Source organism: Coturnix japonica, chromosome 3 (assembly GCF_001577835.2).
Source record: "Coturnix japonica isolate 7356 chromosome 3, Coturnix japonica 2.1, whole genome shotgun sequence".
In the NCBI taxonomy this organism is placed as follows: domain Eukaryota; kingdom Metazoa; phylum Chordata; class Aves; order Galliformes; family Phasianidae; genus Coturnix; species Coturnix japonica.
Window position 1 is genome coordinate 23,035,071 of NC_029518.1, and position 144,179 is coordinate 23,179,249.

General features: G+C 41.3%; 1 protein-coding gene and 1 long non-coding RNA gene across 2 annotated transcripts; both read right to left on the reverse strand.

Moving 5' to 3' along the window:
• Positions 1 to 47,462: 47,462 nt before the first annotated feature.
• Positions 47,463 to 51,235, reverse strand: SIX2 (SIX homeobox 2). Its single transcript, XM_015857542.2, has 2 exons — positions 50,620 to 51,235; positions 47,463 to 48,528 (listed from the first exon to the last, which is right to left on the reverse strand). The coding sequence occupies exons 1-2, from the start codon at positions 51,180 to 51,182 to the stop codon at positions 48,222 to 48,224; spliced, it is 870 nt and encodes a 289-aa protein (XP_015713028.1). The 5' UTR covers positions 51,183 to 51,235; the 3' UTR covers positions 47,463 to 48,221.
• A 22,363-nt stretch (positions 51,236 to 73,598) lies between these two features.
• On the reverse strand, positions 73,599 to 97,224 carry LOC107311204. Its single transcript, XR_001553932.2, has 9 exons — positions 96,489 to 97,224; positions 93,802 to 93,877; positions 93,308 to 93,499; positions 92,519 to 92,799; positions 90,589 to 90,738; positions 87,944 to 88,066; positions 80,294 to 87,059; positions 75,593 to 79,497; positions 73,599 to 75,136 (listed from the first exon to the last, which is right to left on the reverse strand). It is a non-coding gene; the product is annotated as an uncharacterized LOC107311204 (long non-coding RNA).
• Between the last annotated feature and the right edge of the window lie 46,955 nt (positions 97,225 to 144,179).

Genomic DNA, 144,179 nt, shown 5'->3' on the forward strand with positions numbered 1-144,179 from the left:
CCTCTGCTTACCTGCCAGAGAGTCAGGCTGCATTAAATGTTCTGAACGGATTCTCTAGGTTTGCTTATCTCCGTGTTTGACTGCAGCGTGTCTTGTTCAATAACACGCAACGCGGCACTCGCTGGGGCTGCCACCCTACTCTGGGGCCTTTCTGCTTCCCAGAACCCTGGAACATCACCTGGGGCCGGGCACCGAGCACATCCCTCCCGGTGAGAGCCCACCAGCGGGGGGCAGCGGGGCCGGGTACGCCCCGGACGACACCTGGAGGCGGGCGGGACGCGAAGCCGGGCCGGGCCGAAGCCGAGCCGGGCGCTGTCCCCCAGACGGGCCTCCCCGTCCCCCCACGGCCGGGACACTGCGGCCCCACCGGGCCCCGCCACCACCGACGGCGCCTGAGCCCGTTTGGAAACTGACTCATTCTGTAAATAATCTTTGACGTCCCCACAAAGCCGCCCTCCGAGAGGAGTTTATTAGCACGCAGCCATTAAAACACATGTCATGTTAGCTTCCCGGTGACATTTGGGTGACACATCTCTCCCGATGAATTGCTAATTGTCTTCCCTCCCGCAGTAAACATCCCGCTTCATTGTCTGCGATCAGAAGCGGTTCTGCTGCAAAACTCGATCTCCGCACGGCCCAGAAACCGCACCGCGTCTGCCCTGGCTCCCTCTGCCGCCGCTGTGCCGGGGATCCCGACCCCTGTCCCTCACCGGCCCGGCTCGACGGCCTCTGCTCCCTCCCCGCCACCGCGCCCCGGCCCTCAGCCCTGCAGCACCCCCGACTCCTTCCCGTCGAGCTCCCTCCGCTGCCGGCACCGCAGCTTCCCAAGCTCCTCTGAAAGGTTTATTTTGTCTGAAACAAAAGGTGTGCTCTTGCCGGGCTGGGGGGAAGGTGCCAATTCCCAGCGAGGCGCGGCGGTGACATACGTCATTATCGGCAGTTTGGATGTGAAAAGCAGAGGTGTGCAAGGCCGTCGTCTCCTCCTCAGCTCCAGAGAGGAGCTCTCAGCTGAGTGGCTGCCGGGGCTCACCCTACCTATGCACATCGGGTGTCATATTCATAGCCGCTGCTCGTACATTGACACATAATCTCTCGCCCTTGTTAATTCTCAATAGATAGAGAGATAACTAATCCTCCACGCCAGATAGACGCGGGAGGCTGACGGCACTGCAATGGATCCGGCTGCGGATCCGCGCTCTCCGACGGCCGCGGAACACTTCGAAGGGCTCTCTGCCGGTGGAGCACACGGAGGCAGCGCCGGGTGCTGAGATATCGCCTGGAGATAACCATCCTCGTCGCCTCAACACACCTGGGGCTGCTTTGGCTCTTAGGTTTTGTGTACGACACTTTGTCACAGCGCGTCTGAGTTGCAGGCAAACAGAGCTTTGCTTAGAGAGGGAAATGATGGAAAGGAGGCGAAAGAATAGAGAGATTCGGATGCTTTAAAAAACAAACAAACAAACAAAACACCGAAAGCAGTATTTGAAGTGGTGTAGGTGCTGGATGAAGAGAGCTATTCGGCATAAAGAGAGATCTCCGTTCTCACGCCCGCCAGCATTCGCAGTGAGGGTTACCTGGGCTCTGCTCGCCTTGGCTTTGTGCTGCTTTTTAGAGCAGATGTTTAGTGAAGGAAAGTCGCCAAACAAAGCGGGCTGGGATGGCTGCCCACCCTACCCGTCGAGCCCCTACTCTCCCCTAACCCGATGTGTCCCCCGGGGCAGAGATCGTCCCTGCCGGCTGCAGCCCAAGAGTTGGGAAGTGCCGCTGTCCGCCCCGCGGCGCAGTGCCTTTGCAGCCCCGAGCTGCTCAGCACGGCCGGAGCTCTGCCCGGAGCGGGGGGGGGGTCCCTCGGCACCGCGCCGCACTGAGTGGCATTGCCTTACATATGGGGGGAAACCGCCTCCGTAGGTGTAATAACAAACCACCTCTCGGAAAGCCACGTCTCTTTTAGCAAGTCCTTAGGGGCACCGAAGCTTTTAGCCCTAAAATTGAATTCCTCCTACTTTGTGACTTCCCAGTGCCCCGATGTCCTGAAACCGCCCGTCCTATCTGAGATCTTTGTGCTGCTATTAGCAATACAATACGCATTGATCCGCACAGGAATGATCCCGGATGAATTAAGTTCACAAAGCCTCCCTCCACACCCCCATCGCCCCCCACCCCCTCCCAAAATAAAAAAAGAAAAAAAAAAAGAAAAAAGAAAAAAAGAAGAGTGCATTTCCTCCTCTCCTGCACATGTTGACATCAAGTTTTTTCCTAAGCTGCAAACTGTAATTTTGGGGGAGGTGGAAAGAGGGACACGGGACTTGATGACTGAATGTGGGTCAGGAGAGGAAGGCAGCTGGTGCTCCCAGAGTTCTCCCTCTGGCTAATGACTTGGTCCTACGCTAGAGAAGTCCCTAAGACTTGTTTTCATCTGCGGGTCGAGAGCAAATGTGCAAGAATCCCCTCACGTTGCACCTCTCAGCTGCGGCCGCGGATGACTCAGCCGCTCGGCTCCGCGCTACCGAGCGCCAGAGCGAGCCGCTCACCGCAGGCGCTGGGGCTGTGTGTTAGGGGACGGCTTTCCGAGCTGCATTGTTCAGCCCGACGCCTCCAAAATAAAAACCTTCGCACCAAAATAAAGCCCGAATCTGGCCGTAATCAATACTGATCTGGAACCAATCTGTTCCTGCAGGCTGCGTGCGGATCCCGGGGCTGCAAGTGCTCGTGATTACACCGAGTGGGAGGGTCATTTCCTAACAAGGGTGCTCACTGTATCTGAGCTCCAAATTATCCAGAGAGGACAGATGGCCCTTCTGATCTTATAATGAGAGCAGGGAGTGATTATCGGTCTGAACCAAAAAAAATGATGCTCTGCTGACATATTTTCACAGTTCTGAAATCTGTGCTTGCACTTATGCCTCGCTTCATATCCCTCTTCGTTTAATTTAAGCATCGTTTGGGATTTTGGAGGGCTGTGTGAAATCCGTTTATTTATCTCTGTCTGCGCGTCTCCGCCTCTCCCTGCGAGTATCTATCTAGGACATGTGTACAGACACAAAACAAAGGAAAGCGAGAGGTCACTTCACAGGAACTCTTAAGCCAAATCACGCTTGGCAAAATATTTATATATAAATATATTTGCCAATAATTAAGAAGCCCAGCTGCCTCCCGGATGCCTAGGTTTTCTGTTTGCTTGTTGGCACTTTACTGGGGCTGCTGCATTCCATCCAATTACTGCAGCACACGGGGAGGCAGCCCAAACCCCAGCGCCATTAAACAAAAAAGAAAGAATACTTGTGTATGTAAGTGCATATATCTATACGTTAAATTAAAGCACGACTTAAAATGTGTGACTATATATTTCAAAAGTGTGGTTGCAGAGAGTAGAACCCTCTAAGAGGGACAAATAAAACCGTGATGGACAGATCTTTGTTCTATTTGCGATTATTCTGACTTTTCAGCCTTAAAATAGTGTCATAGTCCTTCCCTACCTAAAACAGACAGTGTTCCCTCGGGAGGCCCAGGTGTATTTCCGAAAGTCCTCCGGTTCCTGCTGGGAGTCGGGTCCCTCTGCTCAGAGCTTTGAGAGGTGAGCTGGCAATTGCGAAGAAGTTTGGTCAGGTCAAACAAATTACATCGGGGGACTGTTTCGTAGTTACACAGTCATTTCATCCTCTTATTTACACTGCAATATTGCATTACCCTCTAATTGTCGCCTATAGTTTTCACTCTCCAAATATGAAAGACAAATATTGAATCCATTTGGTGTTGCAGCACTTTCAGGCGGAACGGGAGGGCAGGGAGAGTCGTTTCGGCGTGTTCGTGCTGCCATCTACTGCTCGCACACCCGACAGCGGCTCCCTCAGCCCACAAACTTTTTCCTATTTTCATCACTCGGAAGAAAAGTCTGCGGCAAACAAGGGGAGATGCAGATAAACAGGAGGAGCCTGGCTGATGTCGCCAGTAGCACACGGAGGTCTCCNTTAGCATTCGTCGTGAGCTCTTTTTTCTTCACTGGAGCTGTGCTCCCTGCTCCCTCCTCTTTGCAGAATCCAGCTCTAAATGGAAGGTAATTTTGTGTTGGGTACCTTTTATTTTTGTCTTTATTTTTTTAACTTTATTTATTTATTTATTTATTTATTTTTGTGTGTGTAATTCCAATTACACATGGTGGAAAAACAACAACAAACCAAACCAAATTAAAACAACACACCATTTGATTTGCAGAAAAATAGTTTTAGAACGTTTTATATCGCCTCTTCTATCAGTGTCACCTTTGAAGGCAGCTATTGCAAAGCCTTCTCTTTCTTTCTTATCAGACCCCATCCGTATCCTGTCCCAAACCCCAGTGGGAGGTGTGCCATGCTGTATAAGCAGTAATAGTATAGTTTGGTGTGTATGTTGTCAATTCTTTCTGTTAAGCACTTTGTTTTCATAGCAGAAATGTTTTCCCCGAGGTATCATCTCATTTGATTGTCTGTTTATTTCCAAATGACTGCTGATTTGAAATAATGACACCATTTAGTGATTTTATCCCGTGAAATACACGTGGCTTACACAAACAACTCCTTGAGGAGCTGTATATTAGGCTAAACAGATAGAGGAATACCTACCACTTCCACCTGTAGTTTGCCTGGGTCAGATCCACACAATGCTGAATTATCACTTTAATAACTGCACTTCATTCTCAGTCTTTTAGGTCCCTGTGAGCCCTCTGGTAAAATCTCTGCAACATTTCCATTACAGATGCTCCCTGTATAGCAACCACCTTTGTGCTGAGGAGCAGTGTTGGGTCCAGCAGTCATCTCAAATCAAGTATCACTTTCCAGAGTCTACCTGCAGAACCTCACTCAGGTGGCACTGTCTCAGTCTCTTGAAAGTGCTGTCACCTCCATGGTCTCATGGTAAACAAGGGCACCTGTCGTTGGTACCGGTGCGCACCATGTAACTGAATGTAAGAACCCGAAGTCTGAAACTCCACTCAGCAGGAGCAGACTGACAATGTAAATACTGCAACACTGAACTTGAGTCACTACACATTTCTCTGAAGGGTTAAAGCTGAACAGCATGTTCTCCATGGAAAGAAACAGGCTCAGAGGGGATTTTTTATATCTGATATTATGCAGCTAACTAAGAATTAGAGCATCAACATAAAGATTGATGAAAAGGGGGTTGTGGATGACCATCCCTGGATGCATTCAAGGTCAGGCTGGATGTGGCTCTGGGCAGCTTGGTCTGGTGGTTGGCAACACTGCACATAGCAGGGGGGTTGAATTAAGATTATCACTGTAGTCCTTTTCAACCCAGACCCTTCTATGATTCTATGATTCCTCTCTGCTCTTGACTTCTTTACTATCTGACATAATTGTGTAGTACTGCCCTTTGCATGATATAGGTCTCATAAAGGATATGCAAAGAACTACAATTCATAAGTCTCAGAGTCTTAAAGTAGGGTTAGAAGATATATAATATTCCCTAAAGGCACACACTGGTTTTGCCAAATTGGTTTCAATGACATACAGGCAGAGCAGGCAGAGGAGTGTTATGGTGCAAGGTGTTGATCATCGGAGCCTTTATGAGCTAGCAGAAAGACACATCCATCTCTCTAAGATCTCTGGGTGTTACTCCATCTTTAAGTGTGTCTATTTCTGATTAAGCAGTATGGTGTTAGCCACACCTGTGGGAAGATGTGACAGCTTTTAGCTCTTGAGAGACTTCAGCCAAGCTGGTCACCCTGGTTGGTGCCTGATGCCTGCCTTTCTCTTACTGCTGGTGATCTGAGTTTGAATGCCCACAGAGATTTTCTTAGCACATTTGAATATCATCACATAAACAGAACAAGATATTTAAACGTGTTTAGAAGGACTGCCGAAACCAGTGTGACACATTTGTAGTACATTCTGCTTTGCCAGTGCATCATCCACATCACTGCTGTGGTCTGTGATCATTCATTTTTTAATCCAATAGTCACTTCCACTTCCACTTGCAAGATACGCTAATGCACTATGATACAGTGTGCAGCATACACTGGCTGAGTTCATTTAACCTGTGTGTTGCTCTCAGATACCTGTGTCTCATAGGTTGAACAGATGGCTGCCGATGTTACATGATATCTCTGGTTAAATGCCTCTCTGCACATGAGAAAGCTATTTTGGGGCATGATAACATATGATCATATGGGTCCTCTGTGCCTGAGATGCGAGCACAGTTTCTGGAAGCAGAACACAGCAAAAACAGATTCTCAACCTGAGTTGGGGTGTTTGAGAAATGTTTGTATCATTTTATGTGTCTGAATGATTCAGAAATCATGGCAATGGGCTCTGCATTCAGACCATTGGCTAGATTGCTTTTATTCAAAAGAATCATTCATTTTTTTAAGCAAAGACGTCATGAGGGATTCTGAAAAACCCAGTGGGAAAAAACATTGTTATTGTTTTAAATAATGCTCAGCATATGATGCTTTGAAGCATCAGTAGTCTGAACAACACACTGCAACACTAACTCATAGGAATATAATTCCTTTTTATTTTTTCCAGGATGGTTTTCAGTACTTTCTGTACTTACAAGTAAGTGCTACTTTTAAGTCAATCAATGCCAACTCTACAGCATAATTAGAAGATTTTAAAACCGAGGGGTTTTATTCTGTGGAAATGTTCACATTTCAAACTGTTCTCTCTTGACATCAAAATAGGCAAAATTCTGAAACTTTAGAAATTCCATTCCAAAATATTCAATTTCCTGAAGACTGGAGCATTTCACGCTGTTATGGCTTTCTTTTGACGTAATCATTTCAGATTTTCTACTCTATTAATCTGAAATATTAAAACCAAAGGGAAACGCTTCAGCAACTTAGAAATGAAATGTTCCTGTATTCTTTGCAAATTTGAGAAACCAGTTTTAAAATTGACAAATTATAACATTTTTCACTGGTTCTAATTATCAGGCGCTAAAGTGGGTAGAAGGATAAGAGACTGACTGCTCTACAAAATAATAATTTATAGTGACACTGATCACTCTTATTATGATGATTTACATGCTAAAATATGTGTATAAGTCATGAAACAAGGAAACATGCTTTTAATTTAAACAGTATTCAGAGCAGGACTGTTGAGATATTGAGATCTTAAGAACTCCTTAAGCATTACTCAGTCTAAGCTGAGATCCCCACAATCTGATAAAGCACAATGAAATCAGTAGGATTTATTTATCTTATTTATTTTTATTTGAGAAGAGAAAAGCAGTGTTCTATTTACAGTCTAAGGATGATCCTTGGTGTTTAAAACTACAGAGAGGTTATAGATTGCAAAACCTACTCCTGGTGTTGAAAACATACTTGGGGACGACTCTGGCTTCCCATGTGCACTTGGCCTACACAGTGTTCGGCTGAAATTCTCACTCCGGAGAAGATATATTTAGACAGTATCTCCTAAAGAATCATCCATCCAAGTGTCATGTTCCTAAATCCCTTGTAGAGCTTCGTACCCTGATGAATAACTACTCAAGTGCTCAAAAACTTTTCTGTACCTTTCCTCCAAATTATATTCAGATAATTTCAAGTATTTTTTTCAGTCCATTCACCTGAATGATATCTGGTGAACCACCTTCCTCTTTCCATGCCTCTACCAGTGGGAAGCGTAAAATGGAGCCTTTTTTTCATAGGAGACCAAAGAATATCTGAGCTAAATTTGATGCTGCACACTGGATGGATGAATTTTAAATGAATGTTGGTGATATGCATTTTCAGAAAATGCTCCTTGGCCTGTCTTTCTTTCTAATATACTGAACTGACATCCTGTCTGCCCCGCATCGTCTTCTGGTGGGGTTAATTTAATCCTAGCAATCTTAAGCAGTGTAGGAAATGCTGTGCATTTTAGAGCTGAAACTTTGACATAATACAAGTTAGACCTTGTTAAGCAATCTAGATAATCGTGCATTCTATGGCATTCAGATGTTCTTACTGCAACACAGAGGTCCATAAATATTTAGAACAGGGAGTCAATGGCCCATTTATGCCTATTTTATGTAGCACTGGTTTTCTTTCCCGAGGTTTGCTATTTCATGTATGACTGATGACTGCAGCATTTTGGTTTTCAAATAAGAAATATCTGTATTTTTGTCTACCGAGTTTCGTGTAACACAGAACCATTGAGCTGGTCAGAAGATGAGCTCTGTTTTAATGCTTACAAACTGGAAGGCATCAACAAAGATTAGCTAGAGAAAAATAAAGAAATAATATATGACAGTGTTGAGAATGATTCCCAGAATTTTAAATACTTGTTAAAGGCTTTGCTGTATTTCACTTCAATAAACATCATGCTCCAGTTACTACTTGAAACCATAGGGGCATTATCCTGTGCAGCACTTATCAATATTTTAACATGTGAAAGTCAAATGATGTTGAAACATTGAACTATATTTCCATCTGTGCAAGCTAAAATGGTACAAATGCATCCTGTGTAATGGAATACTACATCCCTAGTTACTTTCTTACAAGTGATACCTGATTCCTCTGTTTTTTCTGTAGTTGTTTCCATTGCTCTGATGGTGCCCAAAGGAAGATTGTTTTTAAAACTAAAGATTATAGCATTTAAGGAGGATTTTGTTTGTTTGTTTGTTTGTTTTTACCTAACCTGATTTAAATCCAGAGAAAACAAATGCTTATAACCTGGTATTAGAATTGGTAATTAATTTCCACTTACCTTTGCCTTGATGTTAAATCTATCTTTACACGTGCAGTTGCTGTAGACGTGGATATTGGTACTGAAACAAAGACCTTGATATTGGCTGATGTACGTAGCAGGGAATAGCAGAAATGCAAAGTCTGCTTCAAAAGTAATGCCTCCCATTCTTATTTTGTGATGTTGGCCCCCACCATCAGAGGCAATTCGTGGTGGTATGGCAGCAGGGACTGAATATTCCCACCAATATTCCTTTACATTCTGTTGCCATGTGATAGATGGCAGTGGAGGGGCAGTATGACACAATGGTGCCTGATGTGGAAGTGTGTATGGAGTGAAGGTGTGGAATTGGATTCCTCCACATGGAAACAATTGCATCCACTGACATTCAGAGATGCTTGCTGAATGTTTCTGGGCACTGTGAACACAGTGAGGAGGTGGGTGTCTTTTGTTCATCACTGGTGAAAAATCAAAGCTAGTGGTAGTGACAACATTGAAAAAACAGTATTTTGTAGCTGAGAATTTGCTCTACCAACTATTGTTATTGCACTCTTTGTATCTATTGTAGTTTCACAGAAAATAATGGGAGGCATTACTTTCAGAGCAACCTACATACTTTGTTCCTGTAGGACATTCTCGGAGCTTGTGCCCCTGGAAAAATGATTATTCTCTCTCTTTCTCATTAATACAGTGTCATATGGCAATCAGGGTTATGACTTCCAGTCCCCATCCAGCAATCAAAAGAAAGTTTATCTTCTTTGGTTTCATATTTTCATAAACTGACTTTAAATAGCATACACTGAATAGAGCTGATCAGTGGTCATAATTTTCCAGGGCTTTGCTGACTCTGTTTATATATATTTTCATTCTCTTTGCAAAGATACATACTAGCAGTATTTTATTGTTTTTCAGCAGTGTTTCCAGCAAGGGATTTCAGGGTGCTTCTCACCCACCTAGGACTGGCTTGATCAATTAGCCTGTCAGTAGCTATAAGTGAATCTAGTAGAAGAGATAAAATCATTTGGTCCATAATTTTCTTATACACTGTGTACTCCTGGAGTATCTTCACAGCTGGCACAGTTATACAGCAGACATGGTGTGAAAAGACCTAGGCTAGATACCCATTGCTGTAGGATAATCATAGTGCTGGAATATAACATGATTTTTTTGCAATGCTCTACTTTTTCCATGAGTGCTTATAGAATGGACATTTTCCCTCCTTGCTTTCCATTGGACCCTGACATCTGCATTTTCCATTAGCCTGTCTGCCTGGCTTCCTCTTCTGCTTTAACAAGAATAGACAGTGCTGTTCTCTGTCATTGTGACCCTTACTCAGACAGTTCATCTGCTCTCAACTCTTCGGATTAATTGCTTGGTGTCTCCCTGTATTCTTTTACATAAGTTGCAATGAAGGCAAAACAGTCATGGTAGTGAGAAATGACAGCAGTGACTGGACATGAGGCAGCAGCTCACACCTTTCTTCCAATACAAGCTCAGTACCAACATTCATGATTTTGCAAAATCTTTAACCTAGAATCCCAGCATTCTTGGAGGTCTGAAATCCACCCCTCTAGTTTTCTTAATGTACTCAAAATGCTAGGTGATGCTGTGAGCCTGCTTAGAAATATCACACTCTTTCTTGTACCACAAAAAATGCAAATCTTCTCCATGGATGAGATTCAGTGTAAGTAAATGTGAAGTGATGCTTAAGGAGAAAAAAAGCAGTCCATGTGCAATCAGTGTAAATCTTCTGTATATCTCTGCCATGAATATTTTGTATTGTTTTCAGCCCTTCCTCTCCAAAAGGTTATAGAAAAGCTGCAAAAGGTTCAGATAAATGTGACAGAGATAGTCAAGTGTAAGGAGTAATATTGTATAAGAAATAAAGCTGGAAGATCTCTAAGGTCCCTTCCAACCCGCACGAAACTATGAAACTATGAAACTATGAAGATTCAAAACAAAGAGAAGAAAACATTTTCTTACACAGCAAGTCTGGAAACTGGAAAATTTCTGCTACAGGAGGCTGTGAATGGCAAAACTCCATCTTAGTTCAAAGAGAGACAGAGTAAATGAATTAGAGAGGGTTGTCCACCAAGATCCATTAAATGCAAATTATTTTCTGTCTGTAAGTCCACGAGCAGCAAGATGTCTGCTATGGAAGTTTGCTCTCTTAGAGACAAGTTACTGGTCTGGGTGGGAGTTTGCTCTGATTCATGACAGCCACTCTTACCATTATGTTAGAATCTGCATTTCTAAATAAAATGATAGCTATCCAGTGGCTTTCCATTCCAGATAAAAATGCAAAACCATATTTGAGTCCCTTCTCTTTGAATCTGGCAGATGGACCAGGCTCTTCCACTGTGCCTGGAGTCATGAACAGCAGAACACATACTCAATCTACCATCCAGACTCTGCTCTAAAAGGTTTGGTTATTTGCCAACAAGGAACAAAAACATATTTTGCATTTTTTTTAGTGCTGTTGCAAAGGGAATGATGCCTTGAAATGCTGGGTACATGTTACTTCCTGATGCCTTCTGTAACAGTTTCTCCTTTGAAATGTATTTTTTTTCCCCGCAAGCTCAGATGAGAAGGATCCTGTGCCTTGTCATCTTAATTTCCCTCCCTGGTCATAGAAACTATTTTTTATGAGGTAGGTGGCTGCTTTGGTCAACCATTCTGTGAGTATAAGGATGGGCTCTGGGATCCAAAATATAGCAGAAAGTTATGCAGTTTCTATACACTTGGATGTCACTTAGTTTGGCAAGGTCATCCTGCACCTGGAAAGGCAGGTAATAAAATAGCAACCTGTTTTTCTACGTAACATATGGTATCTAACCCCATTGGAGGCTTGCGCTTGGCAAGCAGAAACACTGCAAATTTGATTTAGGCACGTATTCAATAGTAGTCATATGGTTTCCACACGCTATGCTTTGGAGACAGGCCAGTGTGCACAAGCAAGGGGATATACAATACCAGTAGTATGGAATTCTCTTCCTCTTTTCAGTTTTCACTAAAAATTAGGTGTCTTTGTTGGAGAACACAAACCATTCCTTCTGACAAAATAAACCCCAACCCCTGGCCTTCCATTCATCTTCCTTGCATGCATAAAACAGGTTATGAGGTCTAAAGGATCAGAAAAAGGACAGAAAAATGCACTCATACACTGTCTTCTTTATTCATGTTTAGTTCACTTCATAATTCACTTCATTATTTATATATATATATTATAAATGTTATCTGAAGTTCAGAGGTATGTAGCAGTCCTAAAACAATGGCAGCTGTAAGGAGTTGGCATCTTTGAAAATAAACCACATTACACATCTGTGTTTGATGTTTTTCTACCTCAGTTTACCTGCCTAAAAGGAGTAAAATGGTATCTGCCAGTTGATGTGGCTGGTGCATTGTGGGATTAAACTAGTGACTGGAAAAAAGTTTTTAAGTTCCCATCTGAAAGACAGTATGTATTTGTGAGGTGTTACTGTGTTTAAACTATGAGTGATAACATGCAAGTTCAGCTTCTTCACTGCACTATGTAAAAGCAGCGTGTTAACCTTCTGGGTGGAATCGCAGTTTCAGTTCAGGATGGATTAGCGATCTCTCAAAATGCATTAATATATTCAAACATGATCAGACTGATGGATCTGTTTAGTCAGGAGACAAGCTGCCATGGTGTCATTGTCACAGGGAGCAGGAAAGTGAGGAGACTGTGTCAGGGCTAGAGTGGAGACAGCAATTACAGCTACTGTCAAACAATTCAGCAGCTCGGCAGTTCTTCCCTCTGCTCGTCTGTTTGAAGGCAAATGATTACCTGAGATAGCAATTGGACTATTCAGGCAGAGCTGTATTTTGTGCTACTTTGTGTGTACCTTACTGACAAGAAATTCCAATCATACACTTATTTTCCATTCGCAGATTTGGAGTTTCATCCATTTAGTTACTGGACTTGAAATTGGGGGTCTCCACTGGGTTGAAATGAGCACTGCTAATAGGTTGGCCAAGACTCTTTAGACTCTTCCCAGCATAGTGGTGAGACTACCACCGGCAAACATGGTAGATCTGAACATGTTACTGCAGGGCAGCAAGGTGAGTGGGTGCTCCCAGACCTGGTACTGTGTCCTGTTATATTAGCTGACCTGTAAAAGAACAAGGTGTCCAATTGCTTTACAATCCCCAAGGCCCAGGAGGAGGGGCAGGGAAGGGTGGTCTGGCTTTCTGATGGCTTTAAGCTCCAGGGACTAGTTGTGTCTTCCTTGGTTCGCTTGATAGGGAATTCTCCTTAAAAGACAAATCTGTGCCTTTCTGTATACACATTAAGTTGACTCTGGGCACTTTACCTAGCCTACAGGTACTAGAGGTTGGAGGCAAAACTCTTCCCACAGAACTGAAGACTTACTCCCTGACACATTCCTCTCTCGGGTTACTTAGTGTCTAAAAGGTGCCAGAACAGGTCCATTTGTGAATGATCATTGTTAAATATGCTGTGCTGAAACACACATCTGGAACAAGGCATTTCAGCATCTCTCTCCCCTGGAGAGTCAAGAAGTCAGAGTAGCGCATATGTGTGTGAAAAATGAAGGCACATAACAGCAGCACAAGATGAGAAAGGGATCTTCCACAGTTACACTCGCCAACAAGAATGACACTGACATTTGGCACTTCTCCGATGCCTTTCAGCTGAGTATACTAAAGAACTGTGCAAGGATAAAGCCTCTCAGCAAAAGCTACGCTGAGAAAAGCAAACTAGATGGCAGGTGAAAGTCACAAAGACAACCCTTTCTACACATTCCAGGTTGGGGTGTGGGCATCTGCGTCATAGGCTTGGGAATTTTCTTCTAGTGCATTTAACCAAAGATGTTTTCAGGTTTAAAGTAGCCCCACTGTTTTTTGTTTACTGATTCAGAAGTACCAGCCCAGCAACAGTGATTAGATATTGATGAAACATTTAAATAATTTTGCATATATGTCTCTCACTACACAGACAGTGCACAAACAAGAAACTGGCTTTCTCTCCTTCTTTCTCTCTTCATTCTACCTTTTTCTTCTCTTTCTTCCATCCTCCCCCAAACTTATGCAAATATGCTCACAATGGGTAAAACTGCAAATCATACAAGTATTGTTGAAATATATACCTTAGTGATTTTTGCTTTTCAAAATGTCCTTCTGTTTATTCAGATCTTTCTACTTTGAATGTAAACATGGGTACAGTTCATTTGCTGAGAGAGAGCAGGTAGCATCTGAGAACTGGAACAAGGAAATTCTAGCTTTCCTTTACTACATGGCCAATGACAGTACACTGCTCCTGTATATGCAACAGAGCTGACCATGTATTTATTCAGAGGCATTTTTCGGCACAACCTGAGTGCTACAAAAACACTTTGCACTTGTTCTTCATATCTTGTGCCTTGCAATTGTGAGTACAAGCTGCAAATCAGTCAGCAGTGTTAGCTCTAGGAGCACATACTGCACCACTGCGCAAGTAGGGCTGGCACATGAAGCCACCTCTCAGGGGACTGAAGGGACAGCCGCAAGCTGGCATTTGCTCTTCTTGCCATGAGACAACTATATGCTTAAATATGTAGAGAAAATTTATGTTTCCTTGTGTTCTTATGCCAGTACAATTTCCACATGGTGAAATATTTTGAAGAACATCAAGTTACTTTTTGAACTGGAATTTATAGATATTTGTCTTGTTCCTTAGGAAATGAATAGCATTATTTCAAATGCTGTAAAAAAATGTTCCTGCAAACAAATCTAAACCACTTTCATCACATTAAGGGAGGACCTGAAGTCTCTTCTCTCCACCCCTCCCCCTGAAAGACTACTGATGCCTGTGGGCAGGACTGCAGCTAGCTTTGATGGGGCGTGAGGAGGCTGCATAGGCACACAGGGCAGCTGTGTCCTGAAGGCACAGCTCACTCAGGAAGCTTCTTTGTGAGCTTGCTCAGTCACTTCATATCATACCTGTGCTGAGACCACTGCGTTTCAGTCTTTACTTGTCTCTGGTGGAAACTAGGAAGTGATGTTGAGGCTTTGTGCAATGCTGGTGTCTCAGCAGGCTGCCCAGGGCCCTGGAGAGAGTCAGAAGACAGACAGGAGATCTAAAACAGTGTTCTTAAAGTAGTCACCAGAACCACTTCTTTTACTCCGAATAATTGCCATCAATTCTTCCTTCAGTACCACCTACACAGCATTTAGAAGATTCAGAAAGTCTTTTGTATGCTTTGGATAGCCTTATCAGGGAACTCACCCTGTTCACTGTCTTTCTAAGTAGATGCTGAGAAACTACATATTAGTTGTCATCTCTGATAGTCTTTGTATATATTTTCTGCCATTCTTCTTTATAGCAAAAATGTTATTTACACCACTTCCCAGAACAGCTTTCATCATATCAAGAATATTTTTGCTGCCTTCTCCAGATGCTCCCCTTGGGCAATACTATTCTTGTAATTCCCCTTGTAATGACCAGTGAATTCCTCTGTTTCCCAGATCCAGCTTTGTTCTGTTTTAGCAAAGCAAATGTTTATGTTCTTAATTTCCTTCTGCAAGTGCTGCTATATGCCCTTAGACTTCCAATGCTGGCAATGTTGCCTAATGTTTATAAAACTCACCTTCATCTGCTCTCTAATGTATCCAGTTCCAAGCACATTCACAAGCACATTCTAGCTGTATACCCAGATTATGGGATTATTTGCCCCATTGTCCAACAACTCTCATTTTTAGTATCTAGCTGAAGGTTTCAGTTCTTCACTTTTTGTGATATCACCGCTGCACGTAAGTGGCAGTGAAGTGAAATCTGTACTTATACAAAGAACTGCACAAAGGCAGTATCTGAAGCCAGACTTCCCAGACCTTAATTTAATTAAGGTGAGTTAAAGGTGCTGGAAAATGAAGCTCTCAGTCCTGGCATGAATTTTATCTACAGCAATTAGGGAAACCATATCATTTGGGTTATTTTGGCACAAGAGGCACTTTCTAAAGCTAAATGAATCTCTTATCCCCATATAGCTCCACTCTGTCTGTGAATCTGCTCCGACCAGCTGCTTGTACTTATTGCCATGCAGCCTGCCCTATTTATGCTTCATTGTGTTTTGCTCTGCATAGATTATTTGTCTTCCATGTTGTTGACTTTTTTTTTGGTTCGAAGATACACTAATATATTGCTACCTGACACAAACACACTCATGAAAACCCCAAGAAAGTAGGCAAATGCAGTTGCTCCAATGACAAAGCCCCATATTAAAAAGAGAGCAGCTTTGTTTTATTGGAAGATGTGGAAGGATGTAATGTAACAGATTAGGTAGTGAGACATGAAACGAATGGTCTAATTAATAATAGCTCATCATTCAAGAAAGAGTGGCAACAGACATAGTTCTTTTCTCTGGCATTTATTAATGAATTTGTTGGTAGAACCCACAGAAACCTCTTGAGCAATGATATCAAAGGGAGACAACTAGATTAATGCAGATGAAATGCTATATATTTCAGAGGAGTGTAATGCATTCCTCCACACTCCTTATGTATCACAGTGTGAAACTGAAACCTTAATTTACATGAACTCCAGGCAAGGTGCTTGATCTTCCTCAAAAAATAATAAAACCTCAGTGCTTAAATAACCCTATATATATATATATATATATATATATATAAAGGGATCAGAACCATGCCTTTGGTATCCATGTCTCAGCTTGTCACCCTCTAAGTCTCATTCTGAATAATGCTGCCCAGAGTTAGAAGAGAAGCCTGTACATGGGCCTCACCTTCTCCTTCAACTCTTACTTGTCCCTTGCAAAGGCTCTGTTTTGACCCTCCAAAAAACTGAAGGAGAGTGTCGCCCTTTCTCCCAAGGAGCTGTGATCATGTCCAAGCATTCATTATCCAAGGTAGGATTTTGGGACTTTTCTATCTGGTTTCTGTTAACATTGCTGTATCTTCTCCTGCTTATGGCTGTGGAGAAGAGACTGTAGCCCAGCAAAGTCCAGCCAGGGTGAAAGACAGTCACTTACCAACAGGATTGGGAAGTTCCATGAGGATTGTATTCAGCTTTTATAATGTTTTAAGGATAAGTGTGTTCTGAATTCCACTTAGCTTCCTTTAAAAACAAAGCCAAAAACAATGAGGTATAATTACCTTCCACCACAATTAGTTTATGTGTCTAAACCTTATCAGGACAAGTAGGATGCAAAGTAATTAACAGAGAGAGAATTTGTTTAGTTTTCTGGAGCATAAACATGCAGGTTCAATTTTTCTTTTGAAATTAAATATGATTTGGTGCATGAGCTTGTTTAGAAATCTTTCTGGGACCAGTTTCTAGAGACCATATAAGTGTCTAATTCCAGGCAAAGTCAGTGGGAGCAGAGCATCAGTTTGAAGATCTAAACCTTAGGGGGTCTTGAAAAGTGCCAAGGTACCAATTTCCTATTGCAGAATATTGTCTGGCTAAGCTCCACAGAACAGGATTCATTCTTTGCTGTCTATTGCTATGAAACACAAGGATCAGTTCATTTGACACAGGCTGCACAAGTCTATTAAACTTCCTCTCTCAGGCTTTTTCTTCAATAGGCATCTAACTTAGTGCTTTCAAGCACTCCCCCTGAGCATGTCTGCAGTTGTTTATGAAGACACTGATGGAGCTGAGAGGAACATATTAGAAGCTTTTCCAGACTTTACTGTTCCACTTCAAACATCTAATAGCGGTGTCAGTCATGAGGTTATCCAGGATCTGTTTGTGTTGTTTTTTTTTTTAAATCTGAAGGACTATAGCCAGCAGTGAACTCAGAAAACCTATTTCTGACACAAATATCAGCTCAGGGAGATGAAAACTAGTTCAACATCAGACTTAAAAAAAGGAACATGACTTAACAAGTACACATTCTTATTAGCAACCAGTTGTCTGTCCTACAGAAAGCAGAGCATGCTAATATATGTAACTATAAAGACAGACTCCAAAATATTTAAGTTCTCGAGCAGAGGTGTTGACAGTTAAATTGAACTTCTGGCAGGCATTTCCAGCATGTGAGGGAGCAAACAGCAACTCCACAGCTTTCAAAACATTTACCAAAGATAATAATTACAAAGCCACATAGTTTCAGAATGAGTTTCATTTGTCAGGACAGCTAACAGCAGTGAGGAGCAAAGCCAAGAGAAAAGCCAAATGCTAACAGGAAAATACTGACAAATCACTTGCTATAAAGTCAAGCTGCACAGTATTACAGGAGAACACAGGACCTGCTATCTAGTTGCAGCAGCTCCACACTTAATCTGTCATGGTGGCCTGATGTGGGAAGGACCAGGCTGTGATGAGATTGTACCAAGGAGTGTGGTACAGTCTTGGGGTAAGATTTTGAGTCTGGCAGTATCTCTTTACACTTCCATCCTTTCCTAAGCCTGAGAAGATATGGATGGCATTGAATCATTTTCCCAGCCAACAAACTCAGAACCTGTGGGTCTCAATGCCAGGAAAAAAAAAGGAAAGAAGCAGAGGGTATCTAGCAGTAGAACAACAGGAACAGCCACCCCTACAGGAAGGAAAGTGTCTGGGATTTCTTCCCCTTCAGCTGGATGGGAGCAGTAAAGTGTACTGACCATTGGGTTTGCCTTGACAAATGGCTCCAGCCCATTTTTCCCGCTGCCTTCCCTTCTGCTTCCTCTGGCCCTTCCTCTGTCCTTGTTCCTTTTATTCTGCAGCAAAAGTGACTGTTGGCAACCAGCTACCCAGAGCCAGAGCATCACTTATCTACCCTTTTATCCAGATCTCACTATGGTCACTGGAACCTGCTGGATTTAGCATAGGCTCAACAAGTCATCTCACTCCATGGACACGTTTGCTAAAGCTGAGCTTATAATACTAGCTCTGGGCTGTGCAAATTTGATATGCTGGTTCACTCATAAATGTTTTGTAAAAAGCCATCACTTATCATCCCTGTTAATTTCTGCGCAAAATAAACATTATATCTAAATGGAGGAGGAGGCGGATAAACTGATTTAGGTTAAATAACCCCCAGCAAACTGGTTTCAGGTACAATTTATGTTGTCTGTTGAGTTTTTCATTGTTTTTCTTTTTATCTCTGCTAAACCGAGAGCAGGGCTGGTGCTCTTCTGCTTTCTGTCCTGGAACAGGTCCAGAAATAGCAAAACACTGCAGAAGAGGCTTTTCTCAGAGGAGGTCTGGGTGTACGGCATCAGGAGAGAAAGAAATTTTATGAGTAAATCTGTTCATATTCATTTTCTGTTCTGATTATGCAGATTAAGAATATTTCAATAGATTTGTGTTATTTGCAACACTGAAAGAAGAAAGCCAGGATGTAGACTCTCTAGACATAGGCTACCTTCAAGATGTTAACCTTCAGTGTAACTCATAGCTACAACAGCTGCCCCCAACTGCAGTAGCTGTTCAACTAGGGAGACTACATGTTGAACATTATAATAGCAAACGGTATCATATGTATGTTGCCTAAAATGCAGTTCAGAAAAAAGTGTGTAGGATTTTTCTAGTCCTGCATTCAAGTCACTGATTTGTTCTAGTGCACCTTGGCATGAAAGATGTTGAGGTGCTACTGTAGTAAGTTAAAAGGAATATTAAGCCATTTAATTTCCATACTCTTCATATACATATTCTTTTATAATAGTTCTGGAAGTGCATAGTACAGATAGATGATACCAGAGTCATACTGGGTCTAACCTCAGCCTAATCGTCCATACTCTCCTATTGTTTCCCTTTGTTCCCACAATGAGTACTCCTCTGCTTAAATAACCTCACCAAGCTCTTGCCATTGTTGCTGTCTCTCTGCCTTCACCTAGCACTGAATGATCAGTCATCACCTAGCCTCAGTCACAGAGACTCTGTAGCTTTCTCTCTCACACATGCAAATGATGAGTTTTAGGGCAGACATGAACACTGTGGGCTTTGCTACCTCTTGCCAACAAAATGACCATCCAGACAACTTCTATGCAGCCAGTGTCCATAAGTGAAACGTACCCTGAATATATGCTGAAGGGGCTGATGTCAGATATGCTCTACAGGGCACATTCCATCAGCATCTGAGCTCCCTTTCACAAGTCTGCTGCCTGTGTGACTGATTGGTCTGGTATGAAGGCAGCTTTGGACATCCCTTAGGACATCCCCTGGACATGGTGATCCTTCTCTTCTAATTATTTCTGGAGAATTACACAGATGGATTGTACAGACATAATTAGACTTACCATAGATTCAAGGGGTATTTACACGTTGCATGGGTTCAGAGGGCTGTACATATGGCAGGCTTTTAGGACAGAGATAAACAAGCTCATATGATGACTGTAGCATATGACATATGAATTCTATTTGTTGTCCAACATCACTGTAATTGTTGTTCCCCTTCCTCTCTTAATTCTCACATCACCCTAGTGACTCCATACATGCATGCTGTGATAGATTTTCTTTTTAACTTCATATCATTATGACATTAGAATTGGGAATCCACAGGCTCAGACAAAAATAATTGATGCCATTTGCATCTCACATTCTAGCAGATTTATAACAGGATCTCTGTAGACTTGAACTGAAATTGTTTTCCTGCTAAAGTCTTACAACACAGCAGCAATATAATGACATTTTAATGGGATCCCTATAGACTTCCTATGAAATTGTCAAGAGAAAATAGTGGTGATGTTAATTGAATTGGGAGTTAACATTGTTAAAGTAAAATGTGAAAAGTAATTGCTCTGCAAGAAGAAACATGCAAATTTAGGTGCTGATCCTGTGAAGATATATGCATGTGGGTAATTTTGCTTGTAGAAGAAATACCCTTGAAATCTACGTCTCTGGGGATCAAAGTTAGGACTTAGAAGAAAGTAATTCATTTTCTCTTCTGCTTTCATATATAAAGTAGCTAACTCAAATGCATCAAAGATTTGTGTCTGAGTTGTGACATTTTCTACACACTTTTGTGCAGATGTTAAGCAGAAATTACCTGAAAATCTTGGCTCCTGACATCGTATATCTTGTAACTCTACATAAATATAGTAACAGTTGCTTAGCCAGTAAAGCCCTTGGGTAAAACCACATACATACTGAGGCTGCTGGGAATTCTCTCTTGCTTCAACCGAGCTAGCATGCCATTCCCAGCAACACCTTCATAGGGATCCCAGGCACAATGCTTAAACACACACCTGTTTTGGATGCTAAACCTACAGATAAGTCTGTTCTTTTTAATCTTTGTGTTTTCTGAGACATAAGAATGTGTCCGAGTGGAGGTTTTCTCATTTATTTCAGGTGTGATGAGAAACACTGTGATTCTCATGCTAATATGTGAGTATCGGACCAGAGTTCAGGTATTTCACATTTCAAGAGACTGCAGTGGGCAGTTCCACCTGACCATGGAAAACAAGGCGAATGTTCTAATCTTCCTTCTTCTCCTATAATCTTATGTGTAAGGATTACAGTTACATCTAATGACTGTTTTTAAATTGGTCAGAACACAGACAAAACACAGCAAAACCAGAATTCCACCTCATCAGAAGGACTAAAAATTACAACATGCAACATACTCAGGACTCTCTGGAAATAATCTGTGTTTTACTGGGGATATTTCTGGGAGAACTTCCTCATAAGTACAGCTGCATGTCAACAGGAGGTAAGAAGACTGATACTGAAAACAAACAATTAATAATGATAAATTGTTCTCTTTCTCTTAAGAGAAGCCTAGAGTCATTTATCTGCTATGGAATCTGCATCGACTGACTCCTCAGGTGGACTAAAGGCTGAACAGTAGTAGTAACCTGATAGGTGGTCTGATAACTCAGGAGAGTACAAGGCTGCTGGATGAATTCTGAAACAGTGGTTTGATCCTGCCTTCATGGAAATCAGATCAGACATTTCAAGATCAACTTTATGTAAGATAAAACCCAAACTGGGAACTGAGCTACTAGGAAAAGAATGCAGAGAGAACAAAATATCATTATATCTAGGTTTGAAGTCATGATTCACCTGCATCTCAAATATTGCATGCATTTCTGATTTCTGATACCAAAGAAAGAATGTAGTTTAGCTAAAAAAGACAGAGAGAGGGCTAAAAGCTGATGAGATGCGGGAAATGGCTTCTTTTTAAGGATAAGTCAAAAAGACACCAGTACAGACTGTGTAGACTATAGTCCTGTATTAAGGACTATAAAATTGTGGAGGGCATGGTGAAGGTAAAAAATGTTATGCACTCACCATATCACAGGGACATGGAGACACCCAATGAAAAATTGTCAAATATAAAACCAAATGAAGAAGGTCCTTTTATTTTTTTCCCCCCTCCATTACACATATCTAATGCATTTGCTGAAAAATATAGTAGATGACTAAACTTCAAAGGGAATCTAAAAAAGATTATATGCTCTCATGGAGGATAGGTACACTGGGATGTTTTAAAAATGGTAGTCCAGATGCAATACTTAGCTCACAAATTCTGTTATCCAGAGTTGGGTAGATGTACAGCGGAGAAGAACATTATATGCATACCTTAACTCCTGCACTCTTAAGAATTCATTGGCGTTCATTGTCTCGGGTCTTAACTATGTGAACTTGGCTGTGGTGGGACTGAATGCAGCTGTTCTCAACTCACACAGAGCGTTAGTTAACTGGAATAAGTCAGTAGTCACTCAGTAGTGGACAAGTTGTCTCCCTTTCTAACAAACACTCTGAGTAGCACCTCAGTGCCTGTCAATTCTGAGCAGCAAAGACTTCAGAAAGTGCAAAGAATGACTGACACAGGGACTCTTCAGTCTTGGGGCACTCCAGTGTGACAGGGAGATGGTGATCCTAATGGTGATTGTTCTGTGACTAAATGAAGAATTTCAACAGAAGGTTTGTTCAGTCTGTTGCTGTTCCTTACAATTCAAGTGCACGGTGCCAGCACTTAACTAATGGATTCTAAAATGTCGTTTTACTTTTTCAAAATAATATATATTACTATTTAGAAAAACTGTTTTCCTTCTGGCTTCTCTTTGCAGCTAGGAACAAAACCAGACAGCCATGTCTCCCCTCAGACTGCTCCCCAAATGCCTAGAGATGAGTGGATCTGACTAACTCAGCTAGGCTTGAACTCCCGGCCAAGGATATCTATTTATTATGGGGTGTGATTGTCAAGTTACTTATTCCAGTGGCTCCACTTCTGCAGCGCAGAATCCCTGGGTGGTCCATGAGGCCATCGTGAGTGCTCTGCACCTGGGGCTGCAGAAAATGTTAAGAAGTAAAGTGTACTCATGGCTGGCTTGGTGGACTGTGACCAGTTGGTCCGAAGTTGTGGGAACCACCAAGCTAGCTGTAATCCTTTAGGGGCCAGAGTCCATTCTTGTGTATTCAGAGAAAGACCCATAATTACTTCAGCTGAAACCAGATCAGGCACCAGAGCTGGACAAGGGACAAAACATTAAGTTGTTTCATTTCATTCTGACCTCTTTTTATGGCAATAACTGCTAAAAGGAAAACAAATGTTCATAGGAATCTGCTTTGTTCTGCCTTTACATGTGGAGCACACAAGGGGCCTTTTCATGCAGAAAAATGCATAAATCACTCCTCTAGTTTTACTTATGGGAATGCAGCATTTTCATATTAGAGTAATACGGCCAGTAACGAGATGCACAGACATCCAGCATAGAAGACAGGGGATTTCAGGGGGAAAAATAAAAAGGGAGATAATTCAGATATTTAGCCAAAATGAAGCAGGAACCTCATGAGGAAATGCGATTATAGGAATTATGCAGAGAAAGCATTTCATTTGTATGCATACAGGCCAGACTCTAAGCAGCTATAAATAGATGTAGTTTTATTTGCTTTCAAGGATATACTACAAGAAGTCAGTTCCAGAATTACCCTGGGATCATTTAATTACAGGCTGCTTCTCTACTCTTATACCTTTATTTTTTTTCTTTTTCTTTTTACTTTTTGTTAGTTTTACTGACCATGCAAAAATATTTGACAAAAAAATAATTCTTTCTTTTTTTTTTTCTTTTTTTTTTTCTTTTTTTTTTTCTTTTTCTTTTTTTCTACAGAGTCATTTTCTGTTGGATCAGTGAACTATCAGAATCACCACATGATGCAAAACCACTAATGCGGATGCAGGGAGGTAGGTGGAACACTTAGCAAAGGTGAGAGAAAAGGTAGAAGCAGCCCACAGATAAGCTGATAATACAACAGCCTCGTAGTACTCACCAAATGAAGGCATTTGTGGACATATCGGTCTGAAAAAGAGAAGTGACACAGTACATGATCAAACTAAACAATCTAAAGTACAAACTAACTTGATAATCTCACATTATTTCTGTATCATACCATCATCAGCTACATTATACTTTGTAGTACTGCAGTGCATGTCACCAGAGCAAATGTTTGTATATATGTTTTTTACTTCTAAGTCTTAGAAAGCAGTTTTATAAGACCTTTGGTTGATGAAAATATATAGCTTATTTCAACAGGAGTTAGCTGTGGTTATTTCAAACTGGAATGAAATATTTCTCAAAATTATGAATACAATGCCAGTATACTATGAAGAACAACTTTTGATTTAAGTTTTCCATTTTATTTTTTTTTAAATATGATTATATAGTGAGAAATAACGTGCAACATGAAGATGTAGAAAAAGTACCTTTAAGACCAGCTCATGTTTAGCTAAACAGTTGCAAGAAACGCTAAACTCATTAGAAATTGTTCCAGCTTCACTAGCAAATGAGAAGGCTAAAAACTGCTAATTTGTGGTAGCCCACATCCACCACAGTTGTTCCCCATCACATTTTGGTCTGTGATTTGTAGCCTCTATTTATTGTAAACCATTCCAGGATTAATTGTAGCTTGTTCCACATTTGTAACTCATCTAAATGATATGGCTCGTGACCGTGATAAGGATATTTACTGTGCTGTTAACGGTTAGCAACAAACATGCAATCATGGCATCTTATCAGGGGGTTTAAATAAATGTGTTACGAATTAATTTTGCACTTTTTTTTTTTTTTTTCCACAGGAAGAAACTTTTCCCTCGTTAAGACTTGTAGAGTACATTGGATATAAAAATAAGAGAAACATACTCAAAGAAAGGATGGCAGATTGGTCATGTGTGGTAAACTACTTGTAAGAATGAAACTCTTATACTGATATTTTCATCACAGAAACTGATTGGGAAAAGTCTCCAGTATATTTGTATGTACGCTTACTCCAAAGGGCTAAGCATCAAGGTCCTGCCTGTTCTATGCTGTCTCACTAGCTAGTGGTGAGTTGGAGTTGCGGTGTGTTATGCATTCAGATACGGTATGGTTAAGACTCATGAAACAGCTATGTCAGACATTTATGTTTTGCCTCTGCCAAAGACCTGAAGAAGTACTTTGATGACTTCCCTTAGGCAAAGTGTCAGCCTTATTTCCTCAAGTGGAAGAATCTACTTGCTGTATCTGTTCTGTAAACATTCTGGCTGTTCCTTGAATTGCTTTGCTCTCCCAGAAAAATTTTGTGTAAATAGTGTGTACAGACATCCTTTGGATAAGAGTACTAAGGGAGTTATCGAGACTTCCCCAGAAAGGTTTGATATAAACATATCTAGGGTGTAGAGCAATGTAGACTCTCTTCCATGCTCTACTTTATTTTGGAGTGTAGTGAAAAAAGTTTATGTGTGGAAACACCGATGACATCCTTGCCCATGCCTTTGAGTCTCTCGATCAGCTGTTTAGCTTCAGGGGCTGTATGTGCTCTATACAATAGCTGTGCAATCCCACAAAATCTAAATTCTATACTGCTTTGAGTCTCAACTTCATACCCATATTATTGCTGCTTGGAGCATGCACTTGGCTACTTTCAAATTCTGTCCCCTAGACAGGTACAAGTGGGTTATCTTTGGGGAACCCTGATTTTCTTTGTCAGTCCACTGTCTATCACATAACATTTCCAAAAGGTCTTGGAGATGAGTATGCAGAGCTAATCCATGCTGTAAATTAGATTATGTTTACCTAAAGTTTAGGGGAGAACAGGGTACTACTTTCAGGAGAAAGGTTGTAAGTTACACATGACAGTATAAACTAGTAGCTTACAAAGCTTAACTTCTGAGAATAAACCATACAGATGGGCTACTTATCCGATCAGAAGCCCTGCCTGAAAACCGCTTGGAAGATGGCATAAATATATTCAGAGAGGCTGCTGAGTAAGGCTGTTGAGGAAAGTGAGGAAAAAGTTCATGTTTGACCCTAACTGTGTTGGGAATGGGTCATATATGACTGTAACAAATTGACTAGAACATGCTGTAGCCTGAATGAGCCCTAAAGTAAAACAAACTCATTCCAAATGCACAGGGGAGGAGAGGAAAACCTTTCTAGACAAAGGATGATTTCATACAGATTCAATCTCTATTCTAAGCAGAACATGGCATCCCACCTTATAATGGTAGTCCTGAATATTTAGAATAAGTTTAGCTTTGAATAATGCACCAAAGCTTTAATGCAAACCTGTATTTGATTCAAATTACTCATGCTGTGGTAGTTAAAATATGCATCCTTCTTTATAAGGGCTTGATCAAAACTGGCAGGCAAAATACAAAGAGCAATGTCAATTAAACTCTATGGGTGGAGAGGAACATATAAAACATAAACAAGAAGGAGAAGAATCTAAGAGATTCTTGCCATCTATTGTTTAGCAGTGCTTGATGTGTAGTTCAGATGGATACTTCATCTATGATGTGATTCTATAATCAGATTCACACAGGAAATGCATTATTTTAAGGCATTGTGTGTCTGTTCTCTTTCAGATATAAAGCACTTTGGGAAAGCATGGTTTAAATAACGAAGTATATCACCTGCTCAAGGTAAAAGCCAGTTTTTGCAACATTTTCCATTCCTAGGAAAGGAAAATCACTGTGAGTACCAAAGGCACATAACATGGTGAGGTGTGTGCTGTGACTTTAATGCAACCTACAGGAATGTTAACTTGTGAAAGTATATCCAAGGCTCAGTTTGGCAAAAAAAATGTAATTCAGTATTTATTTTTTTGTGACTTACTTGGTGGGATGGAAGAAAGTTGTTGTCTGGAAAGTCATTCACATGTGTTTTCAAATTATCTTTGAACTTTAAATAGGGGAGCAACACACACAGTGAATTCAGAGCCAAGTGCCACAATTGTAGTAGATGTAAACTGCTGTTCTCGGCAGAGTTTTGGGGCCTCTGACTCTGCAGGGACACCAGCTCAGGCCTCATGTGCAATTAAAAATAGCACCCATGCACCTTCCTGAATAAGGGAGTAAGTGCTGCAGACTTTGATACATAGAAAATCTCTGTGCACAGATATGTATATTTATATGTATAGATATATGCATACGTGTGTGGTTTTCTACAAGAAAAACAACCAACTGCTTTAATAAACTGCTTTCTTTCTGAGATCATAATCACTCTTTCATGCATATGTGCACAAACACAAAGGGATGGAGACAACTGGATCTCTAAATAGAAGCGTACACATTCTGGCTGTTTTTGGCTTTGCTTTTCTGTCCAAGCCTCCCAGGCAAATGGCAGCAAGACTCTGACTTTTTCCAAGTGAGCCTCCAGAAGCTTATTTGCCTGAGTGCAGGCCTCTCAAGGGGAGCACACAGAGCTGAGCTACCTAAAAATCTACCCTGTGTCCTTTCTATCGGCCTTGTGGGGTGTGTGAACAAGATTGTTTTATCTATTTGAGGTAGGCTAAAGAGTTATGTAACATATCTAAGGGATATCAGTAGTGCATGAGAAGTGCGCACATTCATGGAAGGAAAATTATTTCTTTGTGACATGAAAAATGATAGGAAATACCAGCCTCAAGTTTCCTCAGCCCCAGTGAGCACTTGAACAAGGCTTCATGATGCATGTCACCTCTCCTGCCATGCCCGTAGGACACAGTGCATGTCTTTATTCCTTGTGTATGCTATACTGCCTCATCTGTAATTATAAATATATGTTTAGTGTCACTTCAAAGCCTTCTCTTGGCAGGGGTGTTCACTTTTCAGGGATTTTGAATCTCTGGCATTCCTTCTTCAGAAACTCCGGAGGAGGGTGTGATAGCTTCCTGCTGACAGTTACTTTTGTTCAAAGGGGCTGCCAGAGAAAACCCATAGAAATGCAGCGGGGAAATTGACTTTTGCCTCTCTCATTGGACATGCATTGGCTTCTACGACACGAGGTCATTTTCTATGCTTGGCTGTTTTTTACCTGAAAGATATTTAGTGATGAGTACAGGAGGTAGATTTGTAAACATGAAAAGGTTAGCAGTAGTTTAGTCTTTCCACCAGATAAGTCTGCTGAAAAAGAATTCATTCTGGCTGCACATGTTCATTGCAGATATATCATATATCTCATACAGTTCAGCTATGGAAGCTGGAACTTTGCTAACCCGGATATTCAGTTTGTGGCATTTTCCTGCAAATGGGCGCTTTAAAATTATTTATTTATTTATTTATTTAAGAAGTATCCATCTGTTGGATTATTTTAGTATTATATTACAGTACCATCTAGAGGACCCAAATGGGATCGGGGTTCTACATAGTAGGTGTAGCACATAGTTGTCTTCTGGAAGACAGAGCGCGTAACCTGAAGACGGTACAGAAGTAGTATTATCATTTCTATTTTACATATTTGCATGCTGTAAAATGCATGGTCAGACAAGAAGCACAGACCTGCGAAACTTGTCATTTTGGATAGGACTATAATAATTTTAAAAATAACTTCCTGCTCTTTTTGGTTTCCACTAGAAATCTACTGGATTTCTGGATATCCAGCAGCCATAGAGAATTCTCAGACAAAAAGGCTGTTGTGCAGACCAGCACAATGCAGACACATTCACTTACTTCCTTTGGATGAACTGAGAGGTATGGAAATAAGAGACAGATCTGGGAAGTGAACAAGGTCTGCTGAGTGTTAATCACAAGGCTATCCTGCCTCTTTACTATTCATTGGTCATAGTCACCCGAAAATGAGAAAAACATTGTCTGGCAAACTTTCATCTTCTTAGTAAGGGACTCATATTTCGGAGAGACTTTTCATCATGTAGGATTTATGAAGATATTTCTGAGAGGATGAGTTTCCAGACCTTTAGCCCTTGACCTAAAGAAAACATTTTCATAGACTTCTCATGAAAATACCATAGCGTAATGTCACTGAAGACAGCAGTAATACAAATGTGAACTCACGGCAAATTTGGGCCATGATTTAGAATTACTGTAGGGAGCAGGAATCCATAAGCAACTTGAAACATCTTTACTTGGTTGAGTATTGTTCTTCAGGGAAAAAGCAAGGCAGTAGTTGATCCTAATGGAGGTAAACCAAACCATTTGTACAAATGACCGGATCCAAGTTGCATTATATATGGGCACAGCAGTACTTAAATATAGGCCACTTTAGCTCCAGTGGGATGATCCAGTGCATTTAAATGACTCAGAGAGACCAAAACTACAGTTTATAGGAGTCTCTGAACGATATCAAGAAAGCTGGTGCTTTCAATGGGAGAAGTCAACAGCCAAACCATGAAGCATGCTAGACGCATGGGAGAAAATCTCTGACAGCCTTTTCTGCTTCAGGACATCAGATGCAATCATTCACCTGGGAAATAGAATGCTTTACTGTAGTTATAGGCAAAAGGGAGGACAGTGCCAAAAAAAAAAAAAAAAAAAAAAAAAAGAAGCCCACCAACCAATTAAGATGCACGATTGAACTTAGGGCTATGCTAAAAGCAAAATATCCCAGGACATTACCAAATGGAAGACGTATGGGACTGCTATCCCAGAACCTACCTCCATTTATCAAACATCTGCACCATTATACTTCTTCACAACTGTTGAAGACTGGTTTGTTGCATAAGCTGGGACTGCAAAAANTCTGGATATCCAGCAGCCATAGAGAATTCTCAGACAAAAAGGCTGTTGTGCAGACCAGCACAATGCAGACACATTCACTTACTTCCTTTGGATGAACTGGGAAGTGAACAAGGTCTGCTGAGTGTTAATCACAAGGCTATCCTGCCTCTTTACTATTCATTGGTCATAGTCACCCGAAAATGAGAAAAACATTGTCTGGCAAACTTTCATCTTCTTAGTAAGGGACTCATATTTCGGAGAGACTTTTCATCATGTAGGATTTATGAAGATATTTCTGAGAGGATGAGTTTCCAGACCTTTAGCCCTTGACCTAAAGAAAACATTTTCATAGACTTCTCATGAAAATACCATAGCGTAATGTCACTGAAGACAGCAGTAATACAAATGTGAACTCACGGCAAATTTGGGCCATGATTTAGAATTACTGTAGGGAGCAGGAATCCATAAGCAACTTGAAACATCTTTACTTGGTTGAGTATTGTTCTTCAGGGAAAAAGCAAGGCAGTAGTTGATCCTAATGGAGGTAAACCAAACCATTTGTACAAATGACCGGATCCAAGTTGCATTATATATGGGCACAGCAGTACTTAAATATAGGCCACTTTAGCTCCAGTGGGATGATCCAGTGCATTTAAATGACTCAGAGAGACCAAAACTACAGTTTATAGGAGTCTCTGAACGATATCAAGAAAGCTGGTGCTTTCAATGGGAGAAGTCAACAGCCAAACCATGAAGCATGCTAGACGCATGGGAGAAAATCTCTGACAGCCTTTTCTGCTTCAGGACATCAGATGCAATCATTCACCTGGGAAATAGAATGCTTTACTGTAGTTATAGGCAAAAGGGAGGACAGTGCCAAAAAAAAACTTGGGTTAATCCTGTTTGTCTCAAAGCTTTGGGGTGAAAAAAGGGGGGGAAAAAAAAAAAGAAAAAAGAAGCCCACAACAAGTAAGATGCAAGATTTGAACCTTAGGGTATATGCATAGAAAGCAAAATATCCCCAGGACATTACCAAATGGAAGACGTATGGGACTGCTATCCCAGAACCTACCTCCACTTTATCAAACATCTGCACCAATTATACATTCTTCACAACTGTTGAAACTGGTTTGTTGCATAACTGGGACTGCAAAAGTCACAAGACAAGGAAAGACAGTAAGAGCAAAGGTAGCCCTACACTAGAGGCAGAACTCTCACCTGGGAGGAGCAAAGCCTTAGTTTGCCCTTTGCTCCTTTATGCTCCTCTTCTTGCCCTTTCTCTGCTCTATTGGCATATACAGAGCCTGACAGGGTGCTTCGGCGCACAGCAGAGAGGTGCCCCGAGGGCCCTGTGGTGCTAAAAAGCAGGCAACATAGACTTTTTTTCTAGGACTTAAATACATCCCTGATCCAGGCTGTCAGAATCTAGCTCAAAGAATATAGACTTGCATTTTCCTTAAGTAGTCAGAGTAATAGAAATATTTGTACTGCAGTAGGGTTTAGATACTCCAAGGTTACAGGTCTTAGGATTTCTGAACTTCCTCTCATCAACATGCTACTGTCAATAGCATTGTCACTTGGTACCACCATCTTGGATTTAGACTGGCATTGAATTACAAAGCTCACTCCATTTCCTAGTGAAATGCTTCAGTAATGCATGATGTAGCACAGATATCAGCTCTAGAGAGACTTATCCTCCCAGCTTTAATGAAGATACAAAACTAGTGGTCGCACAACAGAAAGACTAGCATGACCTATTAAAAGGGAGAGAGCGAGTACTTACCTCTGTCTATTGTCCCATTCCAGATGCAGAATCTGACACTTGCTCTTGTTAAACTTCATGTGGTTGGTGACTGCCCAGCCTCCCTGTTTGTCAAGATCTCTCTGCAAGGCCTCTCCATCCTTGAAGGAGTCAACAGCTCCTCCCAATTCAGAGTCATATCTGCTCTTATTTGAATCCAGCGAGAACTGTAAATGTTCAGCTAGTTTTGCTGTTTAAAAGTTTTTTCTCCCAAGGGAGCAGGGGAATTCACAACTGAGGAAAACTCTTTAGGATGCTGACAATTTATGTTTTAGAAAAGGAGATATGAACAAATAAAATCATATGCTACCCTTTTTTTTTTATTTTATTTTATTTTATTTTTTTTTAAAATAGGATATGATACTGGTCTTGAAGAGTATAATTTTCACAAAGATCCATATTTTGAAGTGCTTCATGAAAGAATAATAATGCTGGGCATTTGTATCCCTAGTGACTCTGGACTTAAGGTCCTAAGACTTCTTGATAGCTGGACAACAGCAAACTTAGCTATGCTCAAATGGCCGGTAAGAGCAAACTCCAGCAGCTGGCTTCATGCCATAGTACCTGTCCCAGTGGAGGCTAAATACTGTGTTATGAGACTGACCTACATATCACTACAGAAGAAGAGAAATGTTCTCTGCTACAGTTTCTGCCAAGTGCAATAGAGCTCTGATTGGACAGATGAATGATGGCAAATGCACTCCTAACAAAGCCAATGCTATTAAGTTAGAAAATGAGGCTGCTGTCATGTATGAGAGGTGGCAGAAGCATTTCTAGCTTAACAAGGTCTGACAAGACCTCTTCAATGTGCTCAAGTGAAATTAATGTCAACACCTAATCAGTTAAACAGGTAATGGATTATTTAAAAAAAATTAAACCATAGCTGCATTAGCTCATTTGGAAATAAAGAACACGCGATTTCTAAAGATAATGTGAAATATTTTAACAGTTGTCATGTTTTCCAGGCTCAGGCAGAAGCCACTTTAACCTGAATGGCTGAGATGTGTTCTCCAGCATGGTGGTAGAATATAGGGCGCATCACAAATCCACGGACAAAGGAATTTGCAAGCTTTATCAGTCACTGCCTGGGCTTGCATAACAGGTCAGCTCAATGAAATATACATGAACTGCATCTGGTTCTGCTTTAAAGACCACAGTATGCAATGGGAACCATTACCCACTGGTCAGAAACTGGGTGATAGGATGAGAATCTGGCACTTTAAAGAGCAAGACACAAAGCATTTGTCTGGTTGCAAAGATAGTGAAGCAGATTGAGAAGAATGTGGACAAACGACTGATCTAAAGGCCCCTTAGACTCTCAGAAGTAAACTAGAGAAGCTAGAACTGTAGCTATCAATCTCAGATTATAACTGGATAGCAATATAACTCAAGTGTACATGTTTACTACAAGGTATTAGAATATGCACCTTGTCTTCAGCTCTAGCCCTTCCCTAGCTAGCAGGAATAAGGCACATAGTTGCAGGGAACTGATGTCACAGAATTCTTATGTCATTCACCTGCAACGGAGTCAGTGCCCAGAGCAAGACCTTGAGCTGTGTGGGTGCGACATCTAATCAACTAGGCCTATTCCTGCTTCCCTAAGAATAAAACTACTTTAGAATACAGCTCCACGTGTTGCTGCCTAGCTATGCTGAAGATGCTGATGTAATTGCAGTGGTCTGCACTGCGCTAACACCAGTTCCCAAGCCCTCAGTCCTGGCTGTGACAAGGCTGCCCTTGTGCCTGCTCTCTCCAGCACCAAGCACATCTGTACTTGCAGCAGGCTGTACTCCCCAGCACTCCCTGCTCTCTCTTTTTATGGCTTTAGGACATCCTGCTGGGCCAGAGAAGCTGCATTTAGACAGTGTGGTTTGAGTGAGGAGTCACCCCACTGAAGCGTGTGCAGTCACTAACAGCAGGTGAGGAGAATGTGAAGTGAGACCTCCACCTGAGCAGTGCCAGCTATAAAAGCAGCCCTCACCCTGGTGCATTTAAACAGCACAGTCTCCGAGCGCTTTGCCATTAACACTGTACCTTAATAAGCCTTCGAATCTCATTAAGAATAACTATGTCCTAAAAGGCGGTCTTTATTAATAGGCAAGGAGAACGGCCTGCCTGCTAATGGCCAGCAGGTGGCGCCGCGGGCCCAGGCTGAGGCTGAGGTCTCCGCCTGCCGGTACCTGGCGGGGCCCGGTCCGCACTGCGCCGCGCTACGGCCGTGGGTCGGAGGCGCCTCCGGGCGTCCTAATACCGGGGATGCCGCAGAGCGGGCTGCCCGGAATAGGTGGATTGGGGAAGGGTGTGCTTTGAGGGAACAGATGGGTGAAGGAATATTTATTGTGACAAATAGTTGCATTATGCGTTTTTGATGAATGCTTTTCACAGTGCGAGCTGTTCTGTTTCTTGTGCCTTGTAAGCGGTTGTTAAAGAAACTGAACTGGAAAAAGAACGCAGTGATACCGACAGGAATCCCAGAGGAGACAGTGCCAAAGCTGCGGAGTGGCCAACATGTCCCAGGCAGTGTGAGGAAGCAGATGATGGCTCAGTGCACTCAGCTGTAACCAGAAACAGCAGAGAGCAACAGCACCGGAAAGCCTCGCATGGAAAAGGCTGAGCATGGGCCACCAGGACCATCCCATAGGTGGTAGATGGGGGAGCACCTCCACAGCGGCAGGTGTCAGTGCTAGAAATGGATTACAGAATCTGTTCTGTTTTGCCCTTGTTAGTGTACTTGGAGAAGTGGGTCCAAAGTCCGGTGTTAAGTGGCATGGAAAACCCCCCAGCAAGACAGAGAAAGGCAGGCCAGATACATAAAGGCAAAGATAAGAGACACTGAAGAGTGAATATTGACCACTCTGGCCTGTAACCATGGCAAGTAGATTGCCATTATTAAGAGCAGCTGAAGAAATCAAATTATGCTTGACTAGTTACCAACCCAGAACCTTTTGTGCAATTTTACTTTTACTTAAAGTTCCCTTGCCTGAGGAAGTTGTCTGATTGCCTCCTAGCGAATGGACGGAGGTCTTTTTCCAGCCTAGTCTGAACAAGATGCTAAAAAACCACTTCCTTTTGAGATCATTGGATCATTAAAGTTGGAAAAGACAAATAAGATCATCTAGTTCAGCCATCAACCCATCATCACCGTGTACGCGGGTGAGTACATTTCAGAGAGAAACCACTGATGCTGGGAGGAACAGAGTGAGATTCTTACCATAAGAACAATTAATAAAAAGTAATACAAATCTCAATGAAAATTTGTTTCCTTTCTTTCCCTGGCAAGTTGACATTACCTGATTTGATAATTCTTCATTTTTGGAAAATGATTTTCGTGATTCCATCCTCTTTTGACCACAGCTGGAATATTCAACCTATGACTTGTCTTACTGGATGTGTAAGTGTGTATATAGCTCAAGGGATGTCCTAGAAGCTCCAAAGGTCTTCTCTCAATATGCCATCAGTCACGTGAGGGGGAAATGATGAGGACTAACAGGAAAAATGGTTACAAGGAATGGTCCATGTCAAAACAATTCATTTGGCCAAGTCCTGTTCACTTGCCTGAGTCCAAATTGCACCAGTGAAATAAAAAGTAGTGGCTAGGTGTGCAGTAAGTAAACTATCCCATATGACAACATTCTTTCACTGCCATCATCCTTTCCGGATGCTCCTCACACCTGAGGCTAAAAATGGGTTCTTATTTTGTACCATACATACAATAAACTCATTGTTTCAGATATGCATTGAACCTATTTTGCATGTGCAGTCTGATTGCAGCAAGGCTATCAAGAAAGAATCCTGACATGAAAAATTTGACTTTCATTTTCCTTACGATCATAACAGTAGAAAGAGCTGCACTAAGTATATGTGGATTACATTAGATTATTTCATTCATCAGTCTTACCTAGAAATGAATTTTAAATTCCTGAGAGCATGCATGAAGTTAGAACAGTGCCTGAATGACTCTTGAAAGAAACCATCATGTCTAATGGTAGTGTATAAAAAAAGAGAAAGGAATATCAAATGAGAGTGAGAGTTGGAGAAGTATTTGACATCTTCCTTTACTACAAAAAGAGAATATAATATATATCACTGACACTTTCAAAGGATTCAGGGCTGGGAAATATTGTCAAACTGAGAACAAAGAAAAGGAATCTAGAACAATTAAGGAGAGGGTAGAAATAAACCACTTGAGACTGAGGAAAAAATATAAAGATATCTACATAAGATGAATTTGAGGGAATTTAGTCATGGATTGAAGGCATCAAGATGTGTCTTTTCCTTACTAAAGACAAAAAACTCTAAAATATCCCATATGTATAGAACTCCTAGATGGCTCTCAGGACTATGGTAGAGAATTCTGATAAAAGGGAAGGGTAAAATACAGATCTATGGATTTTCACTGTGAGACAACAGAACAGCACAACCAACAGCAACATTCTGCAACATGGTTGATAACACCAGCCCTAGCGGAGGAGGTCACGCTTCACAGGTAGTGGAGTTTAGATTTGGTCCAGGATGCTATAAAATGCATCACTCGTCTTTCCTCCATGATCAGGAAATTTATTAAGTATATTTACTTGGGTCTCTTGATCTACAAATAAGCTTTAAAATGATTTCAGGTGAATGTTGAGTTATTGACAGCTATAGCAGTTATTAGCCTCACATTGCTCAGCTGAAAAATACCCATAAGTAAAAGCTGAGTAAGAAGACTGATCAGCATCCTGTTGGTCAATCTGCATGCTCTTCCTGCTTGTGCCCCCCATACAGCAGCCAAATTTGCCCCACTCATCTGTTGTAAGGAGTTAGTTGAGGGATCCCAGCAATACATCATCATCCCACCACCTCACCCTTTTCAAGCATTTTCATTTAAATCCCACATTCCGTAAAAAGGCACTGTTTTGACAAATCCAGCATTTCAGTGCAATCTTGGTGAGTGAAAATGAAGTGTTGTCTTCTGCCACCTGTTTTAATTGAATGAAACGTACTCATTTGTAAATGTCAGAAGAAAATTGATAGGATAAATATCACTGTCAGTGGACTGCATGTATGCAAAGAAGCAAATGCCTTTTTGGCCCAGTGTACCTTTAGACTAGATACAGTTCCCACAAAGTTAAAAGGCAAAATTAATTACTATTATGGCACAAATACATGCTGTGATACTTTACAGCTGTCTCTGCCTTCCATCCTCACTGCCTGCCACCACCTCCCCCTGCAGCAAGCACTGCTCCAGCTGGAAACTGCTGTGCAAAAGGTTTGCACCTGAGCAGGGAACGCTGGGACCAGCAGCCTCATGTTTCCAGCACCATATTGGAAATGCACAGATGCTGCAGAAATTCTTCTGACCAACCTGAGAGTCAACATCATTCACTCCTCGGGGAGCAGGAATTTTGAAGAAAAGAGGAAACATTAATTACACAGATGTGTCTCTTGATACACATGAATGGGAACAGATTTCACAGAAGAAATGTCAGTGAGCGCTGGTGGGAGTGGGTCTGTGCTGTATAATGCTCAGCCACCCTCTGCAGTCCCACATTGCCCTGTCCCAGCTCCACGTTGGATGCTCCCACACTCTTTGTCTCTGCTGCGTGCTGGGTCACTGACTGTACAGCAGTGCTGAGTCGCTGACACAATTTCATCTCTGCATGACATAACAAAACAAGGCTCGGAGATTCCTTTATAATGCCACAGATAGACATAATCAGATGCTGCAAACAGCTGTAATCAAACACAGATGTGATCCGAAGATTCCCAGGAGGGCTCTGAGGTCCAGCCAAACTGCATGCAGTGCAGAGTGAAGGCAAGCTGGAAGCACAGTGAAGGACTCCCCTTTCTACCCCTGGTCCCAGCTCAGCAGGTTAAGCAAGCTTTCCTCAGGGCACTGAGGGGCAGCAGGGCTGCCTGACAGGGCCATCACCCCTGCAGTGTCCTCTGCCTTGTGCCGGCTGCATGGCTGCAGACACTGCTGTCCTTGAAGTATCTTTCTTGAAGCAGATGATCCTGTCAGGGCCCTCTGTTTTTTGTTTGTTTGGTTGTTATTGTTAGCAAAAACAAACCAAAACAAAACTGTTTTTTGTTATAAACTGAGATGCTTTCACTCCAGTGGATGGTGAGTGACAAGGTGAGTTTTCTGTAGCTAGCAGGCAGGACAGTGAAACCATTTGCATTCATATAACAACACCTGTCTTGGAAAAGACTCACTAAAGGTGAGCTGAGGATTGAAAAAAGTGAGGGAGTAAGCGCTAGGAATGAAGGGTAGGAAGAGAGGGTCTTTCCTTCCATGTCATCCCTGTGTGCAGTGCTGCCTTTTGGCTTCCATTTGTTCCTAAGGGCTTCTTTTCCAGCATTTTCTGCTCCCCTGTCACACAAAAGAGAACATTTGCTGGAGGATATTGGGGAAGGCAGGTCAGGAGGGGACCAAGGACAAGAAGAAGAGCAGTTTTACAAGAAAGCTCTGACCTTTGTCTGCTCTTAGTGCCACCTAGCACAAGACCCAAAATGGAGGTGTGTGGTTGGTGGGCCAGGGATAGCTGGACTCATTCCAAGGAATTTTTGACTAAAGACTTTCCTCATTTAAGATCCTAGAATATGGGGGTGGAAAAATCCTCGAGATGTACTTATCTAAGCAAATGCAATGTGCATTTCTATGACAGAGAAGTAATCATTTCTTAATGCTATGGGCTTGATCCAAAGTCCATGGAAAAACTCAGACTGACTTCATAGATCCTCAGGGTATAGGTGGGAACTTTGCCATTGTCTTCAAAAGGAATGGGGCCAGGCTTCTGCTCTTGGCCAAAAAAACAAATGCAAGAAGTCACAAATGATTTTCAAATGCTTTATAAATAATTTATTATCTGGATATTTTTTTTGTAGCTACGCTGTTGTTAATAACCTTAAATCCCCTTAAGTCTACATTTTAAAGCATATTATGAGTAAATAGAAATGTTACACATATCTGCTTATGCTGTGTAAAAAAGTCATGATAGAAAAACTGATTATTTGAAGATTGTACAAATCGAAGGCAACATGCTAAAATACACCTTGGGGTTCTTTATAGTTAAGATCAACTGTTCTGTGGTTTGCACACATGAACACTTTGCCTTTGGGAAGAGCTCTTGTATTTCACTTTCCTTACACGAGTGAGTAACTGTGGCCATGGTTTAAACACACAGGGCAGGAAGGCACTTTTTCAATTGGTTATGCTAAATAATTTGAAGGCAACATGAAAAATATTAATATGCAACCATAAAACACCCATTTGACAAAGTCTGTATTGTCTGCAGAAAATGCAGTGCTTTCAACGACCTCTTTATGCAAAAACATTTTAAGGCATTGAAACCGTTGAAGAGATTTGGAGAGACCTCTTGAAACAGACGAGTCGTTTCGGATATCTGTTAATATACTGTAGATAGAGAGACCTATTTCTAGGCAGGAGGTGAGGATGTAAGGAAACAAAAGCCATCTATAGCGATATGAACAAGACTGTTAGGTTGAGCTAAGACCAAGAAAAAAAATATATTAAAAATTTAAAAAGATCGAGATTCATAAAAATGAGGCTTTTTGACACCCGGTTTCTTTAACTTCTGAGATTTCCTCTCTCTTCTTAAATCGGTGGCACGAACTCATCCGACTTTGACCCGAGCCGCCCTTGTCCCCCGGAGCTGTCCTGGGGCACTGTGACTTTCCTCTGCCTTCAGATTTATCTATGGATGCTTCGAGCATGTGGTTTGCGTTCAAGAATTCCCCGTAAATATAAACAACCGTTACAACTCGAGTACATTTAATGACAAAAATGTGCTAATGCTGCTCCGGCCGCTCTCTCCCTAGCGCTCCGCATTACATTCCTTATAAGGGTTCTGTCTCGCTCTGCCCGGCCCGGCCGAGCAGGACGCGGCCCGTGAATCAGCCCAGCCCTACCGGAGGCGGCTTGGGGCTCGGAGCTCAGACTCGGAGAGGGAAAGTGTCTCTATAGAAGTGCAGAATCGCTGCACCAAGGGAGAGGAAGGGCGCTGGTGGGCTCAGAGTGAAGCGGGAGGACCCAGCTCCAGCCTGCGCGCAGCTCCTCAGCCGGAGCCTCCCAGCCTTTGCGCTGAGTCGCATAAAATAACGCAAAAGGGTTTTAGCCCCCATGCGGAGCCCGCTGATGAGAAGGCCTCTGCCAGCCCGGTAATGTGAAACGCTCTGGAAACACGAGAGCAACCCTGTCTCTCCCCCTGTACCTCTTGCTTCTCTGAGCAACTAAGAGGATAGGAAAAAGAAAAGAAAAGAAAAGAAAAGAAAAGAAAAGAAAAGAAAAGAAAAGAAAAGAAAAGAAAAGAAAAGAAAAGAAAAGAAAAGAAAAGAAAAGGAAACAAAACAAACACAAAACCCACCAAACCCCTAAAATAAAATAAATAATAGAAAGAAAAGTGATAAAACAGAAAAAAAGAAAAGAAACAAGTACCTGCGGCAGGGACAGGGCAGTGCGGCCGGAGTAGGGGGAGGGAACTGGGGCAGGTAGTGGCGGGGCTCCCGCTCATGTGCTGTGAGGACTGCGGCCGGGGGACAGGCGGAGTATGGCCCTACGACACGGGGGGACGCGGGGCCTCGCACATCCTCCACCCCTGAGGCCCCCGGACGGCTGCGAGACAGACACCTGTCCCGTAGAGGAAGCGCTTTTAAGTAAGCGCACTGATGACCTCGGCCGGGGGAGCAGAGTCAAGTGTTTTCGTACACCCGATCGAGATCCTTCCTTCAAGGACTGCTCTGCCCCAGCTGCCAAATCCCGGGTAAAATTACAATTTCGGAGCTAAAGAAGGGTTCCAAAAGCGTCCCGAAACCGGGGCAGGACTGAGATTGACTCTGGGGAAGGCTGAGGATCTGAATCCGTGGTGACCCCTCCCTCGGAGCTCCCCGCTCGCCCGGCTACGGTCGAGCTCGCCGCTGCGGAGCGCAGCCCTTGACAGGGTCGGGGGAACTCCGGGAGCTTGCCCCACAGCCACCGCAGTGACACGTGAGGCTCTGTCTACCGGCTCTGAGCAGAACCGCCTTTTCGCGGGAAGCGAAGAAGTGCTGCCTCGCAGTCACCGTAATCCACGGTTTTCATTTACTATTATTCAATCAGGATTTTATCTGTGTTTTTTAGGAGGCTACTTTTCCAAGGCTGTTACTCGATACTGATCCATTAAATCATTCCAGCTGAGAGATTAAATGTATGATTTGCAACCAGCTGGATTTCTCAAATGGTGTCTTCACCTCCCTTCGGAGACTGAGCAGACCGACGAGAAAACACTTTGCTTTGGCATCGAAACCCTTACATTTGCCCGAAGATTACCACACGGAGTTCATTCAACTCCGACAGTGTTCCCTTCCTTTCTCTTACCGCGATTTAGATTTCCTCGCGGCCTATAAATGCTCGAAAGTTCGAGATAGCATTAAGAAAGGCCGCGCATGCCAACGAGCGGGTGGGTAGCGGCTGCAGCCCCGTCCCTCACCGCCGCCGTCCCCGCTCGCTGAGTTACATTAATGATGAGGGCAGCGGTGCCCGGGAGAATATCCTAAAAGCGGCTTTATTTGCCATCAGCGGGGCGATGTAATAAGTACGCCACCGAGACGAGAGAGTGAATAGGGCAGAGCGGGGAGCCTCGTGTCGCTTACGGAAGTGCCCCTCAGGGACAGCACCTCAGAGACGGGTAGAAATAATGAGCGGATCGCCACGGAGTGCGGTGGATGTGGGGAACAGAGTCGCTTTTGCTGTATCGGCTTGCAGGAGAAGAATATAAAATAAATATTTAAAGCTCCCATGGAAAGCTGGGGAGCTGGGGGTTTTTGCCCTCCCCGCCTTCNAGAAAAGAAAAGAAAAGAAAAGAAAAGAAAAGAAAAGAAAAGAAAAGAAAAGAAAAGAAAAGAAAAGAAAAGAAAAGAAAAGAAAAGAAAAGAAAAGGAAACAAAACAAAACACCAAAACCCACCAAACCCCTAAAATAAAATAAATAATAGAAGAAAGTGATAAAACAGAAAAAAAGAAAAAGAAAACAAGTACCCCTGCGGCAGGGACAGGGCAGTGCGGCCGGAGTAGGGGGAGGGAACTGGGGCAGGTAGTGGCGGGGTCCCGCTCTGTGCCTGTGGGACTGCGGCCGGGGGCAGGCGGAGTATGGCCCTACGACACGGGGGGACGCGGGGCCTCGCACATCCTCCACCCCTGAGGCCCCCGGACGGCTGCGAGACAGACACCTGTCCCGTAGAGGAAGCGCTTTTAAGTAAGCGCACTGATGACCTCGGCCGGGGGAGCAGAGTCAAGTGTTTTCGTACACCCGATCGAGATCCTTCCTTCAAGGACTGCTCTGCCCCAGCTGCCAAATCCCGGGTAAAATTACAATTTCGGAGCTAAAGAAGGGTTCCAAAAGCGTCCCGAAACCGGGGCAGGACTGAGATTGACTCTGGGGAAGGCTGAGGATCTGATCCGTGGTGACCCCTCCTCGGAGCTCCCCGCTCGCCCGGCTACGTCGGAGCTCGGCCGCTGCGGAGCGCAGCCCTTGACCAGGGTCGGGGGAACTCCGGGAGCTGCCCCACAGCCACCGCAGTGACACGTGAGGCTGTACCGGCTCTGAGGCAGAACCCTTCGGGGAGAGCGAAGAAAGTGCTGCCTCGCAGTCACCGTAATCCACGGTTTTCATTTACTATTATTCAATCAGGATTTATCTGTGTTTTTTTAGGAGGCTACTTTTCCAAGGCTGTTACTCGATACTGATCCATTAAATCATTCCAGCTGAGAGATTAAATGTATGATTTGCAACCAGCTGGATTTCTCAAATGGTGTCTTCACCTCCCTTCGGAGACTGAGCAGACCGACGAGAAAACACTTTGCTTTGGCATCGAAACCCTTACATTTGCCCGAAGATTACCACACGGAGTTCATTCAACTCCGACAGTGTTCCCTTCCTTTCTCTTCACCGGATTAGATTTCCTCCGGCCATAAAATGCCTCCGAAAGTCGAGATAGCATCGAAAGGGCCGCGCATGCCAACGAGCGGGTGGGTAGCGGCTGCAGCCCCGTCCCTCACCGCCGCCGTCCCCGCTCGCTGAGTTACATTAATGATGAGGGCAGCGGTGCCCGGGAGAATATCCTAAAAGCGGCTTTATTTGCCATCAGCGGGGCGATGTAATAAGTACGCCCGACGGAGAGTAATGAGGGCAGAGCGGGGAGCCTCGTGTCGCTTACGGAAGTGCCCCTCAGGGACAGCACCTCAGAGACGGGTAGAAATAATGAGCGGATCGCCACGGAGTGCGGTGGATGTGGGGAACAGAGTCGCTTTTGCTGTATCGGCCTTGCAGGAGAAGAATATAAAATAAAATTTAAAGTCCCATGGAAGCTGGAAGAGAGCTGGGGGTTTTGCCCTCCCCGCCTCTGAGCTGTGCCTTGGGGACAACTGCCTCACCTACGGATGGGAAAAACGATGACATTTTCCGGGCGCCCGGGGGCTGTGCCTGTCTCCCGTTCATTTTCTGTTTCCGTCGAGGGTGCTCGGACACGGCACACCTCCAGCCCCACCATTTCGGGAGGGCAGAGAGGGGGATGGAGTCGGCCCGCATGGCTCTCCCCGCAGCTCCGGGGCCACCGGCACCTCCCTGCCCGTGTCTAGTTTCGCTTGAAACTCGAAGGTTTCCCACCAGCCCTGCCCGCGCGATCGTTGATGCTGGGTGTGCGCTCCCCGCGGCATTACGAACGGTGTTCCGAAGCATCTTCCCAAGTTCTCAAAGTCCTCTCCCTACCCCAGCGCCCGCCGCAGTCCCACTGCCCGCACGGAGCGTGGGGCAGCCGCTGGGCCCCAGTGTGTCCCTTCCAGTGTGGGGACAAACCACTGGGCCCGGCCTCGGAGCTGCTCGCCGCACCTGCCGTAGAGGGTCAGTGGTGTTGGCAGAGAGTCGTGCTCGGCGGAGGGACAGCCGAGAGCGATGAGCGGCAGAGAGAGGCGCGGAGCCCTCTCCCCTCCACAGCCGTGCAAAGCCGGGGGGAGGTTAGTTGCTCCCCTGGAGCAGTGTCACTGAGTGCAGGGCGATCTCGAGGCAGAGCAGCCACGGTCACGGCCCCGCTTGTCTCGGCGCAACTGCATGGAAAAACGTTTCTGAAAAAAAAAGGGGCCGGGAGTGTTTCATGTTCCCCCCTTCCTCCTTTTTTTCCCCCTCCCCTCGCTGTTATCAGCGGGCTCTGACCATGCCGACCCCCGGCCGAGCCACCGACAGTTCTTGTTCAGACCCCTCGAAAGCAGTAACTGTAACGAGCGCCTCCGTTTCCACGCCGCAGCCTATTTTTGGAGAGCGGAGCAGCGCCAGCGAATTTTCCCGATGAAGGTGGCTTTCATCGGTTTCTTTGCAAAACCTATATCCCTTTTCTTCCCTCCCGCCCCCTAAATACACACGCACCACAGCGAGGTCTGCATTTTTCATGGCGGGACAGGCAGGTCTCTAAAAGGCATGTTTGTTTTTCCTGGCTGCCTCAAATATGTATTTCCTGGAGGGCTTCGCATCTAATGGGGTCATCAGAAGCACATGTGCATTTTCATCTTTTCAAGTGTTTTCTTCTCTCCCTCCTTCTCCTGAGCTGATGTCACATCACCTGCCCGTTTGTCTGACTCCTACCAACCTTCTCCATTTCCCTCTGAGTCATCGACTTTTTGCAAAGTCCCGATTTGTTTCCGGGAGTGTATCTGATTGAATAAAAAAGAAAGAAAAAGCAAAAAAGAGAAACGTATAATTATACATACAAATGCCTCTTTTTTCCTTTTTATTTTCCTATGATTATTATTATTTATGTTAGACACTGAAGGTAGGGGACAGCGATATGCATTTTTAAAAGGGGTGGGGGGAAGACAATAGAATCATAACAAAAAAAAAAAAAAAGAAGTCCTAAGAACCCTGAATTATTCAATTCTCCGTTTACTTAAATGGAGCAGCGTGGATTCTCTCCCCAAACAGAAACGGGAGGAGAAGCCTCTGAGCCCTATTCCCGCAGCAGGGTGGTGAGCAGCCATCCGCCCGTCCCTGCTCCTGAGTTTAAGAGTGTATTTTTCCAAGCCCAGAGCTGCTCTCCTTCAGACAAACCCCTCACCTTCTCCTTGTGTGCCGAAGCACTGAAAGTTCCCTTCAGTCTATTTTTCTTGGCTGCTGGAACCGCAGCGTTTTGATTCACCGAACAGGAGAAGTGAAGGAGCTCTGCAGCGAGGGGCAGCGTTTTCATCGCCGTCTCCCTACGTTATTTGTCATGCTCAAGTGAGGGGCTACCGAAGAGCCCGCTGACACCGGGCTGCATTTGTTTCTCCGAGAGAAGTCACTAGACAGTATCTCTTTTCGTACCGGGGTTGGTTGAGCCCCCCCAGCACACACGGAAGCTGCCGTCGAGCCCCAAGTGCTGAGCCAGGGGCAGGGAGGAGAGGGAGACGAGCTTTACCCCGCAAGCAAAACGCCGAGCAGGAGACTTTCCTTTTGTAAATCGCTCTGAGTGTCTGAAGGATGCCATATATTGTGCCCATAGAAAAGGCTTCTGCTGCAAAAATCTGCTCCCTAGCAAAGCGCTGTGCCGCCCCGCAGCAGCCCGTCGGGTCACTGCCTCCCCGTCCCCAGTGCGACCGGGATGGCTCTGTCCCGGTTTGCAGCCCTTCTCTCGGCCTTCCTTAGCTAACAGCCTTGCATAGAGTGCAGGGCTTCCAGCAGAACGAGTCTGCTCGAGTGCCCCGTGAATATTCAGCACTCTGCTCTTTGAGGGAATTACTCCAGTTACAGTTCCGGGGGCCGCGAATGCTGCATTCATTATGTATATTGGTATGAGTTTAGTTTGAGGGCGAATATCATATGAATAAACGCACATATTTGTATGGGTACATATACATACGTGTTTGTGTACGGACATATTCAAGAGAGCGAGAGCAGTTGTCCCCAGGTAAACCCCACCGCCAGGGAAGGGCCGCCCCGAGGGGATGGAGGTGCCCTCTGTGCCACACTCGGTGTCTCAGTGAAGTGACACTCACCCAGAACAACCCCCTATCACTACCCCCATCTGCCCCCTATGCTTCCATTGCACAAAAAGGAATCACAGAACCACAGTATATCCCAAACTGGAAGGTGCCTGCGAGGACAGTCGAGGCTGTGCTACAGGGGCTCAGCAGCGGGATTTGCCCTAAGCTTGGGAGTACCGGGGCGGATTTCAAGGCTGAAGCTCACGGGATCCGGATCGGCCTCTTCCTGATGCCCCGCAACGTGCGGGTGCACCCTGCGAGCAAACCCCGCCGGGACGGGATCTGCCCCGTGTAACAAAACGCCACTGAATCAGAACTAATCTGGTTAAAACCACGGATTAGTCACGTCGGTTTCGGCGTATTCCTCTATAGGGAACTTTTTTTTTTGTGCGTGGAGAATCGGGGGGATTTGGGCTAATTTACCCAACATCATTACTAAGGCAAGTCCGGCCCGATGAGATGAGTCGGTACACGCCGGGTGCTCAGGTTGCGTTACACACCTCCAGCATCCTGGCCTGGAGCTGTGCTCGCCCTTAATGCCAGATTGACCTCCTGATTTTGTTGTTGTTGACTGCATCATTTCGGTTTCAGCCTGCCTTAAATGACTGCAGCAACCTGCACCCAAACCCCATCCCGTTTCCGTATCACCCTTTTAGATGTCCCCCATTTCGGCTGTATTCTTCCTATTATATTGCCTTTTATTTTTTTATTCCCCACCAATGGACAAAGCCTTATTTTACTTCTGAGGCCACTCATTATTGACCCAGCCGCTCTAGTTTGCTTCACACACCCCACCTTTCACTTTAGCCCTAAAAACACAAAATGAACACCAACCTACACCATTCACTCTGTGCTCTACTGCAGCACTGTTTTGCAAGAAGTGGGGGTCTCCCACAGCCCAAGGAAGCAGTGATTTCTGTACTTGCAAAATGTTTATTTTCCAAGGATCACGATCCATAGATAAAATTATTTGATGCCCCTCAATGGAAATAACAGATTCCACTTTTCAGACCCTGAGCCACGCACCAGCTCTCCTCTATGCACCCACAACTGTCAGCAAACATATCTGTGCTGCTGGAAAATTACCCCAAAGAGCAGAAATGGGAGAAACCTCACCCTGGATGCACCACACCGCCTGAGCACTGCATCCTCTGCAGTGCCACAGCCCCTTGCTGGCCCCGCCGCGCTCCCGTAGCGGGGTTCTGGGCCTATAGCCTCTGCCAGGAGAGGGTTGTTCTGCGGCCGACTGGGTATTCATACCTCTGCTTCTGGAAGCTTTGCAGAGGCCCCCAAGAAACGTGCCTATAGCGGACACCCACACGTGCTGAGGCGCTAAGCCAGGCCCCGATTATGTCAAATTAGGACATTGCCCACACGAAATTACTTCTCACTTTAATTTCAGCCAACGTCTGCAACCTGGGCACGGCCTCTGCTGATCCACGCATATTTCTATACCGCTTGAAGCCGTATCATTTTCTCGGTTTATTTTTCACAAGAAATTCATTTAAAGTGGGGGAAAAAATAAGAAAACAATCAACAAAACAAGCAAACAACAAACAAAGCCCAGGAATAAACGCCTAAGAACGCTGTCAGTCTCCGAGGAATATTTCCAACGTGACATATTTATGCTCAAAGATTTGGTAACAGAAGTGAAGCTCCTGGGCAAAACGCGATGAAGTTGTGGGCCGGGGAAGGATCAGGCAGCGCTACCTACTGGGTGTTCAGGTCTACCCGGCCCAGTGAGAACCCTTGGCTTAGAATGAAGGAAAATCTCATGCATCCTGCCCACCTTTTGCCACCCCGTGCTTAAAAATTATACAAAAACAAGTGAGAGAGAAAGAAAAGAACGACGCATTCCCGTTCCCAGCACCCGTTCTCCCAGCAGGGGCTGAAGCGTTTGCAGAGATGCAGTGCGGCAGCGGCACAGGGTCCGGCCACGTTCCGCGGGGGAGCAGGTGGCAAATTCCCCTAGGGGCTGACCCAGCCCCCCTCTCTGCCCTACTCGCATTCCCTTCCCTGTCTTTTCGCCTTCCGCTCCCACAGCGCTCACTGCGTCACCGCCACGAACTGAAGGACCGAGCGGCCCCGATGTGCCCGGTCCGTGTGTCCGTCCCGTCGCGGCGGGGCAATGAGGGCGTGCTCCGCGGGTCGGCTGAGCCCAGAGCATCCCTCGGGCAAGTGAAGCAGCCTCACGTCGGGTTAGATTTCTAAATTTTATTATAAAATAAAAGCAGAAATATCTTCCAAAGAATGTATTCACATAATATAAACAATAAACAAAACTAAGGTCGAGTGACTTGCGGTTGATACTGTCGGTTAGGTCTAAACTTGAGCAGCAATCCTTCTTCCCTGCCCGAACCGGGCCGGGTTTCCCCTCCTTCCCACTCTGCAAATGGCGAAAGCACCACACGGCTGAGGCTGAAGCAGCCGTCTCTCTGCATAGCGTCGGCTACAAGAAGGTTACAGAGTCTGCCTAGTGCGTGTTGCTGCTATAACTTGACTACAAGTTTTGTATTCTTAGTTGCGATTGTACATCGTACACCTGCCGCGGATACATAGCTACAATAGGATAACGGGAGCGATACGGGATTCCAATCGGGATTCCTTCCCAGCCCCTCCCCGAAAAAAATCACCGCGCTCCTCTACGAGCACGGAGCGCACCGGTGGATGACAACACCGAGAGGGTCTCAAGGAACTGCGGTGTGGCCCGGAGGGACAGCCCCGGCCCTGTCCCACCACCCCGAGCCCTCCCCGGGGCTTCTCACGGTGCTGCTGACCACTGCCCGGACAGCAGCCGGGGGTTGCGGCACGGCGCTGCCGCTGAGGGCTTTGTCATCGCTTACAGTCTCTGGTAAGATTAAGAGGGAAAAATAAAGGAGAGGGGGGGGAAAAAAAAAAAAAAGGAGAGAGAAAAAGAGAGAGTAAAGGAGGTGCGAAGGAGGGAGCGTGCACGCGGTTTTAAGAGCCCAGATCGACCAGGTTGGATGACATGGGATTGAGGATGGAGTCCTGCAAGCTGTGGTGGTGCATGGGGTCGGCGCTGGGCACAGGGATGGCGCTGGGGCCCTGCGGGTGGCCCAGGCCGTGCAGGGGCTGCAGCCCCGGGTTGGAGCCGAGCAGCAGCGCGGGGCTGGAGGAGGTGTGGTCCGGGGTCCCTGACGGCGTCTTCTCGTCCTCTGAACTCCCCAAAACTGTCTTATTCCCGTTCATTGACGCCGAGAGCGGGTTGTGGCTGTTGGAGTTGGAATTCTCGTTGTTTTCCCTAGAGGAAACACAAAAGGGAGGGAAGTCACCGGGTGGCATCGCTGGAGCGGGGCCTGGGGGAGAGGGGGCGGCCGGAAGGTGCGAAGCGGCGCGTTTACAAACTGCGGACCTTCGGGGCCTCAGCATCCTCTGCAGAGATCTGAGGGCCTCCGGGTGTGTCGCTCAGGGCTGCCGCTCGCCCTGCGGAGAGGTACTGAGCCCGAATGATATTTTCTGAGCCCATCTATCGCAAAGTGATACGCAGAGCGGGGAGGGAGCAAGGGGGGAAGAAGGAAAGAGGAAGAGGAAGGCAAAGAAACATAAAAAGAAAGTCGTTTGACTTTATAACTGCTTCCCGAGCTGAACTGGAGCTTTGCTGCGGCTGCGGGAAGGCCGAGTGGTGCTCCTCGCTAAATCCTTCCCTTTGCTGAAGTAAGACGACATTTCTCTCCTCGTCCTAAGCTTAAAACTCAAAACATCGCCCAATAAGGAAGATCAGGCAAAGCCCACAGCTCTTTCTCCTCTCTCCGAGCCCTCCGCCCCAACCCCCCCCAGGGGGCCGCTCCCGGCGGGCAGAGGGCTCAGCGCGGGGCCCCGCTGCGGGCGGGGGGAACCGGCCCCGGGGCCTCCTACCTGGGGCTGCGGTTCGTGGGGCGCGGGCTGTCTCGGGATTCAGCACCCGGGAAAACACCGAGAAATGGCTGGAGGTTTGCCAAGCCCCTTCGAAATACGTGTTGCTATGTTATATATATATATATTGTTTTCAGAAATAAGAGGGATAAGATGGGGTGGAAATGACCGTCCTGTCAAGGCTAACACAACATTTAGACGTAGCCCCCGCAGACACAGCTCTGCCTGAAATCCTAAAGGCATTTCTAACGTATTTAGGAGCTTTTGAGGGAGCTACAACGTGCTGCGTGCGGAGGGCCTGAGCCCGCAGGGTTCGCTCGGGAGCACCGCACCCGCATTGGCTGCTCGCTGAGGGCCACGGGATGGGGCTGAGACACTTTACGCCAAAAGAAATAAAAATAGAAAGGAGAACTCTGTTCGAACAAGTCTCTCGAGTGAATGGCAAACCCATTTTTTTCCCCCAGCGCCCGGAGGGTAATATTAGGTGGAGTGTATTTTTCAATGTCAAAAATTCTTATGTGTCTCTGGAGACTTTTAAAATTTGATTCCTCTGGAAAAAAAAAGAAAAAGAAAAGGGAAAAAAATGAAAAAAAGAGAAAAAAGGAGAAAAAAAAGGAACGGACTAAGTGCAACCTTCATTTCCTCTTTTCCTTTGGATATGCGAAGATGAGTCCCTGCTATCAGCAATAAAAGGGATCTCTGACATATAGTAAAACCAAAGCTTACGGGGATTATGAGGGAAAACTGAAGCCCCGGCGCTGTCTGTGGAAGTGCACGGAGCGGCCCGGCCGTTCCCGAGCTCCGTTGGCCGGACGCGAGGAAAGAGGTCCCCGATGCGCGGACCCACGGGCGACTTGTGGGCCGTCAACCACCGTGCGGTCAGACAGTGCGGGTGGGCTGAGAGGGAGCACAGCTCAGTTAGGAGACTTTTAGCTCTCCCTCGAGCCTCCGTCTTGGGGCAAGGAAGTGGCTGCGGGAAGTCCTCCCGAATACCCGAGTATTAATCTCTGCCCCGCAGTGGATAGTTTAAAATCACAGCGCCCGAACCCGATCGGTACAATTGTATCTACATATAAATACGAAGCCATGAGCACCTCGCCGGGAAGCGAATACAAACTACAACGTAATCAGCACGGAAAGAGATCGCTCCCTCCTGACCCTGCCTCGCGCCGGGAACTGGCACCCATCTGCGGGCTGCCCCTTTCCCTTCGGGCTTCGGAGCTACTCGGTCCCGCAGTCCCCCAACCCCGGACCGCCCGTAGGGACGCGCTCCGACGGCTGCTGCACGGCGCTACTCCCGGAGCTCTCGCCTCCTGGCCGGGCCTCGTCAAGGCCGTGCCGGCGAAGGCGCAGCCGGGATAGGGAAAGCCGCACTGGCCCCGCAGACACCGCTACACCTCTTGGGCGGCCCTCGTAGCGCGGGCGGCATCCTCGGTGCGGGGGAGAGCTACGGGGCCGGGGAGCGCGGGCGCGGGGGATGCCGTACCTCTCCTTGGCCTCCGCCGCCCGGTCCCGCTGCCGGCGGTTCTTGAACCAGTTGCTGACCTGCGTGGTGGTGAGGCCGGTGGCCTCGGCCAGCTCCCGCTTTTCACGGGGGGACGGGTAGGGATTGTGCGCGTACCACTCGCGGAGAACGCTGCGGCTCTTCTCCTTGAAGCAGTAGCTGGTCTCCTCGCCGTCCCAGATGGTTCGGGGCAGGGGGAACTTGCGGCGCACCCGGTACTTGCCCACCGCCCCTAGGGGTCGCCCCCGCAGCTTCTCCGCCTCGATGTAGTGCGCCTTGAGCCAGAGCTGCTGCAGCTTGGGGTGGTTGTGCGGCGAGAACTGGTGGCTCTCCAGGATCTTGTAGAGCTCTCGGAAGTTGCCCCGGTGGAAAGCCACCACCGCTTTGGCCTTCAGGACGCTCTCGTTTTTGTGGAGGTGCTCGCACGCAGGGAGGGACCAGAGGAACCGCCCCAGCCGCTCGATGTTGCCGCCTTGCTGGAGCACCTCGCAGACGCAAGCCACTTGCTCTTGGGTGAAGCCAAAAGTCGGGAGCATCGACATGATGAGCCCTGCCCCGCCGCGCACCCTACGGCCGCTCGGTGGGGCGGCCGGCAGCGGCCGGCATGCGGGGCCGGCCCCGGGGCGGTGGCGCCCGGCGGGGCCCGGCGGGACTCACGGCCCGGCGCGGGGGACCGCGGCCATCGGAGGAGCCCGGCCCCGGAGCGGGGCGCGGGGAGTTGCTGTGGAGCGGTGTCGGAGTCGCGGAGCCCGAGCGCGGAAGGCTTTTCCCCGGCCGCCTCCTTTTTGTAAGTCCGAGTTGCGAGAGTAACTTTGTGCCTCTTTTGTCTCCTATCTGCAGCGCTCGTAGCGGCCGCGGCTCTCCCACCCCCACCCCCCTCGGCCGCCGGTTTGGGATCTCCCTGCTTCCCCCCCACCCCCCTCCGCCGAAAGATCCCACATAATATAGCGGTAAAGTCCCGCTCCCTCTCTCCTCTCCCTCTCGGAGTTTTCCGCCCTCTTTCCTTTCTCCCTCTCCTCCCCCACAACCTCCCCCCCCAGTTTTTTTTTTTTTTTTAATAATATTATTCTAAGCTGGCATGAAAAGTGATTATCCGCGCTGTGATTGGTCCGGTTATCTGACCCGGGGACTGCCAGGAGAAGACAATAGTTTTAGTCAAATTATTTGCCATGGTGACGCTGTCAATCAGGGGTAACCCGATCTGTTTTGAGGTGGCTCCCCGGCTGGGTTGACAGATTGCTCAGATCCACTCCGAGGCGGCTCCGCGAGCTGAAATATTGGCTGGAGAGGGAGAAACTGCCGCCGGGATTGGCGCTGCGGGCGCCCGTCGGGAGCGGGCAGTGGGGAGCGCTGAGCCGCCGTCGGGGCCCCGCAGCCCGGGCTCTGCTCGGACCTCGAGGCTGAGCTGGGAAGGAAAAGCCGGGCGGGCCCTCGCTGAAAGTTTCTTTCTAAATGCACTTAACAACCTTCTCGACGCCCAGCGACAACTGTCTCAATGGGCTTTATAGGGAAGGGGCCTCTAGGTACAGTAGGGACCCTGTTCACCACTGGAGTATCGTCACAGGCTGGCACTACCTGCCCTCCGGACCGCGGTGAGGCATGGTTGTAGCTGAGAGCAGCCCCGCTGACCGCAGCCCGACAGCCCCGCTAGGTGCGCCTTTTCGGCCGCCGAGCTTTTATTTTTGCTTCGTTTTCAGCAGCGTGCCGGTGTGTTTCCAACAAGGAACACGGGGAAAAGTTAGAGGCGCTTCGCGTGGTGAAGTTGTCCCTCATCGCCCACGCGTGCCCTACGCATGGAGATTTTAATTCAGTGCCCGTGTGGGGAGGGGAGGACTTTCGCCTCTTCCAGTCGCTCTCGGGGTACGCAACGAACGCGGATGAGCTGTTGCGGGCCGAACGGGAGCGGAGCGGCCAGGCAAGGGTCCCCGAGGTGTCTGCGGACCTCTCGGTCGGACGGGAGCTGGAAGTCCCAGCTTCGGGCACTCGAGAGAAACCCCCCTACCCCAGAAGTAGAAAGATTCTCACGCCCTTTAATGCTTCGATTCTGGGGAAGAAACGATAAGAATAACTTAACCAAGCTTTACGCCATTTACAATCCCAAATGGAGGGCTGTCTGCAGCTGTGGGTTCTCGACACGAAATCTTTTTGACACCGCCCAGCTGCACCCCCGAGCTCTATGGGCTCACGAGGCAGCAGGCAGCGGTTCCCCTCCCCGTAGCCGGATCCCCGCGGCAGGAGCCGGGCCGGGTACAGCTGCTCCCCCGGGGAGACGAGGGCGGGCGGCGGCGGCGCGGCCCGAACGCTCACTGAAGCTGCCGGCCCGGAGCCGAGCCAGTGTGAAGGGCGGCGGGGGGGAGGCAGGAGGAGAGGGGTGGGGGAGCGAGTCGGCTTCCTCCAGCCCCACCGCATCCCGGACGCTGTGTGGCTGGGTTCGGTTGGGTGAGCTCCGCTTTGGAAGCCTCACGCCCTCCTACCTGCCCGAGACGCTCCCGGGGGTTGCTTTGCAGAACTGTGCAAGGCTCGGCCCGGGACACGGAGCTGAGGGAGGCCGCCTCTGCAGAGCACGGGAAGGCGCAGTGCAAATTCGTTTCAAACGAATTCGGGAGTGTCAGTGGCGGCTCAGCATTGCCCTCTCACGGGTCTCCCTTCGCACCCCATAGAGAAAAAGCTGTCCGGGTCTCGGCTCAGGCCGACTTCAGCAGGGCTCAAACTGTGCTCGTTCGTAAGCGAACGCGACCTGAGCTCCGCGTTCCTTACCCAGTCGGGAACTGCTCGCAGCTGCGGCCGCAGGGACGCTCACGGGGAGGGAGAATCGACCCGCTCGGAGCGTTTCCCCGAGCACACACTGGGAGCCCGACCCCTGCGCTCCCATCGGGAGCGATTCGGGAAGGAGAACGCGGCGCCGTCCCGCGACCGGGATCGTAGCAAAGACAAAAGAGCTCCTGGGGCCCGGGCTGCCCCCCCGCTGCCGCCGTGCTCTTTCGCTGCGCGTGTATAGGGGGTATACCTGACTCCGCTTCCTTTCCTTCCATTCCATAACCACAGCACTTGAATCTGAACGGGAGCAGCTGTTCGCCCTAGCTAGAAAGGAGCTGGCAAAACCTGTTGCACGGATCTAGAGCTGAGAAAGTCTCTTCTTAGCTTCCTACACGTGAGTACGGACCCTTCACCAACCCTTTCGCAGGCGCTGCCGTTTCGGGATGCGCCTCCGGCATTGCTCCCGCACGCCCTGCAGGCCGTGGAGGACAGGGCCGCCCCTTCCCCACTCCGCGCAGCAGAGCGGTGGCAAATTGGTGACATCTGGCCCCGAATGCTGTGGAACCTCTTTTAACTTTCGGGTAGGAAAAGAACCTTCTTGAAAGTGTTAGGAAAGGAAGCAGATCCCGACTGCAAAGCCACGGCGAGGGGCGAGGCCGGTTGCAGAGCCTTGTGAGGAAAAGACAGGGCGAGGAGCTTTTCGGTTTTCGGGCGCAAGGGCTCTAGGGCTCTTTCACCGCAATTATACCCCGGAGTGAGTGACCCGAGCCGCCTGCTAACCGCGTCCTTATTCCGAGGGAACTTTCTGCCTGGTTGCTGTAGGCTCTCCCCGTGCAGCCGCTGTCAGAGGCTCTCCTCGGGCTGAGCGAGACTGGTGTTTGGCACAGCAGCCCCAGCTTCGTCCCAGGCCCGTTCCCGTCCCCATACCCGGCCCCGGCCACGCTCCCTTGCCCGAGTGTGACTTCGTCGGAGCGTGCAGGACAGGCGGTGTCAGCGCTAGTCCTTGTGAAATCTAAGTGAAATAAACCAAAAAGCCGTTTTTCTCGTAATGCTCCTTTTATTGAGCAGGGTGCGGGAGAGATGAGGGGAGGGAGGGACTCCCAGGTTTGTCGCTTCCAGGAGACTCTCGCTGCACGTAACCGGTTTGTGTCCGTACGTGAGTGCCAATACAACACCGAAGTTATGTGACAGTCTCCCACCCGGCTGTGCCTCTCCCCAGTCCGCAGCCGACTTCAGTCATCCTCAGGCCGCAGGTCCGCACTGCGCCCTTGCCAGATGAGGCACGTTTGTCCGGACAGCCGACAACCCTCCTGCTTCCCTTCCCACAGCCACCCGTGGCAAAGGGCACAGAGGGGCTCTGGGGGCTGGTAGCAAGTAAAATGCTGAACCCCGAGGTGTTCTTATTGCCAGGATGAAACACATCTTCCTCGCGCATATCTGCTGCCGTGGTGAGGACTGTAGGGAGAGCAAGCAAGTGACAAACGGCTCCAAGTCTGCGTTTATATTTTTTCCCTTTTCTTTCCATCAGGACTCAATATAAATTCCCTTTTAAACCAGGGTGCTCTAACTCGGGTGAAAGCCTGCTGCTCTATCTCACTTTTCCGTGGATCACAACTACCCTTAGCAGCACCCCGGCCCTGCGTGTCCCCCAGGAGCACATCTGGCCCGCCCGCGTCTGCCCCCACAGTGCCTCGACCCACGGCCATGGCACAGCGTGGAGCCTGGAGGCATTTCTCTGCCTGGAGCCTCGGCTTCTCTCTCTCCTGGATTATTTATTCACGTTACATATTTACTTCGGCGTTTTGTTTTGAAACAAACCGGAGTCTGTCCCATCACAGATGGCCGGAGACGGACCGAGATCCCGTCCCGACCGAAAATGAAAACACGACTGAGGATCACCGCGAATAACTCAATTAAGACTAACAACAATAGCTTGTTGTTCTGTGATTTGGGGCGAAAGGACTCAAAGGACTGAAAACTGCCTGAGCTCTCCGTTGCTCGGGGGGATCCGACGAAGATTCTAGATCTGCATCGGGGCACCCGGTTATGCCATCAAACCCCGCTAGAAATAAAGCTCCGGGGGTGGCGGGGTGCCGCGGATGGGGGCTCAGGCACAGCCCAGCTCCCCTGTCGAGCAGCGCACTCCCTCCCATTGCCTCCGTTAATGCGGCCCTTCCTCACTACCTTCACATTATCCCCTCTCAGTCTTGGCTTCGGGGCTCAGGATTTTCACTGACTCCTACCAACAGCACCCTGACCCCCCATCGTTAACCCTTATTTAGGGATCCCCGTCTCACGGCTAGACTCGGGTCCCGCGGAGGAGGGACACCGCTTGGGGGCGGACCGGGGACAGGGGACGTGTCCCCGTGTCCCCTGGGCCCCGCAGTGCCTCAGATGCTCCTCGGCACGGGGGGACCCTCAGCAAAGGCAGAGTGCAGCTCGCAGACAAGACAACAGCAGCAGGAGCATATGGTTAAAATAAGGAGAGAGAGCCTTCCGCCTCAGGGGATTGGCACTAACTAGCCAGAAATTCAGGGCACTGCATCCAAAGTTCTGGTGGGCTTCTGAGAGATTGACAACTGAAATCACCCTACAAGCATCACTTTGACAATATTTGTAAACTTCGAGTTCCCCGGAATCTTCTTGATCAGGGGTGTACCAGGCTGCTATGAGCTCAAGCCACGAAGGTCTTTTTTTTTCCTTTTTTTTTTTTTCCTTCTTTTTCTTTTTTTTCTTTCTTTTTTTTTTCTTTTTTTTTCTTTTTTTTTTTTTTCTTTTTTCTTCCTCCTCCTTTCCCCTCTTCCTAGTTGATGAATAGCGATCAGGTTTCTTTTAATGGCTGCCCCCTATTCTCACAGCCTCCCACAACTAACCCGAGAGCCGGTTTCCTCGACCTCAGTTAATTCCACTGATTATTCCAAGATGATGAGGAAAGCACGAAGATTGCTCACTGCTCCTACCGATTCCAGGCATTTTTGTTACCATCTTCATCCCTGGCTCATGGGGATTTAACCGGGCCGTATTTTTTAGGATCAGGCTGCCCTTCTCCTCCTGCTCTCTTCTCAGCTGACCCCCTCCTGCTCTTGGCTCTCCGTGGCGGCACCACCCTCAGGCTGGGGCGGTGGTTGGAGTGTTCCTGGGCGGGGGTCGGGGGTTGCCCAAAGGGGAGCAAACCTCGGGCCGCCCCCCGTCGTGCCAAGGCGATTTTCGGCTCCTCCATCGAAATGAAACAGGCCACCTGGCAGCGGGCTGCTTGGAGGCCATCCCGGGGGGCCGCCTGGGGAGATCCACTCCGAGAAGTCTCACTAGAGGGCTCTGATACTCAGCTCCGACCGCTGCTCAATGAACGAAAGGCTCCGTTCTCACCCCCCCTCAGCCTTCCGGGCTCAGCCCGACAGCTCTCCCCTACGAAACCGAAGGTGCTCCCGCGCGGTGTCACCACCGCCAGAAGTGCCCGTGTTCACTCCTATCTGGATCCATCCCATGGCAAAAACGAGAAGAACAGCTCCCAGAGCAGCCCAGTCTCCCACTTTGCTCCCTCGACGCATTTATCCTTGTCAAGAATCAGGGAGCGAGTGGTATTTACAGACAGGTAACAGTTCTTTTCCTCACTAGGAGGACCTTGTGTAAGTTCTTCCGTGGTCTACTGAGCTCTGTGTGCTCATAAATACAGCTACCATTTAATTCTGCAGGGCTGAGACAAGCCGAAATGCAACCCAGCATTAGCAAGCAATACACACGGATATGTGAATGTCAAAGACCAGGAACTGAATTACCCGGAATCTGTTGCCACTAGGGATTTTATTTTTTTTTCTTTCCATTTTAAACAACTTCTATCGTTTGCTGTTGTGAGCAAATAAAACCAAACCAGCCTCTATCAATGAGATCCAAGGCGGTTCTTCTGTGCAAGGGAAACTTCATAAAATGTTCCAATGCGTTCAATTTGTTTCAACTCCCAAGAATGTTGTAACAAGCAATTACAGAAATTAGGAAGTGCAATTTGGTTTGTTTGCCGTATGTTGCAATTCTCTCAGAAGCTTTGTATACAGATCAAAACTGCAACATAAAAGCTTTGTGGAAAGTTGGACAGTTTAGATAATTTAACAACAGTTTAAAGCCAATCCATTTTCCAGTGGAAAATCTGCTACTTCTGAACTTGTGAAAATGTTTTGTATTTGAGTCTTGGATTGTTTTGGCCTCCTGTTTCCTGGATTAGTTCAGTCTCTGTCCTTTAGTTTCTTCTTCCCTTTGTTTCTTAGGTTCTTGAATCAGCTCAAGTGCACCATGGACATTTTAATTCCCAGAAAAGCTCTGTGATTTGAACAGACTTGGCATCCCATTTCATTTTCATTTTTATTTTTAATTTTATTTTTTTAATCATCAGTTTGATCTTCATTACAAACAGAGACTTCAAGACTAGTCAAATAGCAACTTTGTTGATTATTTAAGATGAAGAAAAGGCCAGCCCAGTGAACATGGAGTTATTTTCAGGCAGTTAAGCCACTAAAGCAGGAAAGTCTAAGGCTCTACAACTTACTGGTTAAGGAAATGTCTGCTTGTGAGGCGCCATTCCCATTACTGTTTTCTTCAACAGCCCCATCATGTGTGCATGGTGAGTATGTAGTGCAGGCCTTTCCATTGGAAGATGTCAGCCCTGTTTTTCTCAGCAATAGGAATGTAGTTTAAATATGTGTGCATATTTATGAGGAGTCTTAACTGAGTCCCACCTTACTGATACACCGTATTTCTTCATTCTTTTAACACAGTTTAATAATCACTAAAGCAATTTTCAGTAATTCCCTTCATTCTCCCCGTAAGTTGCAGAGGAAACCTGGACACCTGAAGCAGGGATAAAGATTCCCTCGAGTCACAGATAACTGTGAAGTGGGATTCCTCTATAACCACCTCATAATGGTCCTCTATTTGCTACATTCTACAGCTGGTAAACAAGTAGGAAAGTATGTGTGTATATATACACACACATGTGTTTCTATATGTGTAAGTGTATTTATTTATTTATTTATTTATTTAATTTTTAATAAAGTTTTATTTAATTTTACTTTAGGTTAAAACTGAGGCCATCTTTTCTTTAAACCTAAACATTAGGAGAACTACATGACAGCAGTAGAAGTCAATAAATGTTAATTATTAAACTGTTCAGTTCAGCCACATGAGAAGAGCTTAAGGATCAGGTTACGAGATGAGCTGGACAAAGTCCACAAATAATTTTACTGAATAAAAAAAAATTTTTTTTTTTGTCTGATCAGCATTTTGATCCAAGTATAGTGATGGAGGAAGGTGTTGTGTCTGTGTCTGTTTTCAAGTGGAGAGAAGGTTGGCAGCAGCGTTTGGAACACATGGCATAAGTCTGGGAACTGGGCCTTACAGCCATCGTAAAGAAGTGAGCTTCAGCTTCCAAGAAGAGAAGAAAGTAAAGATATATAATTGGGTGAGTTACATGAGTTATGATGTGAAAGTTATAGTGTAATGAGCATTTTGAATGCACACACACAGAAAGGAAAAGTGCTCAGTGCCAAGTTGGATGCCAGATTTCTGGCTGGCAGAGACAAGCAAGAAATTCAGTCAGGAGAGGGCCATGCATGAAGGTGGTTCTCTTAACTCGCCAAATACTCTTTGAGACCTTTGACTGGAGAGAACAGGGGTGGGACCATTAGTATAATGGGTCGGGGCAAACAGAATAAATAGAATACACACGAAAAGAACACAGTGGCAGCTACATCCCAGAAGAGGCTGTAGATATCACAGATGACTGCAGGACTGTCAGAGGCCAGTCCAGTTGGGCTGAAGTCTTCCAGCTTCACTCAGGAAGTGTTAGTTTACTCAGTTAGGAAACTGGCACACTGGCCATTTAGGATGGCACAGATCTTGTCAATATCAGAGGGGTAACATTAACCTTTTCATGAGGATGAACTGCCACTGAATGATACAGAAACACTTTTATCGTCAATATCAGGCAGGTATTTTGGGAAGATAAGTCCCTGTATTATTAATTATGACACTTTAAAAATAATTCTGTTCCTTGGAGACAAGAAGACAAACATTTATCTCCATGGTTATATTTTGCAGAGCACTCTAAAAGCATTAAAGAAGTGCAAGATCTTGTTCTTGGCGTGTATTTTCTTTGGGCTAATCTTTCAAGACTCCAAAAGGTGTTGAGATATGGTTGATGTTATGCAACCTTCAACTCTAAAGCAGATGTATGTAATTCCTCTTTTGAGAAGTCTTATTTTGATCCCTGGAGACCCATATAGTGATTCTAGCTAAATCATTTTGAGCGGAAAGGGAATGCGTCCAGAGTGTTATAGAAGCAGCAATATGTAGATGGTCGTTACATGTGGAGTTTGATGAAGCAGTCACTTTTCCTCCTGTATGTTAAATAAACAAGAAGTTACTGTGTAGCACGTGGTGATGCAGGCCGATACTCTGCTGCTGAATAAAACAATGACATGCTAAGACTCAAACTATTTCCTTATATAGTCCTCAAGAAATAGGATTTATTTTTCCTAATGCATCTGCAAATTCAGAGGCAAATATGCATCCAATCAAACCTCACAGAGATGTTAACACCCAGATGTGTATGTTTCTGTGTGGAAGCAATCTATGGCTAACAGTAACAGGACTCTTGGATAGAGAAGTCCTGTAAAAATACAGATTAGGCACACATAAGTTAAATATGTCTAACTAACTTGCCAAGAATTTATAGATTTATGAAATCTGTATCATGTAAAGTTCTTTCAATATTTTCTTCTAAAAAGTTTTCATTAATGTACAAAAAGGAGGATATGGATTTCTGTAATAAGCAGAAGAACCTTCCCATTTCATGTACAATAAATGAAAATAACCACATGACCTTGATTCCTTGGCTTCCCTCTCTCTCCAGACCTCCATTAGAAGTTAGTACTTGAGTAATCCAATCTTTTAATAATAACCTATAAAATAAAACCATGCAATTTAGCAATAATAATGAATGGTAAGTTTGTATGCTGGCTGGAACTTCTGAGTGAGACTGCCCGATATTTGCTGTGCTAAAAACCTAACAGTACGAGTTTGACCACTGGGATTGAAAACCTAGACTCACAACAGAGAAGGGCAGGAGTGCAAATGAAGATCTGAATTGTGTATTTTAAGTGAGAAAATATCTATATCTGAGGGGACCTTGTCTTGTTCATCTTGATACACTTCAGTGAATTATGAGGAGATACTTTAAAATGAAGAGATGATGGAAGAGGTAAAAATCAGAAAAATTCAGAGCTGAAATTGAGGGTTAATACTTGCAGGAATTCAAATTCACATTCCTTACAAAACTTCCCTTTTACTTATCATCCAGAGGAAAGAAAAGGAAAAAAAATCTCTGTGTACCTCTATATCTTGTAATATTTATTATATGCATGTGTGCACACACCTATATATTAATTTTACTTACTCTGTTTATACATATGGCCTAGCCTTTCTTTGCCTTATCCTGTAAAATCAATTGAAGTTTTGCTCAAGTAAAGAGTTCTGAGTCTTGTCACATCAGGAATATTTCTTTGATAAATGATGAAATGCAGTAGATTTAACAGAACATATTATTTATTTATTTATTTATTTATTTTTGTGGTGAAGTTACTGGGCATTTGGGGCCAGCAAACAGACGCAAACAGACACTGGTGGAAGGTTTCTACTGATACAGAATATGCCATCTCTCTATGTGTAAGTTTATACATACATAACATATACACACAGGTTGCTCTGAAAGTAATGCCTCCTATTTATTTCCACGGAAACTACAATGGACACAAAGAGCATTATAACACCATTGATAGAGGAAATTCTCATCTACAAAACATTTATTTCAACATAGTATCTACCATTAGCTAAGTGTTTTCACTTGTGGTGAACAAAAGCCTGCATGCCATGCTCATAAAAATCTGTACCCATGGAACTTCCAGGGGAAATTCAGGCTGGACATTAGGAAACATTACTTCTCAGAAAGGGTGGTGAGGCACTGGGATGGACTGAGTACCCAGGGAGGTGCTCAAGGAATGTCTGGATGTTGTGTTGAGGGACATGGTTTAGTGGGAGCTATTGGTAATAGGTAAACAATTGGACTGAATGATCTTTTAGGTCTTTTCCAACCTTGGTGATTCTATGATTCTAAGTGGCTCACTTTTTCACAGCTGCTGTGATGGCATCATTGATAAAAAAAAAAAAAATGTTGTCCATGCATTCCATCCTTCATCATCCAGAGCAGATGAAAGTCAAAAGATAGCAAATCTAGACTATACAATAGGTGTTCAGTAGGACAGTTCAGACAATGCAGGAAATGTGCACCACAGTGGGTTTGGTGTTATCATGTTGCAAGAGAGAGGTCTTTTTCTTCTCTGGCCTGACTCTGGAAGTTTGAGCTTTCAACTTAGCACCATGACGCATCAGTCAGATTTGATGGTTTGTTTCAGCTCCAGAAAATCCATAAAGATCATCCCTTTTCTATCCTGAAAGACTGCATGTCATCTTACCCACTGAAGGCTCTGTCTTGAGCTTTTTCTTTGATGGGATATTCACTTCTTACCACTTCATGAACATGGATTTTGACTCTGGTTTGTAGTGGTGACACCATGTCTCATCGTTGGTAATGTGATCCAGGAAACTCCATGAAGTAAACTGTTACCTTCAGCCTTGTACTTGTTCAATAGGCCCTCAGAAACTTACATATGATGCTCTTTCTGTTCCCACGTGAACATTTACAGAACTCACTTCATGCAAACTTTGTTATGTTCCAACATTACCATCATTTTCAATGCACTGAAGCTGATATTCAACTCTGTACACAGTTCTTTGGTTGTAGTTCACCTATTTGTGTGGATGAGCTGATTGAGACAGTCTTCATTTTGTGGTGTGACAGCTGTGCACGTCTGTCTGGAATGTGGCTTGTCTTTCATGTCTCTGTTGCCACTACTGAAATGTACCACCCACCTCCTCACTGTGCTCACATCTACTATTTGGTCTCCAGAAACATTCAGCTTGTGTCAATGAATGTCAGTGGGCACAGAGGAATTCAAGGACACACCTTTCCTTTGTACTCACTTCCATGTCAGAGGCCATTTCGTCAAACTGCCCCTCTGTTGCTATCTGTCACATGGCAACAAAATGTAATGGATTATTAGTGGGAAATTTCAAGCTCTAACATGCTACCAGCATCCACCTCTGATGTTGCGAGCCAACATTATAAAATAGGAGGCACTAATTTCAGAGCAGCAAGCTTGGTAGAAAGGTGAATAAATACAGATTAGATTTTCTTTAATACCTTCACTGAAGGCTCAGATGAGTTTGGGTCATAGATCAAAGCAATGTGATCATCTGAAGTGGTCCTTTATTTGAGAAAGACTGAACCTTGTGCACAAAATTCCTTTCTGCTTGCTTCCCTCCAGTGCTGTATATTTATCATGGATAGATTATCACTGAGCGATCACGTTACTTTCTGGTATCTTATGACTGTGGTTCAACTTCAGAAACAAAAAAGAGCAAAGGAAAGCTGCCAAGTCCATTTGCTTTATGTAACTCCCCACTTCAGACACACAAGGAAAGGCCTTACCTTTTTAACCTGTGCAGCTGATGCTTGGATTTTCTTTTCATATATATGCTCCAAAAGTAACCCATGGACTAGAGAGGAAATGAGCTTAATATGCCATGTGCTTCCTATTTGTTGAAGATATCAGTGCTAGAGCTCTCTTGGCATGCAAAAACATGAACATTTTTACAGTGTAGCAGATTATGGAAGCTGCTCTTGATAAATTCCAGTAACAGCATTTTACATTCCTCGTGCACCTTTCTGTGAATGACAGATTGCCACATTAAGCCTCTAAAGAAGTGCTTGACAAGGGTGATTCAGCACATGAAGAAAGTGGACCATGTGTCTGACTCGGTATCTCTACATTTCTTAACACATTTACACAGGACTTCAACATTGCTCTCCCCTGCGTGCCAGAGCATGAGGAAACCTCAGTGTGAGACACTCCTTCACACCACCAGGTCCTCTGCTGAAATACACATGAAAACAAACATATGGATGCATTTATCTCTCCTATAAGCATAGGAAAAAGAATAATTTCACTGGAAGTTTTTCTTCTTGGCTGAGGGGTAAAGGAAAAAGGACAATGGCCGATGTGGTCAACAAGCTATAGAGGATGTAATGAGCTATAGAAGATGTACTTCTTGGGAAGAAGGTTGTAGAGATTTAAGTCAGCCTATTAAGTACTAGAAGCCTTTATGCTGCAAATAGAGCAATCAGGCTCATGTAGTGTTTCATGCTGTATTCTGAAGATGCTTTTTGGAAGAAGTCAGTTCAAAATGATGCCTGTTAGGACTCTGCCAGGCGCAGAAATCGCTGCCAGTTTTACCCATTCAACGGAACTGATGGGAACAAAGTTTGAAGACATAAATGAAAGATTATTCAGATCGTCTACTGTAAGGTGGAATGATACAAAGATGATAACAGATATTCAAAAGGTTATTTTATAAGTAAAAACTCACCGATATGGACACCTTCACTGGGAAATGCTGAGACAATCTCCACCAGGAAGCAATCTCCAAGAGAGATGTTGCCTTAGTGGTGGTCAGCCCTTAAATGAGGTCTAGAGGAGGTGGAGTCAAGCTCCACCCCTTCCAGGAGTACAGCTCAATTACTCTCACCTGTGCTCCCACAGCTGACCTGACACTTGCCTCAGCTGATTAATCAGAGGTTCAGGCTGTGATTACCAGTTTCCCATACATCTACATATTTAAAACGCATAGAATTAACTGTTCAGTGCACAAAAATATGATACATAAATTTACCTGTAAATACTAGAAGTATTGTGCCTGATTTAGAAACATTAACTGGAGAATTTCTCAAATGCAGATTTTAACTTCTTTTGGTTCTCTGCTTTGTGGTTTTCTCTCTAGCATTCAAGGTGGATGCACGAGATTCCATTCCCAGATTTAACTTAATGGCTTCACTTAAGAAAGTGGAGGGAAAAAAAGTTATATGAATTAAACATTACATATGATTTGGCAAAGTGCTTTCAGGAATTCTTAAGAAAAAGCAGAAAAAACTGTTGCCCAGAGTTAGTAGTAACAATGAATAGCGCTGTTACCATCTAAAAGCACACACTTTTCAGTCAGACTTGGCTGGTGAAATGTAGAAGCTTAATGTGGATTACACTTTTTAAATCTTTCAACATAAGAAAAATAGAAGAGATGTAGTGCGTTTTCATTTCGGCATACTTTGAATGCAATCTCAAGATAAATGTGAGAGACGGATTGTGTTTGTACCCGTGCCAAACACTGTCGTTAGATATTGCTGTTTTGTTTCATCAGCCAGATGAGTTTACACAGGGACATCGATCAGGTACCTACATTTAAAAGAGCGTACTGTCAAATTAGTGGATAGAAAGAGCACATTAGGAGAGAGAAATTATCTGGTGAAAGATTTAAAGACTGACTTACTTGTGTTTGGTTTCATTAAATGTGGGGTAGTCCCCTTTCATTTTCCATTTAGCAGGAACATTCATAGACTCCATTAAAACGCTGGTTTTGTAATGAGCTAGCTGACTGTGGACATGCATGATCCTCATTGGAAAAAATGCAGCTCCCTTTCTTACAGGTTCTAGATCACTCCAAAATTTAGGGCCCAAGATGTGCATCCCTACTGGCTGTCTTGGGGAGACACCTGCGTCCTCCTGTAATTCACAGGCCTGCAAAGTCAACTGATGGATGGCCTCCAGTGGCTGGTGGTCTCCATAGGGATGGGGAGGGGTTGGGATGGGGTGTGGGTGTATGCATTCCTTAAAAGGTCACAGAATATGTTCTCAAGCAGCTAACACACACACAAACGCTAAAGAAACAAACAAAAAGACAAACAACAAAATAAATCAAGCAACCAGCTAAATAAAACTCAGGAAAACTGTTCTGCCATTGTTTTTGCCCTCTTTCCTCTGACATACTCTCGGAATATAATCCTGACTCTCACATGTAGAGCCAAGGGAGTAACAATTGGTAGTGCAGGGTGTGCAACAGGTTGGGCAGATCCACAGGAGTAGAGATAAGAAGAATAGGGTTTTAGAAAAAATTTTGGAACTTACAACTGACTGTATTTTGTCTTTGTTTAGGTAACACTTGTTGATGCTGTTATTCAAGTTGGTAAAAAAACCTTGTCATTGAAAAAGTTTTGTCAAGGATTTGTTTTTGAATAAAGGCAGACAAAATAAATTCTGCATTCTATGTCTTATAAGACTTCTTTGTCTTCGTGGTAATTTCATACACATTTATTTCTAAACAGAAAATACCTCTGCTTTCCATTTAATACCTTTATGATACCTGTATGTATGGCCAGCATCCCGATGATTCTGCAGCTCACCTCCACCCTGCGCAGCAAGACCAGGCCATTGCTTGTCCAGGCAAGAACTACACAACACAAGGACCTCCACATGTTTTCATCTTCATGGTAAGTGCTATAAGTAAATTGCCTACTCTTGCAAGGATCCACTAGGGCAAGATGCATTAGAAGAAGCATCTGGCCATAACAGGGTCTTTCCCCACACATCTTTGTGCTTGCTGCTTTCTAAGTAACAAGACATTACTGCTTTGTTGAAGTTGAATGACACAGCAAACCATTAGGAGATTCAGTTGTACCCCAAATCTTGGAAGTACCCAGAGAGTTGCTACTCCAAAATCAGACTTCGTGGCTCGAACCTGCATGTTGTAGAAAGTGCTCTGTATAAATTGTCAGCTTTGAAACCAAATACATCCATATCTGGCCTACACTGTAAATCAAGCTTTTGTGCTACTTTCCAGTCAGCTCCATTACACAAGTAGCTTGATTTAATTCAAATGGTTTTATGGCAGAGATATATTTTAGCTAAAATGATATTTTTACACAAAGTGAGGGGGTTAACAGGATTGCTTTACTAATGAAGTGAAGGGCTGAAGGATGGTAAGAGACAGGTACGGGGGTGTAGGTGTGGTACCAAATCTCTACCTCACTTTTTCAGTACGTGTGCTTAGTGCCTGGATTACCTTACATTCAGCTCTGTAACAGCCCCAAAACATATCAGAGCTTCCTGTGAAGGTTTTCAATCTTCATATCCAAAGACATTTTGGTTAATGCAAGCAAAATGTTGCCCTAGGATTTGATAGTGAGAAGAGCCAAAACCCAAACCTTCTTTTGTCCTCAGAAATATTCATTCATCATTAAAATTATTAGAGAGCAAATGGCTGAAATGTATCGCTACAAAATAGAAGTATTTCCTTTGATTGTTTAAAAATCTCTGATTTAATTTGATTCATACATTTTTTTTTTCCCCTTTTACGGTTTAGAACACTGCATCTTACCATATGTGAAATGTTTCTTAAAGGTGTCAAAGTGACTTGTCATGGGTTTGGAATGAGAACTAAATTAAATGTCCATACTTTAACATACTTATATAAATAACAAGATATTCCAGTATAAACCATTCATTTGGCAGTCATTTCTACATCAGCAACTACAAAGTGCTATAGATTTCCTGCCTAACTTGACACATGCAAAGAAAATTAGGAAGGAAAATGTGTGTGTATGTGGATATTTTATAGAAAAAGACAGCCTCTTGTATTCTATTGTCATTAAAGTATTTCTAGCTATTTTGGAAATAGTACAAGAGTTTAACAAAATGCTCTGCATTCACAGCAGAACGCTGGAGTGTTCAGCTGCTTCCAACTGCACTCCAAAACTTGTTTCCATAATTTAGAAACAGAGAGGGTAGAAATGGATAACAAAGTCATTAATGAGCTCCAAGAATGATTTATTATGGGTGATATAGCGTCTTTGCTTTTAAGAAAAATACATTAAATAAAAATTCTTCATAAAATAAAAATTCTTTCCTATTGAACGTTGTACAGAATTTGCTTTATTAGTGTATTATATCACCACATTGCCTGGTCTGGCATTTCTCATACAAATAATGTTTCAAACTGTTAGCAAAGCTTGTGAACTACAGTGCAAACCATGTTAGGAATACTGCTTGTACAGAAACACAACAGTAGCAAAGATCCTTCTGCTGGGGTTCTGGAGATAGTTAACACTGGAAGATCCTTTTATCTTGCATCTGTTGAACAAACTTGCATCACACTTGGCTAACAACAGTAAAAAATGATGACCGATACTTAGTTCCAATCTTTCCATCTGCCTAACTTCTCTATGCCAGTTTTTAGGTTTCCAGTCTTTCTCATGTGCATGCCCATGCATGCATACTCTGAAAGCATCAGTGGTGAATGAACAGTGTCATCTAGGTGGAAACATCACATAACTATAAAGCAACATCCAGGTTTGCTGGCAGCAGGCCTGAGGACAAATGCTTGACCTACTGAAGGGAATGCCCCAGGCCCTCAGACCAGAGGCATGTAAGTCTGGACCAGTGCATCCAATGACCTTTCTTACCAGTAGGGTCTGCTGGATTTTAGTCTGGGACATGCTGGTTGGGGTGTGAGAAGGAAATTTTGATCTTTCCAGGCATGGAGTAACTGTCTGTATTCCTGCCCTTACATTTGCACATGATTCATCTCCAAAAACTCTAACCAACGCCTTGGATGATCTCTGAAATCTCTGAGGATTAAGTAATAGAAAGAAGCCAAACCATTCCAATGTTTGTCTATGCTGTGGTGACTTAAAAGATTAAAATAATTTGGCATATGGTGGTGTCAAAAGTTCATAAATGTAGCTAATGGGTATTCAGCTTGTATAGTTTCATATTAATGCAAAAATGTTTCTAAGTAGTTATATGCACATTTGCAGCAAGCTTCAAAACAGTGGTTAGATACTCAAAATCACAGACCTTCAACAAATAATTTGATTTTGTGTCAGTCTTCACTTAATCACGCAAAACTGGACCATTTGACATTTTTATTGCAACCAACAACTGAAGCTTGTAGAAACGAAGCAATAGTCTTGTGCTACACTCTTCACAACCTCAGTCTGTCATGAAGGGAAGAAATCTGTCTTTCTGTGGTGGGATAGGAGAAGTTGCAGAATCCCAGCAGGGGTAGTGATGTGCCTTCAGCAACCATCCATGACCTGGGTTGCGTCTATAGCTTACAAGAGTACGTGATAGCAGTGCACTTATGGAATCATGGAATCACAGAACTGTTTGACTTGGAATGATCGTTAAAAGTCACCTAGTAAAACTCCCCTGCAATGAACAGTGTCCTTAGCGCACCCTTGCAATAACACAACAGCATTTTTTCCCTTGTATTTGCCAGGGATAATTTACTGTCAGTATATTATTCACTTGGCTATGGGCTATGTAGATTTCATTAATTAAACATCTACTTCTGTGAAGACTTTAAACCTGCATGAATCAACAAGATTGCTTTTGCTTGAAATCCTCTCTAACAAGCAGTCTCAACCAAATATTTCCTGATCAAAGCTCTGCTCTTCTGGCTTAAGAATATGTATCAATATTTCAGGGGCATAAGTGTGCCAAAGGGGCTGCAATTATCCTCAAACCAAACACTGAAAAAAAAAAAAAAAGAAAAAAAGACACAATTAATAGAAAAACATGATTATGGCACTTTAGTTTACCTTGTTCACAGTGACTCCATTGAATAACAACGTATTTATCATGATTACATAGCAGGGTTTGATTTTTTTTTTCTTTAACTGTTTGGCTTTTGTTTTTCATTTCTTTTGTTAACAGCGTCATGACTCGAGGTGCAGCTAGAGCCATGTTGCACAATCACGTTTTAAGCAGATTCATCACAGAGCATGATACATCCCTTGGAAAAAGCCCCCCAAGCTCCTGCTTTCTACCCCTAGTTTAAGCAGCTGAACACATGAGTGGGTGGCTGAGGGAAGGAATGATACAAGATACTGAAGTGCTCAGGACCTCTACTCCACCATCACTTCTTCTGAACACTGGTCAGATGGTTCTTGTTTCAGAGGCTGCTGGGGTAAAATTGAATGGGAGAGATTGTGGATTGGCTGCTTCCATATTCTGATTCCAGTACTGCAGAGAGGTAGAAGTCTAGGAAAACTCATTAGTTTATTACATAGTCGTAGTCTTTTTTTAAAATGTATTGTACTCTGAAGACTAAGGCAATTCCCAGAACAATATTTTGATTTGTTCATTAAACAAAAAACATTCTAAGAATGCCCATGGAGGTAAAATATTTTCAAGTGTTAGCATTTCTTGTTTTTGGTGCCCTTCCTTCTCCCAGATTTTTATTTCTCCATTAATTTTAATTAGACTCTAAACATATTTCAAATACACTCAAAGTACAGCACCCAGCTGGGAAAGGTTGCTTGCCAGAACTGGTCAAGATGTCACAGCAATACATATTCTCACATCCTCATATCCTTCATGTCTAAAATGTTGCAATTTCCATCCAACACAAATAGGAACACACAGAGACTCAAACACTCATGAATGTGTGTTATTAGAGAGCAGTATTATGAAAAGAGAGTGGAGTGGAATACAGTAGAGTAGAGTAGAGTAGTGTGGAACTGAAGAACATAATTCAATTGTAAGGGACCTACAAAGATCATTGAGCCCAACTGCCTGACCACTTTAGGGCTAACCGAAAGTTAAAGCATATTATTAAGGACATTATTCAAATGCCTCTTGGATGCTGACAACACTTATCAAAGAGCTACAGTTACCCAAAGTTCCCCTTGGCCCTTAGTTCACTGCACAGTGTCATTTAGAAAATACCAGTGGTGGTGGATTATCAGTGCTGAGAGAATAGTAAAAAGTGGCACTAACTCAGTGCCACTGGCCACTTATAACATCTGGTGGAGGGAATGGTGCCCTCTGAGCTGTTGAAACACAACCTCACAAACCAAAATGACTTCCTGGAGCCATGGACTTCTTGGTTTTCTGGGGAAGCTCTGAGGTAGTTCTTCTAGCACTGTGGAGAGATTGGCTTTTCAGTGCTTGGGAAGAGTGATGGCAATGTTATATTACCTGAGAGGCAAAAAGCTGCAGAGCCTTGTCCGCTCCCTTCCCTTTTCCTGCTACCTGAATGAAGGAGAAACAGAATTGGTTATAACCCCACTTCCCAGCAGCATCCCTTCCCAGCCAAGCCTGGAGAAAAGGTTCAGAGGAAAGGGAAATGTAGTTGGGATTGCAGAACTGGCTCAGACAGTGGGACAGAACTTCTTGCTGTATAGGTTTCTCTATGGGGATGATAGTCCCTTTGGGTGAAGTTGTTTTGTTTTTTCATACTACAGAAATACTGCATGCTGTTGTCTCAGGTACTGAGAACTTTACAAACCCTTTCAGGATCATCTGCCACCTCTTATGCAGACCTTGGAGTAGAGTACCATATAGAAATGTGAACATATGCAATTCTCCACTGCTCAAAACTCTGCAAATGAGATCCAGATTATCTGGGATCATGAGAAAGAGAAAACGAACCATTGTTATAGTCAGGATATTCTCCAAGATCACTTCTAACCACACAAATATTTACTTCCAAGAAATGCAGAGATATATGTTCTGCAAGAAGTTGCATTATTTTCTAGTACTTGTTACCTCTTGATCAGTGTTGTTGATCTGATAGCTGCCTGAAGTATAGGTTTCAACGAGTTATCACACTTTTCTGGCAGCACTGAGTGGAAGGAAAAAGTAGTAGGAGAAATGATCAATTGCATGAACTTGGAGTGGCAGATAAGACGCAGATCCATTATTTCCATCTGCAGAAGGCATCCATCTTATATCTCTATGATCTTTAGTACAGATAAAGGTGGAATAAATCTCTTGCCTTACAGAAAGCCCTCTGTCCCCTTGGTTCTGAGCATAAGCTCCCCTGGCAGCAGAAGCATAATACTGAAAAAACAGATTTTATTCGTGTCTGTGTAATCAATCATATTCTTCATTTTAAGCTTGTTGCCTAAAATTAAATCCTGTTTTAAGTTTTGATGTTAATAAAAAAGCTTTGTGGGATCAAGCCAGTAATTCATAAGCATATTTATAACTATTTCCCAATTCATTCAATATCCAACCCATTCTTATTGGCAAAGAGAGGCCTAGTTTTCTGTTGTTGGTAGACTTGTACAACACCAAAGGTCTCCCTTCAGTTCCTCTCTGATAGGATTGGATTGAATAACTATGCTTCTGTTTATATTGATGTACCTGCCACGTATATGGCAATGTAGAAATAGGAAAAATTTTCCTGCTGTGAACATGTGGACAACAGAGAATGCCAGAATAAATTTCATCCCCGTGCGTGGAAAAATTCCCATTTCATTTTGGTTCAAGACACTAGAATTTAAGATACACCCCCTAGACAAACAAAGAAAATGCCAGTTTCTAATTCAAGATGGCCATTTCTTATGTAAAACACTTTGAGAATACTTATCAGAAAATAGTGTTACTTGAAAAGTAAATTGCATCATTTTTTTTTTTTTTTCTCCAATGAGTCTTATTTGCCCTATTTTCAGAAAGGTAAGTAAGGCAGAATGGAGACAGTTTATTTTTGGGGATCTTAAATCTTGTCTTAGGATTAGGATACTAAAATGAATGTTCAAATTTATGTTTGTGTCATGAACATAACAGAGTTAGAGAAGACGGTCTACTGCAAGACAGAGTAATATTTTTTTCTTCTTCTTTCCAACTTGATGTTGCATGCTGAAGAGTGCCAGTGGAGGATTAGAAAAATGGTAAGCCTCTGTTTTGGAAAGCCAACTCTCTTCTCCCTTTTCCCATCCCATTTTACATATCCACCAGTGATGCTCTAGATACACAGCTGGAAACTTTAGACATGAACCTATTATCATATATGAATGACCTTTAATTTCAGTGAAGTTTTTTTTGTGGATATACTCAAGGAATTCAATCAAGCAATGTCAGAAAATGCAAACTTATGTAGCCATTCCCTTTGGAGCATGACCGTTTCAATAGCATGTAAATCTATTTTTTCCCTGCTGACTGTAGTATCAGTAGCATCCTCAGAAGGTGGAACTGAGAGTAGATTTGAGATTAGGGTTGTATATTGCATAGGGAACTAGGAATTAACTATTTGCTATTTATCCCAATCTCACGGAAAAAACCTGAACACAGTTAGTACTGACTAATTTGTAGGTAAGAGTTCACATCAAGTCCTAAGAGCAACCACTGGGCCCTGAATGGTTTGGAACAGAGCTTGGAGCAGTATTTCATGCTCACTTCTTGCAGCCATAGTGGATAGAATCAGAAGTCTGTTTCATATTTTCTTTGAATTATGAGAGTTCAAAATCCCGATCATAACTTTGCTGCTCAGTGGATATGTATTCATTGGCATTAGCATTTCTGAATGGATTAACTCAGCCATTGTGAAAAACAGATTCTGCAGTTTTCTTAAAGATAAGCACGAGCAGTGTTAGGTCAAACATTTTGGAAATTTCCCAACAGAAAAGGCTCGCTCATGGAAACGAAATGTTCTGTAGAAAAGCTGTGAATTTGATGAGACTATTGAAAAGAAGCCAGCAGGCATCTGACCAAAACCTTACCATTTTTTCTGTCAGTTCACCTATCTTTCTTTCCTCTCCTAGACAATATCAGCCTCCATAGGCTTGTAGAAGGACTGGGGAAAAAAAAACAAAAACACAACAAAGTGAGTTTTGGGCTCCTGGGTAGCACATTTTGGTCTATTGTTTGAGGAACTTGAACTGACAGTACTTGACTGTCCTTCAGATGAGGTAGTGTAGGAGTTTCAAATGTGTTTTCAACAATGAAAGTGAAATTTTCACAGTGTTTATTTGTGTGAGTGGACTATTCAGCAGAGACAACCAATTGTTTCACAGATCTCCAAACAACCATTAGACATAAATAAATGTCACTAGTTACTGAGCTATGCTAGATATGATCTCATGACCTAGAAGTCATGGAAAGCTTTTTACATAAACCATTTTCTCAAGCAAAATTATGCCACAAAAAGGAATAGGCTTATTTTTCATCATCTCTATTTATTATAACCATTATTAACTTGTTCCTTGATAACCTGATTTATGAAGTTTGTGACAAATTGCTAGCTTAATTGAAATATGTCAGGTTTCTAAATATTGAAGTTAATTATTCCTCCTTTTCCAGTGGAAACTGACCTTTAATTGTATGATATTAATCCACATATTGTATGAATTATGTGAAATACCAATTTTCTATGTAGAGAGAAGTATGCATGTGTTATTGTAGTGGAGTACAGTTACATAATTATTTTTAATTTAGGATATCAGTTTAATTAAATACTTGCAGAAACCAAGATTTTTCAGGAAATTTGCAATTACAATCAATTTGAGTGTACTGCTACATTAATATGGTGACAAGCCTAATAATAAAAACTAACTAAGTAATTATGGGCAGGTGCTGAACAGATGTGTAAATAGAAGGTCTTTGCATGGAACTTTGTTATATATCATTTTGAAAAGCAAAAGAAACCTGTTATCCATAACCATTCATATACACAGTTATAATCAGTCACAAAAAAGTTAGTTCTTTGAATTTAGATAAATCATTTAAAAATGTATATGGCACTTATGCTTTCATTTTCTGTTTCTGGAAAGAAAGTCTAGTTGATTGAAGACTCCTGCTCTACTGTACTCAAAGTCTGCCGCAGTACAGAAATATATTCTTCTTTCAACACATTTATGATGAGTGGGTTTTGAGTTGGAATGATTTAACAGTCCAAACAATTCACATTCCATATTACAAGTTAAACTTTATTTAAAGAAGTGTGTGTGGGAGAGAAAGCTAGGACTAGTTTAGAGTTGTTTGCTCAAGTTATTAAATTGCCAAAAGCCTGATTCAATCTCAAAGTAGTTGGAAAACAGTGAAGTTGCATTACTGCTATGATGCCTTTTAGATGAATTTACAGGGTGTCCTTTTATTTCTGCAAACCAGTTTATAAAAATACACCTTTTAAGGTCTTTTATTTTTGTGTCAGATCTCTTCTTGTGCAGTGTTAGAAACAATCATATCTGTGATGTAAGCACTTAAGTGGAACTGAAGTAGTTTCTGTAACATTCATATAGAAATCTCACAGGCAAACTGGCACCTCAGAAAAGACTCAGGAGAACCAGCCCTCTGGTAGTAAAGGGATCCTCTGCTCCTTCTGGGGAGATTAAACAATGTCTGTGGTAGCACCTCCAGAGGCAAGTCTAAACCAGCATCCTGCAGGAGTTCGATACTTTGTTCCGGGCTACAGAGATGTGCTTTCCTATCCTCAAGGTTGGTAGCTCTAAAATGGATTGCAGGACCAAGCTGTGAGCTTCTTGAGCAACAGAGGGAGAGGGAGAGGAGCAGGGAGAGGGAGAGGGAGAGGGAGGAGAGGGGAGAGGAAGGGAGAGGAGAAGGAGAAGAAGAAAAGGAAGGAGAAGGTGGAGAGGATAGTAGAGAAAGGAAGTAACAATTGCCACAGCTAGAATGAGATGAACAATGAAGCAATACTAGTGCTGCCACAATAAGAACTATCATCTGGGCAGATGCCACTCTATTTTATTTGAAAAAGGACAGATTTTAAAAGTGAAAACGTACATTCCAAATGTATTATGAAATATTTCAGAGGCTGTCCTGCACAGCCTCTGTTGCTGAATAGTCCCTGTGGACTATGTATATAGCAGTGACTTTTATACCCTTTGCTGGATTAGTACTCTTCTATGCTAGCAGCCAGTATTGATGACGAAAGGCAACACCATTACGGATAACAACCTCGCCGTTTCTCGCAGCTCCAGACTCCAAGATACTCAAGCATCCTGTGGAAAAAGAAAACCAGAGCAATGCTTGTTTTCTAGGAAAAAATGAACAAATTAAAATGAGTAAGGAGGACAGACCCGCCTCAGTTTTAGAGTGGAAAGAAATAATCAGGAAGCTCTGCCGTGCTCCATCTCTGACAAAGGCTCTTTATGCTCAGTGTGCTTCAGCTACTGGACAGGAGATGTTTATTGTAATGAAAGATACTACAGAAAGTTTGGAACACAAATATTTTATCTTTGTCAGGGGAACACATAATGGTTAGTCAAAGTTGAACAGGACTTGTAAGACAATGACTACTGCAGGATTTGGTCCTGTATGTGGTTTGGGTTTTATTACATGTAGCACAAGGCAGCATATAAAACAAACCTCTGAAGTTCTGACATGGAGAGATTTTGCTTCTTCTTCCCAAAAGAGTTGCCTGAATTTCTTGCACCTTCACGGCCAGCCACACATACCTTCTCTGAGCTAAGCTTGGGTTCCATTTGCAGCTGCTCCCATACTGCCCCAGTTCTTCTATGCTCAGTGACTCAGAAGACAAAAAAGGAGTTTTCAGGAAAAAAAAAAAAAAAAGGTTTACTCCACAGGTGCAGGGAACCATGAACTGGCTTAACCCTGGCAGCAGTGCAGAGATAGCCCTGGTGACCCACATGCATTAACACCAGCACCAGGAGCAGGAGCGCTGCTTCACCACAGTGCTGAACTGACCTCCAATATCCCTATATCCCTGCCTTTCTGCACTGTGTACGACTTCACAATGAGCTGGTTAATGTTAGGATGGGAATCTTTGTAACACAGTTGGCATAGATCAGACAGTATGTGCTGAAGTTGCTTTAGTCCCTCTGAAAGTCTTTAAGCGACCAGAGTGCTTGTGCCTTCTGTGCCTTCAGCAGAGGAGCCATTGCTTCCAGCTGTATTTTCAGTGTGGGAATTGTTTGAACCCACCACTGTTGCCACAGCTGCTAAAGGAAAACACGTAGTTAAAGATGAGGCTGTGCATACATTATAGATATAGGCATATGGCTGTCAAGCTGCTGCCCAACAGCTTCCATAGTTATGTGGCACCTTATGTTATCCAAAGCACTTGGAATTTTTTAGATAACAAAAGCAAACCAAGTCAGCTATTATGGCTTTGTGCTGCACTTGCTTCCTGATAGAGTTGCCAACCCAGTACTTTGAATTCTGTGCCAGCAGCTTTGACACAAGTGAAAGAGCAAGCTGTGCTTTTAACAGATGCAAACGCTTTTGTTGCAGTGATCACTGCTTTCTCAAAATCATTATCACATATGTGGGATTTCATATTCATACTTTTTCAAAGCAGCAACGTTCAGATGATTAGAGCAACATTCTCTTAGCACCAGCAAAGTTTTAAGGGGCAGAAGCAACTGTCATTATCTTGACTCAAGCAAGCATTTTACTATCTCACCAGTGCTTGTGCTGAACAGACATATAACACATGGTTGGCACTGTTGGAAATCTCGCATAGTGCCACCACTGTGCCATACCAGCAACAAGCCATGCTGCTGAACTTCTAGGAATCTGCAGTCTTCTCTGATTACAGGGGAGAAAGGGCAAACAAAACAGTGTTGTGCATTAAGTTACTGGCATAGATACTCTCAATTTGAGAGTAGCTCATCACCTTTCTCCATTTTTCTGTATCTCTTAGCATCAAGGGTACAGCTTCTGAAGAAGTGTGAAGTTTCTTGCTTTGTTTGAACAAGGTTACCACAAAAGTACAAGAATTTGATACCATCAATTTAGTTCTTTTAATGGCAATTTCAGCAGCAGCAAACACATGGAAAAGACATTATGTCTGTGAAAGCAACAAATACAATCCAGAGACACTGTTGTGCATAAGATTCCCTTCCACCAGAAGACCAAGTAAGTTTTTTCTCTGCCATTAAACACATACAATGTTAATTCTAAGCCTCTGCTTTGTATGGGCAGGATCTGGCAAATTTTGGCACCATATACTTATTTGTCAAAGAAAGAAACAGTCCAGACCTTGTAAAGCCTTGACTCTGAAAGTGTGTGCTCAATTTAATAGTATATGATGTGAAGCCCAGTGCAAGAGAAGGTTACTCTGAAGAACCACTGAGGTTTTGCTCTGATACTTCCATAGAATGGGAGCAGATCTCAGTGTAATTCCTTGATTATACACATCCATGGTTAAAAAAAAGCATAGATGGTTAAAACAAAAGTCTGGGGTATTCTTTTTGTTGACTGGGAATGAGAAAAATATCATTTTTCTGTCCTAATTTTGAAGTTTTTCTTAAAATGAAAAAAAAAACCCAAACACCAATGAATCTGTATTTTGAAAAATGAAACTTTATTTTAGGCCAAAAAAACAACAAAAAACCCAAACAAGTTGCCTTAATTCCTCCTTCCAATATTCCTCCTTCCCACAAACTTTGCCATCCTTACTGCAGTATTTGGAATGTGACAAAGTCAGCAAAGATTCTCCAAAACATCCTTTTTGGTAGGAAAAGAAAAAGAGAACTGAGGAAAATTCTGCTCTCCTGTTGGAGAAAATTCATATCATAGAATACAAAGACTGTCTTGCACAGAGACTTTAGTCACTGTCCAATGCAGGTATCTGGCCAAATAGCTGTGCTCTCAGTAGCTTTTTCTCTCCTTCTATTTCTCTCTTTTTTCCTCCCTCCTCATTTCCATGCCTCCACAAATGTTATTTTTTCGCATTTGCACCACCATCTCCAGATGCATTTGCACAGAAACAAATAAAGACATAAAATAGTGTCCCCATAATTTATTTCTCTCTGATCAAGAGACTGTCAGTTCCTTAGAGACTGTTCTGGCACAAGTCTCAACAAAACAAAGAAGCAGTTCCCTCTTCTTACATTTTTCTTTTGTTAAAAGTATTACGAAATGTAGACTATGCATACCAGGTATAAAATATCCTGAAAGAAGTGGAGGGTTTGTACTTAGAAAAAAAGACATTTCTGGGGGGGCATAAATTCTCCCTGAACCAAATGTTTTTATGCCATCCATGGTAACTGGACTTGTTGACCTTTCTAGGTCCCTTCTATCTGAAGAATTCTATTTTAGAAAGCAGATGATGGTCTTTAAAGGGTATTCTTGTTCAGCTTAATCAGCAGAAAAATTAACAGCTTTTCTATCATTTAATTATTGCAGAACCTGGTGAATAATTGGTATCAAAACTGATAGCAGTAACATACGTTGTCTGTTAGTACATATGCACTGTGTCATTGTGGACCACAGCTTCATCTCTCCCTAACTGCACCTTGTGTCACCCCACTATCATGCAGGGCATCTCAGAGGAGATAACAGCATACCAGGTGAAAGTGATGGGCAGGATGCTGGCTCAGGAGCCACTGCATTTATTCCTCAGCCTGCAGAGATCACCTGTGGGTGCACAGTAGCCAGGACAGCCTCACATTTTAAGCCATACAGAGCTTGCCTTGTAATCAGGGCACTCACATTTAACTTAAGGTGAACTCATCCTATCACATCTCTGCTGGTGCAAAAATAAAGACTTTAACTTACAGGCCCTATTTTCTATTAATTTGGTTTCTTTTCTCTGATAAATGCATTGAGATGCAGGAAGGATCTGTTTGCAGTTTTAATTACACTCAGTGTACACACATATATCCACTTCTGGTGATTCCAGAAGCACTCATTATTTGTTCATTATTCTATATGACACAACCTCACACAGGTTACTTTAAAAGAAGGTAAGATTTTGAGTGTCTAAGACACTTGGACACCTTAGATCCTCTGTCTCTTATTCACTACTAGGTGCTCTTCACCTGGAGCTCCCACAGATCATGTGCACAAACCTACTCCCAGAATATCTAACTATAAGCCAAGAAAACAAACCAGCTTCTGATCCTCTAAAACATTCAATGTGTATTGCAATACGGGGGTATCTGGCTGACAAAAACCATTAGGTAAGGCTTTCAAGCTCCAGAGGATAAAGTCTGCTACTAGATTATTTCTATCATGATTAGACCAACATCTGGCTTTCAGCTTCTCTCATGACAGCACTGTGGTTGGGGTGCTACTTTAACTCACATTTTCATAAGCTACACTGTTCAGTGATTTATATCAATCTGCTTTTAATCACATTGTGCCAAAATTAACCAACTGTAATTGCCACCCAGGGCAGGCTGTCTTCTGTAAAGGAAATAAATGAAATTAGTTATCAGGGCAGGAAGCAGCTGCCTGGCTATGAAGTGGAAGAGCAATCTGTGCACTAGTTTAGACTCACCCCTGTCATGCAAGTGAAGAATCATAGCAGTAATGGGGAGAAAAGAAAATGGAAGAGTCCGGGATGTCATCTTTCTCCACTCCTCCTCTCAATTTTTATTCTGTGCATTTCCAGCTGCAAAAAACTGAAAAGATTTTCATTTTTGTGTAACTTCACGGGAACTCTATTTACAATTCAAAAATCTAACTTCAAATATGAAACAAAGTACTTCCTCTTGCTTTCTCCCATAATTTCAGTTTGTCAGCAAAAATACACCCATAAACCCATCATGTTCACATATGTGCATACAGCATCCAAACCACACTGTGCTCTGCAATGTGGTGAGAGCTTTTGCATAGCTGGAGGGAAAAGGAATGGGATCTGAAAGGTGGGAAACCTTCTGAGCATACCATTTCCCTTTCTGCACTTCAGATCTCAAAATGACTGAAGCCAGAAAGCAAGTTTCTAGCAGCTTCAGTAGGCTTTGGAACAGGCTCTACTGATGGAGCTAGAAGCAGATATTAAGTTACACAGCTTCATAATAGCTGCCAATTTTTTTTTTTTCTTTTCTTTTTTTTTTTTTTTTTTTAAACTAGGAAATATTAGCAAATGCGATAACACAGTGAAATGTGGTGACAATAGGAATACTGTTCATATCTTGTTCATTCAAGTTATGACACAAAGTGGAAAATGCTATTAAAACCATGTGGTGATCTTTAAAGTGCCTGGCTTTTTTTAAAGCTACTCTCATTTTGCAAGATCAAAGGTAAAATGAAATCTTTACAAATCATTTTGTTGATTAGATGGTGATACAGATTTTGCAGCATGCATGAAGGGAAGAAGGAGCCTGATTTTCATTCTGGTGCTGCAAAAGTGGAGGATAAGGGGATAGGGATGGGGAAAAGGGTAGAAGTAAAGCCTTTGTCCCTACCTTAGTTCTTCCCACTGCACAGATCTGTCACCTGTGACAGATGGACTCTTGGGGGTCTTCCCTGGTGGGGAAGAAGGAGGTTATCACACAGCTAACTGACTTAAGAGCTGAAAAGAAATCCACCATATGAGTCCAGCCCTGAAATACAACCAGTGTAGCCAGTAATCAGTAACAGCTTTCTCCTTCAGTTGAAGATACAAGAAACCCACCGCATGTTTTCAGTAATAGTTTTGTTTCATGCCTTGATATCAAGCTGCTCAAAGAGAATCCGAGGGCCCAAAACTGGATAGCTATACCCTATGCTTTACAGAGCTAGATCCTATAATCCCACTGATGTATCTTCCTTTTTTTGTATGGTCAAAGATTTGCCAGATAAAGCCTGATTTATTGTTTATGCTTCTATAATTACCTCATGGAAGTTAAGCCCTTAGATCTACACACACCTCCTCTTGTAACACCACACCTATTCTTTCCTCTTTCTCTTTTTCTGTCGGCTCACATCTTTACTTCTCATGTCTACATTCTTTGATGTTCAAGCCACTGTCATAATTAATGTGTGCCTGACAAGAGCAGGAAGGCAGAGAAATGATTCCCACTCATTGTGCTCTCCTCATTTGCCCCTTTTCCCCTCTGTGTTCAGAAAGTGAGTGAGTGACATCTAGCCCAGGGTGCTGCTTGTACACATCTATTGAGGAATGGTAATGCATAGCAGAACAGCGGAGCAGATGGAATGAAGAGCCCCAGACAAACCTCACTATAGACCGACAGGGCACCTGCTACCTTTCAGCAAAAGACACCAGTGGAAAAGGTGCACCTACAGTCCTTCCTGAGGCTCTTCAAAACACAAGAATAACAAAAGAGCTGAGGTTGATACTAATATCATCATACTAATGCCTGCTATCTTGGAAGTATCCTTTATGGCCATTATATAAGGAAGTCTTAGATGTTATTTTCCAAGTCCATCAAATGTAGCTTTGAAGGAGCTTCCTCTTTTGGGTGGGAGGATAGACTCAATGAAGTGACATCTGGCAGATAAATGAGTAAGCTGAAGCTCTGCCCAAGTAGAAATGAAAACTAATCTCAGAACAAAGAGCAAATTTTATTTAGGCCTAAACCAGCTATGAACAATCTACAGATAGTATGACCTAATACTTGCCAAAAATGTGATTACTAATTTTGTAGGCATGATGCTGGACCTGGTTTAGAAAAGTATTCTATAAACAAAGACATCATAGCCATACTTGGGAAAAACGGTCGGTCACTGAAGCACTCAGCACAGACACACACCATCACCAATGGGCATACAGGGCAAATTTTCAAGGACACTTGGCACCAGCTCATTTCTACTTCCTAGTAACCAGGGGTGCAGTTCCTGCTGCCTGACTTCTGCTGGAGTTGAAACAGGCAAATGTGAATCAATTTTTCTAATATTACACATACATAAAGAGAACTACTGGCATTACCCAGGAAAAACTAGAATTGAGTCACATTCTGTAACCTGACAGTTGAGACATTTGAGACAGTTGAGCAAGTCTATGCAAAAGCATGCTGTCATGTATAAACTGTGTTATATATTATAGTCTGAAGCATGAGCAGTGCACAAATGAGGGATGTTCTCATAATTTGATAGCAAATTTCATTTATGGAGGTATACACCCTCAGGCCATGGCTGTATAACTGAGTTTCTTCAGCGTCCCCAAATCATAATATCCAACTCTGTTTCAGGCCACAGTGGATAAGAAGTGGTCAGTCCTTATTTAGACTACAGTAAAGTATATGCGTAATTATTGAAGATTTTTTGAATCAGAAAGCCCAATAAACAGTGAATATTTGGTGTATACTTGATAAATGCCTTATGTAATATCAGTAAAATGCCACTTGAAATTCATTTTAAATGCAAATTCATGGGTTGAAGTGCTTATGCCACCACATGGCACTCAGGACTTTATTCATCCCAAATTGCATTTAGACACAACTGCAGGCATGTAACTACAGGGGAAAGTGCCTCCGGATTTAGTTAATTTGCTACAATAACACTGCATTTCAGAGGTAACTAATTCGCCCTTATTTCACAATGCTTTGCTAATACCATTCATTTACAGTGTTTAAAATAACTATACAAAGTCCTCATCTTTCCTATAGTCTGAGTGATAACTGAGAAGCCTCCCTTTGCAAAAGAAAGTGCTGCTTATTAGGACACACTGAAAATCTACCGTGGAGTTTGTCAGAGAGGTTTGAGAATTGGTACAAATTGGTACAGAGCAGCTGGATGTAAATCAATAGCAAGTCCTAAAAGTTCTGGCGTGCAGATTCAGTTGAAAGAATTTTCTCAGCTGAGAATTGCTCCCAGATCAAAAATCCAGGCTTTGGAGCAAGCACAGCAAAAATATTACTAGCAGAGAGATAACTTCTAAATCAATGATGAGTGCCCAGCATATATGACCACCTTATAGTTAAAATGAGAAAGAAGGATTTTTATTAGTTTTACAATTGTGACTAATATTTTCAAGTAATGCCAAATGTTTTACAGATGTTGATATGAACGAATGCTGACCACAGTATGCTGCAGCCCAGAACAGAACCAAACACTTTGGAGAAATCCAGATCAGAACTCTGTAGTCAGCCTTCCTGCAAACCTAATCACAAACAGTGAAACACTGTAAACAATACTGAGCCAATACAAAATCCTACATACAATTCAAGGTTTGCAGGACATTGCAAACTCTGCTGACAGCTTCTTGTGAAGGTCTGAACCAAACCTCTGCATCTTAAAGCAACAGAGCCCTGGGAAAGTCCTGCAGCTGGATACAGAAAATGGAGTCTTGTTAAAGTGCTGGCAGGGAATAGGTGTCATAGATGCTATATGCTGCATTAAATTGTTTTGCACATTACACACCTGCAGAAAAGAAGACACATTACATGCCAGTGTTTGACGAGGATGATGTCTTAAAAGCAGAGATATTTAAAAAGCAGTTTGAAAGTGACCTCGTATTCTTGGGCTAAACTGCCAGAGATTAGCTTGAACATCTTCGAGCAAGGACACTTTTGTCAACTGAGAATAATAAACATGAGGCTCTTGGAAGAGCAATATGACAGAACACCATGTGTCTCTCAGTTGACTTCTATAAATAAGACGCAGCCAAGAGATATTTCCAAGTGTTTTCAGCAATCTTACTGTCCTCTTGAGGATGTATCTCACCAATTCCACTTGGGACAAGGCTCAACAGACCAGAAAAGCTTATTGTAAGGAAACTGTTTAAAATACGAAGTCCAGATTTTCCATCTTTCTTTTTCCAAACTGATATCTTAAAGTTCAGTGAAGCATTATGTCATGCGTATGAATTTTTAAGCGTTCTGCTGAAGTAATGCATTTCTGATTATGTCAGTATGGAAGAGAAACATGACAAAACTGAAAATGAATCCATCTTCCATGTTATACTCTTCTTTACTGCTCAGACGTCTACTTCTACAGATCAGCAGTTCCTTACTGATTTTCAGCCGATACAGCAGAACAGCTGAGGTAGTGTTTTGCTTCTGGATGGAAGAACTGTCATGCACTGTGGAAGTTTGTGTTTCAAATGGCATATACATAGCTCTATTTCTTGACCCAGAACCTGGGATGTAGAAGTCTTCCTCAAAATCACTATTTTAAACTCTAAGCAGAATACTGTATACCATGATTTCTACACATCTTGACTTTGTCACTGGTAACATTGGAGACAATTTTAACATGAGCTAGATTTACTCAAACCTTGGTATCATATGACTTCATGTTTCCCATTACATAAGGGAAATATCAGCAGATAATTGGAAAAGCCTAGATAAATATCTTGCTAGTAAGACAAACAGTGACAATTACCCATTTTCCAGGTGAGATCAGGAATGATCAAGAGCAGAACAGGATTCAAACAGGATTAGAAATATATAAGAATAATAACACAATTATGTTAGACAGGAAAGAAAATTGATATAAGAGCAGTCATACAAAGCAATGAGCTCTTTTGGCCTACAGTCCCTTGTAACAGTCTGTGGCTTAATGATGGTCCAAGTATTATGGGATAGCTCAGGCTGTGCAGGACATGCTGCAGAGCTGAGTCTTTGCTATGGAAAGAACTTCCTGTTTGAAACTATTTTTCTATAGCCACTCATTATTAGCATTTATTTGACTTAGGACAGCTTGTCACTCCCAGAAACAAGGTGCTGGAGCCAGCAGTATACTGATAGTAAAATAAATAAATAAATAAGTGTGCTGCTGAAAGCAACAGTCCTAAATTGCAATAGTTCAGAGTTTACTTTATATGCTGTTCTTTTACTCCAAGCTCCCATTTAAGACAATGAAAATGAGCTGGATAAATGGATATTTTTTGCCATACTCATGTAATTAATATTTAGGTATGTTAAACAGAATAAGGAGAACTAGTAACACTGAGGAGAATACGGACTTACAAAGCAATTTGGAACTCTATAATACTATATTTTATTACACTCTAAAGAATATGTGGAGCTTGCTGATACTGAAGATGACAGGCTTTATTTATCTTAGGAAAAGTACAGTACATGCTGGTAGCATCTGCTAGGTCATCTTGTTCACTTTGTGCTTTTGCATTGATGTGGCCTCAGTCTGTCTGGGGAAACACAGTAGACAGGAAGAGGCTTTTAAGACTCTGTGCCCTTATTCTCATTTTGAAGGTTGTTAGTTGTGCTAAGGTCACCTATCTTCAAAAAACAAGAATACCTTCAAGTGCATATTCTTATATGAACACCTATGCATCTATTTTATCAAAAACATATCTGGCTGTCATCTATTCAACTAAAAATTTGAAGCAATCTGAAATAATTCTTCTAGGTAGCAGCACCGCTATGCTGACAACTATCTGAACAATGTGTGTGTAAACACATGTATGTGTGTGTGTATGTGTGTATGTACATATGCATGCAGGTGTATCATGGAGAAGAAAATCTGCGAATGTAGGGGTCTGCCATGCGAGGTGAGCTATAAGGAGATGACTTTGCTGACTCACATATTAGCAGGAGCCTTTGCAGAAAAAGATGCAAATTTGATTTGCAGGCAGAGAGATAAGAGATGGTATCCACTCATGTCTGCTTTGGGCAATTCTAGACACCTATAATGTCTGTTCATTTCATAGATATTTTGACGGCAGCTTGTACCAAAAAGATAATGAGATAGATGAGATTGCAGTAGATAGAGAGGCAGAGATAAATTTACATGATTTGTTTTTCTTCTGGAAATATTTAGTTCTAAACAAGAAGCAGGAAGCCTCACTGGGATTATCATGTAACCATTTCAACAGTATTACACACCACATCTACACTGTCTTTAAAAACAAATAAGATGTAATATTGCAACTTCAAAGTTATCTTTGTTATATGAAGGAAGTAGGCCTGAGAGCCTCATGAAAACTCACATGAATACAGTTCTGGAATGACTTTGCTGTCGCAGGCAACTTCAACAGAGTGTAGTCCACTTGAAGCAGACTCAGAAAGAAGCACAGCCCCCACCGTCTTCCCCTTGGACGCCTTGATCTCACCTCCGGTGAGCAGTCACCTGTGCCACTCTTCCTCTACAGTTTTGTTCAATGTTCAGCCCCCACACACACTAATCCTGCCTTTAATCTTCAGGCAGAAGGCCGGATTCAGGAACTCGGTGGATACTGTTACTATGGACATTAGCATTGCTTGCAAGTGTCTGTCCTCAACTACACTTGCAGCACAGGCTCTGCAATATTTCTGCCTTGAACCCAGTTTACTAACAATGGCAGTTTATGTCTATCATTCCTGAGAGGGACAAGAAATTTAACAACCTGAGAACTAACTTTAGCTGTCCCCTAAATGCATCCCCATATGATGCAGAAAACCATAGTACTTAAAAAGATCAAGAGAGAGCCTGTTTCACATAGCAAGACCTTGAAGCAAGCAGGGAAAGTATGGCACAGTTTTAGGTAAGTGGGATATAATTAGCCTTGTTGGAATTTGACCAGGATATCAGGGTTAACACCCCTACTCCTGTGAGAAGTGCCCTGGGAGCTCCTCAGTAGTGAGCAGTCAGGACCTCTTGTTTTCATCACATTCCAGGCATGACGTGACAGATGCCCAAATGCACATCACCTTAACAAAAATGGAAATACACGACTCTTACAATTCAAAACAGTGTGGGAATAATCCAAGAATATATGAATTTAGATATGTTAAATATCAAGAATGAAAAAAGAGTTCTGAATTCCAGTTCGAATCTTCAGCTACTGGGATGCAGTGAAAACAAAATCAGTCCCTGGAAAACCAGCGGAGCCCATGTATTTCCTGAACTGCTCGGTCAATCCATAGTTGACCACTGAGTCAAGAGGCTGCCATTTCTTGCATATGGCTTATATGCATTACCTGCACATTACTCTGGGAACTGACCATCACCACGCAGTGCTCTAGACCATGCAAGTGGTTGACCATGTGGACAGGAGTCTCAGTCATTTTGTCACTCAGGACAGCTTGCCCAGATGCTTTCCCTGCACGTGTCTTTCAGCTCCTTAAATCCTGATCTTACACGAGCTGCTCTAACTCTTCCATATCAGCTGCTCTCCTTCCTGAGGTCTCTTCTAGCCTCAAGATTTTGTTACTTTCCAATGAGTCATACATACCAAGGATTGGTGCAGTCTGCCCTACGCAGGAAGGCTGCAGGGCTGAACAGCTGCTGGTGGTGGGAGGAATGAAGCCTCTTTAATTCCTCCAGTAAATCTCTGCTTCCCACCAGCAACTAGAAGAGACGTGTGGAAAAATTACCATTAATTTTACACTGATTTATGCATGGACAGAAAGATTTGTTTCATATCCATATTTTCTGTAATCCAGACTGATCAAGTTGGGTGAACTGCATTAACCTGAGTTCAAATGGGTATAATTCTCACCAGAAATTTTCAAGCAATTCAATTATTTCTCCACAGACAATAAACTGCGAACACTGGAAGAATTCAGATATTCCTATTTTATACATGCCCATATGTTGAACACAGAAACAGAATGGATCATTTCTCTCCCAGATGTATCTCCTCCCATATAACATTGCTTGTAATAATATGCCAGGGTACTATGATTAGACAAATTTCTGAACTCTATATAGTGACTTGAAATCTACCTTTCCATTTTTATTAGCTCACTTTTTCTCAGTCAAGTATTTTAGTTTTACAAGAAAAATGATGCTTATCTTTCTGACATCAAACTACCCAAATTCAAACAGAGTTATGGGTTAATAGCTGAATGAAAAAAAGATTGACAGAACGATTCACATCCTTTTTGATGCCTCAGCATCATTGAATAATTGCCCAAGTCGGGTGTAGGTGATGCCTGGCAGTGAAATACTGGGGATGAGCACTCAGGTAATGTTCTGGTAGCTCCACATGAAGATGGAACATGACTTATTTATCACAGAAGTTAACAGAAAAGTCTGTTGATGTACCAAGTCAGAAAAACTTTTTTATTGCCCTTGAATAACGGAGTGAATGTGAAACTTTTAAAAAAATAATTATTATTTTTATTATTTATTTTATGCCAAGAAGTGTTTTGGAGGCTAGCTGTAGGCATTATATGCCATGATAAATATTTTCCTATGTGGTTATGAGAAAAGAAGACTGCCATACCTACCTGGTTGCAAACAGTCTGCACAGAAGATGTCTCCTCTCTTGTGGCTTTGGGCAGCAGAAGAGATCCCACTTGGACTTCTGTATCACTGCAGACTCACTGCATCTTCCTCCACGTAGAAGAAGCCTGGGAGAAAAAATGAGACTTCACAGGTCTGCCCACACTCCCCAGGAGAATGAGGACATATATTCAGCAAAAAGAAGTAATTCTCTGCTTTACAACCTTATGGCTCTTTTTACAGAGACCAGTTCCACGTGGGTGTGGTGACAGTCACTCACCCAGGTGGTCTGCAGGACCTCAGCAAATGCCAAGCATAGATCCCCTCACCGTGGCTGGTTGGCTGCCACAGCTACCCCCCAGGTGCTATTAAGTTCATCTCTCCCATGGACCAGGAAGGGACAGAAAGCTGGGCTGCTTGGTTGGAAATGGCTGGTGACAACACTCAAAGTAGAATATACATATGTTCTAGCATAGGGACCATGCTTTCTTTTTTGTTTGCACAGCAACCAGCTTAATGCTGACACTCAATAAATATTAGCTAACACAACAATTTCTGCCTCCCATCAGGGCTTTATGTGTACTTTTTAAATCCTGTATTCTGCATCTTCCTAAGGGCATTTGACAATAAACTGTAAATAGCAGGGCCTGGGTGGGGCACTGGGCAGGAGAATGGGAGTGCAGTGGCATTGGTCCCTGTTTAACTGCATGGCCTGAGGCAAGTTGCTTAGTGTGACACTGTATCAACTTCTGCTTGTGCAAAGTGGGGATAGTACTCACTTTCCCCTTCCCAGGGGAATAATCAGTCAGTTTGCACAATGCTAGAAAAATCTAAAAATACCTCCAGAGCGTAATGTTATTTCTTCCCTGGAAATCCCTCAAATAACACATTTAAAAATGACAAATGATTTTGGGGAAAAAAAGAAAGAAAAGCATTGATTATATTTCCATGTCCATAGACATGTTCCGTAACAGGAGACTTCACTGTTGATACATTGATACTATCACAGCGCAGATAACTGGCACAGAAAGGACAAATTGGTAAAATACAAAGGGTGAGGCATTCTGGTTCTTGAGTAAAGCGGAACACCTCTACCCACATATATTTTTTTTTCCTCCATGAAGAACACTGGGACAGTGGATTTTGCTCCCAGATTTTTCTACGTAAAACATTCACTGAAAATTCAAATAACAAATTTGAAATAGGTCTTGAACCACCTGTGCAAGCAAGTGAACTGTATTGTAACAAAGTATAATTATATCTACTCACAGATGGTACACTGGATATTAGAAAGCTAGTTCTACTTTAAGGTTTAGCACTCAGGATTAAAGACAACTCTGTGCAACTTAAAAGATTTAAGAATTATACTGTAGGAAGCAAGGCTATAATAAGCTTTAGATCAACAGTTCATATAGCATCACAGGATTCTCAGCTGCCCAAGAGAGAGTCCTAATACACTGTAACCTACAACTTTCCTCTTGAAATGTCTTAGTTCTATGAAGCAATAAACCAGTCTGGACTAAGTTACTAAAGGTCTTTGAAGTACTAGAAAGACCCATAAATAAGGTGAGTACTTTGGGAGGGGGGGCTCATTTTGTGGTGTACATATACAGCTATTTCATAGTCAACTTGATTTGTAGCTGCCTGTAAGTAAGTTTCCTGGGAGCAATAAATCTTCATTCAAGTAAAACTAAAATGTCACCAGTATTTATTTTGTGCATTTTTTACTCCATCATGAAAAAAAAAAAAAAGTCAGCATTCATGTAAACTGTTTTATGCCCAACTTGCAGCTCTGCACTAAAATTAGGGTGCATAGTATGAAATTGTTATAAATCTAAGTTGTAAACATTGGGTAACAGATGTACCATTGCACTGCCAAAAAAGAGTGGTAACTGTCACTGGAGAAATAAAACTGAGTTATTGTTTCCAGTTTCAAAAGAACAGCAACAAGTCTAAAAAACTATATGTGATCTTTGTCCTTTTTTCCCCTCAGACACCTGCACTCATCTAATGTTTCACTGAGCCCTGAAAAATAAATGCATAGCTTCAGTCTCCTAATCCATGTGGCTCCAGAGACCACTGTTACATGAGAACTTAAACTGATGATGCTGAGCGTCCTAGGGGCAGCTTAATCTTTTTTAATTCAAATCAACTGAGTCCCATGTGGCGCTAGGATGATACTCTATATGCTGCAATCAGACTGACCTAGACTTCTTGTGCTCTAAATGATTAATGAAACTGCCTCCTAGTTTGTTTCTATGGTGATCTGAAACTTGACACGATGTAGGAATCTGCCATTCATGCTGAATGAATCGAGGAGGAGGTAGCTCAGGAACAAAACTCCATCAGTTGTACAGAAGAGGCTGAATTTTTAGTCATTAGTCTCCTTGTACTTGGATTGTTGACTCTTGAAAATAAGAGTAAGATAAAGTATCCTAGTTAATGCAGCCTTAATTGAGTAGTCTACTAGTCAATGGTTTCAATATTGACTGCCTTGTATGAAATAAAAACAATCTTATATTTTCTCTTTTGATAGGTAAATGCAAGAGCAGTAGTTACAGCAGGTTGCAGCTTGCTATAAAGAATTCAACAGTCAAAGCTCTGCAGTGCTTCTAAATACTGCAACTGATGATCTAAGAAATCTACTCACGTTACTAAATATTTGGTTTTAGATTCTATTGAGTCCATAGACAAATCCTCAAAATTCCTGTGTCTTTGGATTTTGATACTGCCATGAGGAATGATTTACTTCAAACGCTGTGAGCCTTCCAGAGCCAAAGTCTTCTCTTTACTTTCATTTCTAGAAGAACAGATGAAACATTTAAACATTTTAGATAATTCTTGAACCACTAATGGGTATCTGCATTCATGCTTGGACCTACCTGTGTTGTTAAGATAAAAATAACTTGGGAGAGAATTGGTGAGCTAGCTTAGCTACTTTGCTAGATACAACACCAAAACACAGCCCAAACCAGCTGCTGCCTGAATTGTCACTCTGTTGCAGTCCATGCTGGATACCAAGATAGATTGCTAGCTTCAGCCAGTCATCAAAGCTGATTCAGTTGTGCTGCTGCTGCTGCTGTAATCAGGATGCTTTTAGATTCTCTATCCTTCCTCCTGCTCCCAGGCAAACACACTTGAGTACACAATGAATCAAACCTTAGTGACCACCTAAAGACATGTAAAGGTAAATACACACAGAGCTTTTCTGAAGATGGTGAGAACAGTGGAGTTCTAAAGCTTTCTGGCGCTCTGTCTCTTTTCTTAAGGAAAAGTCTTTACAGCCTTCCTTCAAAAACCTTGATTATTGAACTGTTTTTTCCCCCACCCCCCTCACCAAAGCCTACTTTTTCATCAGCACTGAGAGAGATGCTATTACTTTCTTCCTTTCCACACGTTTTTAAAGGCGAGATTGTTACTCTGTGTATTTTCCTCTGGTGAGGCAATCCCAGCACTGGTCTTACAGCATCTCTCAACAGCCTTTCAGGAGGGCACAGCACACCCGAATCATCTCATCACTTCATCTGGAATCAATCACTATAGGTCCACCAATGTCAAGAAAACTATGCTCATTTGCATCAGCATGTGACCTGGTTCTATCTTTCTATGATCTTTAGATCAGCAGTGTATCCATTGGGATTCATGGTTTCAGAGGAGTCTTCATCTACTTTCTAACACACCGAATCTGTGCCTGCCATTTTTCTTTCCAATCATAGAAGATATTGTACCTACTAACTCAAATTTGCCACAAATCCAATTCTTCAACATGGCTCTGGTACAATTTTCTTACTATTGTTTGTGTACTCAGACTTTGCGGACTGAATAACTGGCATTATACTTAGTAAAATCAATTAACCTTGTAGATATGAAGTACTTAATTTCCAGGATTTTGAAAGGAATCTAAAACACTTAACATTTTCAAGTGTGATCCAATGGCCTGTTCTCCTTGTCTTTCTTCAAATCAACTTGAAAATCCTAGCTTGTAATATTGCCAAATAAAAATTCAATGACACAATGGCTTGTATTTTTTTTTTTCCCCAAGCTCTGTTTCCTGGGTTCAAATATTACAGTAAGTACTTCAAAACCTGCCTTCAGAAGAAAAGACAGAGAGAAATGGAGATCCTTTAGTTACAAGCATCCAGATTTGACATGCTGTACACAGATTCAATTTTTAAGACAAAATTTTTTTGGGGGGGAGATAAGTCTGATCTATTTCTGAATACCTTTAAATAGCAAAAAACTCCATGTGTACAGATCTTACTGAAGTTATCAGAAAGATTTTTAGAAAAACAAGTAATTTTCATTTTAAAAAAGGCTTTTTTTTTTTTTTTAATTTTTATTTTTTTACCTCCTTAAAAATGGGGAAGAAAGGAGTCAGAATAAAAATGTCTCTTTGGCTAAGTAGACCACAACTGAGGTGTGTGAGGTCTGCCCAGGAGAATGCTCCCTTCCTGAGTTTCCCACATACTAAGCCCGTAGGTTCAGTTTATTTTGTTGGAATAGCTTTGTTTTTCTAGAAATAAATATTTATCAGACCAGTGGGAAAGAGGTAATAACAGCTTTCTATTCAAGATGCTCACTTGGGGTGCAGGGATCCACGTTCAAGTCATTACCTCAAGGCACATGGGTCAAATTCCTGCGAAACATATTTGTAGATTAACACTTTTCATGTGGGTGTGTGGTGACCAAAGTGACCAGAGCCCTCATTTTTTGATGTATAAAACCACACAAAGAGGTGACTTGGAATTGAGAAGGAATCTTGGAGTTGAGAATATCATTGTATTTTCAGAGATGAGCCTACGTGACAGAACTTGATGTCCCTCTAACAGTATCACTTCCAAAGGCCCAGGGAAGCAGCAACCTGCCGAAAAGGGTAAGATGAGCATGATCACAGCCTGTGTGCACACGTGTTTGTTCATCACTTTTCAAGCAATGAAGCTAAACTTGATCTTTTAGGGTGAAAATGAAGTTTATTTACATGAGTGAGCAGCAGCGTCACCTCACCAAAGATTCTTCCAATGCAGCAAGATGGGTTTAGCGTCGCTTCTCAGAAGCCACACAGACATAAACGTGTCATTCTTGGGGCTCATACTGGGAAAAAAAGCTGTGCATAGATCACATCTGTGAAACTATTCTTCCTGTATACTACTATTCTTCCTGTATACTGCTCATTGTCACAAAACAAAATCTTCACGTCCTCTTAAGCAAGAGGACACTTGCTCTCCTCTTGAACACTTTTCTACAAAGTGAGCACCACAAACCCTCCATTCCAGACTAAAAAAAAATATCTAAGGAGCAAACAGCAAAATCCTGTTCCTGAACTTGAAGGAAATTATGTTCTGTGATATACATTATGAACTAACAAATACCTGTAGCCAATTTGGGGAGATAGTATCAGAATCCAGGTGTGAAGAAGGAGGTTAAAACAGAGTTACAGCAATGGTGTCAATGATCCACAAGTTTTACAGAAAGTCTCCAGTATGCAATATTTCCATAGTCCTTGCATTCACATTTTCTGCTATAGCACAATTCACGACCTTGGTTAGGGCTCTGGAGTAGTACTGCAAGGAAAGTAGAAAGGAAAATGATATTATCGCTACAATGATTCCGGTAATATTTGTGTCAGGAGGACAGTTTTCATTATTCTAATGCTTCTTACTACATCTTCTGGAGAATGTGTACATGGAAAGGAAGGGTGAAACCTCATTTTTGAAAAAGAAACATGACAAATGATGAGGTATTATACACTGGAGACAGTGGTCTGAAATCACTTACAATTGGAATATACTTATAATACTGTAAACCAGTAATCTCAAATGAGTATGGAGCTCAGCAGTCTGGTTAAGAAGAGTCATTTACTTACCCTTCTTTTGTACAGTGCCTGGCACCCTCATTGCAGCTCCTGGGTGCTCCTATTGACACCTGTGGGATAGCCCATCCTGCACACAGAGTTACAAAGCAGAGCAGTATGTAGATTTGCAGTGACTAATTATTTGAATATGAATCAACAATGCAACACTGTAGCAAAACAAGGCAAATGCTCTGTATTGAGTCACATTAATAAGAATGTCACGTGTAAAAGAAATGAAGTAATTATTCTGCCCTACTTCACCTGATAAGCCTCAGTTGGAGCACTTCATGCTGTTATGAACACCACAATGAAAAAGAAATACAGACTAATTGGAGAACTCAGAAGAGAACAACAAAAATGAGCTGTGATTTGGAAAATAATCCTTGTGTGTATGACTGTTCATAAACACATGAAGTGTTATTAAAAAAGGAGCAATTACTCTTATTATCTTAATTCTATACTAATATAAAAGATTCAGCATGGGAGAAACTGAAGTGTGCAATGCCAGGAATAACATAAGTCACAGACCGAAGTGCAGCGTAGAAACAATACTTTCAGAGCAAGAGGATGATGAACCACTTAGCACTGCTATCCGTGGAAGGGGTCCAGGCAAGCCTGGATAGTAAAACAGACAACCTTTTTAGTTCCCCAGATGTTCCTGAAGTTTCAAAATTTATCTTAATTTCCAATCAGAATATATCTAAATTATTTGTAAGGGAAAATGGTAGGAATACTTCACACTGACCCAAGTTTTAAGTGCACAAAACGTGTCTGCAATATAATTATCTCTTATTACATGCCATAGTTTAAAATACTCAAAAGGAAAAAATAATTTGGAGAGGGAAGATATCAAAATGTTTCATTCTAATGGAACATATATCAAATGCATCCTCAAACGTGAAAAGATGTAAAGAGAAATCAAATGAAATCAAGATGATTTCAGTTGAATTGCATATTAAAACTGAACTTGATTTTATTTTTTATTCACTAATACTTCTATTACTATGATTTCCTGTTTATAAAAACTCGATGAGTCACATGTTCAGCTATAAATATTTAGGAATGGTACACCTTGTATTCAGACTTAGAAAGCTATAGAACAACAAAGGAAACAAAAGGTCTCTAGGTGTTGCTTCTGAAATGGGAAGGTACTTGAGAGAAAGTACTTTTTATCCCTTTCAGTTTGTAACAACTACTGTCTAGCGGGTGCAGAAGTCCTGAGAATGTACGCAGATATAGAATTTGTCAAGTTCTACTGATCAAACACGAGTAGTTTAACATTAAGACAGCATTAGTTTTCAACAGTAAAACTTTCCAATTTAAAATATCTTTATGACTTCCTAAATTTGTGTGCAAAATCTTTTTTTTTTTTTTTTTCAAATATTCGCTGCGTGCTACTTGAATAAGCAAAAAAAGAGTACAATGCATCTGTATAATACCTATACTCCGTGTAGTTTTTTGGCCTTCACGTTTATGCTGGCTCTTGTGTTCAGAATGCTGCATTAGCAAATTGCCTATCAGCTCTCCAAGCATGGCACTCAGCCTTTGCAGCCTTGGGGATATCAGTAACACAGAGATTGCCCCTTGCGAGCCACAATGACCTACGTCCTACAGCTCTATCTATCACATAAAAATGTACTGCTCCAGTATTGTCACTTTTCACAGCTCAATCTCAATATCTCTTTTCAGGTTTCCTGCTGACTGACAATGTCAGTTACAACATTTCACACAATTTTTCTTTTCTATGTGTGAAATTGAATATCCAAGAACTGTGAAAAGAGAATCAGCAGGTTCCCAGTAATGTTCCTCTGTGAGGAGGGACAGTTAACCACCATTTAGGAAAGCAAGACCAGGCAACTGCCCCAGCAAAAATAAAGGAGTATTCTATGAATACTTGCTCATAATTTTAAACTCTTCTGTTATGATTCTGTTCAAGCCTATTTGTGTTCTCAGACAAATCAGCTCACAAACTCTGCTTATGTTAAATTTTGAAAGATACTATCAGAGACTGTTTCCTAAATTCCTAACTTCAAGACTTCTTATCAGAAAGATTATTCTGAGAATTGCTCTTACCCAATCAGTTTCAACTTTGGATTACTAGCAGTGGATTGCTTATGGATAACCTGCTGACAAAGAGTTGTGTGATAATTTTGCAGAAATACCTTAGAAAATATGTCAGATTTGTAAATAACTCACAAAATAAAGGAGAAATGTATTTATAGACAACTATTTCCTCATTTCTTCTGGAAAACTGATAGTCAACTGGTCCTGGAATGACTAGGCAAAAGCAGAGTCTGTGAGGTTATGCCCTTCACACCAAAGCTCCATGCCAGCAAAAACATCTAATGGAGATTACACATCAGCTAAGACATAGAGCTGAAACATACATTTTCTCCCATGATTCCCCCTTACAAAACCAACCAAGAAAAAATAAAAAGCCCACAAAGTAAACTAAATAAACAATACAATAACAACAACAAAAAGATCAACTATCAAATCCAATTTACAGTTAAGTAGAGATAAAGCAAGGAGTCACTCAAAAAAAGCTTTTCTGCTTACAGAGTAACGACTTTGTCAGAGAACAAGATGGCATGCTTAAAAAATAGATGTTCATCTCTGCTCACGAATATGACGTGAATATCACGAATATGATTTCAGACTCAGGGCCACTCCTCCAAGCTTGTCTAGAAGTTACAAACCTGCCATTCAGAGTGGAATGCAAACATTTTTCTCTCAGCTGCAAGGGCATTCTCTTAGCAGCTACTCCAAGTTCTTACAGGGAAGTATCAAGAAGGTGTCTTGAATATTCTTTTTGCTCCTGTTAATACCATCAAACAATTGGGAAACAAGGACAAGAGGCAGATTTGTAATGATGGCAGGCAATTGTTCTAGAAGAGATCTTCTGAAGAAACAAAACATTAGTTTACAAATTACAGTGGAAATGGCATGTGCCCCAGTGAAATCCAATCCCTGCAATATCAAATGAGAAAGACCATTGAAAAAGATAACGTCACATGTCTAAACATTCTCCCATTCTTTAATTAATTTTGAAATAACATATCACTATTACTGGACAATTGGTTTTGTAAAATCATTAAATTTGTGCTTCTTGCTAGTGTTTGTTCTGATTAAATGCTATTCCCTCCCCTTTTTCCCCAGTCTCAGCAGTCCCTTTCTGGTTGTCATAACTAGTCAGTAAACCAAAGTTTTAATCATCAAATTGTGGTATACTTTGCATCAAATTTCAGGTAGCATTTAAACTTAATTAGAAGAAGTAAAGCATGTAACATATAGCTTCCCTAAGCAACTCTTACCATATGGGTCCAAGACTTATTCACCAGATCAAAATAGATCTTGCTGTCCTTGGCAGCAGTCTGAGGGCTATATGTTTACATGGATAAGCTGCTTTTGTACATTTTCTTTACATCTCCAACATGAACCACCTCTATTAGACAGTATTAGACAAAAAAAAAAAAAATCCTCACTGATTCTACACAGTCTTCAGCAAAATATGACAATTAAGGATTTAACATATCATGCACTTGTAAGAATTTACATCCAAATCTTACAAAGTGGTCAAAAGGGTTCTAATTTGAATTTGTTATTTTTTACATGCTAAGAAACATGTTCAGTGATAACATCATATCACTGATATGATGTTATCATCATCACAGTAAAAAAAAAGTACTTTTTTTCCTTCCTGTGTAGATAACTAAGTAGTAGAGCTGCAGGAAGATGGCCCCACTCACTATGAATAGGGAGAACATGTGTTATGTAAATGCACTTAAGTAGCACTTCAGTATCGCTCAAAAAAAAGTTTTAATCTCCTAGAGACTGCTACTGCCATAGGCTACCTGACATACTGTGGTGGTAATATTCCATGATGGGTTCCTTTACTCCAAGACCTGGACATCCAAGTTTTAGCCAGGACTTGTATCTGAAAGTCAGTCCAAAAACAAAAGTCATATCTTAGTCCTACTCTTCGGTATATCCTGGCGGCTGATATATTTTCCTTTTGCCCTTTGAGCACAATTAGACTATTGTATGTTTTCATTTTCTATTACTCACCTTTATACATGGATGTCCAGCATTAAAGGGTCATTCGGTAAAACTGCCAACATTTCATTTTTTAAACATTGGATCTTGTTTGCATACTACCTTGTTTCTGTGCTCTGAAGGATCAAACTACTTGGCAGGGTAGCAAATTTGATTTGCATTAGGAAGGGATATTAGGCATATAGGATTTCACAGTTCATTTTATACCCTAATCATCAGAAGCCCCTATTTAGGGTCTGAACCAGAGGGATTTACTGCTCTCAAAAAAAAAAAAAAAAAAAAAGTATCCAATTTCAAAATATTTCAAAATGTTCATTTTATTTCATCTCTCGAAAGTCAGTTAATGAAAGGTGCAATTCTAGTGAACAGCCTTTGGTCACAAACCTTTCTAAGCCCTCTTTAGTTTCATTAGGAGTGAATTAATGTAATGTTAGATGGTGACATTTCAGGGTCACTGCACTCCTATACATTGCAATAGAATGGATACCCATTAAAAATATTATCAGACTAATCCTGCAAAAGGTGAATCAGAAGCTCAGGATGCTCAGAGCTCCTTAGGGAATTACAGATTTCTACACAGATCTCTAACGACCCAGCTCTGCTATTCCGGTACTGATGCTAACCTTGCTGTTGCAACTGCTCCTTGTTCCTGGCTCTCAAGGAGCTTCACAGGAAGATACCATGCCTTCAGAGAGGCACTGGAGCCATCCTCATTTCTACCAAAGAGAAGATTACAGATGGAAAAAATAAAGCTATTCAAATGATGCAAGGTAATGTCCTCTCTTTCCTTTTGCTGGGTGACTTCAGAAGGGAAGTGGATTGTGAGCTCTGTGAGAGAGGACTGCTGGCATTTTTCCTCATAGTTACAAAAATCAGGTAGAAACAAGCAGAGTTGCTTGGATGAGATTAGTCTGCCACAGTATCAGTGTTTATTTTACTGACTTAATTCTCACCTCTTCTCTTTACAGCTATTGACATCTCTTTCTTTTGTTAATGCTATGCCAAAGTCAAACAGCTTGAATGTTGCTAGTTTCTGCAACTGAGTGTGCCTAAGCCAAAGATGCTAAACTGCTGACAGACCATAATTCAGTCTTCTGCTGCAACATACACAACTGATTGCACAGTGAGGTCTTCAGTGCCACAGATTTTAAGATCATACAAAGGATGATATTTGTATGTCTCCAGAGATGTTCTTCTGCTCACATTAGAGAAAGATGTGAAGACTACTCAGTCCTCAGATTCCTTGAGAACCCCACTGAAGAATATGTAGAAGTCATTGGACAGCACAGTTTTTATAAAGAAAATGTAAGTGTTCCAAAAATTTGTGCTGATGCTATGCTCACTTGTGGACCATCTGGGAGCAGGACACAGTGTTTCAGGGTGCTCGCACTCTGACTGCTACCTCTGGCTTACTACATGTTTCTGGTGTTCAGACCTCTGCCTATGAGGCCAAACTGAGCCTGATGACCAGCTTCCTCTTAGTGCACAAATGCAGCAAAGAGGATCTGCAAGTTGGATGCTGACCTAAAAGTGATGCACAGTCACAGGCAACTCTATCTGCTGTTCAGTTTTACTGCCTGTGTTAATTCCCATCTGAACACTGAGGACTGTGACTGGGAAGTGAACATGAGCATCAGACCTAAGCGTCACTCTTAATGAAATCCTAATTCAGAAAGGATCAACTGGGATGTAACTAATATCCATATGTTGGCATATACCTCAGGAAAATTATCTGCATTTTAATTGCAATAAGCACGATTTGTGCTTTAAAGTGACAAAATAATAAAATTTGATTGTTATGACTCACTCAGTTGCTAAATAAAAGTCAAGTTGAAATTAATTTTAACTATATAAGTCTTGATAGTCATTTAAATATTTATCTGGTATTCATACTATCCCATCATATGTTTTACATGGCAACCCACTAAAGTTCTTCAGTTTTTATGTGTTTATTTTTTTTTTTTTTTAATTCTTTGTTCCAATGTACATGGTATAGTAGAAAATATTTCTCTGCTTATTATATATAATTTTGGTAGTTTTCAGATAGTTTTCTATGCCTTTGGCACAGTTTAAGCCTCTAAGCTTCTCTAGACATTTTGGTGTGTATGTATGAGCAGATCAACTGAAGTGAAACTATGAATTGAAAACAAACTAATCTACCAGCTTCCAAATTATGCCTATGCTGGAAGCTGTTGCCCTTTGGGGACCTGTAGATATCTATAATTCCCTTAGAAAAATAATAGTAATAAAAAAATTGACACAGCCTGTTTTAAGGATTATTTCAGCTTAGGAGTCCAAAGTCACTGTTAAGAAGCCATGAGCTCACAGTTCTATACCACTGGTTAGATTGGAACTTCAACAGAAAAATGTTCGACGCCCAGGTCAGATCCTCTCACAAGGATAAAAGTTCTAGAAAAGCTCTGTTTAGGCAGTGTGTTATCCATTATACTTATTTCATACACAAGAGTTTATATATACATCCTCACAGGTTCAAACATACCAAAACAAAATTTTGTTGTTATTTGGCAGATGCTCAATTGGATACGCCATATTCTTACAATTGCTTAATTGTAAGAAAAAAAAAAAAAAGTTCTTATCTGTATGGATGCGTTTACCAGCTATACATATAGAAAACATCTCCCTGGTTTACTTTCCAGTTTAGGAAAAGACATTGATAATTTTCAATTGGCTGAGTCACATCACCATAAAGGTCAACAAACTTCAGTGGGCCCTCATCTCCTAGCTGTAGCTGAGCAGGTTGGCTGAGGGCTGTGCCATCTGCCAAAAATGCTTTCTAGGGTCTTCAAGAGCTGAGCTTTGGAGGAAGGAGTTACTGGGAGGGAGAAGAGTTTTCTGTGTTGAAATTATTCAATTATACATATGTATGTGCATATATACAGACATTTTAAAATCTACATATATATATGTGTGTGTACATACAAATATATATATATATATATATAAAATATGTATATATATACACACATATACATGTATATGCATATATATATATACACACACATGTATATACATATAAAACATATATATATACACACACAAGAAGCTGAAAGTTCCAAAGAAGAGTTAAAGAGTTAGATAACACCAAGCAAACAGCTTGAGCCAAAACATTTGAGCTTGCCTTTTGTTTCCTAGACTCCTAAGAATATATGAATCACTGAATTAACAACATTGTTACTGAACTATCCCATTTTATTGAAGTCAAGTGACAGGGGTTGTGATAGCCCATGTCTTTGGGAAGGAATATAGCTACTGTAGCAGCCTTATAAAGACAGAATGCACAAGGAAAAAACTTCATACATCATACTGCAATCTCCATGTGGCTGCAGTGAGCCTTACTGAACACCATTTCCTCAGAAAGCCCTTCAATAACATTTCAGGTATACTTATAGGATAAATGTACAGCTAGGTCTGTGGCAGAAGACTAAAGTTTAAGATATGATAAATGGCTGCTGCCTGGAACAAATGGCAGGCTAAACCATAAGGGGAGAAGCAATTTTTTTTATTTAGGCCTAAACAATGCATGGGACTTGCTTCAAAATGAACAATTACTCTTCAAGACTGACCATAAAGCACTTAAGATCTACATTCTTATAGGAGAGAAAAGCCAAAATTGTAACTTCAGGAAGGGAAGTACATAAAAATGAGAAATCTTGTTAAAATGGAATTTAAAAGGAGCAACCAAAAAAATAAAAACTGCAGATATCATGTATGTACATGCTATTAAAGTCTCAGAATAATCATATATTTTGTATCCAAAAAAATCCCTCAGAAACCAAGAATTAAAGGACCACACAAAAAAGGCAGAAAGACTATATGATACAGTAAAGACAGCTAATTGGGCTAAAAAGAAATCCCTCAAATAGTGGAGCTTATGTGGAGCATTGAGGAATATAGAAAAGATCATAAACTGCAGCCATTCAAATGGTAACTCATATTAAAGCAGGCCAAAAAGATCATAAGGAACAACACACCACAGACATAAAAAAGTAGTAATAAAAATCTTTCTTTTACAAACATGTTAGTGTTAGATACAGAAATTCTGCCAGAGAATTTGTAGGGCTGATGGTCATGGTACACCATAAGACTGTTTATGAAAGACAAATACTAAGTTATGTGCATGGGGGAAGGAACTCTAACTGCTCTCACTCAGTTCTGATTTCTAGATCAGCTACCGCTGCTCAAAAAGAGATCTAGTAGTTCTCACAGATAGTTCAATGAAAACATCAGCTAAGTGCTCAACAGCAGTAGAGAAATGAGGAGAACCTTCACAATTATAAATAAAGGAATAGAAAACAAAGTGGAAAATGCTGTATACCAAATTATTAAAAATCTCAAACCTCCAGTCTTAAATACCATGTATTGTCAGGGTGGAGAAGAGCTGTCAATATGTGCATAAGGTTCAAGATCCTTTTGCCCATCCCATCTTATTACAGAAGAACTGTATATATCACAGCTACACTTAAATAATGAATGTGCAGCACACAGTGAACCCACAGAACACGTTGCCACAGGATACTGTGAAACTGAGAGCACATCTCAGGGGCTCAGGCTAGATTTTGTTTAAAAATATTTTTTGCTGCTTGTACAACATCTATTTAATATTTTTTTCTGGCTCAGGTACTTTGAATACATGCCTGCATTAATTAATGTTATGCTGGTAAAGTGAAAATTGTCAAGGGAGGGAGATTTGAATCCCAGATTACCCTCTTGCCTAGTAGTTAAGAAGCCTCTCTGCAACACATAGATTCGAAGTGCCAGAGAATAGATTTGAATTCTCAATCCATTGTTTTTCAGGTGAAATAACTGTACAGTTTTAGCAGGAATGTATTAAGATACCTATCTTAAGTATCCTTCAAGTAGAAGTAACCTATGTTCAGTATTACAAGTACTGAAGATACTTAGGGTTGACAGAATTGAACAGAAGTAAGATTCAAAGGAATGACTATGACACCAAGAAGCCCTGTATATCTCTTCAACTCATCTTCCAAGTACAAAAAACAAAACAACAACCAACCTACTCCAACCTTGTTTCTCCCCTAAACACATAGTCAAATTTCAAGTCTCTTTCTGCAAATCTGCATACAACTTCCTAGGGAGAATAAGAGGGCACAAGACGTATTAGCTTAATATCCTATTGGATAGCAATCTTACTTTTCTAATGAAAGGTATACCAGAAGAGATGGAAGATACCAGCTTTTACATTAGTATTTTTGCCTTTGAAGAAACACCAAAAGCAAGTCAGGGAGTTCAGATGAAGAGGTCTTTTCACAGCCCATGCCTTATACCTCTTTTGAAAAGAATTTATTTTGCTTCCAAAAACTGACCTTTGGGAAAACGTCTTGATCCAAGCTGCAGTTTCTCTTCTTCATTTTTCTTGTCTATGTGTCAGCCAACAGTACCACCTCTGAGATACTGAAGTCTTTGGAATAAGGAGGTGGCTATTGTATAAACATGCTGAAATGGGTCAGAATCTCAGATGGTATAAATTGCTACAGCTCCATCAGATCTTTGCCAATTTATACTAGCAAGGAATATGGGTATGTTGCTCTAGCTGCCAGAATTCATACTTTGTCCATTTAAAAAAAAAAAAATCAAGTCCCCCAAGTTCCCACTAAAATCCTTCAGGTGGTTTCTGCTGGACCAGCAGAAGCCCTCTTTCTCTGCTCCAGAATCTAATTGCCATTTGGAATCAGTACCAAATACACAAGAATGTTATACTGCAACGTTGACAAGGCCACCACTGCTTGAGTTTGATACACTACTGTTACCCTCCATCTGCACAACTTCAAAGAACTGAATGGCGTTCCCTGCACTGAACTCAGTGCCCTTCTTGTCTAATCATTTTGTTATAACTGTATTTCATTTTTCTTCTTAGGCACTTGTTTTCTATGTCTTGAGTGGAGAAAGGGCCATACAAACAAACAAAAGGAACATTCTTCCCTCCTACAAGCACGATCCTCATTTCCACCTTCCATTTGCAAACCAAACATAAAAGCTGCCTGCCTGCTCTGCATTTCTGAATTCCTGTGCACATCTCACTAGTTTCTATCCTGCTCCAGGTATCCGCCCTGAGATGTTTTTTTAAATTCTTATTGTGAGCTATTATTTTCATGAATTTTTATTTAAATTCTCCTTTTTATTTTTTATTTTATTTATGAATTAGGACAGGCCAGGAAACTTTACCCAGTCTTCATTTTCACTCAAGAAAGCAGAGGTCACAAACTGATAATAAAGAAGGAATCACTTACCCCTTTCCAAGGACCAGACCTCAACAAAAAGTACAAAGGAGATGAACTCTACATAGAGAATCTTTCCTTGTGGCTGCCAGCTCATAAATGAGGTAAGGGTCTGCCGCATCTAGTCACACAGGTGAATTGCTTCCACCTGTGTTCCAAGGGCTGGCTATGCCCCTTCACCAGGTGCTCAATCACTGCTTCAGGCCGTGACCTAATGATTCCCATTCAGCTTGTCTGAGGAAGACACCTAGACTTTAAAGATTTCAATGTGTAATTTGTTCTTGGTAAACAACTTCAGCTGTTTTGTAAATCCGATGATATAACACATAAGTAGAAAGAATAAACACTAGTGTGAAATAACTGTACTTTTCATCCTTAGACACTATGTGGTGCTAAATATTTTTTAAAGTTACAGATTAGGACAAGGAGATTTTGAAAGCACAAATGCAAAATGTAGTTCTGGTAGAGACATCATCACACTCAACAGAGAGCAGGACCAGACACTTTCAACCTTTTTTATCACTGAAGTATATCTTTGTTTTGTTGCAGAATGAGAATGAAACTGGAGACTGGCAGCAGTGAGCTGCAATTAACACATAAATGTAATTTCTTTAAGGCTGTGTGTGTCACATGTGAGATATACATCACCTGGAAAATCACAGCTCTGAAGTCCATCTGAGAGGTCTGATCCATCACACAACAATTTTACACCGAGTTCATTAGATGTGAGGCTCATGTAAATTCTAGCAAGGCCCTGGCACTACCAGAGCTAACAAACAAGTTCATTCTGCCCCTTCAGACTGCTATATATTACAGCTAGAAATTTCCATATCCACAGAGGTGGATTTCCACAGCGCAAGAGACACTAAAAACAGAGTAGAGCCATGACAGCATGTACTTCACCAGGTCTCACCTTGTCCTGCCGTGGAAGTACTGGGAACAGGAGGAATGTGAGAAGTGAGAATGTAACCACTCAAAATGCAGTATGTCTCTACTTCAAGCCCTATTACTCCAAGCAGCCACTGCTCAGAAACCTAGCTGATGGGCTGCAGTGCCATTCCAAAACCAGTCATAAGTGAAATGAATCTATTGCTTGATGAACCAGTGTTTTTGAAATAATATCTTGCTGACTAATCTAAGAGTCAGTAATTCGAGCGGAACCTCCTACTCAGCAAACTAAATCAACAAATTGTAACAGTCTGTTAGATCCAATCTAACTTTGGTTACATGGCTTTTTTTCCCACTGTAATTTTTAAATGTATATTTTAAGAAGATATTTTGTATACTGTTTATTTCCAAGCTATTAATATGAATGCAGTATAATCCCAACTGCTTTAAAACCATGAGAATAACATATCCGCAACATATCCACAGAAATGTTAAAGAAATCTGCTTTCTACTTGGGTACTTTATTTGGGTTTTATTTGCACATATTCAGTATAATTATAGTTTAAGTGGGCTATTTTTCATACCCACATAGGCAATATTTTCCACATAAAAGTTCACATTGGCTTTAGATGCACCCACAAGCTATTTACTTGTGTGGTATACATATAATGATCAAGCTTGTGTCTGCTTTACCCAAATCTAAATGTTTTCACTTGTGCTACTTTTGCAAAGCATTTTCTCCTGAATAAATTGTTTCAAGTTTACACTATCACTTTTATGAATTTCATGATGCAACAGATGACTGCACCCTTAAACCGAGATATATATTTCAAGCACTGCAAATGTTAGGAAAGTTTACAGCAAGGTTTTATTTTGGTTGTTTTCCCAAGTATGGGATGAATTTGGATTTCACTTTCAATTCTTTTTTTTTTTTTTTTTTTTAATTTTATCACTCCAGTGTTCAGCAGAATTTGAGTAGAACTTTTGTGTTTAGTCAGTTCTTCTATTGGACACCAGCTTCTCAATTGCCAGAGAGTGTTTGAAACATATCTTCAAATATGAGAATAGGAAAAAACTAAACAGTACAGGACAGAAACTCATTTCCCACTTACTTCTGGATCTTTCCCACTGAAGGCTTCCTCAAGCTATTTCCAATGGAACTATTGTAAGCATGTTCTTTTGCCTATATTTTCAGATGGACAATATGATGTTGCTGTAAACTGCAAAACAGCGCAGTTGAGTGAGGACACCTCTGCAATGAACAGATTCCCAAAGAAATGTCATCATCTGCATATATGTCCCACAGTCTTAGAGAAATGTCTTCCCAGGCTTGAGAAACCTTTTGGTTTGGAGGCAACCCCCTTTGTTATGGCCATCTTCAAAGTGGAGCATCAGAGTAAAACGAGCATTTTCTCAGAGGAACACATAAGATCAGGAAGTTTTTTTTTACATAGGGATATTCCCAAATAACTTGAAAATCTTCAAAGAGGAAACACTGTGTGATATGAACTCCAGAGAAAAAGGAGGTGACATACACATACATACACACGATGTGAAAGCTTTCAGGGAAAACATGCTGTCCTTAGTAATGTGAAGGGGTTTGTTTTGAAGAAGCCACCCCCTGCTGAGGCAGTAAGTATTCATGTATGATTACTGAGATCTCTAATTAAATTCTCCTTATCTGAATGCCATCTGAACTTAACAAAGCAGATAATAAGTTCCAGAAACAGATACCATGTGGGGGGCCAAATAATTTCGCTTCCAAAAATTGGAACTTGAAATCAGAGATGTGTAGGTAATAGAGAATATGATTTTGCTCTACTCCCACTGTCTGCACCTGAACTAGTCTTTCCATCAGAAAAATCATGGAGCTAAAGTGAAGCTAAACGCTTGCAGGATCAACTCCAATTCTGTGAAAGACTCTAACCTACCTTTTAACTTGACTTAAGTAAGTGGATTTCCTCCAGATTTATACAAAGACAAGTGGGAGTAAGATTACATTCTTGCACTGATTAAACATCAACTTCAAAGAATCATAATACGCCTGAATTTTGATTATTTTTCAGAAATGTATCTAGGCTGCAAGTTAACTGCATTGTATGTGAAGATGCTCCAGAGATGTTTTTGCATGGAGTTAACTTGTCTGTGGAAAAGATGTTCACAGGGGCACAACATAGCACAGATGCCCCAGAAATACAACCTGTTTGACTAGAAGGGGCGAACACTTCCCTCATTTAAGGGCTGGCTACCACAAGGAAAGTATCTCTATCTAGAGATCACCTCCTGAAGGAGGATTGAGTTGTTTAATCCTGGAGCCTCAAAGGAACTCTGTGTATAAGTCATCAGGTCTTCCACACTCAGCACTGCTGAACTTCAAAGGTCTGGAGAACTTGTACTTTCTATATTTCCAAATAAATTATCTGAATCATCAGTTCAAGACACATGTGAGATATGATTAACCAAAAAAAAAAAAAAAAAAAAAAAAAATCATAGGACCTTTTAGAAAGGAAATTTTTTTGGAAAGGAAAAGTAGAAATTATCTTCTGACCAATCTGACATGAAATTCAGTTTTGGAAAGCTCTGAGGCAGCTTGGTTAACAGACTGTAAAAATGGGGACCAGAAGTCAGCTCATCTATTAGCCTGAAATGTTAGAATTGGAGATGAGTTTGGAGAGGACCTTTCCTGGAGGCAGGAGCATCCATAGTAGCAACAAGGCTATAAGGGTTGGTTGAGCCCATGCAGATAAACAGTCCCTAACCCCAGGCATACAATTCCTATATTGTGACGGCTTGTGCCATGTAATCTTAACAGTGCTGACTTCATACCAGCACATATATCAGCAGCTGTACAATTATGGGAAGAATTTAATGGTCTTGCAAATTCTGTGTGTGAACTTCTACTGTTGGTAAACCTACCTTCTCAAAGATGGGACAGGAGAACTTGTAAGTTCTGAAACACTAAGACAGCTTCAGTAAGACTTGGAGTAAAAAATAGAGATAATATTATGTTACGTGTGTATAATATACATTTTATATATGGCATCACAGGACATACATTACTATTAACACATGATATTATTGTATTGGTATTGTATTGATATTATATTGTATTGATATTGTATTTAAATGATAATAATAATCTATGTATTATGATGTAAATCTGTTATGAGCAATCAATTTAGTGAAAAAAAAACAGAAGTTAACTCTGTTACTATGTTGCAGTGATGAATGTAAAGCAATGTTACTATAAAACAAAAGTAATATCATTAGTGCTGAAGCATTGTGAGCGTGTTACTGTGCAGATAGCATAAAATAATTTATGACAGGAAAATAGTTTTCTATTAAAGTTAGTATTGTCTGTGAAGGCTAGTTTAACAAATCACTGATTGCCTTGTAATTCTAATGATACTGCAGAAGGTTATAAAGAGTAAACTTAGCCAGTGTAATTTCTATGGTGAAGGTAAAATCCTAAGAAAAAAGTTTTGCTTCCTCTTGCTGCATGCATAACCACAGTAAAATGTCTTGGTCAAGAGTGGTTCATCATTCCTTACGGACTTCCTTTGTATTAACGCCAAAGTTGGCTCCAAAGATTTCATAGAAACTGTGGTCAGAAGGGACTTGAAGATCATTCAGTCAAACTTCCTGGTACACCAGTAGCCACTAACTAAATTCCTTATAACCACCTAAAGAATTTGGATGTAGCAAGTACTACAAGAATCCAGAAGACTAGAAATATTCAATATTAGAACAATTTAAATATTAGAAAAACTGCAGACAGATGCTTTTAGGTCTGAGGAATTTTAGATGAGCTATTAATAAAAGACTGGAATGGCCTGCTGTGGTTCAATAAAGAATTAAGGAAAAAAAATGAAGCTAACATTAGTTATTATGGCCTCATGTAGATTTGGCTCCATCAGATGAAGTTACTTCTTTTTACTTACTTTACAAATTTATTTCTACTCGAGGGTTGCTATAGTATATTTTGACTTTTCCAATGTATTTGATCTAGGGCCATTTGATATCAGCGTTAAAAAGCACAGATTACATACATTAACAATAGGATTGTAGATATATCTGAAGTGTGGATGGAAACAATAATTAAATAAAAAATGCAGAGAGGGACCGTTTCTTGGTTCAGTGCTCTTTGGTGTCTATATGAAAGGTTCGAACACTATCATAGACTCCTTGCTGGTAAAATCTGCAGTGTTTAGAGATCCATGTAGCAAAAAGCATTGAGAAATAAAAATTACTGTAAGAGAGTGATGTGGATCACTTGATTAACTGGTCGTAATCTGACAGGATGTGCTTCAATACCTCAAAATGGCAGGTATATAAAGGGGAGAATGAGTAATACAGTATCTTCTTAGGGGATGAGAGATTTTATCCTGGAAATCAAGAACTCCAAGGAGTATTTTGGGGTCTCTGTGGATAATTGCCTCCTCAGGTAGTCGCAGGGCAAATTGTGGCAGAAAAAGCCAATGTAATCCTTGAGCAATAAAAAGGTATCAAGGAAAGATAGGAAGAGCTTCTGCAACATGTGAAAGGGCTCCCTTGGAGGTGTTAATCTCTAACTAAACTGCATGCTGAGAGAGAACTTGAAATTCTGACACTCCTATTGACTGTGGTCTGGAGGATTCTGTATATTGTTTCAGAGCATCTACCCCAAAAAGGCAATTCCAAGCCCAGGTTACATGATACTGCCCCTGGGACCAGTAGAAAAACTTATCTGCACCACTCTGGGAGCCTGTGTCTACCTGCAAATCAGCCTATGTGACCCATGTAGGCTAAGAAAGGCTTCCCACCATAAAACCTTAATTCACCCCACAATACTGTAAACACAGGGTCTAAAAGCAATTGTAATTTACAAATGTAGAATGTATTTATCTGGTCATTTTGCTGATGGAAATCTTTTAATCACATTAAGTTGTAATTAGTTTCCTTAACAGGTACATAATCTCATATTTTCTATCTGCACAAGAGCTAGCTATAAATTATTATTATTATTATTTTTAATAGGAATAAGAGCTACTATACCTGATAGGAATTAAAAGTAATATCATAACAAATAGACATCTGTTGGAAAAGAAGACTTATAAATCAAGAGAGACATGTGCAGTCCAGGCCTCTTTGCTCTCAAGGCTTCATTGGAAAAACATGTAGAAAGAAACAGCCAATATTTTAAAAGCAACAGGAAAAGAAGTCTGTACATCATTTGATTCTTTTCCTGCAATAGCATCTTTACTTGCATGCGACCAGATTACTTATAAAAATTTTGGCAATATATAGCTTTAAGAACTGGCTTTTCAAGAATTCATTGTTTTGTCATGTGTACAAAGAGACATGCATTTTATTCATTGGAAAAATTCCCTCTGCTTCAGCAAATAGCATTTATACAAACCCTGGAAAGCCAGAATTCCATATCTAGTGCTAATGATGTCTAGCATCTAACAGAAAGCCTAAGAAGGAACTTTAACATGTACTATTAATACCATGTATTTTAGGTAGATATTGAGCACCCAGCTCCAGTGTGATGAATGTACACATAAACCTCAAAATTAGTCTTAAAAGCATATAAACCACTTCAGTTGTTAAGATTTTCTAAAACCCACGTGTGTGGGTAATATCACTAAAAGCAGGTATGTTGGATAAAAATGAATGATGTCCCTTTCCCAGTATAAACCCAGGAGTTCATCTTCCAGTGTTGTTTATAAATAGAAGAGAGTCAATTTGCTTAGGATCTGCAGGACATTTCAGTACTCCATTTAGATAATGACAACATTTTTAACACAGCTATCACTCATTAGGTCAAGAGGTTGTGATTAATCAAGGACTGTTTTGGTTTAGTCTGATAGACATCTAGTCTCTTTAGTTTACAGTTGAATGAAGATGGCTTCAACAGTTTACAGAATGAGCCGCAATGATACATTAGACTGAAATTGAGATGGAAGAGAGACGTGTGATCTATTTTAACCATTCCATTTGCATTACAATGTGCTGTGTGTGAATTAGTCTAGGCATTGCTAGAGTAAATAAAAAATCTGCTGGGAACGTGTGAGCGCATTACACAACAGGAATGCACTGGCAGGTTATGGCTAGAAGTCTGCTGAATGTTACCAGGAAATATTGTTGGTGTTTGGACTGAAAGAGGAGAGTTTTTTGTTTTAATAACTGACTGGCTGGTTAATGGCTGACTGTAAGATGAGAGAATTTGAGTCAGAAAGGGTTATGACAGAAAATCTGATGGGAATGTCTGTTTCCATAGCACTTTGGGACTTGTATCCACACCAAAGCAGTATAGGTCTGTTTACACAAACTGTAGAATGAACATTCACACTTTGGGCAACTAATGAAAACAGTATAAATTCCCAAACACTTGACTGCAGTATAGTGTCTTGATGGTACTGCTGAATCTGAAGGTCATTTTCTAAGATTGTCTATGAGCATTTTCCTATCATCAAGGGGCTAGCCAGTTTACCATACTATTACAGGGGTCTTTCTTCTAGAGGAAACTCTCAGACATCCAAAGGAGTATGTTGCAGGGAAACAGTGGGTGCTCAATAGGAAATGAGAATGTATTCTCAGCAATCCACCTTATCTGTTAGTATACATCTTGCACACACAGCCCACAGTCATGTTTGCAATCAACAGTTAGCACTTCTGAGTAAGAGCTTCATAAATCTGGAGGTTTTTTATTGTTCAATCTTGTGTAAATCAAGTAAATTAACCCATATTAAGTGCGAATGCTGTGAAAAGGTCTTAAAATATTATATAGTACTATATAGTTTTCAACTTTTCCTATTCATAATATTATTACACTGCTGTATTTCCTTCTAATAAAATAGGTGAATTCTCTGAAGTAATTTTTCTCCTGTAATTGAGGCACTTCGGAGGATGCAGCCTGATGGGATACTTAAGACTTCTTGTTCCTTTTCTTCGATCATATACACATAGAAAGAAGCGCACGCCTGCTTATGTGCTTTCTGTCACATGATGCTGATAAAGCTAATGCAAAATGGCACCAGGTGAACAAACAGAAATCCTTCAAAAGTTTCTACAAAAACAAATCCTGTTAATTTCAGCCTTCCTCTTTTTCTACATCTAATTATTTTGTGCAATTTTTCTAATAGTACAAACCAACAAAAAAGATGAATGGTCATAAAATACACATTGAAATCTGAGTGACCACGAATATTGTTATTGAATAGAGACATCAGAAAAAAATACAATAAGGATATGTTGCTGGAACTAGCATTACAAATTTCCCTGATTCTAATTAGAGAATATGTACAGCTGTATAATTATGTAATGATTTAAGAACATGGAAGTAGCCAAAAAGTTAGCACTGATGAAGAAAATCCTGTAGGCTCTGGTGATCTGTCACCACCCACAGCCCGCTCCAGATTGAAACACCTTCCTGAGGCAGGGAATTCCTTTTTGCGACATTCGCCTTCTCACTCTCCTTTGTGCTGTCCCAGGGGACACACTTGTCCTGCTTTTGGCATGACTCAACTTCTTGTTGAGTTGACCTTTGCCCTTTTAAATGAAAAGGTTTCGTGCCCTGGAAACTGGCTCTTTCAGTGACTTCCACTGAACTAGAACGTTATTCTCCTACAGGAACACCAAAGAAATGTGGCAAAATACCTGCCTTAATTATTGGAAAAATAATATACTTTGGGAAAAGGAAATACTGAACAGACCTAAAGCTCCTAAGCAGGATACATCAAAGGGTGTATTATACATAGCTGGAGAATCAATGTCCATTTATCTAATGACCTAATTAATGTTTTTATAATTTATATTGCTAATAGAGAGATTTTAGTGAGAACAAAACTTTCAGATAAAACCAGAAATTATAATAATTAGGAAGCTGTCTCTCCTTATCCTATTAATAAAAAGTGTATTCTAAGCAATCCTTGAAGAGTCAGTGCTATACCAAGAAGAGAGAAGATTATTTCCCCCCTGATTTTCACAAGAACCCTCTGGAGACCTTAAAAAAAAAGTCTATCAAGAACTGCAATGTTTCCTGAACTAATGCACAGGGGAAAAAACAAATAAGTGCAATTCTTTAAACAACTGAAAAAGGGATTTCCACAGGAAAGAGGAACTGTCATACAGAAAGTGCATAGAATGGAAATAGGCTGCTAAGAATATTAAGCAACTTATGCAGAGCAATATTTCCCAACTTATTTTCCTCTAAAATTTAATAAAACCTAGTGAATGGATATGCTGTGACAAAGCCCCTAGAGATCTCATTGTCTCCTGGTTAATATTGTCACAAGTATTTTGGAAAATGAGTGAGTTCCATGCATGAATTAAACAGACATGACTGTGGAATACTGAGGAATAAATATAGGTTTGAAACAACAGATTATTTGAAAGCAGTCTGTTTCCAAAATTGCAGTGGAGACAGGATTCCTCCCAGTACTGTTTGCATTGACAAGAAGGTATGGAATGATGTAGTTCACACTAAACTGAATTCGTCCCACTGGGGCTCCACCACACCATGACAACCTCTCATTTACTAAGGGCTGGTAGGAAAGCAGGATACAAATACCTCCTTATTAAATCATGCCTCAGTGTATGGAAAAGGAACAGAATTTCTGGGAAAACATTTGTGGACAGATTTTTAAAAAAGCGAGCTAATGATAGTGCACCTTCAAGATCTGACTCTTGGCTCTGCTGCAAAACATATGGCATTTACTCCTGATGTGATCTGATCATATGTTTCTCAACAGTAAAAATTCTCATAATTTTGAGGCTGATGTCTAGACTTTCAAGACCCAAACTGACTGACTTCAATGGGCTCCCCAGGGAGGTGGTTGAGCCACTTGTCCCTGGAGGTTCAAGGTTGTACTAAGGAACACGGTTCAGTGGACAACGTTGGTAGTAGGAGGACAGCTGGACTAGATGACCTTTGAGGTATTTTCCAATCTTAGTGATTTTATGATTTGATGAATACATGCTTCTTTTCTTGATGTGTCTTGGAGTTGAGGTTTGGTCCTTTGGTGGTAAGCAGACACTGATCCTCTGCCTTAAGCTACACTCTCTAGAGCCAACTGGGAACTTGGAGAAGGACTGCAGGTAGAGAGGGAAGGGAGAGGCTGCATGTGGAAGTGATGGAAACAGCCACAGACCCATGGTGGCCCACATGGGTTGTCCTTCAAGGACAACAGGGTGTGTATTGCAGGGGAAGTGACTTATGGTATCTGTATGTCGAAACACAAACATGTATCTTCAGGAAGCACATTAAGATCCCTGATCTGGAGTCTTAGGATGTGAAATTCTTGACAGCAAGTCAAAATTTTTGAGGTTTTTATTTTAAAATTCTTCATGGTACTTTTCCCTGACGTGCTGTTTGTGCCAGGGATAATACAAGAAAGAAGAAACAGTGTTCTGCCGTATAAACACAGGGCTGAACTAAATTACTGGCAGTATCACTAAAACTCTCTAAATGAAACTCAGAAAGCCATTTGCAAATACAAAGGATTTAATCTTTATATCAACAATAGCATGGTTAATATTTTCTTCACATTTTTATGGAGTGAAATTAAATTAGAAAGACACATTCTTTAATTTATGCTATGTTTCTGCCTGGCATTAGAAAGAAGTTTCCCCACTTACTTTGTGCACAACAATACATCACATCCAGTTCATCACATCATCTCCACAGTGATCATGTCCTACCTTCTTGGCAACCAAAGAAGGAGAAAGCACACTTGTGAACCCATGTGACCACTGTGAAGTATGACCTTTCTCACTGTGCTGCACCTCATTAAAGTCAAAAGGGCACAGACAGAGCAGTTCACATAGGGTAATTTGCAGATGAAGATGGCACTGGGAATACCATGAAAATTAGAAGGAGACTCAGTAATTAGGATATCAGCTCAAATAAACCAGATAAAGTAACTGAGTTTGCACTTGCTGAGATTTTTACCTTATGAGATACCTTCCCTCCTTGGATCTTTTACAAGAAACAGTAATAGAGTGGAATTTTATTTAATTTAGTTAAATACTATTGCTTAACAGAAAGAACTGTGATCTCTAAGGAAGGGATTAAAACCAGTGGATCTGGTGCAAACTCTTATAGGGTTGTAGTTAGTCTTCTGGTGAGTTACTACATTTATCAATCATAGAATATCCCCTTGAATGGAAACTAACTGGCAATTTATCTCTCTGTCTACTTTCTATTACATTGTCCAGATATAAATTATTCAAAAATGGAAAAACTAAAACAGCATTCAAAACGTTGTACTTGATGCACATCACCTAATTAACTTTTCCTTGGGCTTGGATAAAAATATATTAACTGGTGAAATAACCATAGTTTACAGACCTTGTGCCAAATTATGCTCATGGTCACACCCAGAGTTGTACAGGAATATATTTTGCTTCAGGGAGGACCTGTCAAAGAATATTAATTGGGAAGGGGAGATAAGAGAACAGAAGGAGAGGGAAAAGAAGGGAAAAGAAGGCAAAGAGAGGTGAGGTAAGGCAGGGAAAACATGTTTCTAACTTGACATTTTTCTGTCTACGCAAACATAATTGGCCATCTACTGGACAAAATATTATTTCACTGTCTTATTAACTTGTCTGTTCATAAAAAATCTTTTCATACTGCAACTTAGCTTCATGCTGTTAAGTTTTTTCTTATTAATAATAATAACATGAAAATCAGTTCCCCATAATTCCTCTGAACAGACTGAAGTGACCTAAAATACAGCCTGTTTTGGAATTCTGGTAATCTTATTGGATTCTGATGGATACTATTTGTGCATCTATATGGAAAATTTTTGGTAGACAGTATAGGATTTTGTACTGTTCATGTATAAACTTACATTTCAGAGCGCTGCTGTCATTTTGAAGTAAAGGCCTTTTACCTTATGAGCTGTCAATTTCATACATGAGCTTGGTTTAGCAGCATGCGCTCCCAGGTGAATTTCAATCTTTTTCTTCATAATACCCAAAAGTGTGCTAGTGATAGGGTGAGATGTCTTGCTGGTGAAAACAAAAAGTAGAATTAGATTGAAGATACTGACCAGCTTTGTTCTTTTCTATGTTCTTTGGCAGAACAATTCTGGAATAAATAAATAAATAAATACAATAGAACATAACACAAGAAAAAACAAACAAACAAACCTGCTTTTTTCACCCATGCAAAATGCTAAGGACAGTGCCTCAGCCTCCAAGGCAGCTCTCTGCTGCTGCACCAATATTCAGAACCAAACTCCACGGCTCCAGGGGAAACGCGCCATTCCTCCCCCAGTTACTCCAATGGAAGGATGTGTGACAAGGCATTGCAAGCCTCAGGGGAGTGACTGTACTCAGGGTTTCTCTGTGTTTCTCTAGAAGTGCAAACCAGTGACTGGAGGTGGGAAGGTGGCATGTGTCCATTCATGCTTTCCCAATATACCTGCTTTCTGCTGAGAGTCACACAACCTGAACAGAGAGTGTTAAAATGTTCATCAACAGCTACAAACTGATGAGTTATTTCACATGTGGTCTTTCTGGGAGATACAGTTTTGAATGCTCACTGAATGACTAAAATACTCTTATATTCACAGTACAAATACTGGGGGTTAGTGAAAGAGATAAGTGTGAACTTTTGATTTCTGCTCCTAGGATTATTCCATTTGAAGTATGAAATTCATCTATGTCTTGGCATGGGTACCAGGTGCTGGAATGCCTTCAGTGCCCGGGCTCATCCATGCTGCTACCACCTCCTGCCTTCTCTATGGGAGCAGAAGCTGCAGAAGGGCTGTGTGGAGCAGGCCATGCACTTGATCCAGAAGGATGGCCCTAAGGCAGGTCTGCTCTTCCACTCTGTGCAGCATGCACTGGCTGCTGGGATTAGGTGAGTATCCTATATGAGGAGAGCAGCCATTTATCATTCCACTGGCTTGCAAATGCCTCTGAGCCATGGTTTGAGCCTTTGTTTTGTTGAGGTCAGATGCTGCAGTTATTGACAGATCTTCCCAGGGCATGGTAATATGTGGGCTTCTAGTCAGGGCAGGTGGCCAGCTGAGGGCACCAAGCCCTGAATCTGCTGATATTCTGACTTCTGAGCAGCAAGGTGCCTTGTGGCTCACACTGAGGCTGTTCTGGTCATGGGGAGAATGCAAACTGCAGCTGCTGGCAAACATTTCAAGTCAAGTGCAGAGGTACTCAGTGCCACCAGCCTTAGGAAAGTGGCCTGTGGGTGTTTTTATTGTGCTTCTGCCCTTCTACTTCCTCAGCCCTCCCTAGTTTTTCATTTCTTCCTAGTGAGTAGAGACTCAATCTTGGTGCAGCCAGGGCTGTGTTTGGCAGGAATACACCCTTCACATTCCCAGATATGTCTCTATCTGTAGTGCACAATTGCACGGGTGGGTCACGCTGCCGTATCATATTGCAAATTCATGTCTAATTTGACCCTGAGGTCTCTGTCAGCATTGCTGCTTTCTAGGATTCTCCCTGCCTTTGAATGTCTGTGTTTCAAATTACATTTCCCTGGGTGTACTGGGTTACATTTTCCCATGAATGCCACTGTTATTTTCCAGCTCCATATTTTTAATCACCTTACTTCCACTTTTATTACCTCTTGTCTTTGGTGATGCTTGTAGGTCCTTCAGTGAATGTGAATAAAGGCTCTGAGAACAGGACTGCCTGTGACTTTCCTCTTTGTAATTAAAATGGTCCAGCATCCTTTCTCTCCCTCTGTGCTTTATTGAAAACATTCAATAAAGAACAGGAACTATCCTCTATGTGACTTAAGCTGTCAGTTTGTCCATTTCCCAGCCATTAATATCTCTTTAACATCATCCTCAGTTTTAGAGTCGGTTTTTAAGCAATCAATAGTGCCGAGTAGAATGTATGTGGAGAAAAAGGTCTCAGAAGACTATGTGTCAATATCTTAATTGATTTAATATACTGAAAACCTCCTTATTTTCTTAGGCTACTGATTTTTGAAATATTTTGTAAAGGAAATCTCTCACGTGATGAGTCATCTGTTTTCCACACATTCCCAGCTCAGAGGCAAAATCCCTTAAGGCCCGGAGCCTGGTGCAGCAATCAGTTACAGAGGTAACAACCAGCTGAACCCAGTCAGAACTGGGCACTGGCTTCAGTGCAATAAAATCTAGCTCACTGATAGCTTTTTTGGGCATTGCCTTGGCTGAGACTAATTCGTCATTAGGATTTCTCCTACAGGTTTCTTTACAATTCTGCTTTCACTGACTACTGTACTAGTACATCATAAAGGAATTACTAACTATGCTTTACTTAGTCTAACCAGACAATCCCAAAATAATTGCAATGCTTCTTTTTTTCCTGACTCAGCAGAATAGAACATTCCCTGTTATTTTAAATTATCAAAATGTCGTGCTGCTGAAACTATGATGCAAGGTAAAAAGATTTCCCATTCATTACTGTTAAATTCTAAACACAGCAGAGCTGTTGAGGCAGCTCTACAGGACAAAACAATAGGGTGGGAAAATCTAAGGTATATTTAACACACCATGATAATAAGGTAATAATACTAATATGTTAGTGTTATAATACTAACATATTACTGTTAGTCAAGTAGCGCTAATGAGAGGAATAAGTCCTCAATATATTTTCTACTTTTTATCTTGTGTGCTAGGGTAGCTACAGCAGCCCTCAACAGCCATTTCTTCAACCCCAGTACTTTGTTTGATTTGGATTTAATAGCGATCAGCTCTCCCCAAATGAAACCTTTTTTTTCCCCCAATCCCTATTATTTGTAGCAAAATGCTTGCAAGAAAATTTCAGCTTCAATGTAAATAAAAGAGATTAATGTTGAAAAAACAGACAAATATAAGCACTCATTTCTTAGCAGTAGCTTGTGTGCATGAAGCCCCCATCATAAAAGTCCTTTAAAAAGCCATTTTCTCATTACTTGAATTCCGAAAAGCTCTGCTGACTCCTTGTCCATGGCACTGCTAAATCCCGTTGTAAGCATTGCTCCCTTCCAAGCCTTGGGGCTGGCTGCAGGATACTGCTGTGCTCTTGCTGTCCTGCACAAGTTTTACAACAGCAGCAGGTAGAAGACATCTCAGGCTTTTCTTGGCATTGAACATAACCAAGAGACAACCAGCAGTATAATCAAAGCATTGGCAGCCTTACTTATCAATGTGTGATCGACATATTGCAATGATGAAACTTAATGGCATCAGAGGCCACTGATTATTTTCCAAGTTTCTCAAAAGTCTAATGCAAAAAAAAAAAAAAAAAAAAAAAAAAAGGAAACACATCTTATGTTTCCTTTCCCAGAGGATAGATTTTGTTCTCGTTTGCTCTAACTCTGGAATGCCATTGAGCCAGCACCAGAAGGACTATGCCTAGAATCACACCCCTCACCCTGTGTATTAAGGTAGCTTACAACATTGAAACAAGGCAGTGGTTGCGTTCGGTCCCTCCCAGTTTAAGCAGGGCTGGGGCTCCACCCAGCATAGTTTTACTGTCTTTGAAGGAAGAATTTACTTCACCCATTTGAAACAAAAATACCCTGACTTGCAGAAAGTGCTGCCTGTAAGGAGTGTGGCAGCACCAGAAAGAAACCATGGGCTATATTAATTCACAACAACATCTTTTGAAATAAAATTGCAGAAAGTTTTTTCCTCCATCTATATTTCTCATCTCTGTGAAAACCTAGATGTGCTTTAAACATAATCTGTGTGCAGAACAGAGTTAGAATATAAAATATTGCAAATCCAAATCCCTATGCCGAGGGATTCGAAGAGAGAAACTGCTAAATGCTTCTTGTCAGTCTAGAAGCAACGCGACTGCTAAACTCACTCATTTCAGAGATTTATTTTGCTAGAAAGGATTTTAATCTTCACATTTCAGTTCCTCAGAGGAGGCCAAACCTTCCAAGTGCGGGGTCTGCAGCAGCGGTGAATCAACTATTGTAATATGCTGCCTCTTAAAATACTTCAGGGTAGTCAGGCATTAGGAAGGCTCCTATTTTGTGTGAACTGATCAAATACAGATGTTGCCAAAGAGCTGACCTTATTGACCGTGACTTAACTAGAGATTGAATGGCAGACAGACGGTCAGTAGTAGGGTGAAACCATGTTTTGGCGGTAGGGTGTAAATGTATATACAGTTTACAGGATGTGAATGACACCGAGCAAACATCTGTTCTATTGATAAATACTTGCTTTACTTCCAAAAATTTTTATCCCAGGGAAACCCGGTAAGAATAAATACTGCACGGTTTTGTTAGGCGTTCTGTGTGCACATCATGAGATTGGAAAACTTGAAATAGAAAAATATTAAAAATGGTACTAACTTTTCTCTCTTCCTGTAATATCAGATTTCATATAAAACTCATCAGCTGAGCTGAGTATTAGTCTTGATCAATGGCAGGAAACCAAGGGATCAAATGTTAATAAATCAGAAACAGATACCTCCACTTGAGCAGAAATATATCACTAACCTGAAAAACAGGGCAAATTATTTGACAACATTTATATGCATATGCCTGGAAAAAAAAAAAAAAAGAAAAAAAAGAAAAAAAAAGGAAAAGCTTTTCATAAGTTCTCTTAAAAACTGAAACAAAGAACAAATATGGAGAAAAAAATAATGAAGTAATGAACATAAAACATGCAATCAAAGAGTCCTGGGAACATCTTTGTTTTCTCTTCAATTGACATAATGAAACAAAAGTAAATGAAATGGCTTTAGCTAACATGACACCAATATATTTCTATGGCAAATTAGCCCTGTCACACTGCTGTTTGGTCCTAGGGTGAAGGTAGTGAAATAGCTGGTGAATAGTAGGCCCATTTTAACGTGTTCCTGCCTTTACTCAAGCACTGAAGAGCAGCACCACAATTCCAGTCCTGAACTGCACAGGAACATGATGACCTTGATAGCATAAAAGCACATAAAAGCGCAAAGGCCAGCTTTAACTTTGTTTTTTCTTTTTAAAGTTTTGGTACCTAACTATTTCAGTTCAAAGCTCCTTAAATTCATTTCAGATATACACCCTTGCAGTGTGGTCTTCTCTTTAAATTGAAACTATTTGCTCCTGTGCATAGCCTGCTAAATTTAATTAGAAAATCCTGGTGGACCAGCAGGACAAAATTTCCCTTCCTTCCTATGTTCTCATTCCACAATCTATCACCTAGAGTAATTAGGACCAGCGAGGGATCATCTTCACTGGATTAACCTTAACTAAATTGCATGCATTCAACATGTGCTCTTTTGATTAACTTGAGCCTGGACTGCTGCCTGTGATACACCCACCTTGTAATTCTACACACTTAATTAATTTCAGATGAACAGCAAGAGGGATAAGTTAAATTCTCCAATTAATAAACTGATATTAGTTAATGCATTTTAGCTTAACTTCTCATTCTTTGCCTGTGCAGGGATAGGAAAAACAGAAAATGAGAGGGAGGTGGAAGAAAGCAAACTTTGCCAGTAAGTTTGCGATGACTTTTCAGGGCCTGATCCTGCGGCCGTCTAGCAGATAATTTTCCCCCTGACAAGGAGGAGATTTTTGGCCACAGAATCAGTCCCTGCATTTAAAGTATTAAATGCAATGGGCAGAAACAGGACTTTTTTTTTCTTTCAAAATGATAAATAGGCATTATTTAAAACCTCCTCACCTTAACTCAGTTTTCCATATGGTTTCACTCATGCATGGGTTTTCCTTGTTATTAAAAAAAAATATTATAATATCACTGGCTGTGGGCCCAATCCTCCAGGCCTTAGTCCCACAAGCATATTTTTCTGCTCTCTATTGTCATGGGGAGCAGCCTAACAGCCTTGTCTTGCATACGTTTGCCCAGATAAGTAACTTTGCTTTTGAATATAGCCCTAGTGAATTCAGTAGTATTTATCAGAGGAGGAGAATTACTTATGTGGAAAAATATTTGCAGGAACAGGCCCTAAAAGTGCTTTTGGAAATGCAATGAAATGTGCACTGACAAAGAAAGACAGGAGGAAAACACCAGTCTAGTTCTTTTTGCCTGGAATTAACTCGGATGCTAACTGCAAAGCAGGGCACTTACTCTCCTCTGAGTGTATTGAACTGAATAACAAATTTCTCATTTCTAATGTGAAGCTCTGATGAAGCTTCTCTTCAGCATCAGGAAGCATGTGGTTTCAGTAAAACTGATAGGATTAACATTAAATGCACATTTAAGTATTTTGCTGAAATGGAGATTGGCTGTTCAGCATCTTTCAGGTCTGACTGTTGAGTGGGTGCAAAATCAAACCCGTAGAAAACAAAATATTTTCACTCAGATATGTTTTTTAAATTAATTCTGCTACTGTAAAATCATTCACTGTTTTCCTCTATAACAATCAATATTCTAAGAAATGCTGCCAGAAACAAATATTACATATATGATTCTATTTACAGGATCTGTAAATTAGCTGTCAGTGGCTTTTTTTGTAGTTGTTGTTCAGAGTTTAGATTTTCTACTAGGAAGAATAGCAATAAATGGCTTCAGGCAATAAGATTGCCCAGTCTGAATTTTTCTTCCTAATTAACCTTTTACTGCTTCACCAAATCATCAAACAGTATTTTGTTATACACAGCTATTTACTATAAATAAGCTGCTGATGTGATTTATAGCCTTCCCAAAATCATAGGGAAATTTATTGGGTAAGAGCATTAAGATAAAATTTTCAAAACATCAGAACAGTTTATGTGACTTTGTCCCCCTGCAAAGGTATTTAGGCACTGTAATCAGCCTGATAATCTCTCAAGTTGTGCTGATATTTAGGACAGTTTTATCTCCCAGATGTATTTAAAAAGAATAATCAGACAAAACAGTTTGCATAATAAAATCCCATGTGAGAAGGAAGAAAGTAATGACGTAGTCTTTAAGTGAAATTGTCAGCATTTTGGGTCATTTTGAAACCACAAAACATGAATACATGCAATTCTTGCCAAATTTCCACCTTATTTCCTTTGATTACATACATTTCCAGCAAACAATATAATAAGGTTACATTTTTAAGGCTTTGTTACAAGCAGTTGGAAAGATGCAAAGAATACTTGTGACACAGAACAAACAACAGAGAAAGGAGAAAATAAAGATTTAATACTGACTTACCCCACAGCCAGTCAGTATGCAAGATCTTATGGCCGAATACATTGTTTTTATTAGTGTCAAGTGCTTGATTTAAAGTAAGACCTCGTCACCTTACTGAGAGAGATTTTTCCTGGGGCATATGCACGTACCTATTTATCTATTGAGTGTGAGTATATATATACACACACCTAGCAGTAGGCCTGGTTAGTGTCAGCTTGACTGGGAGAGGATGTTAGTAATTACTATTTCTCTAAACACTACTTTAGCGTAGTTTAGTGTATCAGCTGGCTTCTGCTGCCAGAAGGACCTGTGCTGCCTACTGGAAGTGACTGCAAAGCTAAAAGCCACAATGAAGACCATTCCCATCCTTGGTCCTCCTTCCTGTTGAACTCAGTGACACTTTGCTTTTGATTCAGTAGAAATGGATTTTGCTTGACTCTTTTTGGGAGTATTTCTGGGCACCCTGTGCACTGGTTCTCAGGGCTATGACCAGACCACTGGCACCCATCTGTCCGGCTCTACTAAGGCTAAAAGCAGCAGCACTGGTGGTTCTGCTGGAGCTGGAATTGTCTACAGACCTGAAGAATGATGCTTTCAAATGGACTTTCTCTTCTTTATTCCTTCTGAACAAGTTTTCAAGTTAAAAAGAGAAAACAAATGCTAACTAAGAGATGTTAATTCAACTCTGATGCTTCAACCTGTCAGACACATGTTTTTCCCGTCTGCTGCAGCATTTCTGTTGTGTTACAAATGGACGGAATGAGATTCTCATATAATGACATGAAGACAAAAAGCAGCCTGCAAGTGTTAGTGGTAGAATGAGTCCATGTTAAGAATAGCTTCTGGTCTTACATTTTATGAGCCCAGTAAATCAAGAGCATGAAAGAAATATATGACATTGCTGTTTCATGCACTGTCTGCTACACAGAAATTTTCATGTGCAAGAATAACTGAGAAAAAAATAAGTAAATTATTTCAAGGACTTCCTTGAAATAACAGTTCTGAGGGTTCTTTTGGTGGTCTCTATAGTATGTTTCCCATAGAAAGAAAAACTTGTGTGGGGATATACTTCACAACACACACCCTCCACCTCTTCTCTGTATGTGGCGCTTTTCTTATGTAGTCCTTAATTTTTTTCTTACGTACACAAGAACTTTTTACAGTTTATCACCAACTGGAATGTTATACATATTTAATTTTTACCTTGAAGTGTTCTTACACCAAATCATTAATCTTTATTGTTCGGTTTTGACTACTGTATTATTAAACAGGCTATTAAGTAAAAAGAAATGTAGAGAATGTATAAAAGGCACAGCATTATGCTGATGACAGCTTCCTGGTGGTCTGTCATACATAAAACTAGCTATTAGGAATATGTTTCAAACTGGCACCATAACACATCTTTCATAGCTGTTAAATTTAATTGTATAAATAGTTGCTGACTTCATTTGGACTGTTTTAAAAAAGTGAATGTGTAATAAATCAGCCCGTGAAAAAACTTTGCAGAACATCTTCAGCTAGAAGACAACTTTCAGTTTTTGTCAATACTATCTGCAGTAATTAGCTATGATATTGAGCAAAATTAGAACCTGATCCTCCGAGGATTTGTACACATGAGCAGTCCCACTAGGATCAGCCAGTATCTTCTGTAGCCATGGAAATATTTGCATGCATATGGTCAATTGTAAGTATGGTTTTTCAGTGTTTTTCAGGGGACTGTTTTTCTAACAAGCCATTTTTACAGCTGAGTCCTGCTTTCCACAAATGTTGGCAAAACAAGCCATAGTGGTAACAGTAGGCTTTTGGGCAAATGCAAAATAAATTCTGATGGCATATTTTTCCTTTTAATGCAGTGACTGATCTTAATATTAAACCCTTTACTTGACATGAATAACCACCCAGCAGGGTGATACAGAATATGGGATAACTCAGGCATTAAGTGATTTTTCTGCAGCCAGCGTGGTGCTTTCAATATTGATATGCACTCTGCTTACTTCCAGTTGTTGTCTTATAAGCAAACGTAATGACTTGGTTCTGAACAGGGTATTCTTATATTGAATGAGTGCTGGAGAATGGAACGCCTTTTACAAGAGACCATCTCTAAGCAGCAGTGTGGTTGGTACTATTTATTGACTGACTGCCACAAAAGTAGAGGAAAGATAAAGCTGCTGCTTTCAATTATGCAATCACGAATGTAAAAAAGCAAAGCTGTAGGACCGGGATGGAAATAATTACATTTGATATGCCATGTCAAACAACAATAGCGTTTGTGCTTATCACAATTTAGAACATTGCTATGATAGTTGATTTTGTTATAAAATAGAAAACAGTGTACAATAAAATCTTTTGTCCTATCCCAAACTGTATTATTTAATCAACTTGGTTCAGAATCTTTCTTGGTTAAGGCAATAAGCCAGTGTACTAGTTCCAACAGCTTCTCTACCATTACTAGTTGAGAAACAAATATTCAAGCTAAATCAGACTATTATCAAGGACTCTGCATTAATGGCAACCTGATATCTACCCATCTGTTTAACACCGTGGCTTGCTTTAAATTTATCTGTTGCATTCACAGTTAAATAGATCATAACACAGCTTTCGGACTTCTAATAGATTAGTGCTGAGTTCTCCTACCCAGCAGATTCTTCAGCTCTCAGTGGTCTGTGATGGGCTGAGACCTTTCAACTCTCTACGTTGCTGGGGACGGAGAGCTCTAAAAATTCATCTAAGATATACGAGAACCTCTTAGATCATGTAGTTGGCATCCCTTGGCCAATAGTGGGTCCTACTTTCAGAGAACTCCAATGCTATTTCTTATCACTGGCCATGTCCCATTCCCTACTTCCCCTGGGGGATTTCCCTGCCTGGCCCTGCCCTCTCCCGGAGGGGTTCCCCATCCTGCCTGCCTAACCCAAGAGGGTACACCTGTCCTAGCCTGACCCACATGGCTCAGCCTGTGCTGTTCCCAGATCAGGCAGTAAATATACATGTACCATTAATAGTCAGTGTGATGAAAGCTCCAAATCCTTCGCAAATGTCACCTGTAATCTCCAAAGCAGGACAGCATACAGAAGTCTGGCTACCAAGCAAGGAACAAACTACTGTTTAAATATCAACAAAAAACATGCTGTGTGATTGCTCATGAAAATTGGAAGCTAGTGAATTAATCAAGGTAAATACTAAATAAGATTTAGAAATCAGATTGTTTTTAGAAACAATAAGCAGAAAAGGCTCAGCAGATCATTGCTTCTGCTTTGTAACTGAAAAATGGCTTGTGAAACAACTAAGCCTATATTTGTCTTTTTTCCTAATTAGGTCTTCCAATCTTATACAAGATTCTACCACTGACAGAAAACCTTGCATATAAAATAAAAAGTGCTTTTTTTTCCCAGCACCTTAATTGTCCAAGATACAAAAATAACAAACACTCTATGTTTGCTTTTTTAGCAAACATATAACTTCAGTATCTCAGCATAATGACTTTATTTGGCATTCTTATTTTCCAGAAGGTTTTTTTTTCCTTTTCATGACCATTTCCTATAAACAGATATATTATAAGTAACATACTTACACTTCAGGAATGTCTTCATTTTTATCCTGGCATTCACATCTGTCCTTGTTTAATGCTCTGCTGGTGGTCTGGCTCCATGGTATGCCCACTGCAATGTTCATCTTAAACAATATTTACATTGATTAGGACTCCGAGTGCACCAGAGACACTTATTAGAAAATGAACACAATATCCTGGGATAACAGTGAACATCTCTAAATGTTTTCTTTCTGGATCTCTAGTAATGCATTGTTTAAGAATATAAACAACTGACTGTCAAAATTGTAATCTGACAGAGAAAAACATTATGAAAATGTATAACATAAAATGTCTATGTTCAAAATATACACACGATAAACATGCATGGAAAGGGCACACTGACATTTTTATTCACGTTATAATAGTATCTGTTGCAATTCTCAATACTTTCTTTTTTGAATTTGCACAGTAAGACACTGTCCTTCCACTGAAATTTTGTAGGCTTAATAAATGTAGAATTGGAATGGGAAAGCATATTTGTGCAGACAAAACTACATCAAGATAAAATATTTTGGCTTCATCACCTAATATCCTTATGGGATAAGAAAACTGGGACCCTTACACTGTAGTGGTGAGGAGTAGCAACTAAGATCACCCATTTAAAAAAAATAAATAGTACTGATTACCAATTAGTCATATGAACAAAAGTACATCTGTACTACTGCTTTCCTCAATGTGGTCACCGTACATTAGCGCTGAGAAATTAATATCTGACATATAAATAGCCACAGAGTAGAGCATACAGTGTGATGGCCATCCTCTCCTCAGTCTATCCAATAAAAGCAATCAGCCAGTGGCTAATCATTTCTTAAACTGTTATATCCTGCCTGAGTTGGGACCCCATTGCCTTCTATGCGTTAACAATATATGCTTCTTGATTTATTCACCCACCTTAAGTCTATTAACATGAGGCCAAGTCCTAGTAATGACGGCGGCTTAACAGGTTTGCTCAAATTATAGACAGAAACCTGTGCTTGATTGCACATTTTTGACTTATAGTGGGTAAATAGAGAGGTTACAGATTATCCTGACTTCAGAAGTTTGTTACTATCAGTGAAGAAATATCAATTTATAATGAAGATGCACCAGTTGTGATCAGCTGCTTAGGGCAGTGAGTGCATTGACAGACTACAGAGAACATGTATGAAGATGTATGTCCATGCTTAGCTCTGACTGTTCCTTAATATTAAAGATACATAAAACTTTTATGAACCATATTTGAATGTTCAGGAATACCCAGAGCACAAGGAGAGGATCAAGCCTTGGGAAGTTAAGAAGAAGGGAAATCAAATAAAAAGGTAGTTCAAAGCTTGGCATTCATTGCTGAATTTCCTTTTTTTTTGCCAAATCATCTTTGTCTGTCTCAAGCTGCAGTCTCCAATTAACAAGAAATGAAAGAGCATGACAAGAACTGTCTATGTCTTGCTGATGTTCTGCATTGCAGAAGGATTTCATGTCCATGCTGAACTGGGCAGTTTTGGTAATAGTAGCACACAGCTCAACTCACAAGGACTTTGAAGGCCTGAACTGTATGGGATTTAAGTGGAAAGGCAGAAACCACAGGTCTAGAGATGTCACTCCAACCTGATATCAAAGACCAGGTGTGTCCCCAGTGCTCCTTGCTGTAGATGAGAGAGATCTCATCTACAAACTGTCTTTCCTTTCCTTACGAAAGCTTTCAGATCCTTTCATACATGCAGTCCTTGTGTACATGTACATATACCTGCTAAAGACTTCACAAAAGCATTTCAATATATGATTATCTTAGCAAAAGCCTCATTTTGTTTTATTAGCTGAGGAGTAAGAGGCAGTACTGTGCTCTTTCTTAAAACATTATCAAAATGTAAAGATGTTAACGTAAGATGCTTGATGTAAAATAATGTATTTCTATTTCAGAAAAGGAAGGAAAAAAAAAAAAGAAACAGCCTGAAAAAAATACCTGAAGAAAACAAAGGCTCCTTTTGAACTAAGTAGGTCAGATTGAATCTCTGAATCTTGTAATCGTCACCTGAGTATTTTCAAAAAATTGGGAATGGGAGAACCATCATTAAATGCTGTGAACCAAAAGAAAGTTTATATGCACAAAATGTCACTTTACTGCAGTGTATGAATAAGAAAACATCTGTATGAATAACTGATTGATTCTGACAAATATGAAGTAGGTATACACAAATAAAAAGTGACCCCTCTAAATCTTGTTTTGCAGCATTGGCTAAGTGTGCAAATAATGCAGGTTATATATATCTAAGATGCAATCCAAAATAAAATACAGTTTAGTTCAATTTGTCTGTTAAAAATGAGATCTACTGCTATTTTCTGTACCCTAGAAGTTCCCCAGTACTATTCTATGAACTCTTACCAGTTTATTTTTTAATATTAGAAGATTGAAATAGGCCTCCTTCTGTTTCACGGTTCCCTACTAGTGAATCATAGGTCCCCTGTTACTCTGTGTGGAAAGTTATTTTAGTAATTCTGGAAATAAACCTACTGCTGAGTCAGCATCGTGACTGAAAATGACAAGTTTCACATTAAGAAACACGTTAGAAATAATAAGTAATGCTGTATCTCTGAACTTCCCCCGTTAAAATTAGCTGGTGTGTCAGGAGTTGATTTAGCAAATGTCATGCATGCTGGACATGAGGAAAATATCTAGCATATTGTCAGCATGAAAAATCAGGTACATTTAATAGGAAAGAGGGTAAAAGAAATAAAACTAAAACACAGAGTTCTAGTGGAAGCAGCACTAAATATTTTACCCACAGAGGCACTCACTAGAAAATGTTGAAATGTAACCCTAAAGCAGACCAAAATGAAACATTTTTTTTTGTCTTCTCTGTTAGGTGATTTTCAAATAAGCAGTTTTAATAGCATTTCTAAAGTGATGCATTCTTACCAGTGAAATGGTGGGATTTTGTGACCACGTTTGTCTTGAATTCTAGCTTTTCTGGAGAAAATAACTGGAGACAAAACATTTGCCAGCAATCAGTCTTTACTTTCTGATTTGCTAAACATGTCCATATGTAGTTATTGCTTGTGTGCAGAAGACGAGTAGCAGTTTTAGAGTAGAAATATGCTACTACTACAAATTCAGGTAGTCATCTGGCACTCATAGTGGGAAACATTTGATTTTTTTTTTTTTTTTTTTTTTTGGTAAAAGGAGATAGGTAATTTACTGCTACTTATAGCTTTAAACTGAATGACATTTTATGGCATACATTTTAGTCTGTTAGAGAAATGCAGTTGATTTTTCAAGCAGTACACAATACCTTGTGCCAGACAAGATAGCTGCTTTGTCCTTTCCCTCTCTACCGTGGGGCCTGATTCTCTTCCACCGGCTGGCCACAGCTCACCTCTGCAGCCACAACAGCATCTCCCCGTTATTTGCTTCAAAATCTGAAATAATTTTTGCCTGTGATTTGTACTCAGAATATTCAATATTGGCTGAAATAAACAGGAGTTCTAAGATTGATTTCAGTTGAATTCGATTGACAGAATTTCTTAAAATATTGCAGCTATCGAACTATGACTTGGGGAAGTGCTTCATAACAGCCCTTCACTGTCTTTGTCTCTTTTCTGCATTTAAAAATCTCCTTTAAAACTGCACCTCAGACTCACTGAAATCTTCAAATACATCAATATTTTCCACTGGTAATAACACACAACTAGATAGTGTATTGACTCTACAGTGTCATTTTGACGCCATGAATATTACAAGCCACAAAAGTTTTGCAGAGAAGGAGAAATAATTAGTATTAAATTAATTATTAGTATCTCCTGGGATTTGTTACTAGTAAGCGTCGCTAGAAAAAATAATGAAAAAACTTACTGTAAAACCTCTGAGCTCTTTTTCTCTTCTTCTCCTCTCTCAATGTAGCATAAATACGTGGTGAAAAGTCAGAATCGTGAAGAAGAAAAATGTTCCAAAACACTGTAAAAGTGCCTTTCCCTTCCCCGCAGCCCAAGGGAGCACTGACTATTTCAATAATCAGTGCGAACTTTTTGGTTATGATTTCTGTTTCCTTTCCCTGTCTCTCCCTCCCTCTCAACTTTTTTTCCACAATCGTATGAGTATTACTGTTTTCTCAATAAAGGAAGTAGAAGAGCTGCATGACAGTATTTATTTTAAGAAAACACAAAGCGTGTATTTAAATGAGATGTAGTTTAAAAAGAAAATATTGGGCGGGAATTATAATCTTAAGAGAGTGCTAAAAAGATGACAAATACTACAGGAGAACAAATTATAAGTGCTGCATGTTTGCTCAACATGAAAAGCAGCACTACAGAGAAAAAAGTCCACATATTTTACCTCCATCCCAGCTTCACCGGGGATCAGCATTCAGATCCGAATAACTGTAGATTATTGTCAGTATAATGGAATCCTGTGATTAGCAAAAAGGAGCAGGAAAAATGGACTTTCACTAGAGCTTCCATACTTTTCAGTCAACCTTCACTAGTCAGACATATGGACTATGTTAACACTCCAGGTTACTGGCTAAAAGTCAACCTTGAAAATTAATTTCCCAGAAATATAGAAATTGCCATTTTTCACACCTTGGATAGAGAAGGCCAAAACAACTAAAACTAAAAGTATCCAAATACTAGTTTGGAATTCATTGATTTCCTCTAAAATAGAAGCTGAATAAGGATGACAGGAATTTTTGTACAGCGAGGTATGTGACCCATCACAAACCTGGTTATAATTATGGATTTCAAAACAGTGTCTAATAAGCCAAGACCCAGACAGCAGCACACAGTAGTGGAACACATCCAGTATTCATTAAAGATGCACAATCTATAAGTCCAGAGTTTAAAGACAGTTTTCAGACACAATTTTCCCACTTGTCTCAGAACTAAGGTAGAATAGCAAAAACAGAGGTAATAAAATGTGGTCAACCTCAATGACTTGGCGTGCATTCTTGGCAACAGTAAAGTAGAGAGACCACAGCTTAGCTCTGAGAGTGAACTTGCAACACCCTGAATTTTGCATCCTTTTCTTTCTGCAACTGTTTTTGTTGGATCAAACAAATCATATGTTTGATTGTACTTTCAAAGATGGCACGCCAAAAATTCTCCTACCATCTAAATACACTTAAATACACCACAATCTCTTAGAAACAGCAACTTTCTGATTGTTAAAAATTTAGATTCACCAATTATCACAACAATTGGAAGGGGATGCTGCTACCCAGTAAAAATGGAAGAAGAATTACTGCACTGAAGAATAAAACCATAATTTTGGCTTTTCTGCTACTGGTTTTGGGCCTGTATGAGAACACCTCTCCCAAGGTCTGAGCTTCTAAACCCTGGATTTAAAATCAAGATATTTAGCTATTTAGGTAAGAGGTGAAGAGAAAGAGCAGCCTCATAAAACCCACTATGTGTCATTGCCACAAAAGGGAATGTGTTCCAGTGCCTGGCTGGGAAATATGCAGGTTAACCATCCAGCTTGTATTTTCCAAAATGAGAAATGAATGTATGGTGTGTAAACACTTGTATACATAATCATCCAAACAAACTTTTACCTTTACATTGCATATTTGCAATAACTCATTCCAATAGCAGGTTAATCTACAATAATAAAGACATACGCATTTGCTATTGTATAGTCTATGTAAAAAAATAATTCATTTTGGACTAGGTAAATATTACCACCAAATGCTGCTTATTCCTACAGAAAAAAGAGACTTGTTTTAACAGACAAGCATTTTCTGGAAAAAGATCTTTTGCAAAAGTACCTCTAATTGAAAATACCTCATTTGGTACCTGTGAAAAAAAAAAAAAAAGAGTGACTGTTCAGGAGGATGATGTCCTTATATTACTTTGTTACACATCTGTCTTCCAAACAACACTAAGGAGATGGTGGCTTTAAATAGGTGAGTTTAATTGTTTGGCTTCAGCACAGCATGAGAGGGATGCAGTAGGCAGAATCTTGGGATGGTATACCAAAATATAAAATATAAACTTCAAATCTAATATGCACACATAGTTAATATATAAAGTGCAGCATTACCTAACCTAATAAAAAACTTTGTTACAGTGGTATCTGTTGGAAAGAAAAAGACAATCACCATGCTTATTTTTATAAAATTAATTAGAATTATTTCTCTATATAGAAGTTTTATGGACTTCTAAAAGTGTACAAGTACACATGATTGCTCAAGATGCTTACAAACAGGACTGTATGGCAATATGGGTGCAGACCTCTGATGTGGTGGAACTACTCTTGTGCAGAAGCACTGGAGGCCTCATCCACAAAGCGCCGTTCAGATCCAGGCACAGGGGCTATACCAATAGGGAGGTGCTGAGAGAAGCGCTCAGCACCTCAAGGGATCAGATTGCGACATGGTGCAACGGGCACAGCAGGGTGGAGGGCAGTGAGAATTAGATTTGTCACCAAAAAAACAAAACAGATTTAGATGTGACTCACTTTCCTTGAGGTTTAAAAAGACGTCAAGGAAACAAAGCAAGTTTGGTCCTCACAAAGCTAGTTTAGGCAACTAAAATATCAGTACCATAGCAATATCTTGAGCTTTTCTTTTGAGAACAGAGAAGAATTTTGGCTAGTTTTCTGGAGCAAAGCATGAAATCCATTCGAGTAGATCACTTCCCCTGCTCTCCCCGCTGCACAACAGACTCCTTCTTCGCATACACAGGCACGCTAGTCCCAAGCTGCAGGGACAACTGGAGCCACCCGCCTCCCACTGTGCCCAGCCGGTCTGGCCTTCGTGCGACATGGGAGCATGGGGATTTGCCAATTTGCTTGCTCTGACCAGCTGAATATCTCGATTGCTGATTCTCACTGAACAGTGAGAGAAACATGTACCCACAGCTGAGAACAGAATTGTTTTTTCTTGGCATGGGGGTGGCTAAAGAAAAGAAGAGAGAGAGAGAGATGGCGAAAGAGGCAGTTATCAGTGTTGCAGTTACCATCATGCAGGCACTTATTACTAGGATAACTCACTATTTGTAAATGTACCGCTAGTTTTTTAACAACTAGTGAGGTTTTGCTCAAATTGAAAGGAAAATTTATGGTTTCAGCAACCATAAATAGTTCGTGTTGTCCCTTACCCATGCTCTCGTGGTGCCTTCTGTCTGAGGTGGCAGCAGCCTGTCCTTGCTGTGCACGCAGCTCCTGGCATCTGCTCCTCTCCCCACTGCTGACACACAAAACTACACCAGTGCATGGGAAGGCAGGGTGTTTGCTTTCAAACAGGAGGAAATAGGACAGGGTCCATCTGGGGTGCAAATTTAATTACCAGTTATTTGTACAAGCAAGCGTGACCATGTACCATCATCATTTTCCCTCCAAAATGTGACATGGGCAGAGGCCAGTGAATATATTCATATTTGAAACAAATTTAAGCAGCGTTGTGCTAAAGGGCTCTGAGTGCTGCATTTCAGAGGGAGGTCAGACTCTACAGCTATCCTGAGATGTCACAAGGCATAACTAAAAATAACTTCCAGAAGTGGATTCCTCATTTGCTGTATACCAATTAAGTGAGACCCAGCATGGCTTAGGTCATGTATAGATGGTGGTGAATGTAAACGCAGCTCAGCTCTCACATTACCCCCTTCTGAACTAGCTGAAGAGATAGGCAGACCCTCCCAGCTGTTTCTGTGCATATGCCTCAGCTCACTCTTGCTGCTACAGATTGATGCTTCCAGTGAGTGCGGGTACGGGGATGGATGGCATCCAGAATGACTCATAACAAATAGCATATTGCAGGGCTAGGTTTAGCAATTGAACATCTGTTGTGCTGCCTAATATTAAAACTTCTCACTTCTATGTAGCTAATAAGCAAAACTATTAAATATTGTCCTCACAGATCCTGCACGAGGAAATTCCATATCCTCTTGGCTTGGTCACAGTTAATTCTGTTCAGTGCAAAAGATGAGAATGAATTTCATCGAGAGGCATTTAAAACCATCCAAAGTTGTCTATCTCAGGGATATTTAAACAAGCTATTGTGCACAATAACTTGCCTCTAAACTTCTTTCTCTGAAATTTAAATGTCTTTTCTCTTCTGCATCCCAAGAGCCAAAACTTTGTGTTTATAACAGTAAGGAGGCAGACAGAAGTTAAAATAAACAGGATGAAAAAGCATCTTCATTAAAAATTAATACATGTTCATCTCATTGTATAGCCTTGCTTACGGTACGACAGAGGTCACTGCAGCTGTACTTAACAAAGGAACCATATCTGAAAGAAAGAAAAATATATTACATCTACTTGATTTTTTAGCTTTTTTCTCAGGTCATTCTTCTTTAGAGAGAAGTGGAACTGCAAGTGCAGATGTGTAAAACTGGAAAATCAGCTGATGAAGCAGAATGTTCACTTTGTGAGAGATTCACTGGGTGAGGACATGAAATATAGTGGGAGGCCCCATGCAAGCAGAGAATAGATCATGTATCAAAACTAGCACCTTGACCATCAAAAGGTATCCGAAGAACAGCATTGTGACTAGATGATCTAAGTTACTCCCTTTTAGCTGAGAGATGCAAATAGTTGCCAACAAAAATGTTAGGATTTGACAAGACTTGGCAAATTGCTAGGATATAAATTCATGTTTTGTGATTTATAAGACCTTCCAGGAGATGTGACAAATCCTGAAAAAGGGTGGAAAAGCATGCACAGCCCACAGAAACTTACTCCCTTTTCATGGACCTGCCAAAAGAAAGGAAATTTGAAAAAAAGTGCACAAGAGACTTGCCAGTGCCAGACTTACCATTTCATTTAATAAGCACACCTCATAAAAAAGTAGAAAAAATTAATGATTTTAATATAGTGTATGCATATTATAAATGGTGACTATTTCAGAAAGGAAAAGCATTAAGTTTTTGCCCCAGGGACAGAGGAGCTATTGAGACCGAGATGAAATGTCCTAACACACAGATTCGTACCCAACAAAAGTGATAATTCTAGTAATGGTTGTCTCTAGTAAGTATAATTTTTCATCTTCACTATCTCTTGCAACAATATTGACTGTTAATATTTCAAATGTTGCAGGTAACGATAAAGTCATTCACTGACATTATCCTGACTTCTCCCAAAGTGAGCAAATGCTGGAGTTGTGCAAGGTGAGCTGGGCCCTTTCCCAGCAAATAGGGGCAAAAAAAAATTCCTCTTGGACATGTTAGATAGTGGATATTGTCCTTCACCTGATCAACCAGAACAGGCAGGGCTGGGAAAGCAGGAAACAACCTTTTGCAGAGCATGACCTAGGAGAGAAGCAGCTATTCATGCCCGCAATCTGCCTCAAGCATTAAAACACAACTTAACCCATAACAGCCCTCCTATACTCCTTGTATATGTCCCACAGTGGTGGGTTTAAAGGGATTTCACTCTTGTGCTGGTGGTGTCGGTGATGAAGCAGGATGGTGACCAAGGCTACACAAACATACTTCTGAAGAGCCAAACAAAAGGGAATAGTATTAGTGCTGTATGGACCTGGCAGTAGTAAGACAGCCCTATGAGCTGAATATGAGCAAAACATTTTAGGTCTGAGTTCATTATGGAAAAGTCTCACAGTATAAATAGTACTCAATAAGCTAATTTTGGAAATTTAACTCTAAGAATTTGTAATACTGAGCCCATCATTCATGGTAAGATATTGTAGGGGATGTAGTATTTGATTAGAACAAATTTTAGCAGCATCCACCATGATAAGCAAATTTTTTTGAAGCTGAACTGCAGAAGAATGTGTCTTAAATGATGAACAAATGTAATGAAACCCTTCAAAACTGATCATGTATTATATTTATCAGCAGGGATTTTGCATTTGAAAGATCTTAAGTAAAAGGGAATTAAATACTCCAAAACTTTTCCTTCCTTTTCTTTTTTTAAACATGTCTCCTTTAATTTCCTGAGATAAAATGTGACATTTAAAATATAAGGCTATTCACAATTAAACATTCTAGCATGCAAAGTAATGGAAATTTATTTTAAAATATTGCCCTCTGTGGCTGCCTCATGGGAAACACATCTTGTCTTTGAGAAGGTAACAGAACATAGCAGTTGTACAGTTTTGATGGGATTAGTGGATTTTATTATGCGAATGTCTATGCTAATTTTCTGTTTCGATACCCATCATTTCTCTGATGGCTGAGATCTCTAACAATGTTTTGTGAAGCGTGGTGACTACTGAATGCATCCCCAGGTATAAATTTAAGTTGAATCTTCTTGCAATGTAGCCAAAGAGTCCATGACACCACCTTCACCCAATGTCATCTATCCTCTCCCAGTTACATAATTTACTACCAAATCTTTCTTCCCCTTCCTAGTCTACATGCATAGCTTACCTACATGCATCTCCCTTCTTTTGGATGTTGTCTTTCCAAAGATTTTGTTCACGTTTCAGGATGATGCATGAGAATGACAGGGTCTGAAGTACCCACAGACAAACATCCACAGATTTATTCAGCCTTCATCACTGCGGAACTGGATCCAAATAAAAACAAAACAGTCCCTAAATCAAGTTTTCAAAATCCTTACAAAAAGACTCGTATCAGATTCCCCTCAGTTGGCCAGGGCTATATTTCCTACCTCAAACTCATTCGCTTTCCACATGCACTCTAAAAACATGAATACACACCATCACTCAGCTTGCATCTCAGTACACCCAGCTGTGTGGAACAGTTGCTCTCTCATGTCCCCTTTTTCCCCAGGTGTAGCACATATTTTAATATATAAATATCTACGTGTGTATAATAAACATGCACATCTATTCACAGAGAGAAAAAACATGGAAATTAATTAAATGCTTAAAGAAATGTGGACTTAGTGGCATAGATACAGAATTGACATTTCAGAGTCTTTCCCTTGGTTTGTTGTTAGCACACGCTCTTGTACTTTTACAGAGTTCTGTGAGCTGCTCAAATGTAAGCTTTTTGTTCCAGAAAATAAACAGAAAAATGCAGTGGCAATGTTAATGTCTTCATTTATACCTGGCATTTTCTCAGCTAGACAGAATTTTGCTTGAAGAATGTGCTCTTGCCTGCCCAAATATGTATCAACATTCGTTTGTACAGATATGCAGTTCACAAGGATACTTTACCCAGGTATAAGCCCAGCAGTGATTGTTTTCTGGCATTAATTTTTTCCTTTTTTTTTTCTGTCAATAATCAGTAAGGCACAAATTATGACAGATTTCATCAGAATTCAAAGATTTTCACCCCTTCAACTTATACACCGAATGTTTGAGAGAATCATGCTTCTTCCTGGTTGTTGTATCATCAGTGATTTTCTGTACCCTGCTTTTATCTGCTCTACTAATGGAACAAAGTATAGAATATACCAAGGTAACAAAAACATGGCATATAATCAGTTTTACCATGTAAAGACTTAGCAATTTGAGAACTAGCACTTAGACATATTTTGGTTACGTCTGTTCCTTTCTATTATGTCTCAAGGGTTTTAAATAATGTACGCATGGACTGCAGAAGAATCTGACTTCTCTCTCCCCTAAATCATATCCTGTCTAAAAGCTGGCAGGGAGCCTCCTAGAGAAAAAACCAAAATGCACAGTTTTTAATCTTAGCCTGGTACAATTCAATGTACAGAATTCTCATGCAGTTCTGCAAAATTCATTTTTCTCATTATTTGCAATGAAAAATCAAAACATTTTTGTAAGTTCTTCTTTGAATTATAGATGTGATGAACATGGGCCATTAACCTTTCAAAGTATACACTCCTTTTTTTGTTGAGATAAGCCCAAAACATTGAATGTGTTGCAAACCACAGAATTGTCTGCATTCCCATCATAGACAATTTAGTTCCTAAGTGATAATCCAAGTCAGTAAGAACAATCTGATAATTTTGAATCAATTTTAACTCCAATATTGGTTATTCTGATGAGCTCTGCTTATCAAAAGCACATCAAATGCTGTTTTAATATTAGAACTGGCCTCTTCCCAAAATCAGAAAGACATTTTTATTGTCAAGACTGTAAAACTGCTATATATAAAGCAGCATAAAATATATCCTTTTATTGTGTGGAAAGGGCTACACCGATCTGTACATGAAGTACAGGCTACAGATTGTCAGCTGTGGATTTTGGACAGATGATGAATTACTAATGGGGACTGAATTGCTGCTGGGGGAACTTCAAAGGAAATTTATTATTTGAGATGATGAACAAGTACTGGTTTGAGTAGACTCCTGGTTGGTCCACCTTAGCACAGAATTCCATCATCTTCTTTGTTGTCACACCACATGTGGTGCTGAAGGGGAAAGGAAGAAAGGAGAGAGAAGGAGGAAAAAGTTGCTAATGTAATGTAGGTTTTTCACTCAGATTCACAAAAATACTTAAAATCATCCTTGATTTGCTTACCTCTATACAGCTCAATGGTGAAATTTAGTAGAAATGACAATCTGTGTGTACAAGTTTTCTCCAGCCTTTCCCAAGATGAGTGAAAAATTTCAAGCTTATTTTCTTAGTTGCACTACTTACCTTGTCTGAATAAATAGGATGTCTCATGGTTCTGGCTGTGGCACGGCTAGCCAGGATATTGTTAGTCCTCACTGACAGTCTTCAGCTTCCTTCATCTTCAAATAATTGTAGTGCTCAAACTGCAAACAGAAATAGTCATGCTAGACAAACCTATATCAGGGAGGGCTCTGCCGACAAAACTACCCACCCTAGCATATTTTCCAAATTTCTAGTTCAATTGATCCAAAGTAAAGCTACTCTTCTGCACCATCTAGTGACAATGAGAACTGCACTTCAATCAGTTATCTAATTAAAATAATACCCCTTTCCTCCAGCTTTATCTCTCATTAGTTTCAAAGAGTGAAATCCCAGTGACTTTGAAGATGTTGGAGTCTTTCTGTTGCCTTCAATGGAGTGAGATTTCCAGTAATGTGGGAGAAATTTAAAAAAGTCCTCATTCCAGTGATTCTTATCTCTCTGGCCATAGTATGAACATTCCATGAGAAATAAGGCTGAACCACAAAGGCCCAACTGAAATGCAAGCCTTCCTAGAATTTTGGTTACCAGGTTCCTAGGTCTTGCCATGGGGGACTCCAAGTCTCATTAACAACTATTTAATTTACTCTGTCCATTACATCAGTCTTCATAAAAGTTTTAAAGTAGGAAGTTTGCTTCTTTTGTTGAACTACCTTTACCATCACACTGACACATACAAACTACTCTCGCCTGACTGGAGGTCTGCATATTGCTAACTTCAGTACTGCAGTTAACATGGAAGGTATAGTTCTCCTAGTTAGACAGACACTTTTTACTACTTAATATTTGGCTTAATGCAATGGAAAATTCTTAAATTTCCATGTTTTTTTTTTTTTGTTTTGTTTTTGTTTTTGCCTCTGAAAGTTATTTCAGAGACAGTTGACTTCTCTAACTTTCTCTAGACATCACATCAGGACAGCCTTGATGATGGAAAGGCCACTGGGTAAAGAGCTCTTTATTACTTATATGGCCAAAGCAAAACATTCAAATAATATATGTCACTACTACATTGTTCAGTTTATTAATTGTAATAAGCTTGCTATAAAAATATAATTTCTCTAGTAATTCATCCTCCAAGCATATAAAACACATTATTGTTGAAATGACAGTTTAATGGTTTGCCTAACACTCCAAGTGACATATACTGGGCACTGGCTAGGTGGCACTAGTGCATACCAATGTTTTACCACACAGATGGAACTGCTTATAACATGATACTTGTTGGTTGAATTTCCTGGGAAGTAATTGTGCAGCTGGAGCTTGATGGTGCTATTGCTCTGTACTAATTATAAAAGTACTGTTAAGGAAGAAGGATATACTTCCTTCACCTTTAGTGTTTTGCTGTTAGTTTCAGTGTTTGCAAGTGGGATGTTTGTTACAGAAGTAAAGAAATCCATTACACAGGTATTGCAAATCCACTGCTTAGGGGCTGGTGGTTTCTGTGGCTGTTATTAATTTCTGAGTAACCAGGACACTCTAAAAGTTTTGGCTCTGTATCATTATTTCACACCAAAGTACGCCTGAGTGTAGAAAGGGTAGCACTGCTCTCTCTGTGATTCTATATGTATATCAGAAGGAAATAGTGAGTGGCCAAAAGTTTTTCCTTTTTTTTTTCCTTCTTTTTCTTAAGAACAGCAGAATATCTTATCTTACTGCTATCTAAAAGATATTAGCTCTTTTTACGGCCCAAGCCTATTCCATAGTAGAAAGGAATTTCCCCAGTTCAGACAGAAATGGTTAATCTATTAGTTAAAGTTTTACGGTGTCACTTTATGGGATCCTGTAATGTTGTCTTCAGGGACTGATAAGAATAGTTGGCACTGGCTTCGTCTATCTATTACAACAAGGGAAAATATGGAAATGTATATAACATCAGTATTAAGTAGTAGTGTCTGTACTGGGTTTCCATCACTATCCTCCTCTCTGTTATTCCTGTGACCTGGAAGAAGGTACTACCTTTGCATGCATTTGCTAAACTTTGTCATGACATGGGCCTCTGGGAATTACAGAAATATGTAGAAATATATAATAATAGTAAGTCATCATTCAAATTCAATATGTGAAGAAAATAGTTATAATATAGTTTACATGAGTGGTTACTGTTGAATGCAGATCTAACTGCATGGAAAACCATATTCAAGAAGAATCATTACACTAGCCTGCAGAAGAATTCACTTTCTAGACCCCAAAATAGCATTTGCATGACTCCCATGTACCAGAACTAAACTGAATTTTAAGGAGGTTGAAATTGCAATTCTGTGGGATATCCCCCAGAATGAATGGAGTGATTTTGCATTAAGAATATGTCTGAGTGGGGGATAGAGAACGAAATAGGTTCAGCTGCCAGCTTCATATTGCTGAGAGGAAGCACAGCTGCTTTGTCTACTGGGCCACAGTATTTAGGTAACAGCAGTTTGGAAATGAGATGTTCATTGACAACCTAACTATTGCTCATGCAGGTCTGGGTGGCTGCTCTCCACATGGTACTCTCAAGCCTCCTCTTGCTCCTTCAGTCACAGAGTAGTGCAGCAGTGCTCCAGGGATTCCTTGGAAGAGATGTGCCCACTATTATATATAACATGAGAGTAGGAAAATTCTTCAAGAAATTAACTGGAAAACAGCACAACCTGATCTTAAAATGAGCAGAGAAATTGTTAGTAAAAGTGGTAATAGATTGTATATCTTAATACATGCACTGAGGTGATTTTTTCTGGGTTATGGATTTATTGATGAGCTGAACTCCTTCTCTGTGCCCTCAAGCTTTGTCATTGCCACACTTTAAAATCCTTACCTTTTAGCTTCATCCAAGACCAGCTTACTTCATGAAGCTGTTGTAAGGCTCTCTCTAACTGTACTGTTTCTGTCTTTGCATTCCTCTGGGTTTCTCCAGCTGTATTCATTTTCAAGGCTGTTTACAATCTCCCTTCATCCCTCCTTTCAATACTGAGCAGTCAGTTCTTGCCTCTAGTCCAAGATGCCAATATCGATTTCCCATTTGTTAGATTTTGAATGACCATTTCCCCTGTTTCCCAGTCTGTCACTAAAACTTGGAGGAGTCTGTCCACAGGTTTCTGCAGAGGCACTTCTGCAAAACTACCTCCTCTTGTGAATAAGAGACTTTACATGAGTAGCAAAGTATGAGATAAACTATGAAAAAAATCAGAATTCCATTGCAGCAACAAAGGAGAATATTGGCTTAAATTAGTTTGTACATATTTGTACTACAAAAGAGCTGAAATCTAATGAAAAAAAGTCAGCATCTTGGGCAACACTGTTATGAAGCTGCCAGACTGTATACTGTATTATTAGAAAATAATGACATGTTGGTATAATCCTTCATGTTTTCCAGTTTGATTTGGAAAACAAGTTGGAATCCTTTATTATTATTATTATTATTATTATTATTATTATTATTATTATTATTATTATTATTATTTATTTTTTAAGTTTAGATTTTGTCTAAGAACTAACCTGAAGAAAACATGAGTGACTTGTACAACATTGCCTCTTACTCATGGATGTGACAAAAACCCTACAATTTAGCCCTTTAATTGGCTATCATCAGACTAACACTTGTGTACTTATCTGACTCACTAGACTCTGTGGAAGAAGGACAGTTAAAAGAAATGTAGTCACTGCAACACACAAAGTGACCAATGAAGGAATCTCTAAAAGGAATAGTTATCTTCAATTTTTATACAAAGGTGGAGGATGCACTGCTTGCACTCATGCGGATTTTTGAGAAACTATTTACTAAAATACAGTGTTATTACATGCAGAGAAAAGATATGTGAAGCATGACTGTTCATAACCACAGATCCTTCAGATCCTGGGTAAAAATCTCCAGAGTGTTAAACTTCTCGCAATCAATGGAAACACATTTTTCTTGTTATGAACTTCTATTTTCTGATAGAAGGTGATGTCATAAATCTGGAAAGTCATTCCACAATTCACTGATAATTGTAGGACATTGCAGTACCCGTGAGAGTGACGTGACTCTAGTGTAAAGACTACTAAGATGGTTGCAGTGGTACATGAATATGCCCGATACAGATTTTATTATTAGTTTTTTTTTTGTTTTTTTTTTTTTTTTTTTTTTTTGCCAAGGGCCATACCAAGTGAACAAATTGTTTTTCTTAGGAGGCGTATAGTCTTAAAGAGAGGCATAAACCCAGTCCAGATCACACTGCCATACTCACTCAGGCGTGCAGATCAGCAGATGTGATCACTTTTGTGTTCTTTACTGGGACTTACCTCAAAAAGTGCCAGATTTGTTCTAAACTATGCAACAGTTGTGGGACCCCTGCAGGCATTGTTACATAATAACTTTGGTTTTCTTGGACAACTGCTTCGAAGTTTTGTTTTCAACTAGTTAAATAGCTGGACTGTTAGAAATTAGCACTTCCTTTGCACAAGCCCCTTTGTAACTGTAGACGCTTTGCACTGTGGTTTAGATACAGTGCTTAAATGCACAAAGTCTGAAAGAACAATCATGTTAGTATCAAGGTCAATAAAACAAATCTTTACCATTAAAAAGGAATCCTTTGCCTCTGTCTAGGTCACTACAGATGTAGCATGTTTCAAGACTCATTGTCTCCTAATGACAATATTGCCAACAAATCTCAATATACAGCACCTTAAAACACTGCTGTGTTTTCCTTATAATAACTAATGTATAACAAGATGATTTTGAAATGATTGTATGAAAACTCTAAAGTGCATATACAGGGGAACTCAAAGTAGCAGTTGAAACGTAATCTACGTAGTCAAGAAGACTCTCCTTCTTAACAGGGTCTGGGGGTGTTGTTTTCTTTTGTTTTATAAATTAACTTTCTTATAAGTTCCTTGTAATTTGGTGTTACAAAAATCTGATGCTTGAAAATTGCTATATTTCTATCACCAAAGTAGCTTTTCTTAAGCTACAGGAAAAGAGAGAATGAGTCTTCCTTCATCATGGGTACAGGAACTGCTCTGTCTGAAAACATCTTCCACTGTGGAGAACCCCTAATTCCCTTCATACTCTCTTGCACACCTAGAGGTACCTCTCCACTTCCACAGATAAACGACCCAACTGCTGACTTCCTTG

Coding starts and splice junctions, on each gene's coding strand:
- SIX2 (XM_015857542.2), bottom strand. CDS start 51,182: ATGTCGATGCTCCCGACTTTTGGCTTCACCCAAGAGCAAGTGGCTTGC. Junction 48,529..50,619: donor GCGGAGGCCAAGGAGAGGTA/CGGCATCCCCCG, acceptor TTGTGTTTCCTC/TAGGGAAAACAACGAGAATT.